General features: G+C 36.9%; 12 protein-coding genes, 1 long non-coding RNA gene, 3 other non-coding genes and 1 pseudogene across 48 annotated transcripts in view; 9 read left to right on the top strand and 8 right to left on the bottom strand.

Moving 5' to 3' along the window:
• Nucleotides 1-13384: 13384 nt before the first annotated feature.
• LOC147924560 (small nucleolar RNA R71) lies at nucleotides 13385-13491 on the bottom strand. The gene has a single exon (XR_015587849.1). It is a non-coding gene; the product is annotated as a small nucleolar RNA R71 (small nucleolar RNA).
• Nucleotides 13492-29689: 16198 nt separating this feature from the next.
• LOC147924559 (small nucleolar RNA R71) lies at nucleotides 29690-29796 on the top strand. The gene has a single exon (XR_015587884.1). It is a non-coding gene; the product is annotated as a small nucleolar RNA R71 (small nucleolar RNA).
• A 9795-nt stretch (nucleotides 29797-39591) lies between these two features.
• Nucleotides 39592-41610, bottom strand: LOC104758004 (heat stress transcription factor B-4). Its single transcript, XM_010480803.3, has 2 exons — nucleotides 40982-41610; nucleotides 39592-40699 (listed from the first exon to the last, which is right to left on the bottom strand). The coding sequence occupies exons 1-2, from the start codon at nucleotides 41258-41260 to the stop codon at nucleotides 39905-39907; spliced, it is 1074 nt and encodes a 357-aa protein (XP_010479105.1). The 5' UTR covers nucleotides 41261-41610; the 3' UTR covers nucleotides 39592-39904.
• Nucleotides 41611-47885: 6275 nt separating this feature from the next.
• On the top strand, nucleotides 47886-48527 carry LOC109129947 (secreted RxLR effector protein 161 pseudogene; annotated as a pseudogene).
• Nucleotides 48528-58022: 9495 nt separating this feature from the next.
• LOC104758003 (putative BOI-related E3 ubiquitin-protein ligase 2) lies at nucleotides 58023-59703 on the bottom strand. Its single transcript, XM_010480802.3, has 4 exons — nucleotides 59432-59703; nucleotides 59203-59303; nucleotides 58768-59108; nucleotides 58023-58666 (listed from the first exon to the last, which is right to left on the bottom strand). Exons 1-4 carry the CDS (start codon nucleotides 59482-59484, stop codon nucleotides 58160-58162), a joined length of 1002 nt encoding a protein of 333 aa, XP_010479104.1. The 5' UTR covers nucleotides 59485-59703; the 3' UTR covers nucleotides 58023-58159.
• Nucleotides 59704-63889: 4186 nt separating this feature from the next.
• Nucleotides 63890-66359, bottom strand: LOC104758002 (uncharacterized). Of its 5 annotated transcripts, none has more exons than XR_762595.3 (4): nucleotides 65993-66161; nucleotides 65481-65537; nucleotides 64742-64865; nucleotides 63890-64165 (listed from the first exon to the last, which is right to left on the bottom strand). It is a non-coding gene; the product is annotated as an uncharacterized LOC104758002 (long non-coding RNA). The 5 variants fall into 5 exon arrangements; XR_015587644.1 differs by lacking the exon at nucleotides 63890-64165 and adding an exon at nucleotides 64205-64366 and having other exon boundaries at nucleotides 65993-66213; XR_015587645.1 differs by lacking the exon at nucleotides 63890-64165 and adding an exon at nucleotides 65610-65681 and having other exon boundaries at nucleotides 64731-64865; nucleotides 65481-65510; nucleotides 65993-66113.
• Nucleotides 66360-67406: 1047 nt separating this feature from the next.
• Nucleotides 67407-69220, bottom strand: LOC104758001 (uncharacterized). Its single transcript, XM_010480801.3, has 3 exons — nucleotides 68557-69220; nucleotides 68150-68335; nucleotides 67407-68034 (listed from the first exon to the last, which is right to left on the bottom strand). Exons 1-3 carry the CDS (start codon nucleotides 69043-69045, stop codon nucleotides 67681-67683), a joined length of 1029 nt encoding a protein of 342 aa, XP_010479103.1. The 5' UTR covers nucleotides 69046-69220; the 3' UTR covers nucleotides 67407-67680.
• Nucleotides 69221-76872: 7652 nt separating this feature from the next.
• LOC104758000 (26S proteasome regulatory subunit 7 homolog A) lies at nucleotides 76873-81029 on the top strand. 2 transcript variants are annotated; one of them, XM_010480800.3, is made up of 16 exons: nucleotides 76873-77075; nucleotides 77521-77656; nucleotides 77730-77831; nucleotides 77969-78086; nucleotides 78196-78246; nucleotides 78332-78634; nucleotides 78722-78781; nucleotides 78870-78960; nucleotides 79044-79141; nucleotides 79223-79288; nucleotides 79402-79463; nucleotides 79571-79715; nucleotides 79853-80071; nucleotides 80147-80328; nucleotides 80428-80603; nucleotides 80682-81029. In XM_010480800.3, the coding sequence occupies exons 2-16, from the start codon at nucleotides 77559-77561 to the stop codon at nucleotides 80840-80842; spliced, it is 1932 nt and encodes a 643-aa protein (XP_010479102.1). In that variant the 5' UTR covers nucleotides 76873-77075; nucleotides 77521-77558; the 3' UTR covers nucleotides 80843-81029. The 2 variants fall into 2 exon arrangements, 1 of the variants encoding a protein (XP_010479102.1); XR_015586208.1 differs by having other exon boundaries at nucleotides 76940-77075; nucleotides 79881-80071.
• A 338-nt stretch (nucleotides 81030-81367) lies between these two features.
• LOC104757999 (F-box protein At1g53790) lies at nucleotides 81368-84764 on the bottom strand. 3 transcript variants are annotated; one of them, XM_010480799.3, is made up of 6 exons: nucleotides 83766-84011; nucleotides 82265-83541; nucleotides 82095-82176; nucleotides 81899-81971; nucleotides 81785-81818; nucleotides 81368-81638 (listed from the first exon to the last, which is right to left on the bottom strand). In XM_010480799.3, exons 2-4 carry the CDS (start codon nucleotides 83437-83439, stop codon nucleotides 81906-81908), a joined length of 1323 nt encoding a protein of 440 aa, XP_010479101.1. In that variant the 5' UTR covers nucleotides 83440-83541; nucleotides 83766-84011; the 3' UTR covers nucleotides 81368-81638; nucleotides 81785-81818; nucleotides 81899-81905. The 3 variants fall into 3 exon arrangements, with proteins under 3 accessions (XP_010479101.1, XP_010479099.1, XP_087350410.1); XM_010480797.3 differs by lacking the exon at nucleotides 81899-81971 and having other exon boundaries at nucleotides 83766-84764; XM_087494284.1 differs by lacking the exons at nucleotides 81368-81638; nucleotides 81785-81818; nucleotides 81899-81971; nucleotides 82095-82176 and having other exon boundaries at nucleotides 82261-83541; nucleotides 83766-84007.
• Nucleotides 84765-86215: 1451 nt separating this feature from the next.
• On the top strand, nucleotides 86216-89120 carry LOC104757997 (protein WEAK CHLOROPLAST MOVEMENT UNDER BLUE LIGHT-like 2). The gene is made up of 3 exons (XM_010480795.3): nucleotides 86216-86520; nucleotides 86632-87196; nucleotides 87275-89120. The coding sequence occupies exons 2-3, from the start codon at nucleotides 86657-86659 to the stop codon at nucleotides 88946-88948; spliced, it is 2214 nt and encodes a 737-aa protein (XP_010479097.2). The 5' UTR covers nucleotides 86216-86520; nucleotides 86632-86656; the 3' UTR covers nucleotides 88949-89120.
• Nucleotides 89065-90361, bottom strand: LOC104757998 (photosystem I chlorophyll a/b-binding protein 5, chloroplastic). The gene is made up of 5 exons (XM_010480796.3): nucleotides 90067-90361; nucleotides 89860-89992; nucleotides 89656-89768; nucleotides 89378-89574; nucleotides 89065-89302 (listed from the first exon to the last, which is right to left on the bottom strand). The coding sequence occupies exons 1-5, from the start codon at nucleotides 90249-90251 to the stop codon at nucleotides 89160-89162; spliced, it is 771 nt and encodes a 256-aa protein (XP_010479098.1). The 5' UTR covers nucleotides 90252-90361; the 3' UTR covers nucleotides 89065-89159.
• An 11192-nt stretch (nucleotides 90362-101553) lies between these two features.
• LOC147924558 (small nucleolar RNA R71) lies at nucleotides 101554-101660 on the top strand. Its single transcript, XR_015587952.1, has one exon. It is a non-coding gene; the product is annotated as a small nucleolar RNA R71 (small nucleolar RNA).
• Nucleotides 101661-115484: 13824 nt separating this feature from the next.
• Nucleotides 115485-118321, top strand: LOC104757996 (asparagine synthetase [glutamine-hydrolyzing] 3-like). Of its 3 annotated transcripts, XM_087495971.1 has the most exons (12): nucleotides 115536-115617; nucleotides 115824-115881; nucleotides 115971-116117; nucleotides 116204-116260; nucleotides 116473-116608; nucleotides 116710-116793; nucleotides 117051-117076; nucleotides 117167-117254; nucleotides 117349-117400; nucleotides 117491-117577; nucleotides 117662-117769; nucleotides 117860-118321. In XM_087495971.1, exons 11-12 carry the CDS (start codon nucleotides 117674-117676, stop codon nucleotides 118073-118075), a joined length of 312 nt encoding a protein of 103 aa, XP_087352097.1. In that variant the 5' UTR covers nucleotides 115536-115617; nucleotides 115824-115881; nucleotides 115971-116117; nucleotides 116204-116260; nucleotides 116473-116608; nucleotides 116710-116793; nucleotides 117051-117076; nucleotides 117167-117254; nucleotides 117349-117400; nucleotides 117491-117577; nucleotides 117662-117673; the 3' UTR covers nucleotides 118076-118321. The 3 variants fall into 3 exon arrangements, with proteins under 3 accessions (XP_087352096.1, XP_087352098.1, XP_087352097.1); XM_087495970.1 differs by having other exon boundaries at nucleotides 115485-115881; XM_087495972.1 differs by having other exon boundaries at nucleotides 115508-115881; nucleotides 116473-116612; nucleotides 116714-116793.
• A 10560-nt stretch (nucleotides 118322-128881) lies between these two features.
• LOC104757995 (protein DCL homolog, chloroplastic) lies at nucleotides 128882-131233 on the top strand. Its single transcript, XM_010480794.3, has 3 exons — nucleotides 128882-129465; nucleotides 130266-130380; nucleotides 130696-131233. The coding sequence occupies exons 1-3, from the start codon at nucleotides 129095-129097 to the stop codon at nucleotides 130870-130872; spliced, it is 663 nt and encodes a 220-aa protein (XP_010479096.1). The 5' UTR covers nucleotides 128882-129094; the 3' UTR covers nucleotides 130873-131233.
• Nucleotides 131234-134771: 3538 nt separating this feature from the next.
• LOC104757994 (ABSCISIC ACID-INSENSITIVE 5-like protein 5) lies at nucleotides 134772-137499 on the top strand. The gene is made up of 5 exons (XM_010480793.3): nucleotides 134772-134937; nucleotides 135173-136378; nucleotides 136973-137044; nucleotides 137137-137166; nucleotides 137274-137499. The coding sequence occupies exons 2-5, from the start codon at nucleotides 135269-135271 to the stop codon at nucleotides 137346-137348; spliced, it is 1287 nt and encodes a 428-aa protein (XP_010479095.1). The 5' UTR covers nucleotides 134772-134937; nucleotides 135173-135268; the 3' UTR covers nucleotides 137349-137499.
• A 135-nt stretch (nucleotides 137500-137634) lies between these two features.
• LOC104757993 (uncharacterized) lies at nucleotides 137635-139666 on the top strand. 24 transcript variants are annotated; one of them, XM_010480787.3, is made up of 6 exons: nucleotides 137635-137838; nucleotides 138269-138312; nucleotides 138606-138704; nucleotides 138796-138954; nucleotides 139069-139174; nucleotides 139246-139666. In XM_010480787.3, the coding sequence occupies exons 2-6, from the start codon at nucleotides 138289-138291 to the stop codon at nucleotides 139422-139424; spliced, it is 567 nt and encodes a 188-aa protein (XP_010479089.1). In that variant the 5' UTR covers nucleotides 137635-137838; nucleotides 138269-138288; the 3' UTR covers nucleotides 139425-139666. The 24 variants fall into 24 exon arrangements, with proteins under 24 accessions (XP_010479089.1, XP_087352016.1, XP_087352017.1 ...); XM_087495890.1 differs by having other exon boundaries at nucleotides 137686-137838; nucleotides 139069-139101; nucleotides 139388-139666; XM_087495891.1 differs by having other exon boundaries at nucleotides 137686-137873; nucleotides 139069-139101; nucleotides 139388-139666.
• Nucleotides 139667-140216: 550 nt separating this feature from the next.
• Nucleotides 140217-140490, bottom strand: part of LOC104759798 (zinc finger BED domain-containing protein RICESLEEPER 2-like) — a 1610-nt gene continuing 1336 nt past the window's right edge. Inside the window, exon 2 of the mRNA XM_087496833.1 lies at nucleotides 140217-140287. Within this exon, the coding sequence (XP_087352959.1) occupies nucleotides 140217-140287 (71 nt within the window). The remainder of the gene's footprint in view (nucleotides 140288-140490) is intronic.

Raw genomic sequence — 140490 nt, 5'->3', positions numbered from 1 at the left:
CAAACCAATAACAGACATGAAACCCTAAGAGTGTTTACTACAATCAGACAACAAAAATCAACCAACTAACTAGAACATAGTTGTAAAATTATGAAAAAATAGACATACCAAGTCGTTTTAGGCTTCGGTTCGAGAGAGAGGACGGTGGTGAAGTTATGACGGTCCAGCACCATAAGTATCGCGTTTAGAGCCCTCAACGTTACCTCCTGGAGTTTCGGCAACACTGGATCTGACTCTACGAAGTTGTTACCTTGAGAAGAAGGATGACTTTGAGCATGAGAGGTTGCATTTGGAGATCTCGCAGAATCTTCCAATGGATTTGATTGAACCGGTGGATTGTTCATAACTTCGGTTGATGACCGAGTTGGATGGTCTTCACCAACTCGATTCACGGAGTTATGAAATAGGATCTGCGGTGGTGGATAGTTTCTGACCTGCGGTGTCGCAGATGTCGATAGTTGGGGAGAAACGTGGACTTGTTCTTGAGGCGTCTGAGGCGTAGGATTTTCAGCCGCTGGCGTGAAGTTGTATTGAGGCGGTAGAGGGTTGATTCTTCTCACCTTAGACGGAGGATTAGAGCCCCCGGGTCTGAGAGAAGCGTTGGGGGCAACATTTCTCTTGCATCCAGGCTTCTTAACAAGAGGCATCGTAAGCGTTGAAGAAGAAGAACAAGAATGATAGAGAGATATCAGAGATTGATATCAGAGACTAGAGTTTCAGAGATAGGTTTAGAGAGATATCGGTGAAGAAGAAGAAGAACAAGAAAGGTGAGAATGGTTAGAGATTAGGGTTGATGATTAGGGTTAGGTCGTGTGTGATGGGCTGATAATGGACCGCATAAATGGATTTCTTGTTTAATTAACCCAAACATGTTCAAAATAGTGGCTTATCAGTCCCTACTTAGTTGGTATATACAAAGACAATTTTATTTGAAAAGGCTGGGGTTGTTTTGGAGTCCATAATCTGGTCCACCGCGTAATTGTGGTATTTAAACCCAAATATTTTGAACTTAGTCACTTATTTGTCACTAATCAGTGGCTTAATTTAATCCTTTTAAAATAATATAATTTAATTTCTATATTTTTAAACATAAAATTTAATATATATTACATGTAAAACAATATAATTTAGTTAATATATTTTTAAACATAAAATTTAATATATATTACATATTATTTAGAGCATAATTCAGTTTACAAAATTTTATTGCACAAATTTGACATAAACATAGTTAGGAGGATTCTTCGTCATCTGGTTCTTCATCATCCGAAGATGATAAATTACACAAGAATTCATCTTCAGGTTCTACATCTTCGATGCGGTAATCGAGATTTCTTGGGTTTACTCCCTTTTCCAAATTGCCAAGTACAATATCTTCAATTGTAGTCATTAATACAGCATCATCATTTTCGGTTTGCAAAAGAGTCGTCTCTGAACTGTTGACATATTCTCCAGAAATGTTTCCCCTTGGATTTACCTTTAGAACATTGTGTTAGGTAGGACCTAACCAACGTCACCAAGAAGGATTAAGGAAGGAAGGAAAAAAGAGAAGAGGATTAGGTTAGAGAGAAGATAGAAGAGAGAAGAGAAAGGGAGGCAAGATGATAAACTTTGTTATTATTCATTTGATAACCATAACCCTAGTTGGGATTCAAGGTTTAATACACACATGATATTCTTTATTTAATAAAATGACAACGCTTTGGTAAAGACACAACAATGCTTCTACTAGATTATTCTTGAACCCTCTGCTTCACTCCAAAGGTTCTTTTTCCCTTAGCCACTTTTCTCTTCAATTTTCTTCTGCCACTGTCTAGCTCTCCTCCCCTTTGTTCTCATCTTCTTCCTCATAGAAGCTACATGCACCATCAACCTATAAATACTCCCCCGTAAAAAACTGACCTTGTCCTCAAGGTCAAAGTCTGGAAACTGCTGCACCAAATTAGACAAGGATTCCCAAGTAGCTTCCAATTGTGGCAAGCCCTTCCATTTGACCAAGACCTCGGTAGTAGTACCATCTGCAGTTCTGCGGATATCCAGCAAAGTGTTAGGTTCAGTGTCCCACTCCAAATTGTGCGTGAGTATAGGTGGTAAGGCTTGAGGAGTGAATGAGTCAGAAATCGTAAACTTGAGCTGAGATATGTGGAACACTGGATGGATGTTGCTATGAGCCGGAAGATCAAGTCAGTAAGCTACCCGTCCCACACGCTGAATTTTCTTATAAGGTCCGAAGTAGCATGGACTCAGCTTCGCATTCTTCCTTTCTACCAACGAATTCTGTCGGTATGGATGCAACTTCAAATAAACCCAGCCATCCACAGCAAACTCGACATGACGGCAATGCTTGTTGTGCTCCTTCTGCATTCGCTTTTGAGCTAGCTCCATATTCTCGCGTAACTCCACCAACAAACTGTCCCTGTCTTTCAACAACTCTTTCACAGTAGCATTAGCAGTAGGAATGTCCCCATACATGAGAATTGATGGTGGATTCCTCCCATAAACCACGAAGAACAGAGTGGTTTTAGTCGTTGAGTGGTAAGAAGTATTATACCAATACTCTGCCCACGGTAGCCATTGAGCCCATGATGATGGACGTCTGCTTGAAAAACATCTAAGATAGGTCTCCAGGCAACGGTTTACAACCTCTGTTTGTCCATCAGTTTGTGGATGGTAAGCCGTGCTGTGTTTGAGAGTAGTGCCTTGTAGTTTGAACAACTTGGACTAGAACTTGCTGAGAAAGACCTTGTCATGATCGGAAACCATACTTTCTGGAAAGCCATGGAGCTTAACTACATCATGAATGAAGGCTTCTGCGACAGTTTTAGCGGTGAATAGATGTTTCAGGCCGATGAAGTGGCTGTATTTTCTTAAGCGATCCACTACCACCAGAATGGAGTTGAATCCTTTGGAATTTGGCAAACCTTCCACAAAGTCAAGACTGATATCTGTCCAAACTTGCTGAGGCACAGGTAAGGTACTAGAAGTCCAGCAGGTGACAGTGTTGAGTACTTGTTCTCCTGGCAAACTTGACACTTGGTTATGTATTGCATCACATATTTCCTCATTCCCTTCCATGTAACCTCCACCGCCAGCCTTTTATATTTCTTGAGAGCACCCTCATGCCCTCCAACTACTCCAGCATGGAACTGCTCCAAGAGCTTTGGAATGAAGGGAGATCCACTTGGTAGAACCAAACTTCTTTGCTTAACCAATCTTCCCTTGTGTAACTGGTACTGAGGATGTGTCTCTCCATCTTCACGAGCCGACAGTATTGGACCCAGTTCTGCATCCGCCTTGATCTGGTCCTTTAATTCCTCCATATCGAGATTGAGAGGTGCGACCAACGTTATTTGCATCAACTCCTCCACTGGTGGTTTTCTAGACAGAGCATCCGCTACCTTATTTTCACACCCTGGCTTGTACTCGATGCGATAGTTCAGCCCAATAAGCTTTGCTGCCCAGCGTTGTTGAACCGTGGAGACAGACTTTTGCTCTAGCAAGTGTTTTAAGCTTCGTTGATCTGTTCGGATTACAAATTCAGGTCAAATGAGGTAGTGTTTCCACTTGGTTACTGCTTGAACGATTGCTAGTAGTTCACGTTCATAAACCGACTTTGTACGTCCCTTTGGTGAAAAGGCATGACTCATAAATGCTATTGGTCTTCGGTTCTTAGACAAAACTGCGCCTACTCCCAACCCTGAAGCATCCGTCTCCACCACAAACTCTTGTTTGAAGTCAGGTAGTGCTAACACTGGCAGGCTAGTAACCGCTCTCTTCAATGTTTGGAAAGCCACTGAAGCTTCAGAGGTCCACCCGAATCCATCTTTCTTTAGTAATGTCGTAAGAGGCCTGGCTATTTGACCATAATTCCTTACAAACCGCCAGTAATACCCTGTTAGACCAAGAAACCCACGCAGTTCCGTCACTGTCTTAGGAGTTGGCCAACTCAGCATTGCCTCTACCTTCTCTGGATCAGCAGCTACCCCTTCAGCCGATATGATGTGTCCCAAGTATGACACCTCCAAGTTATCAAATGAGCATTTCTTTTTATTCGCATAGAACTTATGTTGTTCCATCAGCCCCAATACGATCTCCAGGTGCTTCAAATGATCCTCCAAAGATGGACTGTAAATCACGATGTCATCGAAGAAGACTAAGACAAACCTTCTGAGGTATGGTCTGAATAAGTCGTTCATGATGCTTTGAAATGTGGAAGGGGCATTTGTCAGACCGAAAGGCATGACAAGGAACTCGTAGTGTCCTTGGTGGGTATGAAAAGTTGTCTTCTCTACATCCTCATTCTTCATTATGATTTGATGATAACCAGACTTCAAATCCAACTTAGAGAATATTGTCGCTCCTTGAAGTTCATCGAGCAGCTCTTCGATGACTGGTATTGGATAACGATCCGGGATTGTTGCCTTATTCAAAGCTCTGTAGTCTACACAAAATCTCCATCCTCCATCTTTTTTCTTGACTAACAGAACTAGGCTTGAAAAAGGACTGACACTTGGTCGGATGATCTACGCATCGAGCATCTCCTTCACCAGCTTCTCTATCTCATTCTTCTGGGCAAAGGAGTATCTATATGGGCGCATGTTGATAGGATAAGTACCTTCTTGAAGTACAATGGCATGTTCTCGATTCCGGACTAGAGGTAGTTCCTGCGGCATCTCAAAAACTCCTCGGAAGCGAGTTGTCAAGGAAGTAATCTCCTCTAACCTTGCAGCTTTCCTGCTCGTTGCTTCATGGTTTTCGAACAGTGTTGTTAGCTCCAACAAATAAGCAACCCCCTTCTTTTTTATAATCCTCTCCATTGAGTGAAGGGATACTTGTGCCTTGCTCAGAGCTATATCACCAACAATTGTTACCCATCGTCCCCCAATCTTCCAACTCAAAGTGCGGTTCAACTAGTTTATCCTTGTGTCTCCTAAGGTGACCAACCACGCATACCCCAGTATCACGCATGTGGTTCCCGAATCAAAAACACGGAGTTCTTGAACAATATCAACTCCTTGTATCTCTAACAGGTGTCCTGCACACTTGCCTTTACCTCTCAGAATCCGACCCGCAGCAACACGAACTCCGAACCCTTGACTACCAACCAAAGGCAAACCCAATTCCTTAACTAGCGTCTCCGAGATAAAATTGCTAGTCGCTCCTGAGTCAATGAGAACCTCGACAGGTCTCCCACCATCGATCCCATAAGGCGCATTGACTGTTCATCCGTAAAACCCAACATTGCTCCCATTGTCACCACCTCCTGCAATTCCTCATTTTCATCAGCAATCTCTTCTGCCTCAAAGAATTCAGGCTCCTCCTCTTCAGCGACTTTGATGCATTTTAACTTATGATGTTTGCAACGATGTCCAGGCATCCACTTCTCCCCACAGTGATGGCAAGGATTAGTGTTGCGTGTCTCTGTACCCGTGGTAACCTTCCTTGACTCCTTCGAGTAATCCACTGGTTTCTTAGAGTCACGATGTTGAGAAAACCCTTGACTAGATTGTCCACCATATGAGTGACGTTGAGCCATTTTTGCCTGATAGCTAGCATTTTCGTTTTCCTGCAACTCTACTAGGCGAGCTCCATCTACCAACTCTGTCATATCCATGGGACGAAGAAGTACCACCTGGTTACGAATACTTCTCTTCAACCCTTTTAGAAACGTTGATTCGAAGACATCATCAGAGACATGCGGTAGCTCCACCACTAGCTCTTAAAATCGTTGACGATATTCTGCCACACTCCCCTGCTGTGTGATGGCCAACAGTTGATCCAAGGTTGACTGACCTCGTCCTAGACCAAAACGACTCTTGAATCTGTCACAAAAGTCCTTCCAAGTTCGGATTCTTACCCGACCATGTATCAAACACCGCCAAGTAATAGCACAACTGGTCATGTGAGATACGGCTTGATCAATCCAGTCAGATTCCGGTGTATTGTTGTGCTCAAAACATTTCTTCACCCAAAACAACCAATCATCCGGGTTAAGCCCTTCGTAGTACGGTAGTTCCAAAAGGCGAGAGCTTTCAGAAGAATACCTCAAGTACGACCCCTATGGGTTAGTTGGCGGTGTGTTGTAGCAAAGTTCCATCAGCCGTAGTTGGGATTCGCGCTCTGGTAACGGTAAGATCCCCTAACGCTGAACACTTGTAGAAGCCACCGCCGGTGAGACTGTGACTTGGTGTTGCTCGACTGTGACAGGACACGAATACCGCGGAGTTTGCGAATCCGTGGTTACGCCGTAAACCTGATTTCGAAGGATCTTCTCTACCATCGTCTTTAGATATTCGAGAACTTTGTCATGCTCATCCACCCGTTGCTACAACGAACGCAGTTGAACCGTTGTTTCCGAGGCGGTGGAATCGAGTTCGGAATCGACAACTGGTTTTTGATGAGCCATTGTTCAGTCTTAGCTCAAAAAATGAAGGCACCAAATGTTAGGTACGACCTAACCAACGTCACCAAGAAGGATTAAGGAAGGAAGGAGAGAAGAGAAGAGGATTAGGTTAGAGAAGATAGAAGAGAGAAGAGAGAAAGGGAGGCAAGATGATAAACTTTGTTATTATTCATTTGATAACCATAACCCTAGTTGGGATTCAAGGTTTAATACACACATGATATTCTTTATTTAATAAAACGACAACGCTTTGGTAAAGACACAACAAAGCTTCTACTAGATTATTCTTGAACCCTCTGCTTCACTCCAAAGGTTCTTTTTCCTTTAGCCACTTTTCTATTCAATCTTCTTCTGCCACTGCCTAGCTCTCCTCCCCATTGTTCTCATCTTCTTCCTCATAGAAGCTACATGCACCATCAACCTATCACATTGAGCCATATTTGCTTCGGGTTTCTTATGTATGGATACGGAATATAACACACTTGTTCTGCTTGAGAGGCTGCATTTGCATATTATGAAAGTTACATTTACATATCAACAATAATGTTTTATTTATAGAAATATATATAAATACATATATATATATATATATATATATATATACTTACCTAGAATAAATGGTTCGTAATTATTGTACTTTCTTGATGAAAGTACGTCTACGACACCACCATTGCTGATCCGAGTGCCTCTACCGATAATAGGGTCATACCACTTGCACTTAAAAAGTGTGATTCTCAAATTAACCATCCCCTCATTCTGAAGCTCTATGATATCAGTTATGGTTCTATAGAAATCCGCTGCATCAGATTCATCCGTGTAATTTTCACCCTTAGCACATACCCCATAGTTACATGTCTTTCGTCTAGCGCCGTGATTCTCTGTATGAAACAAATAGCCTCTTGTAAAATACATTGGTCATGTTTTAACCTTGTTCAAAGGTCCATGCACTATCTATTGAACCCAAGTAGGAAATGGATTTGTGGTGTTCCAGTAAGTAACCTGCATATATGTATAAAGTTATTTTCAATAATTTTAATAAGTATTTATATATAGCATGAGTATTGGTTTCATACACATATTCTTTAACCCATAAATGATATTCGTCTGCTCTTTTGGCGGAGAGTTCTTTCTCGGGAAGTCCTGGATATTTTGCTGAAAGGAAATCCTCGAACATACTATATATACAAGACAAACACAAATATATGAGAAATCATAGCAAATTATATATATATATATATATATATATATATATATATATATATATACTAAAGCGCAAGTAATTTGAGCAATCCCTACTTAATTATATACCTCTCAATTGGCTTAAAATAGTCACAATTTCTTAAAACATATGCGTGTGCGCATTGATAGTTTCGGCTTGAGAACCATGTTTCATGCATTTCCCCACTTGGACGGCCAACATGAGTAAATATAGAAGGCACATGATATACAGGGTTTTCACCTTCATCAAATCTTGTTAACCTGACCAAATGATTGAAAATTAAATATATATTCAATCAATATATTCAAATATTGATAGCATTTACCTTGATTTTGTTTGTATGTTATCGACAAAGTAGTGCTCTGAGAAGTATGCAATCTCGTCATTGATATATGATTCAACAGTTGATCTTGCTGCATATCTTTTGTTCTTTGCTTTTCTTTTCAATTTTTTAAAAAATCTTTCAAAAGGATACATCCACCTATATTGGACAGGACCTCCTAATTCAGCTTCGTAAGGGAGATGTATAGGCAGGTGCTCCATCACATCAAAAAAGGATGGTGGAAATTTCTTTTCCAAGTTGCATAGGATTAGAACTATATTCTGTTTTAGAATTTGAAGGCGACTTGTATGCAAAATCCTATAACATAAGTCTCGGAAAAATGTTCCAATCCCTACAAGATATATTCAAACTTAAATATCACATAAAGAATTATATAAGTACTTCATAAATAAATAGAATTTTGATTTATTAATTAACGAGTACCTAATAACGCAAGGTGGACATTCCTGTGTAGCAGTTCTGCAAAGATAAATGGAAGTAACCACTCCATAAAAACATGGCAATCATGGCTCTTCATGCCTGAAAATTTTCTATTTTCCATATCAACACAACTAGCTAAGTCTGACGAATAACCATCTGGGAATTTAACTGAATGTTTCACACATTCCAATAAGCTTGTTCTGGCTTTGTCTGTCAATGTATATGCCAGGAAAGGTGCTTTACCCCTACTATCAAGAAAGTGTGGCCGAGAACATAACTTTACTAAGTCCAATCTTGACATGATGGTATCTTTTGATTTACCCTTCACACGCGTAAGAGTATACATGATGTTGTCCAAAAAATTATTTTCTGTATGCATCACGTCAATATTATGTCGTAGATTGAGGTCCCTCCAGTATGGCAGCTGACACAATATGCTTTATTTGTGCCAGTTATGTTGCTTCCCATATCCCGGCATCTACTTTTCATGACCATTTCCACCGACGTCCTTTGTTTTTGGTGGATTCACACCATTCAATTGCTCAGAGTAAATTTGCTCACCGGTCAAAGACTCAGGTGGATAATCTTTCATAGCGTCTTTTCCTTTTAGAAGTCTTTTTTATTCCGTCTAAGAGGATGACCATGAGAAAGAAATCTCCTGTGACAATTAAACCAACATATCTTCCTTCCATTAGGTAGATAAAAAGACTTTGTATCGTCCATGCAAACTGGAAAAGACAATTTACCATGTGTTGTCCATCCAGATAACATGCCATACGTCGGGAAATCGCTGATCGTCCACATCAGCGCTGCTTTTAGATTAAAATTTTGACTCAAGGACACATCGTACGCATCAACTCCAGTAGACCACAACTCTTTTAACTCCTCAATAAGAGGTTGGAGAAATATATTGAGACTAGCTCGCGGATGATTTGGCCCAAAATTCAGAATTGTAAGAAACAAATACTAGGTATTCATGCACATACCAGGGGTAGATTATACACGTTACGGGGTTCTTCGGCAAAACGAGGATTTTGTTCTTGAAAATACATCCACTCCGCTGCATCAGAAGGATAATTCATTTTTCCCTCCTTTGTTTGGTGCTCGGCATGCCATCTCATTGCTGCTGCAGTCTTGTGGCTTGATACATTCTCTTCAATCTATCAGCAAAAGGCAGATACCACATACGACTATATGGTACTTTGGTTCTACTTCGGCCCTCCCGAGGCTTCCATTTTTGTGCACCACAAAACAGACATTTATCTTCCTTTTCGTCATCTTTCCAAAATATCATACAATTGTTAATAAAAACATCAATTGTATGATATGGGAGGCCTAAATTGCGCATCAATTTTTCTGTCTCATAATGTGAACTAGTAGCCTGGTTTCCTTCTGGTAAATAATCAGTCAATATTTCACAAACCGAATCCACTAACTTTTCACTCATATTATAATCTGCCTTATTTTGCATGACTCTAGAAGTGGGAATGACAACCATCATATAATGGATTTTTTGCACCTTCTAAGTCGTAGAATTTTTTGAAATGGTTAAGTACCGGTTCCTCTACATTCTGATAACTACCATCTTGATGATAGTTATAATCTAAACTTCTGTTATAACGAAATGCATCATTCACCATATCCACATATCTATCTCCTACCACATTACCCACTTCTTCATTCCCACTTATAAACGTCGGATCTACATAACTCTTTCCTATGCCCATATTGATTTCTTCCCCATGTTTATACCAAACATAATAATCTGGCATAGACCCATAGCAAAAAAGATGATTCCAAATTGTACCCCCCGGAAGACGCCTACCATTTTTGCACTTATCACAAGGGCAGTGAAACTTACCACCATTATTTTGTGCTAAACGATGGCTATTTGCAAAAGCCATGAACTCCTCTACCCCGGTGCTAAACTCTTCCGTGAAATTTTCCGTCACTTCATCAAGTCTCTTATACATCCACTCTCGAAAATGACTATAATTAGAACTTCCCGCCATTATTAAAGACCTCTCACTCTCATTTTTTTTATCTCACTCTCGTTTCTTTTTTCTCACTCTCGATTTTTTTCTTATTAATGCTCTTGCTTGTGTGAATGAAATAAGAAACGAAGGTGTATATATAGAGTTTTTCGGCGACTACTTACCGACTATTTAGCGACTGTGATGTGACTCAAACTAACAGTCGCAAAAAACAAAGCTCACCAACCCCACCAACGAATAAAACATGTTCCTTTTTGGCCGACATGTTTACGACTCGCCTCATTAGTCGGTTAGTAGTCGCCAAATTGCCGACTAACAGATGTGGTCGTATGTTAGTCGCCAAATTACCGACTCGCCGCAGTAGTCCCCATGTAGTCGCCAAATTAGCTACTCTTAGGTGACAATATTACTTTCTTGTCTTTCAGTCGTAAAGCCGTCGCTAATTAACGACTACTGAACCAACTACTCAATTCAGTCAGTAAGAAACGACTAACTTACGACTAATAATGAGTAATTCTCAATTTGTGGTTACGCAGTCGGTATGTAGTCACTAAATTTGGCGACTACGTGTTTAGTTGCCAATCGTAGTCGTAAATGTCCTGTTTTCTTGTAGTGATAGAAGAATTATTAGTTTTAGTCCTATTTATGATCATAAAGGAGAGACCATTGCCATTCAGTTTTTAAGATCTTTGGATGACAACCATTTACTCTCTTGTCATGTCTATTGCCTAATTCTTTTTGTATTTTGGTAGAGTTTAATCTTCCATCTCAGACTGAGAATGCACATGATATGTCTATATTTTGTCTCTCCTTAGCATATATTTATCACGCATTTAGCTAGGATAACTAATTGTTTTACATCATTTTCTAGTCCTTTCTATACACTTTGCATGTTTAGGTAGTTCTTGCATCATCCTTGCATACATTGTGCATTTCAGAGTATTTCAGGTATTTAGGAGGCGTTGGAAGCGCATCCGATCGAGCCACGCACCCCAGCGTCCGTTCAACCAACGCACTCCAACTATCTGACCGAGCCACTCTCACTCGCCACACACTCCAGCTATCTGATCGAGCCACTCTCACTCGCCACGCACTCCAGCCATCTGATCGAGCCATTCTCACTCGCCACGCACTCCAGCTGTCTTCACTCGAGCCACCTAGGTCGAGCCACGCTGACATTGCATTCAACTCAACGCACACAGACTCGATCGCACATGTCAGGAAGAAAGACGTTTGGTCTCACACGCTTCAGGGAATTCCCAAATCGACTATTTACCTTGTCGTTTTAAGTTTTAGGGCTTTCCATGTTTGACTACTATATATACATTTTTTTAAGTCTCTGCGAGGACATCTTATCTTTTATTCTCGTTTTGTTCTTTTCCGGAAGTTTTTCACCAAGCCACCAAAACGCCTTGAGACTTTGTATTCCGATATCTTTGAGATTATTGAGTATTGGCATTTGATTTCTTTACAAGTTGTTCATCTCATTTTTATCTACCTAATAATGCTTGTTTCAATGTTTTCTGTGTTTGCATCCTTGATGATGATTTTCGGATCTGAGTAGTGTGGTAGTTCTTGAGGATGGGATAGATTAGGTGGAGGATCTTAGGATGTAGATTGTTTAAGCTTTGATCGTATGATTCCCTTCTGGACTAAAGTTAAAAATATTAGTTTTTCTCTGATCAATTGGAACTAGGTTTTAGACATTTCCGCACCCAAACGGTGTTCGATGAAATGGCTGACCAACTAGTGCCAGAGACTTACGTTCCTTGCCTAAGAGATTAGTTGTCTAGGATGTTTGTTGACGTGAATGAACTTGTTTTTCATTCCATGCTTGATCATGTTTCTCTACCGAGAGCTAGGTTTGGAAGTGGTTGAGTTTGAGTAGCTTATGCCAAGAGATTGGATTAGCTAAGAAGTGATGTTCATTGTTTAGGGATGGTTTGCTTGTGGCATGTTAAACACTCTATAGACTAGGGTACTCCACCGACATCAATTACTCCCATCCTTAGGACCTCTTTCTTTCTGGTTTTTATTACATTCCTGAGACTGTTTTGTTTCTTGCTTTTTAGTTCATGCTGGAACTCGTTTTCGGTTTCACTTATTCATTTTCGCTTCTTGTCATGCATTCTCGTTTCTAGTTCTGTGACTCATTTCCGTTTTGCATTTTGACCACTCTAGGATTGTTAGACAAACACTCTCTTTGAATTGGCTTGACTTGTGATTTCTTGATTGCATCTTAATTGTTAGCAACATCCCATTTGGATTGACACCTTAAGTAGTACAACACATAAGGTTAATTGAGACCTACTAGGAGACACAAAAATCCTAGTATCAATTTGGCGCCGTTGCCATTTGGGATTCGTTTTGCTACATTTAAGATTTCAAGTTTTGCAAGGTTAAGTTCTGTTACACTTATCATTATGGGTACTGACTTGCTTTGGTTGTCTGCTTGTTTGTTTTGCATCTCAGGTACTTGTTGATTGCAACCTTTCATGCACACCAGATCAAGAGGGCATCATAATCTCCTTCCTGTTATCGACGAAATCAATCGGTTGCAACGACCACGACAAGCTCGTCAACTCACTGATCATCCCGCACCAGTCACTATGGAACAACCGAATGGACCACATCCGGGACCGCAAAACATTGGTGCTGGGGATACACCAAATACTCATATTCAGCGTGCTGGAATCGTCCCTTCTGCCGTGCAGAACAACAACTTCGAAAACAAAAGTGGTCTGATCTCCATGATCCAAGGAAACAATTTTCACGGGTTGCCTACGGAGGATCCACTCGACCACTTGGACGAGTACGACCGTCTGTGCAGTCTCACCAAGATCAACAGCATGAGTGAGGATGGTTACAAGTTGCGCCTCTTCCCATTCTCCATGGGAGACAAAGCTCATCAATGGTAGAAAAACCTTCCCAAGGGATCAGTCACCACCTGGAATGGTTGCAAGAAAGCATTCTTGGCCAAGTTCTTCTCCAACTCCAGAACAGCACGTCTCAGGAATGAGATTTCTAACTTTACTCAGAAGAGCTCAGAATCATTCTGTGAAGCCTGGGAGCGTTTCAAGGGTTACCACAGCCAGTGTCCACACCATGGTTTCAGCAACGAGTCACTGCTGAGCACTCTCTACCGTGGTGTACTACCAAAGATACGTATGCTACTTGACACTGCTTCTAACGGTAATTTCCTAAACAAAGACGTTGAGGAAGGATGGCAACTGGTGGAGAATCTCGCTCAGTCTGATGGTAACTACAATGAGGACTATGACCGCACAGTTCGCGGCGACGCTGGGTCTGAAGAGAAGTACAAGAAAGACCTCAAAAATGTCAATGAGAAGCTTGACCGTATCTTGCTAAGCAAGCAAAGGCGCGTCCACTTCGTATCTGAGGATGACCCTTTCCAAGTTCCAGATGGGGAGGGTGAGCAGACAAAGGAGATTAGCTATGTCCAGAAACAGGGTGGATACAACAAAGGTTACAACCCCTACAAGACGAACCCCAATCTGTCTTACCAAAGTAACAACGTTGCTAATCCACAAGATCAGGTGTACCCGCCTTAACAGCAACAGCAAGGTCAACAAAAACCATTTGTGCCTTACAATCCGAGATTCGCTCCAAAGCAACAGTTCCAGCAGGGTTACCAAGCTCCCTCAGGACCACCACCAGGATTCCGCCCTCAACCAGTTTAGCCTACTCCTGCCCCAGATCAAGAAATAAAGCAAATGATGCAACAACTTCTTCAGAGTCAAGCTAGCAGTTCTATGGATGCTGCTAAGAAGTTTGCTGACCTTAGTCAGAGGATGAAATGTTCTTACAATGATCTGAACGTCAAATTTGAAGCTCTGAATTCAAAGATAAGGTATATGGAAAGCCAATCTGCTTCTACTTCTGCACCAAAGTCTGGCCAATTCCAAGGGAAAGCTGTTCAGAACCCCAATGAGTTTGCAAATGCAATTACGCTGAGAAGTGGGAAAACATTGCCTCCCAGAGAGGGAGTTCCAGACATCACTACGGACAGTGAGGAATTAGATGGGGAGGATTTTGTTCAGGATGACACTCAGATGAAGAACCCAGCCGAAACAGTCAAGGATCCAGTTGAACCAGTGAAGCAGTCCGAACCTGAAGCTGTTAAGGAGCTTGTTGTTTCTGATGACAGACCTGCGAGGTTCATCCCTCCACCGTACAATCCTCCTCTACCATTCCTAGTGAGGTTCAAGAAGCAGCTTACTGAGAAGTACAAAGCCTTATTCGAAAAACAAGTCAAGGAGATTGAGTTGAGGATGCCATTGCTGGATGCATTCGCACTTGTTCCTCACTACCAGAAATTCCTCAAGGATTTAGTGATGGAGAGATAAAAAAAAAGTTCAAGGCATGGTGGTACTAAGTCTTGAGTGCAGTGCAATCATCCAGAAGAAGATTGTACCCAAGAAGCTCAAAGATCCGGGATCATTCACTCTACCTTGCTCCCTTAGACCTATGTCTTTTTATAGGTGTTTATGTGATCTTGGCGCCTCAGTTAATCTGATGCCATTCTCTGTGGCTAAGAGGTTTGGTTTCACAAGGTTTAAAGGTTGCAACATCTCCCTCATCCTTGTAGATAGATCAGTGAGACTTCCACATGGTATTTCAGAGGACTTGCCTATCAGGATCAGAGACGTGGAAGTGCCAACCGACTTTGTGGTTCTGGAGATGGATGAAGAACCAGAAGATCCGCTGATCTTAGGAAGACCGTTCCTAGCGACTGCTGGAGCCATCATTGATGTCAGAAATGGCAAGATTGATCTTAATCTGGACAACGAATTCATTATGAAGTTTGACATCAAGGATACTTTGAAGAAGCCAACAATAGGAGGACAAGTCTTCTACATTGAAGAGATGGATAAGTTGGCTGATGAGTTGTTGGAGGAATTAGCTGAGGAGGATCATCTCAAGACTGCTTTAACCAAGGATGGAGATGAAGGGTTCCAGCATGAAGAGACCACTTGTTACAAGAATATGCTAGACTCCCATAGAGAAACGGACGAATCAGAGGAGTTCGAGCAGCTATCTGACGCAGGGGAGGTATGTGTAGTTGAGACAGAGAGTTCAGAACGTGAAACCTTCCACTCGACCAACGTCAAGACTCGACTCAAAACACCGCTCGAACCACACTCGACCGTGACCGCTCCTGACTCCCATGCTGACGACTGGTTGGAACTGAAAGCTCCAAAGGTAGAACTCAAAACTCTCCCTTCTGGACTCAGGTACGTTTTCCTGGGAACTAATTCTACTTATCCTGTCATTGTGAATGCTAGGTTGAGTGATGATGAATTGAAGTTGCTTGTAACTGAGCTTAAGAAGTATAGAAGAGCTATAGGTTATTCTTTAGATGATATCAAGGGAATCTCACCTAGTCTTTGCACGCATAGGATCAATCTTGAAAATGAGTCTTATGCTAGTATTGAACCCCAAAGAGGATTGAACCCTAATCTGAAAGAGGTAGTCAAGAAGGAAATCCTAAAACTGCTTGACGATGAAGTTATCTATCCTATCTCTGATAGTACTTGGGTATCTCCAGTGCACTGTGTACCTAAGTTAAAAACGAAAAAAAATGAGTTAATCCTAACTAGGACAATAACAGGACATAGGATGTGCATCGATTATAGGAAGTTGAATGTTGTTTCTAGGAAAGATCATTTTCCTCTGTCTTTCATTGATCAAATGTTGGAGAGACTAGCTAGTCATCCTTATTACTGTTTCCTTGATGGGTATAGTGGATTCTACCAAATCTCTATCCACCCAAATGATCAGGAAAAGACAACCTTTACTTGTCCCTATGGCACTTTTGCCTACAGACGCATGTCATTTGGTTTGTGCAATGTTCCTGCCAACTTTCAAAGGTGCATGACATCAATTTTCTCGGATTTGATTGAGGAGTCAGTGGAAGTGTTTATGGATGACTTCTCTGTATACGGTTCCACTTTCTCCTCCTGTTTGTTGAATCTATGCAGGGTATTAACGCGATGTGAGGAGACGAACCTGGTGCTGAACTGGGAGAAGTGCCACTTTATGGTTGAAGAAGGGATCGTTCTAGGACACAAGATTTCTTAGAAAGGAATTGAGGTTGACAAAGCTAAGATTGAGGTCATGGTTCAACTTCAACCGCCTAAGACAGTGAAGGACATCAGGAGTTTTCTAGGACATGCTGGGTTTTACAGGAGATTCATCAAAGACTTCTAAAAAATTGCAAGACCATTAACCAGGTTGTTGTGCAAGGAGGTTGAATTCGAATTCGATGCAGCATGTCTGAAAGCCTTCAGCAAGATCAAGGAGGCTTTGGTTTCGGTACCCATAGTACAAGCTCCAAATTGGGATCATCCGTTTGAGATCATGTGTGATGCTTCAGACTTCGCAGTTGGAGCAGTTCTGGGACAGCGTATTGACAAGAAGCTTCATGTCATCTACTACACGAGTTGCACCTTGGACGAGACTCAGGGAAGGTATGCTACCACAGAGAAGGAACTCCTAGCAGTTGTGTTTGCATTCGAAAAATTCAGGAGTTATCTTGTGGGTTCGAAGGTCATTGTGTATACCGATCATGCTGCTCTGAGACACATCTACTCGAAGAAGGATACCAAACCGAGACTGTTGAGATGGATCCTGCTTCATCAAGAGTTTGACATGGAGATAGTTGACAAGAAAGGCATAGAAAACGGAGTTGCAGATCATTTGTCTAGAATGAGGATTCAAGATGTTGTTCCCATAGATGATTCAATGCCTGAGGAATAACTTCTGGTCGCCCAGGTTTGTGAGCGGATGCATGACACAGGGGTTGAGAACTTCATAATCAGATGCATGGCAATCACTTCTGAGATTGCACAATGGTATGCAGATGTCGTGAATTTCAAGGTTTGTGGAGAAGTTCCGGATGACATGGATCCTTACAGGAAGAAAAAGTTTTTCAGGGAGGTCAACCACTACTTCTAGGATGAACCCTATCTGTACAAAAGAGGTTCTGACGGTCTATTCAGGAGATGCATAGCAGAAGGGGAAGTGCAGGGAGTGCTTCAGTACTGTCACGACTCCACCTATGGAGGTCACTTCGCCACATTCAAGACAACTCAGAAGGTTCTACAAGCGGGTCTCTGGTGGCCTACCTTGTTCAAAGACACTCACAGTTTCATCACCAAGTGTGATGTTTGTCAAAGGATGGGCAACATCACAAGGAGGAATGAGATGCCCTAGAATCCGATCCTGGAAGTAGAAATATTTGATGTTTAGGGTATAGACTTCATGGGACCTTCAACCCTCCATCTAATGGTAATGTCTACATTCTGATAGCAGTTGATTACGTTTCCAAGTGGGTCGAAGCCATTGCGAGTCCTACCAATGATCACAAGGTTGTTCTGAAGCTGTTCAAAAGAATAATTTTCCCAAGGTATGGGATACCCAGAGTGGTGATCAGTGATGGTGGAACTCACTTCATCAACAAGGTGTTTGAGAGTATGCTGAGAAAGTATGGGGTCAAGCACAAGGTATCCACTGTGTATCACCCTTAGACCAGCGGACAGGTTGAAGTCTCGAATAAGCAGATCAAGGATATCTTATCAAGGATTGTTGGGGTTTTGAAGAAAGATTGGTCTGTCAAGTTGGATGAGACTCTCTGGACGTACAGGACGGGTTTCAAAACGCCCATAGGCAGAACACCATTCCAGTTGGTATATGGTAAAGCATGTCATCTCCCTGTGGAGGTTGAGTACAAGGCGCTTTCGGCTATCAAGTTGCTGAACTTGGATATTGATACAGCCCAGGCCAAGAGGACCCTTGATCTACATGAGTTGGAAGAAATCAGACTTGATGCCTATGAGAGTTCAAAGATTTACAAGGAAAGAACAAAGAATTTTCATGATAAGAAAATTGTTGTCAAGGAGCTCAAGGCTGGGGATCAGGTTTTTCTTTTTAACTCCAAACTTCAGTTATTTCCTGGAAAGCTTAAGTCTAGGTGATCTGGATCTTTTGACGTCAAGGAAGTTCTGCCATTCGGAGCTATCACTCTTCTGAACAAGGATGGTAGCGAAATCACTGTAAATGGTCAGAGAGTCAAGAAATATTTAGCTGATCAAGTCCAACCAGAGGGGTCTTCTGTGCTTCTCCTTGAATCCCCAAAAGCATAAAGAGCTGAAAAGTCAAGCTAGGGACTTAAAACAAGCCCAGTTGGGAGGAAGTCCCAAAGGTATCACTGTAAATAGTTTTTAGGATCCTTGTGTTTTTAATTTTTGTTTTTGGTTTTCTTGTGTTTAGGAATCTATAGAAGGGAGAATAAGCAACGGAGATAGAGGATACAGAAAAAAGCAGAGTGAAAAGGAGGGTGAGGTGAAAACATTTGATTTCTTGGAAAAAAAAATAAAAAAGTTTCGAAAGAAAGAATTCAACGCTCTCATCACCTCACCTCCCACCTCTCTTGCTTCCCCTAATCAGACATATAAACTTTCTGTCACCTCACCCCACTCCACCACCCCATCACTCCACTACCCCCCGCTTTCTTTCCTCTCTTCACTCGAGCACACCCTCTCTATAATTAAACCCCCCCCCCTCCCTTCATTCTCCCCACCCACCAACCATTTGCTATCAACTTCACTCTCTCTCCTTTGCCCAGTCCGAGACAACCTACTATCTGACCGCCGATCAAGCCATTCCTTTCACAGTCGTCTTCGCTTCGACCCTTCGACCACCACCAAAGCCAATCGAGCCACTCCCGGTCGAGCCGCCGTCGTTGTGGACCGTCCAACTGTTCCGCTCAACCCTCCACGAGTCTCACTCGAGCCGTGTCACTCCGCCACTCTCGAGCCATCCACCGTTCGTATTCGATCGAGTCGTCTCTGCGAGCACCACCGCTTGATACAACTCAAGTCGACTCGAACCGCCGACCGTCCAACCCGTTCCATCGAGCCAGTTTCCACCGCGTCCATCGAGCCATTCTCCACCGAGTCCGACAAGACCCGACCGAGCCACACGCGCGAGACACGCTCAACTTTTGTTCGAGCCATCATCCGCTACCCTCGTTCGAGCCAAGCTTTTCTTGCCGTTTCAACACCCATTCGAGCTATGCTTCAAGCTACCGCAGCATCACGCTCATCTCAATGACACCGTTCGAGCCACTTTCAAAATCCGCTCGAGCCATCTGCACAAAGCCGATCGATCCATTTCCGCATTTCCCGCTCGAGCCCTCGTCGTCGTCTACGTCCCACATGCGCGACTCGACCATGAACTGCTCTGAGGAGAACCAATTGAGACACCCACCAACCGCCTCTCTCAAGCTACTGTTGCACACCTTGATCAAGCCATTCTCTTCTAAGCCATTCTTGTCTGAGCCATTCTCATCCCTCCACCCCCGTGCCGCCGCTGCCGTCTGGTCTCATCCGAGTCATTCTTGTCCGATCCATCTGCGTGAGAATTTGTTCGAGCCACTGCCGTCACTCTCACACGACACCACCTGCAACTCAATAGAGTTACACTCTCTTTGTATTCTCAAGTTTTAAGTCTCATATTTGCTCACTAACATATAAATTTTTAGCTTTGAGTTTACCATGTCTCAGAGAAACAAAAAAAGTTCTAAGCTTATACATGAGATTCGAGAGGCATATGGTTGTGTTGGTGGAGAACGCTCATCACCTGAGTCCATGGCCAAGCGTTTCCTGAAAATGAAGAACATGGTTGACGAGGTTGTTGGGGGTTCATCACAGGCAGCGGGGTCAAGCAGACCAGACAAACCCCTCTCTAAGAGCAAGAGTCGCAGGAAGCGACCGGCAAGAGCTTCAAACTCAAAGGAGGAAGGGAGTGATTACGAACAGGAGGAACCTGCGTTGCGCTTAGAACAAGCTCCCAGAAATTCGGTCACACGGAAGAGCGCTGAGACGAAGCTAACTCCCAAGGAGTACTACGAGCTGTTCTAGCAGTTGGTGTTCGATGGAACAAGATATCCCCATGTTGAGACGATGCAGCAACTCGGGATTGCGGAGGATGTTCAGTATCTGTTTAGGCGGTGCCATCTGGGGAGAATCATGAACACACCCAAGCATGGATACAGGGAGGAGACAATTCTGTTCCTCTGTACTCTGGAGATGCACCTGTATGCGGATGAGCAGGGAATGATGTCTGATGGAGGTCTGGGCTACATTACATTTCATGTTCACGGCCAGTTCTACACTCTCACCTTCAGAACCGTCAAAGAGATGTTTGGATTTCTCAGCGGAACGGGGACTATGCCGCAGTTTGATCGGAATGAGATATCCGCATTCTGGGCAACGACTGGGAGCACACCCACATTCACTTCATCAAAGACAAAAGCGCTGAACCTGCAAAGTCCAGTATTGCGTTACTTCCAGAAGGCGGTTTCCAATGCATTTTACGCCAAAGAGATTAAGGGATACATGACGAACGGCGAGCTTGAGATGATTTACCTGGTGCTTAAGGGACGCTCATTCACTGCCATGGATTGCACCGTACTGCAAGGTGACATATCTAACTCTTCAGTCTCGCTCTACCTTATCAACTACATGATGTCATACAGGAATTGGGTCTCGAGGCTCAGCAGCAACCACACTCCCGGAGTAATGTGCATGGGAGGCGTAGTGACTTGGTTCCTTGAGGCTGCTCGCGTACCCCTACACTCTGAGTCGTTCCCACCACGTTGGCTCGACATCAGCAACCTGCAACTGCTACACACTCTACAAGTTTGTGCATCCTGCGGTCGGTCCCTCGAGATTACTCCTCCCTTGCGTCAAGTTGACTACAATCTTAGGGGGTGAGCATATCGAGTTCATCCCTCCCGCGGATACCCTATACAATTCTGAAGCTGAGGAGGAACATGTAGATGTTGCAGAAGCAGGAGCCGAGCCAATGGAGGAAGACACCATGGAGTACCGCCCAGAGCAGTTCTACTTCGAGGAGTACTCAGACCCAATAATGGCTAAGGGGGTCAGAGCAGCTCATCAACGCCTCAACCAGCTTCAGCGATGGGGGAAGGCCAGAGACAAGGCGCTCAGCAGCTTCACCAAGACTGTCAAGAAATTCATGCGTAAGTTTAGCTGCTCGACTTCCACAACCGCCATCCCTAGGTCTATCCCGAGGACACCAGACCAATGCCAGGATGTGCTTCCGCGACCCTAGAGCGAACACCTTCTCCGATTTCCTCTCCAGCACGTCAATCTTCATATGTGCCTCGAGAGCGTCAGCCTTCACCCGCTCCTTCACTCCACTCGTCACACGAGTCTAGGGAGAGACGGAGACGCGGTTTGCGGGGTTCCAGAGCCTCCTCTAGTCATTGATCAGTGCGTCGTTCTGCAGCTCGAGACGAGCATGAGGTTAAGGTTGAGCGTTGAAGCTCAGGGTGATCATCAGGCTATGCACGGGGTTGAGCAACAGATGGAACAACAAGGTGATTATCAGCCTACCGAGGTTGTTGTGTTGGTGTCGGACCATGGCGAGTCCAGAGTCGATGGCATGCAGTGTGACGAGCAGCCGAACGTGTATCAGAACATGCAAGCGGTTGAGCAGCAAGTCGACCAACCATATGAGGTCACACCCGCGGATCCCAAAAATGGCGAAGGACAGAGTCAGTATCATGCTCCACCTTGGGTGAGCACAGACTCCTTCTTCTACTACTGAGGTACTCCTACCTTCCCCTTGTATATACCATTTCATTCATGCATTGTTTTTCTTGTGATTCTCAAATCCTTCTGCAAATTTTTCTTACACAGGAGACTGTGTAATTTAAGTTTGGGGGAGGGTTTGAGATGATGTATCTGATGTTGTGTTTTGTGATTCTTATTTCAAATTTTTGCATTATATCATGTTTTAGTTTTTGCATCCATCTACTTGCATAGAAAAACCAAAAAAAATGAAAAAAAAAATCGAAAACTTCCACAAAAACAGAATGTTCATGTAGTTTGCACTTGCATATTAGGACTGCGTCTAGGTTTATTCATATAGGGTTGATGCATTTAGCATAGGGGTTGATGATGATTGTAACCTTGTTAGCATGTTGGATTCAATAGGATAGGATCAAGACCCTTGTTATTAGTTCTTTGATGCTTGTTGATTGAACTTGAAAATTTAAGATTGAAGCATGTTTTGAATTGATATCATTCTCTATCTACCTGAACCTAATCCTGACTTGCAATTATCCAGTTATGCATTAAAGTTGAACTCATAGATACCATACACATACTTGGATTGTCTTTCACATTTTTACCACCCTTGTCAATCCAAGTAGCTGATTCCCATCTTTGGAACAGTTCCCCGCACCCTTAACCAACCGTTCTTTCAAGCCAATTGTATTCTTAAGTGTCAGGCCTTTTTCCGAGTTGAGCTTGTTAGAAAGTGTTAGTTTCTAACCGACAAGAGTAGGATCCTGTGTAGTTCTAGTTCGCGTTATTCGGACTAGTAGGACTAGGTGAGAACTCGATTTTAGGTATTGGGTATGGATTTGTGCAGAAAAGTGAAGAGTAAAAAGAAAAGCAAAGGGTAGAAAGTCTTTAGGAGGGAGATGTGTTTTCAAAGTTTAAAAGTCTAGTAAAGGATTTGGGTTGAGCAAAATAATGAGTTATTGGTTCTGGGCATAAAACAAAAAGATTAGACAAAGAAAAGAAAGTAAAATGGTTAAGATGTCTAGAGTCCTTGAAAGAAAAGAAAAAGAACCTTGCTGATAATAAAGATTTCCCAATGCGCTAGAATGATAAGAAGTGAACTCCTCCTAAGACCAAGTGTAAAGAATGAAAGAATGGGTTTGAGATGATGTTTCTGATAAAGGGTAGAGATAGGACAAACTTCGGTTTGGAATGTTCTTTGGATAGACAGGGCGCTGCTATGGTATGTGTCAGTTGGTTTCAACCTTTAGCCTTCTCTTAAGCTCAACTCCTTTTCGTGAGAGAACCTTGTTCTGTTGAAGCAAGCTTTGTTTGTGGGTGTGATATGGATTGATGGATGTATGCAATGGTGAGATATGAAATGAATGGATGGTAAGGTGTTTCAATTCCCCTTATGCAGTTGCAGTATAACAGGTGTCAATCCAATCTGAGAGTTGTGAACAATCAAGATGTGTAAATGAGCCTAAGTTAAGCCAAATATGCAAAGGATGTTTGTCACTAACAATCCTATTAATGAAATGTAAAGAGCAGAAAGTAAAGCTACTAGAACTAGATGCTAAATGCAAATGGAACAGAATGATTATAACTAATATGAAGCTAGAAGAGAAATAGAAACTATACTAATGAACTAATGCAAGACAATAATGAACAGGACAATAAGTAAATGCAACAGAAATGCAAATAGAATGAGACTAGAGATGAGACAGAACAACTACAAATCATAAACAAGAATTATGGGGATGAACTCGAGCAAGCACTCGATCGAGTGTAGATCGAGTGCAGGGTCGAGCTGGATAAATCCGTGAAACAGAGCAATACAAGAAAAACAGAGCAATACACAAGCAAATCAAACAACGATCAAACAGCAGGATTAAGACTTAAAAATCAATAAACAAGGAAGGCCTTGAGGAGGGATTCATGGGCTGGACTAATGAATGAGGTCATCTAACTTGGTCAACAAATCTCAAGCAAACTTTGAGCTAATCTCTAGACATATATTTCTAAGACAAGTTTAATCCACTCTCATGGCAAGAAACAATCAAACCTATGCATCTCTAGACTTGTTCTCACAAAGTAAAGAATCTACACAAGCAGGCATTAAGCAATATGTCTCATACCAAACAAGACCTCTAATCTCTTAGCAAGCCTAATGGTAAGCTCTAGATCTAGCCTTATCTATGCTTCTTAAACATTGGTGTGATACTAAGATGCTTGAAATCAAACCCTACCCTCTCATTTATAGGATCAGCATTAAGAACATCTAGCCTAGAAGAGATTCTACCACAATCAAGCTTGACCAAAGCAAACAAACCTCAAACACAGCCCAGCCTAACCCATCCTCAAGATCCTAAGCTACTACTCACAAGAACACATGATGAACATCAAAGTCATAAACCCAAAAAATACTAAAAGTTGCATCAAATTAAAGATAAAACAAAGATCTTTAATATTCAAGAAGGAATCAAACATGAATTCTTAATATCTTGAAAGTTATGACACCAACAAAATCCAAGAATCTTATGTTTTCTCTCTTAAAAGAGTACAAGATCTAAGAAAAATAAAAGTGCAAAAGGAATAATTCCCAAAAGGGTAAAAACTAGGTTTCTGAGTATTCTAAAAAGCTGGACTCTTTGGTGGCTGCAGGTACATGGCTTTATATAGGAGAGGAGGTGGAAGCCCTAAAAATACTAAAAGACAAAATAGTCAACGGCTCGGTCAACTCGACCCTGTGCTCGGTCGAGTGGCTGGTCGAGTTGGCTTTTCTTCTGCTTCCTCCACTCGGTCGAGTACTCCTCAGCACACGGTCGAGTGTCTAGTCGAGTGAGCAGTCGAGTTGGACTCTAAACCTTGTTGCTTCAGCCTTAACTCTCTCTTGCTTTCTCCTCATGATTGCTTCACTTCTCCTCAGCATTGCTTCCATGCTCCTTAAGCTCCAAAATCACTTGTTTATGCATGAAAAGATGCAAATGCAATGCAACTATACTCTAATGCATGATTAGTCCTAAAGCTACACAATAATGGCCTAAATGGATAGCAAAAGATGCAAAAGATGTAAATAAACTAAGGGAAAACAAGGTAAAATATATGAACATCAACACCCCCAAACTTAGTCTTTGCTTGCCCTCAAGCAAATAATCAAGACATAAGAAGGTAGGTGAAGTTTGAAAGTGGGATCTCAGCTCCTAAAGCTTGCAAATAGACCATCTAGAATTAATGTCCAAGTTACTAGTACTATGATGCAAGTTGAATGAGCTATACTTAAAGATTTTAGACAAGCATATCACAACCTTTACTGATTTGAGCCTTAGATATCCACATGCATTCAAATTAACCATTTTCTTTAACATTCATTAATCAAGAACATGAACCAATTCTATGCAATGATTAAAACTCATTTGGCTTGGAGATAAAGGTTTTGAGACAATGATGGTCTCTTTAGAGTGGGGCTTATCAATATCAAGGTTCTCTCATAAAAATGGATTGAGCTTTAGAAGAATGCTAAAGGTAAGAACACTTAGACACATACAAGAACAAAACCTTGTCTACCCAAAGGCACCCAAAGTGTTTATCCTATCAATTTAAACCCAAATGATCCTAGTACTACCCTTTAACTTCTTCTTTTCTCTTTCACCCTTTTCTCTTTTGGTTTTCAAGTCTTAGGAGAGGTTTCTTATTTGATCTTTCTAGTGGGATGGGGAATTCTTACTTATTTGCTATGGTTCTCTTTTCTTCTTATTCTTAAGACATACAAGCATTTTGCTAGACTTTTCTTTTCTTTCTTTTCTTTTCTATAACTATAACCATCTTCAACAATTTTTACTTCCCATCCTTTCACTAGACTTTGCTTAAACTCAATCTCCTCTTAAAGACTCTACCCTTTTTCTTTCTCTTTTTCCTCTTTTCTTTTCAAAACAGCCAAGTCCCAAACCCAACAAGTGAACCACCTAGTCCTATCTAGTTTGAAAAATGCAAACTAGAACTACACAAGGCTTTACTCTTGTCAGTTCAAACCTAACACTTTCTACCAAGCTCAATCCCAAAAATAGGCCTCACACACACAAGAATAAACATGGCTTGAAAGAAGGATTGGTTAAGGGTAGGGAAACTGATTCTTAATGATCAGCTACTTGGATCAACAAGAGTGGTAAAAAGGAGAAAGATGATCCAAAATATGTATATGGTATCCATGAGTTTAAAGCAATGCACACATTGATAACTGAAATTCAATATTAGGTTCTTATAAGTAGGAAATGGTGTCAAATCACAACATGCTTCAATTTAGACCAAATACAATGTAGGAATTCAAGGCTTGGTTCAATCTTATGCTTCTAACTACTCAACTAGCATCAAAGTACAATTAACTTGGGCATTGATCCTAGTCTAGTGAATTAAGCAAGCTAATAAGGAAAAACTCATCATAGATCCCTAATGCAAATATTATACAATCCTACATGAAACATGCTAAACAAGATCCTAATATGCAATGCAAACTACATGAACACTCCTTTTTTATAAAGATTTTTGCAAAAAAAATTCAAATTTTTAGGGTTTTTCTATGCCTTAGATGCTATGCAAATACTAATATGAGGATGCTAAAAATTTGAAATAAGAACACAAAACACAATGTCAAATGCTATCTCAAACCCTCCCCCAAACTTAAATGTGAAAGAAATTTGTAAGAGTATTCAAGATCAAAAACAAAACACAATTTCAAATGCAATGATATTTACAAGGGAAGGTGATAGTGGTACCTCAAGGATTGGAGAAGAAGTTGTCCACATCCTCTTGCATACTGTCAAATGTGTAGTTGGGGTCTTGTTGATCACTTGGAGATAGAGATTGGGGTAGCTCAACGACGGCGATCGACCTGCACTCGGTCGAGTGCGTGCTCGAGTGGGGGGGGTCGAGCTGGACCGTGGATGTCAAAATTCTGAGCTTTCTGCTTGTAGAACTGCTGGTAGAGTGCTGGATCCATGAAGTATTGGGGTGGGATGGGAGGGTAACCTGGATAGCCTGGATAAGCAGCTGGAGGTGGAAAGCCATATGGTGATCTGGGCTGGAACTCGGTCGAGTACGTCGGGGGTGCTCGGTCGAGTGGGTGCTCGAGTGACCCGGTCGAGTGCCTCGAAAATTGTTGTTCTCGGCTACTTGAACTCCTCTTCCTCTGTTTTGGCTCGTACATTGAAGCTCTAGCTGGTTCCACAGGGTTTGCAACTCTTGAAAGTGCTCTAGTTGAGCTACTTCTCCTCAAAGGGCTTGATGGTGTAGGTGAAGAATTCCCACTCTTCAACTCAGCAATCTCCTTCTTTAAGCCCTTGATAGACTTAGCTATGTTTGTCACTTTCTTCTTCAGCTTATCAAACCTCTTCCCATGCCACTTGCTCCACTTTTGCAAAAGTGTCAACCTCTTGCTATTCTCCCTCACTCCTCTACTATCCCTTGGGTTGGGCTCATAATCCTCAAAGTAAAACTGCTCCTCCCCATCAGCCATTTGTGCATTTTCAGCTTCTTCAACTCTAGGTTGAACTGTCCCATCAAACAAGTACTCATCAGCTGGCCAAAAGTCAATGTTGGCTCCTTCTTGAATGGTGGTGAGCTCTTGGTTAGGCAAGATGAGTTGCTTCTTTCCAACTGTTGGAAGCTCAAAATTGAAGATGTGATTTCCTTGATGCATCTCCTTGGCTAAGATGAGAGTAGAGGTGAGGTAGCTTGAGTCAATCCATCTTGGTGAGACCCTCTCTCCTCTAAGTGGGATCTTGGCAGCTGGTAGAATTGGAGTAATGATGCCTCCAATGGTTAGTGCTCCTCTTGAGCCTTTGTTCTCCAACTTGCCTACCCAACTTCTCAAATATACCATGTGGTCTATGAGCACCATTGCAAGATCAGTCTCCACAGTGCTCCCAAGAATGATGGTTCCATCTCTTGCCTTGAGGATGATCCCATTGAGAGCCATGTCAATCATCTTAAGCTCACCCTCATTGATATTCCCAGTTTCCTTCCTAGCAAAGAAGGTGTTGGCAAGAGCTTTGTGGAAGTATCTTAGGACTGGGCTCCTTATCCTTGAACTCTTGGAATTGGAGGATGAGTAGAGTTTGTTGTCCCCAATGGTTTCCCAAACTGAATAGAGCTCCTCTCTTGGTATCATCAAGCTTCTATTACTCCCAACTTCAAAACCAAACACATTGGCTATCTTCTTCATTGAAAGCTCATGCTTCTTCCCCTTGATTGTGAAGGAAATGTGACCAGCTCCAGCCTCAGCATTCTTCCTTGCATATGTATGCAGCTTGACAGTGACTAGAAACTCACAACTTTCTTCTTTGTAGCCCTCCATGCAAAGCCCCATCAACTTGGTTAAGTTACTCTTCTCAAAAAGAAACTCCACATCTTCATCAATGGCTAGCTTCTCCATGGTTTCCTTGTGAGGATATCTAGTCCCCAAGAACTCCATTCTCATGAAAGCTTCATACAACTGCCTCTTAGTCAACCCACAAGATTCTGCTTCTCCATCATCCTCTAGCTCTTCTTCTTCATCTTCTTCCTCACTCTCACTTTCAATCTCCTCTTGTTCAACCTCAACTGCTGGCCTCTTCCCTTTGGCCTTGTGCCTCCTCATGAACTCATTAAGGGTTGGCTCCCTTTCTTCCTCACTTTCAGTCCTCTCAGGATCTTTCTCAACTGAATCACTCCTTGGATGCGGCACCTGGCTCGACCGACCACTCGGACCACCACTCGGTCGAGTGCTTGATCGAGTGGGGCGTCGAGTGGTTCTTCCAGATTCTCCTCTTGATTGTAGGCGATCATCATGATGTTCCATGGAGGTTGCAGCCGCTTGTTGAGATTTCCTGGTCATTCTTAAAGACATTTTCGAACAGAACTGAAGGGAATAGACTCAAAGCTCAAAGTTAATAGGTTAGTGACCCAAAAACTTGAAAGAACTAAGCTTGAGCAAAAGATGAACTTTGAGAGAGATTTTAAAACTTGAATCTAGTTGTTTTGAGCAAATGAGAGAGTGTGAGAGGTATAGGATCGTGCAAGCTCTATTTAAAGAAGCTAAGGGGACAAGGAGACAAGGGTGGAGCGTCCATACCATTCAAATTTGAAATGAGAATCTTTGACTTGCTTTTTGCTGCCACTCGACCCCACACTTGACCAGCACGTGGTCGAGCTCCCTTGACCAAATTTTGAAAATTCAAATTTTTCTTTTTTTTCTTCCCTCCACTCGATCTTTCGAGAGGAATGAGAGTCGAATGGGCCTTACTTCTTTGCCAACTCGGTCGAGTACCTCTCGTGGGCTGGTCGAGTGGGCTTGCGTTTCTCCTTCCCTAAGTCCAAATTTCTCCATACCCATCTACACTTCCATTAAAAGGGCTGCCCAACACAAACATAAAAGAAAACACATCAAAACTACTAAGAAATTAAAGCATATTTACAAAGGATACCTTAGGGACTTCCTCCCTAGTGAGCTTGTCATCTTGGTCAGTGGAGGTGGACCTTATGGTTCTGTCATAGTCCTCATTGTAATTGCCATCTGACTGAGCAAGGTTCTCAACTAATTCTCATCCTTCTTCCACATTCTTGTTGAGGAAGTTGCCATTAGAGGCTGTGTCAAGAAGCATCCTGATCTTGGGAAGCACTCCTCTATACAAGGTGCTTAGGAGTGACTCATTGCTGAAGCCATGGTGAGGACACTGAGTCTGAAATCCTTTGAACCTCTCCCAAGCTTCACAAAAGCTCTCATTGTTTCTTTGAGCAAACCCAGAAATTTCATTCCTCAATCTATCAGTCCTTGCATTTGAGAAGAATTTTGCCAAGAAAGCCTTCTTGCAAGCATCCCATGTGGTTATTGCTCCAGTAGGAAGAGTCTTCTCCCAAAGGTGAGCCTTATCTCCAAGTGAGAATGGGAAGAGCCTCAACTTGAATCCATCCTCACTCACTCCATTGATCTTGGTAAGACCACAAATTCTATCAAATTCATCAAGGTGGTCTAGGGGATCCTCCATTGGCAATCCATGGAATTTGTTGGCTTGGATCATGGAGATCAATCCACTCTTGATCTCAAAAGTGTTGTTTGGTACTGTGGGAGGCACAATGCCAGCTATCTGGTTGTGGGTATTGGGTGCATCTCCAGCACCAATGTTCCTTGGTCTTGGAACTGGATCTTGTTGTTCCATTACCACTTGATCTACTTGCTGTTCTTAAACTACTCTTCTTTGCTTATGTCTCAAACCCTTTTGCAGTCTGTGGATGTTGTCAATAGGCCTTTGAAGATTGTCTTTCCCCTTGGACCTTGTGTGCATCAACAAACTGATGTACTGACTCGAACAGGTGCACGGTCGAGCGCAGGCTCGAGTGAGTGGTCGAGTCGACTGGGAACTGGTGTCTATTTAGACACGCTGTCTGACTCGATCAAGTGCTCGATCACTACTCCGTCGAGTGGTGCTCGAGTGGGTGGTCGAGTGGTACCTGAAACTCAAGACAGCCAAGCAAAAGAAGATTTGAGTTCAGCAACTTCACAAGTGTATAAACGAACTTAATCTTAGACTAATAATGATCCTAAATATCACAGAAACACTCTCAAATGGACAACGGCGCCAAATTGAAACAAGCTTTGTTTGTGGGTGTGATATGGATTGATGGATGTATGCAATGGTGAGATATGAAATGAATGGATGGTAAGGTGTTTCAATTCCCCTTATGCAGTTGCAGTATAAAAGGTGTCAATCCAATTTGAGAGTTGTGAACAGTCAAGATGTGTAAATGAGCCTAAGTTAAGCCAAATATGCAAAGGATGTTTGTCACTAACAATCCTATTAATGAAATGTAAAGAGCAGAAAGTAAAGCTACTAGAACTAGATGCTAAATGCAAATGGAACAGAATGATTATAACTAATATGAAGCTAGAACAGAAATAGAAACTATACTAATGAACTAATGCAAGACAATAATGAACAGGACAATAAGTAAATGCAACAGAAATGCAAATAGAATGAGACTAGAGATAAGACAGAATAACTACAAATCATAAACAAGAATTCTGGGGATGAACTCGAGCAAGCACTCGATCGAGTGTAGATCGAGTTCAGGGTCGAGCTGGATAAATCCGTGAAACAGAGCAATACAAGAAAAACAGAGCAATACACAAGCGAATCAAACAACGATCAAACAGCAGGATTAAGACTTAAAAATCAATAAACAAGGAAGGCCTTGAGGAGGGATTCATGGGCTGGACTAATGAATGAGGTCATCTAACTTGGTCAACAAATCTCAAGCAAACTTTGAGCTAATCTCTAGACATATATTTCTAAGACAAGTTTAATCCACTCTCATGGCAAGAAACAATCAAATCTATGCATCTCTAGACTTGTTCTCACAAAGTAAAGAATCTACACAAGCAGGCATTAAGCAATATGTCTCATACCAAACAAGACCTCTAATCTCTTAGCAAGCCTAATGGTAAGCTCTAGATCTAGCCTTATTTATGCTTCTTAAACGTTGGTGTGATGCTAAGATGCTTGAAATCAAACCCTACCCTCTCAGTTATAGGATCAGCATTAAGAACATCTAGCCTAGAAGAGATTCTACCACAATCAAGCTTGACCAAAGCAAACAAACCTCAAACACAGCCCAGCCTAACCCATCCTCAAGATCCTACGCTACTACTCACAAGAACACATGATGAACATCAAAGTCATAAACTAAGAAAATACTGAAACTTGCATCAAATGAAAGATAAAACAAAGATCTTTAATATTCAAGAAGGAATCAAACACGAATTCTTAATATCTTGAAAGTTATGAAACCAACAAAATCCAAGAATCTTATGTTTTCTCTCTTAAAAGAGTACAAGATCTAAGAAAAATAAAAGTGCAAAAAGAATAATTCCCAAAAGGGTAAAAACTAGGTTTCTGACTATTCTAAAAAGCTGGACTCCTTGGTGGCTGCAGGTACAAGGCTTTATATAGGAGAGGAGGTGGGAAGCCCTAAAAATACTAAAAGACAAAATAGTCAACAGCTCGGTCAACTCGACCCTATGCTCGGTCGAGTGGCTGGTCGAGTTGGCTTTTCTTCTGCTTCCTCCACTCGGTCGAGTCCTCCTCAGCACACGGTCGAGTGTCTGGTCGAGTAAGCAGTCGAGTTGGACTATGGACCTTGTTGCTTCAGCCTTAACTCTCTCTTGCTTTCTCCTCATGATTGCTGTCACTTCTCTTCAGCATTGCTTCCATGCTCCTTAAGCTCCAAAATCACCTGTTTATGCATGAAAAGATGCAAATGCAATGCAACTATACTCTAATGCATGATTAGTCCTAAAGCTACACAATAATGGCCTAAATGGATAGCAAAAGATGAAAAAGATGTGAATAAACGAAGGGAAAACAAGGTAAAATATATGAACATCATCTGTATTGATAAAACCACCTGAGAAGGAGACCATCTTTGTCTCTGACCTTTTACCCTAGCCAAATGAGTTCAACGGCACTGCATAGTTTGATTCACGGTTCTCTGTTAATGAATGTTAAAGGGAATGATTGATAGGATTGCATGTGTAGATTAAAGAAATAAAGTTCCTTCACCATGCATCATAGAACTAAAAACAAGGACCTTGATTCTAACTACTCTATTCAGCATGTTTTAGGTTCTGAGACCCCATCTTAACACCTCTTGTCCATACTTTGTTCTTGATCGTTTGCTTGAGAGCAAGCAAAGAATAAGTTTGGGGGAGTTGATATGTCTATATTTTGTCTCTCCTTAGCATATATTTATCATGCATTTAGCTAGGATAACTGATTGTTTTACATCATTATCTAGTCTTTTCTATACACTTTGCATTTTTAGGTAGTTCTTGCATCATCTTTGCATACATTGTGCATTTCGGAGTATTTCAGGTATTTAGGAGACGTTGGAAGCGCATTCGATCGAGCCACGCACCCCAGCGTCCGTTCGAGCCACGCACTCCAGCTATCTGACCGAGCCACTCTCACTCGCCACACACTCCAGCTATCTGATCAAGCCACTCTCACTCGCCACACACTCCAGCCATCTGATCGAGCCACTCTCACTCGCCACACACTCCAGCTGTCTTCACTCGAGCCACCTAGGCCGAGCTAAGCTGACATTGCATTCCACTCGACGCGCACGGACTCGAACGCACATGTCAGGAAGAAAGATGTTTGGTCTCACACGCTTCAGGGAATTCCCAAACTGACTATTTACCTTGTCCTTTTAAGTTTTAGGGCTTTCCATGTTGGACTACTATATATGCATTTTGTTAAGTCTCTGCGAGGACATCTTATCTTTTATTCTCGTTTTGTTCTTTTCTGGAAGTTTTTCACCGAGCCACCAAAACGCCTTGAGACTTTGTATTCCGATATCTTTGAGATTATTGAGTATTTGCATTTGATTTCTTTTACAAGTTGTTCATCTCATTTTTATCTACCTAATAATGCTTGTTTCAATGTTTTCTGAGTTTGCATCCTTGATGATGATTTTCGGATCTGAGTAGTGTGGTAGTTCTTGAGGATGTGATAGATTAGGTGGAGGATCTTAGGATGTAGAGTGTTTAAGCTTTGATCGTATGATTCCCTTCTAGACTAGAGTTAGAAATACTAGTTTTTCTCTGATCAATTGGAACTAGGTTTTAGACATTTCCGCACCCAAAAGGTGTTCGATGAAATGTCTGACCAACTAGTGCCAGTGACTTACGTCCCTAGCCTAAGAGATTAGTTGTCTAGGATTTATGTTGACGTGAATGAATTTGTTTTTCATGCCATGCTTGATCATGTTTCTCTAGCGAGAGCTAGGTTTGGAAGTGGTTGAGTTTGAGTAGCTTATGCCAAGAGATTGGATTAGCTAAGAAGTGATGTTCATTGTTTAGGGATGATTTGCTTGTGGCATGTTAAACACTCTATAGACTAGGGTGCTCCACCGACATCAATTAATCCCATCCTTAGGACCTCTTTCTTTCTGATTTTTATTACATTTCTGTGACTTTTTTGTTTCTTGCTTTTTAGTTCATGCTCAGACTCTTTTTCGGTTTCACTTATTCATTTTCGCTTCTTTTCATGCATTCTCGTTTCTAGTTCTGTGACTCATTTCCGTTTTGCATTTTGACCACCCTAGGATTGTTAGACAAACACTCTCTTTGAATTGGCTTGACTTGTGATTTCTTGATTGCATCTTAATTGTTAGCAACATCCCATTTGGATTGACACCTTAAGTACTACAACACATAAGGTTAATTGAGACCTACTAGGAGACACAAAATCCTAGTATCAGCACACGTCTAAATAAACGATCAGTGGAAGAAGATGATGGGTCATGGAAAATTGTTATGTTACATTGTTGTTGCTGGTTTTCTTTATTTATATTTTCTCCTAAGTCCTAAACTTCCAGTTGTTAGGCATTTGATTTTAATTTGGCTGGTTTTCTTTAGGATTTTCTCTTCATGGTTTATTTGATTTTGAATTATTCAACTTATAACTTATTGGTTATTTTATTTTTAGGATATCAAAGGACAGTTCATTTATTTGTTAGTGGTACATTATTTAATGATTATAGAATCATTTAATTAAATAAAATTAACCTATAGTTTAAATAAGTCTAAATGACGGTTATACCCTTTGGTCGACACCTTATTTACCACTGGGTTGGGACGCAGATCCTGTATGACCCGACAATAGTAGTCTTCAAAACACGAAGATCCGTTTGTAATCCGGGTTGATACTATTCGGATCGTGTATTTAGTTTGATTCAAGAATAATTATTCCCCTCGCCAAACAAAGGTATAATCCCTATAAATAAGGAAACTGGTATCTGAATATTTAATGGCTTCAGTAATATCAAATATTAACTACTTATCAAATAATTATTACGAATATTAATAATAATGAGAAATCTTTAATACTTATCAATTGTAATTTTGTTGCTTCCAAAATAATCAATAGATTAAATATGAAATTATATATATATATATATATATATAAATAAACTTATTTTATTTGCTTTTATATTGTGAGATATTTACGGAAACAACAAATCAACTTAATATAATTAAATATAAACAAATCATCATTTATTTAAGATTTTTCAATATTTACTTAACGAAATTATATTAATTAATTATGAGTAGTATAGATAGAAAGAATTAAAAACTCAGAAATTATATATATGTAAAGTTGTAAACTAATTTACAGAAAATGTGTATTGTATATCCCACATCGACTAAATATTTTGTAATATGGTTCATAATCACTATAAATATATGACTAATATGTTTTGAATACAAATGAGCAGTAAGTTTGATTTATCAGGTATCCAAATTTAACAGTTTTATTTGGTTCTATATTTGAGCATATTTAAATTTTTAAAAAGTAAACATATTATAATATAGTTACGTTTTTTTAAAAAGTTTAAGATATTATAAATATTTAAATTTTTATCGAATGTTTAAATTATTATAAATATTTGAACTCCGTCGAAAGTTTAAAATATTATATCTTGGCCACATATTTTTCAATGGTTTTAATTTAAACCATATATTTTGATTTTCAAATCTTACAAAATTGCTTGATTGCCGAGATTGTTTTTAGGGGCATTCTCAAAAATGCCCCTTTTTCCATACTCATTTTTAAAAATACCACTTCATGTTGACCATTTTTAAAACTACCCCTCTTTATATACAAAATGACCAAATTACCCTTTTTTAGTGACAGCAAGAATGTACAGTCATCAAAATCGAAAATATTTTCCCGCCAAAAAAATTTCCCGCCAAATTTTTTTTTCCCGCCAAAATCGAAAATTTTTCCCGAAAAAATTATTTTTTCCCGCCAAAAAAAAATTTTTCCCGCCAAAATCGAAAATTTTTCCCGCCAAAAATATTGAAATTTATATCTTTTAAAAACATTGTAAATGCTTTTAAAAAACTTTTAAAAGCGTTTACAAGGTTTTTAAAAAGTTTTTAAACACATTGTAAACGCTTTTAAAAACCTTGTAAATGCTTTTAAAAAGCTTGTAAATGCTTTTAAAAAGCTTGTAAATGCTTTTAAAAAGCTTGTAAATGCTTTTAAAAGGTTTTTAAACACCTTATAAACGCTTTTAAAAACTTTTTAAAAGCATTTACAAGGTGTTTAAAAACCTTTTAAAAATCTTATAAAAACTTTTACAAGGTTTTTAATATCATTGTAAAAGCGTTTACAAGGTGTTTAAAAATCTTTTAAAAATCTTTTTAAAAACCATTTGAAAACCTTTTAAAAACCTTTTAAAAACCTTTTAAAAATCTTGTAAAAGCGTTTACAAGTTGTCTAAAAACCTTTTAAAACTCTTTAAAAAATCTTGTAAAAGCCTTTACAAGGTGTTTATAAGGTAGAAACCTTATAAAACCTTTTAAAAACCTTGTAAATTTTTTTTGGCGGGAAAAATTTTGGCGGGAAAATTTTTTTGTCGAAATTTTTTAACAAAATTTTTTTGACAAAAAAAATTTTGGCGGGAAATATTTTTCGAAAAAATTTTGGCGGGAAAATATGTCGGAAATTTTTTGGCGGGAAAATTTTGTTTTTCTTTTTATTGAATAAAATAATTTTCATCTAAGGGTAAAATGGTCATTAAAAATTAAAAGAGGGCAAAAATAAAAATGGCCAGAAAAGAGGGTATTTTTGAAAAGGGGTATATCAAAAGGGGCATTTTTAACAAATTCTCTTGTTTTTAACTGCAAATCTAAAACAATCTTTTGGGATAATCTTACACATAGAATACTTATCTTTTAGTTATAAAAAAAACAAGAAACAAGATATATTTTCCTGAGATTTGATATATCAAATATTAACTTCTAAATGATAACCTAAATATATCTAATCTCACTATAAATACAATGGTTTCCTAACCATTGAAATATCTCACACTAAAATTTAACAAACAACTTATCCTCTTTTGACGACAAACCAAAATAAAGAAAAACCCATCCTCTTACAAAACTACTATCCGATATTAAGTGTTTCTATCCTCTTACAAAATTACTATCCAATATTGCGGGGTGTCTATCCTCTTACAAAACTACTATCCAATATTGTGGTGTGTCTGTTTCCATGAAAAGCTACATTCTGCAAACTACTTAGGTGTTGACTGGTTCTCTCGCTACCTCCCGCAAACGCTGCGTTTGCGGATGGTAGCGATTGGTGCCAATCACACAAACCGCTTCCAATCACTCCCAACCGCTGCTAATCACTCACAACCACTGAATTCTAAAAGCTGCTTCCTGCAAGCGTTTGCGGTTGCGGGCGTTTGCGGTTGGTAAACTTTTTTTTTAAAAACAAAAAAAAAGTCAAAAAATACTAAATTTTTTTTTCTTATATCTTCAACCCAACCATTGTACCCATAAAACATGAGAGAAATTGAAGTACAAATACGATTGAGGAGATTAGAATATAAACAATTACAAGAAAATAAGATTCCAATTAACAAAAAACCAACAAAAATATGATGTAAAACTATTGGCACATCGCACATACATTCCAAAAAATCTAAAAAAATATAACATTTCATCAGAAGTTTAAGAAAATAAGATTATTTATGAAAATATTAAAACAAATTACCAATGACTCTTTTTACTCTTTCATAATTAATTTACCTTAGCCTTGTAGTTTAAATGTGAGGAACTTATTGAGTGTGTGAGATTTAGCAGAGAAGATCTATAATCTAAAGCATAAGTTTTGTCATTTATAATATTATTTGATTAAATTTTGGATGAAAAGCCAAAAAGTAATAAGTATTTCAATATGAAATTTATCTATTTTTTGAATAATGTTTTTAGTATTTTTAAAGATTTTTAATTATAAATTGAATTTAATAAAGTTTTTGGTGTTTTTAAACATTTATATAATTATATATTATATTTATTATGTTTTAACCGCTAATGCAACTGTTGGTCAACCAATCGTTAAACTCCCGCAAACGCACCCATTTTAAAATGCTAAACCACTCATTCACAACGCTTAATAACGTTTGAAACCGCAATCGCCCGCTTCCGTAATCTCCCGCAACCGCAACCGCAAACGCTGCGTTTGAACCAGTCAGGCCCTTACTCTATTAAGATTTCCAATTTACTGTATAACCCCAAATATACAAATAAACACTATATAAAACATTACAAAAATACAAATTACAAAAAAGGTAAATAACAAAATATAAAATCCCGTGCTGTAGCACGGGCCTCCCCTAGTTAAATATTAAATCCACTATTTTCGACTTGTTTAGTTCTGCTATCTTATTGTATCCTCTAGCTTGGCAAAATTTCCGAATTAGTTCGTAAACCGCCACACCTTCGGTTGATTCAATAAAAAGTTTCTTGTTTCTTTCCAGTCCTTTATATCTATTACTTTCTATTTTAGCCATCAACATCAGAGCAACTAATTATTAGGGATACAATATCCTATATTGGAAGTTGAGTAAGATCTTAAGTGGTATATATATAAGATATAAGTTTCGTCACTCATTGTTGGTTTTAAGTTGGAAGTTCATAATCTAATATGGTATCAGAGCACAGTACACATGCTCAACCCAATTCACAATCGGCTCAGTCTAATAATTGGGCCACCTATTCATGCCTAAACATAAGGAGAAAGTTGGAAGTTCACAATTTAATACTAATCTTCAAAGCTAGGTGATAAATTAGCCAAATCAGTAAGGGCATCTCCAACACACCTCTATATTTGCTTTTTAACTCTATTTTAGAGTAAAATCTACTCCAACCCATCTCTAATTCTACCTCTATAATAGAGATCTCTATTTTTTCCTCTATATATAGAGGAACTCTATTTTTTTCTCTATAATAGAGTTGAACTTTTTTATTTATAAAATAGTCATGAACTTTTAACACTTTTATATTTATGATCAAAATAAATAAAATATATATTTAAATAGTTTAATAATAATTTAATGAAGTAGAGGTTTTGTATTTAAATAATATTTATGAATGTTAAAAATTTAAATAATATTATAATTTTATGAAAGTTTCATAAATAATAAAATAAATGGGTTAGTTTGCAACTTTTATAAGTAAAAGGTATTAATAGTAAAATAAAAAAGAATCTCTACGGTATATTCTTTTTTAGAGAAAAAATAGAAGTATCCATTAGAGCAAAAATCACCTCTATTATAGAGTTATTCTATTTTAGAGGTAAAAATAGGGAAAACCATTGGAGATGGTCTAAGAAGAATAATCATGTTGTATAGTCAAATAGTTTTAGTTGTAAATTGTAATGATGTTTAATACTTTTAAAAACATCTAGTGGGCTTTAGGTTCATGAAGGCCCAAACAAATCAAAATGAACAAAGAAAACATATTTGTTCTTGTGGTACTGGCAAACACAAAAATTACTTTAGTCTAATCAACACGAAATTTAAAGGTCCTTTAAATAATTTCATTTTTTTAAGAAAATGGAAAAACAACCTAAAATAACAAGTGATACAAACAAAAATTTCTGGGAACCAGAAACTGGGAAAAAGATGACGTCGATCGATCAAAAAAGAAAAGAAAAAAAGAACAAAACATATGGAAAAAAAAAATGAGAGAGAGACGTGAATGCATTAAATAAAGAGCATTAATAATAACTGGATCGGTTCCAATACACATGAAAATTTCGAAAATGCATAAAAGTAACCTAAAAAGCCTATCTACCTTAGACATCACTGACATTCTCATCTTCTCTGGACAACAAGCCCAGAAAACAAAACCATAAAGTTAAACAACAAAACAAAACACTAATTAAAGAAGATTATTAATCAAAGAAACAAAAAGAGAAAAAAAGGTCTTAATATTCATGGTCATCATCATATAACAACATTAGTGCTAATAATGCTGACTGATACTTCAAAAAAAAAAAGCACAAAACCAAATTAACGTGTAGAAGCAGCAGTCATGAGATTCAAAGCAAGATCAGACTTATCCAACACAAGTCGAGTTTTGCTACTTTGGTCTGAGAAATGATGTGATCTCTTCTTAGAGGAAGGCAACGAAACTCCAAAAAGCTTAGTCTTTCTCATATTATTACTCTGATCTTGATGATGATTAGTGTCATCTTCAAGAACTGTGATAGAGCTTTGCGAAGTTGGAGGAGATGAGTTCAAACCATGATGGAGATTAGTAGTAGTGGCATTGACAGTTGCGGTGGTATTGTAATAATCAAGCGTTGGAGGTTGTTGTTGTTTCTGGAGAAACGAGGAGAGATAAGAGTTACTTGGAGCGACAGGCTTGACATGGTTTTGAACAAAGTAGATAATGTCGTTGTAAAGTTTCTTCATGTGAGCAAGTTCAGACATCAACACTGTGTTGCTCCGTCGTAATCTCTCGTTGTCTTCACTCAATGCCGTCACTTGCGCCGCCGTGTCATGAATGGTATTATTGGTTTGTTGTGGTATGATAACTCTTGGTCTTGACGGTGGTGAGTCGCACCAGTAATGGTCGTCTTCTGGAGTGGTGACACGTTGTGGTGGTGGTAAAGGGAAGAAACTTCCGCCGGAGAATGGAATCTGCGGCGGACCGTGGTGGTGATGTGTCATGAACGGAGAGTGTTGTTGTGGTATCATTTGAGATGTTTTGCGGCGGTGGATTTCGCAAAGTAAATGCTTTTCTCCTCTCTTGAAAAACTCGTTCGCGAACTCCCATCGATCTGGTACTATCTTTCTGAATCCCTAACAAAATCAAAGATCACAAAATCAAGAACATTTCTAAAATATCAAAAACCCGAATCTAAAAAAAAATCAGATTTTCTTCTGTTTTTGGTATAAAGATTTGATTTTTAAGAGATGGGTAGTCACAAAATCTCAAAAATAAACAATCTTTCGTCCATTTTTGGATATAAAAATCGTATCTTTAAGAGATGGGTAATCACAAAACATTGCGTATTTCAAAACCCATATAATAAAAATCGAAACTTTTTAGAGAAAAGAAGATAGAGCTTTGTGTATACATACATAAGTGTTGAGCTGACGAACGAAGCTAGAGAAGTTGTTATGTTTAAAGTAATTAGGAAGAAGGTCACGAGCAAACTCCGGTGGACGCCAAACGACAAAAGTAGTGTCATCATCACCCCAAGAGACGACATGATCCGTCGCAGGATCATCAACAAGTTGATAAGTCTTTGTCAAGAACGGCGCTGGAACAGCTTTGCCTTGACCTTCGACCATAAGTTGTATCCTTTCTCCTCCACCACCACCGTAACCACCGTAGCTATTCTCAACCATCATCGCCATTAGAGAGAGAGAGTTCCCGAGAGAGAGAGAGAGAAAGAGAAGAAGGTTTGTGTTTGTTTTGTATCGAGTGGGGTTGGGATAAAAATGGTAGTCTAGTACTGAGTAGTGACTGAGTACTAATTTGTTTTTTTGTTATTATAACTTTTTTTTTCTTTTTTTCTTTGAGGTTTATAGATCGTACGTGTGTGTATCTGTCCTCATGTGTAACTACTATTAATTAGAGACTTTTTATTTTTCTCCTGGTATGGTATATATGAAAATTGGAAGAGTAGTGTGTTCTACTTTTGCTTTTGCATGCCCACACACAAAAATAATGTTTGGTTAAAAAAAAAAATTGAGGTAAAAAAATTGGTAAAAAAATGTATGTGCCTAAAATGATCATCAAATGATTAAGTTTTGATTCAGAAAAGAAATATCATGGATATGCAATTGAGTAGACTTATTGACTTATGTATACGTGAGTGAGAGATTCTTCCATACGTGAATTCACTTTTTCTTAACGCCAAACACGGATATAGAATGTAACACCAATGTCGCACTGTTTCTTTACTTTTTATGTTTTAGTAACTAATTAATGTTTCTTCTATTTAACATTTTCTTACCAAACATTATTTTTTTGAGATCTTCCCACAACCGTGTGTCAATAGAGACCATAATAGCATGTAACATTCATGCTTTCTTATTTGTAAAACCATTCCATTGATAGAGACTGGTGGTGCATTGATTTGTCGTCCACTAGTCTTTTAAGTTTTGATGCACTATAGTTCGAATTAACGATAACATTATCTTCAAATCCGATATTTTTCTTTATGTTGCTTGCAATATCGTATGCAACCTCCTAACCCGATATGGTGATCACTCTTCAATTAACAAAGTTTTCGGGTTATCCTTTGCGGTTGGTTAAGCTGTGCATATATTATTGGAAAACTTTTCTTCTTGTAGAAGAACTATCGAAAGAAAAAAATAAAGGTTCCAAATTAGTTAAATTTATTAGTTTTAAAGATTCTTATATCATGTCAAAATCATATAAAGGAGACAACGAAATATGAAATCCTATATTTTGTGTATATTCCGAGAGAAGATAAAGTTGTAAACATATGAGAGAATAAAATTGCAACAATTAATTGATTAGCCTCTTTCGAAATTTCTTTTACTAATTAGTAATTACATAACAATTTTTCATAAACTATTTAGTAGCTAACACTTCCAAAAATTCTAGAAAATTTTAGATTTGCGTTGAAAATAAAACTTTTGTGTTAGCTCAAGCTCAATTTAAAGATATAATAGTAGTCATTTCTTGTATCTAAATCTAGTGTCCTCCTAGAGGTATATATAAGGACATTCACAGTTTACCACTTAATTTATTTCACACTATTCGATCAAAATGTTGAAAATGTTAGCTTCTGTTTTTTACAATAAACTATGAACGAATCAACACAAAATAATCGCATACAAAAACAACAACCATATCCTAAATTCATCGGACTAATGTGAACAAAGCTAATGTGAAAATTTAAACTTTTCTTTCACAATTAATCAAATGCATGAAAAGTTCTAAAAAGTAAGTTTTTGATCAACATGAAGAGGCAGTAAATATTAAAAAAGAAAAAGAGAAAAGTGTTTATGTGAAAAATGTAAATTAGAATTTGGAAGTTAGCAACCTCGATTAATGAGAAGATGGAGGGGAATATGTGTCTGAGTGTCTGAAAAAATAAAATAAACAAAAGTGGCTTTCAAGACAAACCCGTGACTCTCTCCTCTCCTTCATACTTGTTTCTTTTCTGACAAAACTACGATCCCTTCCCTCACCCACCACTTCCTTCTCTTACTTTCTTAAACAATCATTTCTCTCTCTTTTTCTTTTACTATTTTTTCCTATTTTTACAACTTTAGTATACACCAAATTCAATTCAATTTACTACTCTGTATTTTTATTGGTCAACACTTTTTCTTCTTCTTGAGGTTTCTTCTCTGCTCTTCTTTAGTGCAACTATTCTCAACTTATTGTTATTACTGGAAACTTTCTCTTCTGTTTCCTTCTACTCACAACCAACTGTTTCTTTCTTTTCTTGCTTTCTTATATTCCCTCACATTAATAAACAAATTCCTTTTACCAATATATATATATATATATATATATATATATATATTTGTCCTTTTTATATCTAAAAATCTCATACAGAAGGGCTTATACACAATAATATGGATTCTCAACTGTTCATAGGTAACTTAAAAAATGTATTAAGAGATCTTTAATCTTTCTGGATCTTGCAAAGTGTAACTTTAATTATTGATTAAAATCTGACTTATAGATTCATGTGAAAACCATAAATTATGTAATAAAAACTAAAAGTATGTCATGTGTATATTCCACTTTTCCTTTAATTTCTTAGGTCATGTGTATATCACATGAGAGGGTCTGCTTCTCCTCGGGCAACTAGTACTTGACTAGTTTCTATCTTTCATATTATTATATGACTTACAGAGTAAATCATGAATAAATCGTATTCTTTAAATTTTATTTTATTTCTTATCCATTTACCATTCATAAAATTCGATAAATTTATCTTGTTTTACAGAGATCATGTAAAACAGTCCTTTGCTTTTACACTTATTCTTTTTAAGAGATTCATTTTCCTAGATATGTGTAGGTTAAGGAACTTCTGAATTTAAACAAGAAACAAAAAAAAGTTCCTCAAATTCAACACATTAAGATATATAAAACTCTGATTATTTACTGAACATTGACTGCCATAAAAAAAAAATCTAGATGGAAAAGAAACCAAAACCAAAAAAATGCACGAATAAAAAAATATTGGATAAATTAGTAAATGATATGAAAGTGCATAAACATCACCTCTATAGAAAAATAATTGCGATTTAATAAAATTTTCATTTTGTTAATTAAACCATAGGAATAATTATACAAAACATGGAATTAGATAAAACGAATTGAATGATATATGTTTAGGTCAATGAATCTAAAATGTTCACTAAATATGTATAAAGTTTAATATAGAGTACAAGTGCATGCCGACTCAATATTGTTGGGATAAGCTTAAGGAAAGCTTGAGTTAGAAGCTAGTCGTAGTTCTAGAATAGTTGTGTTTGCAAAGAAATAAGGATCTAAGTATTTAGGAGATATCTAAATATTAGTAGTTCTTATTAGGATTAGGAATAGCAAAATGATATATAAGGATATGTTGAGGTGTGACATAACTTATGAGGTTTTGAGAGAAGAGAGATTGAGAGCTTAAGTTTTTGAGAGATTTTCTTAAGCTAATAAAAATGAGTTATACTTTTAATTATTCTGTTCTTAACAAACCTTGTTTCTATATTTGGTATCAGAGCCTGAATCTTTCACCAAGAAATCATGTCTGAGATTACCGTAGCCACACCACGACCTAAAGAAGAAGGAGGATCTCCTTCTATCGTTTGTCCAATGCTAACGTCAACAACTAAACTGTTTGGGCAATGAAGATGAGGATTTCTCTCAGAGTACACAAAGTCTGAGACGCCATCGAACCAGAAACCAAACAAGTTGATTATGAACATAACGATATAGCTATGGCTTTATAGTTTCAATCGATACATGAAAGCTTAATACTGCAAGTTGAAGAACTTATTACAACAAAGAAAGTGTGGGATGCAATTCGTTCTAGACACGTTGGAGCTGAAAGAGTTCGAGAAGCTAGACTTCAAACCTTGATGGCAGAATTTGAAAGATTGAAGATGAAAGAATCTGAAAACATTGATGACTTTTCTGGAAAGTTAGCTACGATATCATCAAAGTCAGCCGCCCTAGGAGCTAAGATAGAAGATCAAAGATTGTCAAGAAATTCCTTAGTAGTCTTCCTCGAAAGAAATTCATTCACATAGTTGCCTCTCTAGAACAAGTTCTAGATTTGAACACCATCAGCTTTGACGATATCGTTGTAGACTGAAAGCCTATGAGGAACGTATCTGTGAGGAAGAGGATACTCAAGAGGAGCAGGGAAAATTGATGTACACGGAGTCACAGACGAATCAACACTACCGAGATTACAATGGTGAATCCGGAGGTTTCAGAGGAAGAGGTCGAGGTGGAAGATCGTTCTACAGAGGACGAGGACGAGGACGCTACGGTGGTAGAAATCTGTCTCAGATCACTTGTTTTCGTTACAATCAAACTGGCCACTTCGCTTCACATTGTCTAGATCTATTGCTCAAACTGCAGGAAACATAAGAGAGTAACAACAAAGATACAGAGGATGCAGACGAGCTCTTGATGCATGAAGTGGTCTACCTAAATGAGAAGGATTGTATACCAAGTAAGTTTGAGACAAATTCAGGAAGAGATAACATATGGTACCTTGACAACGGCCCAAGTAACCATATGACTGGGGATAAAAGGTATTTTAACAAGCTGGACAGCTCTGTAACCGGAAAATTTCGCTTTGGTGATGACTCTAAGATCGATATCAAAGGAAAAAGAACAATTGCTTTTATTGATCAGAATGGAAAGTCACGAACCATGACAGATGTTTATTTCATTTCTGACCTTAAGAGCAATATTATAAGTCTTGGTCAGGCCACCGAAGCAGGTTGTGACATTCAGTTAAGAGGGAACTACCTGACTATTAGTGATGAAGAAGGAAATCTACTTGTGAAAACAGAGAAGTCTAAGAACCGGTACAAGGTTCAGATGGGACTGCAAGACAATACTTGTTTATATCTTGCATATGTAAGTGAACCAAGTAAGTGGCATGCGAGGCTGGGACATATCAATTATGCCACTTTAACTTCAATGCTAGGGAAAGAACTGGTTTTAGGAGCTCTAAAACTTTCTGCTGGAAAAGAAATTTGTAGTTCGTGTCTGCTTGGGAAGCAAACAAGATGCGTTTTTCCTCAAGCAACAATGTTTCGAGCTTAACAAAGGTTAGAACTTATACATGGAGACCTTTGTGGCCCGATTACATCAAGTACACCTACTGGGAATAGATATGTTTTTGTGATCATTGATGACTTCTCTCGCTACATGTGGACGATGCTAATAAAAGAAGAAGGAGAAGGGTTTCACAAGTTTCAGAAGTTCAAGGCTATGGTTGAAAAGGAAGTTGCAGAACAAATACAGACTTTTAGAATGGATAGAGGAGGAGAGTTTGTATCTAATGAGTTTAACTTGTTTTGTGAAACCGCAGGCATAAAAAAATATTTGACAGCACCCTACACTCCACAGCAGAATGGAGTTGTAGAGAGACGAAATCGGACATTGATGGAGATGACCAGAAGCATCTTAAAGCATATGCACATGCCTAACTATCTTTGGGGAGAAGCTCTTAGACACTCTACTTATTTACTGAACAAAGTAGCAACATGGGCCTTGAAAGATATGACACGTTATGAGATTTTCCGGGACAAGAGACCTACAGTTGAGCATATTAGGATTTTTGGGTGTATTGCATATGCCAAGGTAGAGAAACCGAATCTTAAAAAACTGGATGATCGAACGAGGGTGCTTGTTCACCTAGGAACCGAACCTGGTTCTAAGGCGTATCGTTTGCTGGACCCTCAGACCAAACGAATCATAGTGAGTCGAGATGTTGTGTGTTGTGTTCGACGAAGCAAAAGGTTGGAATTGGACTAAAAATTTGTCGATAGAGGAAAACGATGAGAATTTTAGGATCAGTTTTGGTGTATTCGGCAATCACGGGCTTCAAGAGTATGAAGAAGATAAGATTGCAGTTGTGAATATTGATGGAAAATCACTGAGCGAAACAGAGAGTGTTGAACACCCCGAGAGCAGAGATGGAGTAACACACAAAGAAAAAATAGAACATGAGTCACACAAGACTGCAACATTGCCTGCAGATTCTTGTGCAGTTTCGACAGAACCTGAGCTACGAAGATCAACACGACCAAGCATTTAGCCAAAGTATTTAGAAGACTATGTCTTAATTGCAGAGGAAGAAGGTGAGTTCCTGCTACTTAGTCATAATAATGAACCTAGAAGTTTTGGTGAAGCAATAGTGTCTAAGGAGTGGACACGGGCTTGTGAAGAAGAAATAGGTTCGATCGAGAAACTTAGAACGTGGGAGCTTGTTGATCTACCTATTGGAGAAAAACCAATTTGCTTAAAGTGGGTATTCAAGTTGAAAAGAAATTCTGATGGTAGTATCAACATGTATAAAGCTCGACTTGTTGCCAAAGGGTATGTGTAGAAATACGATGTTGATTTCGAAGAAGTTTTTGCTCCGGTTGCTAGAATCGAAACCATAAGGCTGCTTATTGATCTTGCGGCATCACATGGTTGGGAGATATACTATCTCAATGTCAAGACAGCTTTCCTTCATGGAGAGATTAAGGAGACTGTGTATGTTTCTCAACCAGAGGGATTTGAGAAAAAAGGCAGTGAAGGGAAGGTTTACAAGCTCAACAAAGCCTTGTATGGCTTAAGACATGCACCTAGAGCCTGGAATAATAAGTTAAACCATATTTTTCAGGGATTGCAGTTCATGAAGTGCTCAAAGGAACCTTCTGTTTATCGGAAAACCATTGGCGTTGATTTACTTATCATAGGTGTCTATGTGGATGATTTATTGTAACAGGAACAAGCTTGGTTGTTATTAACAAATTTAAGGAGGAGATGGCTTCTAAATTTGAAGTGAGTGACCTTGGGAGGTTGACATACTACCTCGGGATGCAAGTTAATCAACATCAAGATGGAATCACTTTGAGTCAAGCCCGATTCGCTCACAAGATTTTAGAAGAAACAAGAATGTCACAATGCAATAATGTTCTTATACCTATGGAACCAGAGTTGAAGTTATCTAAAGCTGAGAAAGAAAGAGAGATCAATGCAACAACTTATAGAAAGAATGTTGGATGTCTAAGGTATCTGCTACATACTAGACCGGACCTTTCATATTGTATAGGGATACTCAGTCATTATATGCAGAGTCCAAGGGAGTCACATGGAGCAGCCATGAAACAATGCTTAAGATATCTTAAGGGAACCACCAATCTCGGTCTATCTTATGGAAGGATGAAGGGGCCTCGGTTAATAGGTTATGGCGACAGTAGCCATAACATTGATGCAAACGATGGAAGGAGCACCTCAGGACATATCTTTTATCTTGGAGACAGTCCTATCACTTGGTGCTCACAGAAACAAGATTTAGTAACTCTATCTTCCTGTGAAGCAGAGTTCATGGCTGGGACAGAGGCGGCGAAGCAAGCCGTTTGGTTACAGAATTTACTGGTTGAGATCACTAGAGCTGCAGAATAGAAAGTTATCATCTGTATTGATAATCAATCGGCAATTACTCTCATAAAGAAACATGTCTTCCATGGGAGAAGTAAGCATATACATAGACACTACCACTTCATAAGAGAAAGAGTTGAGAATGGCCAAATTGAGGTGGAGCATATTCCAGAAAGTGAGCAAAGAGCTGACATTCTTACTAAACATTTAGACAAAACCAAATTCAGATAAATGAGGAGTCTCATGGGAGTTCAAGACCTGACAAAGACAGCTTTCAAGCTTAAGGAGGAGATTGTTGGGATAAGCTTGAGGAAAGCTTGAGTTAGAAGCTACTCCTAATCCTAGAATAGTTGTATTTGCAGAGAAATAAGGATCTAAGTATTTAGGAGATATCTAAATATTAGTAGTTCTTACTAGGATTAGGAATAGCAAAGTTATATATAAAGATATGTTGAAGTGTGACATAACTTATGAGGTTTTGAGAGAAGTGAGATTGAGAGCTTAAGTTTTTGAGAGATTTTCTTAAGCTCATAAAAGTGAGTTATACTTTTAATTCTTGTGTTCTTAACAAACTGTGTTTCTATAAATATTATCGTTTCTTATCATATAACTCATAAAGAAACTGAAAGTATAGAATATGTAAATTTACTTAGCGGGAATATTAGAATTAGAAAATTGCATGCACCTTTAGAAGAATTTGTAAAATTATGTATCCCATAATTTTTGAAGATTATTCGAATAAAACAGTCAGTTTATCTAGTAGTCATTACCATGAGAAAAAACTACAAGTTTAGAGTAATAGTTTCTTTTTATTTTGTATTTATTCTATCATTTTCATACTCCCTCCATTTCAAAATATAAGATGTTTTAGTAGAAATACAAATACTAAGAAAAAGTTACTTTTAAAAAGTTTAAACAATCATACCTAAGACTGCATAATATAAAATATAAAATTAATCTAAACATTGCATAGAAAGTTGGAAACATCCTATATTATAAAATAAAAATAATCCTCTAAACATTATATATTATGAAACGGAGAGAGTATATTTTAAACCCTATAGCCCGTGATATATATATATATATATTGATGAAATTTAACATTGGGTTAAAGACTAAAAGGAGATTGTAGCCACACTATACTACTTGATCAATAATGTTTTATCTATACAAACAAAACGAAAAGAGAGAATCTCGAAGTATGAGACTCTCCTTTTTACATCTCACCCTTCTATTTTGTACCGTTGTTTTTGTTCTGAGCCCATCAGACTCTATAGCATAAACTATTTGAATATTTGACTCCTCATCAGTTAAATGAATCTTATCATCTTAATAGTTAAAACAAAGGATATACTTTCTTCTTTGTAATTATTTTATTTGGTTGTTTTGTTTTGTAGATTCTCAAGAAGAAAGATTGAGGTTTCCAATGAAGAAACAGACATACTCCAAACTCTTCTTTGCAAACTATTCTTCTCTTCGAGCCCTTTCATGATTTCGATATTGGGGTTCACATACAATATGTACTTAATCATTTGATATTTGTTGTTCAATATTAAATCTTTAAAGTAGTGGTGCTTATTATTGTATTACTGAATATATCCTAGCTTATAGGTGATCAAAGTTTAACCAGCATCGTGAATAAGAGATTTATAGTTTACCAATCTGACTAATACATTTTATAAAAAAATTGAAAATAATATATTTTTAATATAAATAAACTTGAAAATGTGTAATTTAAACAACTAAAAGAACTTGAAAAATAGTTTTTCTTTGATCATTTGTAGATGGTACGAAGTATAGTAGTATTTATTATACAAGAAACCACATAAAATACCGCTTTCTTCTGCCACAATATAATCTTCTGTACTTTATTATTGTTTGATAATCTAACAAACTTCGAATAGAATGATTTATATACCACGTATTACAAGAAATCTTACGTCAGTAGCTAATTTTATTTTGGTATAACTGAAAAAGATGTTTTCATAACTTACAATAAGAATTCTTTTTCAAAAAAAAACCTACAATAAGAATTTGTGAGTTGATTATCCAACAAAGAAGAGCATAATGGACGCAAGGATGACAAAAGATATATTTTTATAAATGTAGGGACGAAGATCTAACGGACCGAGGGAATCGTTTGATGTAATTAGAAAGAAAGAAAAAAAAACTGAATTAAGGCATAGATACCTAGAATGGATCTAAGATCTAATCAAGGGTTACAATATAAATAATGATTTTAAAAAATATGTAAAGTATATGAGAAAATTATCAAGATAAGCTCAGCTCAGACATCTTTGATTTTTCTTGGGTTTTCCATGCACTATAATCTATATATAATCTTGTATTGATAAGATCCATCAATCATATATTAGTATTACTTATATTTTCTTTTCTTTAAATGTATATTTTTTTCTAATTGTGGATGATATACATTTTTTTTTTTAAATATTGGTTTAACAAAAGAAAATTAAGTAGCTACGTACTAGATCTTTACAAACTATAAACAAAAATATATATTCGGAGGTGTAGTTTGAATCCTGCAACTATATATGAAACCTAGGAATTAAAGAGTGTTTTCTTCGAGAACAATTTAACCTTAGAAATTGTTATCCGACATTTGTCGTCGACTTCTCAATATAGAGATCATTAGACAGTTCCTTATATTCTGTGCGCAATGTCTATAGTCCATGATGAACATTTGAAGACCTAGATTGAGCAGAATATAATCAATCTTCTGTAGGGTTACAGTTTTCTAATACCAACTCATTTATGATATATACATGTGATCGTCTTGAGTCTTGACACGCAAACTAGACCCCATTGAAAGATAACAACGTTTGAGGAAACTAGAAGAAGCAGTGTCGTATGCAATATTAAAAAAAAAAAAAAAAAAAAAAAAAAAAAAAAAAAGAGTCTGGAACACGTCTAGGTGAACAAAGATGACAAACAGTGATAAGTACTAGCATTGAAGTTAATCTATTGTAAACCGTATGTATTTTGTTGTTGGTTTATAAAATAAATTTAGTAAAGCTTATTCCAACCTAAACAAATTTGAAACTGTTTGCAAATACGAAATTATGTATGTTTTAACTTTCGTTAAAAAGTAACACACACCTTACCTATTTATTGTTAGGTTATTTTTAAATTAATCCCTGAAAATTAAAAATAAATTATAAACTAAAATCTAAATCAATAACTAATGATCATATATAAATCATGATGGAATGGTTTAGTTAGCTAATTTTGAGATTTGGGTACTCCTCACAGAAAATTATCCGACTAAATAAAAAGCTGACGTTAAGGTACGTTCTTACCAAAACACAAACCAAACAAGTTGAATTGTATGTGTAAGATATATAAATGTGAGTGTGTGCATGGACATGGCCCTATGGTTGTAAATATGGAGAGCTAGAAGATTCTATTCTAATTAAACTTCTAAAGTGAACTGAAGTTTGAATACCACGAATAGCTTCTTTCATCACATGACTTTATCTTCTTTCTTCTAAAAACGAATATATAACTAAAAATAATTCATATCTCTGTTACGTTTTCAATATTAGAACGTGAAGGATAAAACAAAGAGAAAAATACAAATCGAATTGCGTGAAACTATAAGTCTAATTTAAACCCGAGACACGTGAATTTCCAAGAGAGACCACAGAGCGAATAAGGATAAAAGGAAACATCTGCACCCCCTAAAAGTTCTTTTTTAATCAACACCCGTTTCTTTATTTATTTGCGCAAGATGCTCAGATCGTTGTATTATTTTACTTTTGGTTTAAAATTCTTAATTATTTATGTTATGAATACTTTTAGAATATGGAAAGAATCAAAATCCTGTGGTATATACGACAAAGGTGGGTACCCCTACAAGGTTCTCTCTCGTGTCTCTTCTATTTGCTTTCTTCTTTTGTCTCATTCCAGAACACATTTTAGTGGCACGAGTTTACAAACCTTTGCTTAAATAGGTTCTCTAACAAAACAAGTTAAGTCTTATTTTTGGTATTGTGTCACCTATAATTCTTGATGCAATTTAGAGCTTTCTTATGTAGATTTTTTTTGAGAAGTAGTTATGTATGCTTTGATAAATTCATACTACAAGACAACTAAATAACATTTTTAAATTGTATTTTCTGCTTTGTGGCAATGTTCGGTTTGTCTATTTAGCTAATAAAAACATATTCGTGAATATTGTATTCCATGTAAGTTTATCGGTTTCCATTGTCTCTTTTTAGAAAATAATTTATTTTCCAATACTTTAATATAATAAAGTCTTTAGTGTTAAAAAGAAAATCACATTTTTATATCAGTAGGAAATAATTGTGAGATAGGTACATATATTTTCATTATACACTTGATTCATGAGTTTATCAAATTAAATATTTCCTTACTGATCAAAAGTACAATAGAATTATGTGCTAACTAAATTTTTGTAAACTAGATCATCATTGCAGTAAAGTTGTTCTTTCCCAGCTATCGTGTAGTGGACTTTAATATTTCGGACCTGTTGCGTGACTACGGTGCGGCATTGAAGCTAAGTTGAAGAGACAGATTTGTATCTTACTGACCAAAGCTCGATTATGAAACATGGTTAGACATCACGTTTATTCTATTGTCAAATTAATTCTACTACCTGTGTGTATATATGGGTTAAATGGCCTAGTGAAATTCTAAGCTTATCCATATATTTTTCTTGCATGAAATCGTATAATTAATCCTTTCTATGCGTAGTTTAGTCTAATTAGATGATGTTACATAGGGTAAAAGACACACGAAGGGTCCAAGGTCCATGAGCTATTAACGCTTTTGGCTCCAACTTCCAAGTATCAACTTTGCAAATATGTATATTCTACACGTCGATATATATTAGATCACGATTCATTTGTTGCCACTTGTCAGATCAAGTGGTTTGAATTGCTATATGCAAATTAAAAATGTAAAGAAAAAATGTGAAAATGTTTAAGACAAGGTAGAGAGATTGGGTCAACAAAATGAGGTCAAAGGAAGATCGAAAAGGACAGATAATAATGAGAAATGGAGGAAGTAGAAGAAGAAGAAGTGGTCAGTCACGAGAGGCTTATTAAATTGGCTTCACGAGAAATTGATTCTCTGTGTTTATCTTAAGACAAGGACATCTTCTTCTTCGTTTTGTCTTTTGCCTTTTTTCCATATTCTTTTCCTTAAATCTTCCCAGTAAAAATTAATCGCAACGTACTTCTCTACATGCATGTGTTCCTGTCAACGTTTAGTATGTGTAAATGTGTATACTATACATACGTACATACATATATTGGATATTTGGATACGCATATATGTGGTCAAATATTAATAATTATATTTCCTTATTTATAATAATATAATACTAATAAAGTTATTATCATATTATATATATTATTTAGATATCAATCTTGAGATCTCTCATTTTTTTTTTTTTTTTAAAGTTTGAAAATCTTGAGATTTTGAAGACATGCAAAAGATCATTGGAACAAAAAAAAACGAAAAATGTGTAGGAAAGGTGATTAAAAAATATAATATGAAATCCTATTATACGATTAGAAATGAAAAGATAGAGTAGGAAACAAGATTGAGACACATATATAGGAGATATATATGAGATCTTCTTTAATCAACTCAATTAATTATCCGTAGTGTGATGGTAGTGTGCGATTTTTGAATCCTAGAATACAACCATGTTAAGACCATTTTTGCAACACTCGATAATAGAATCTATGAACTTATATTATACGATCTATACTCTCTTTAGCCACTTACAATTTTAATATAAGAAAAATCGATGTTGAGTTGTGTGTTTTGAATGAGAGGTGCAGCTCCATCTATATAGTCATTTCAAGACTTGGAGAAGAGGCTACAACATTTAACGTCTTGCTTCGAGTTGGAGAGTATATATATTACGATGATTATTGTCTTGCTTGGAGAGGAGATATCACTGACAATTAGAGAGATGATTTGACTTCTCGTTTGTCTATCTACTATGCAATGGTTGCAGTTAGAAGGCGTGACTGTTATAGTTTTGCAAGTTTCAGATGGTGTATATGGATATGAACCATATGGTCTTCAGAAATTGGAGAAAATGTAGTTGAGGCGATCAGAGCTTTGCTAGACCTCGTCGAGAGTTTCATGCCAATGCCAAGAAGAATGGGAAAAGATACTAAAATATTGTATCTTGTAGTGATATAGGTCGATGAATAGCTAAAAAGATCTTCTTAGTTTGAAATTCATTTGGAAACAATTTTATAGATGGAGTAGGACGATATATTACAAATGATATAGATAAAATTATGCACTGTTTCGAGAAACACATATTACAAGGAATGAGACAAACTGAAGAAACTCTTTATATGTACATATATTGTTTACATAAAGATAAAAAGCGACACACCAGAGAAGTCTTAATTTGATTCTCCACTTGGATTAACTTTATTTTCACTTTTCCTCGATCGTTAAATAAGCTAGCTAAAACTCCTGTTCCGACGTAAATGAAATATACAACTATCACAACGTACGAAAACAGATAAACTAATTAAAAAGGTTTGATTAAGTAGTGTGGCATATGGTTTTTCAGCGTTAAGAGAAAAGATATCAATATCGCTAATGGATGACATTATATAGTAAGAGGTTATGATAGGATTGGGCCTCGAGCAAGTTACTAAGTTCTGCGTAGAGCACTAACTACAAAAGAAACTAAATTAAGAATGATCTTAAAATCATGTACGGTACTGGCCTTGTTGGTGTTGGTACTTGCACCATCTCAAGATATCCAAAAAGATTCACATGTTTTTACTTGTGAATGAATTAATAGTCAATGGTCAAAAAATAAAATGGTCAAGTCGTAGCATTATGTTGTGATTTTATTTAATCGAAATAGTTGGAACCTGCACATATATATTCTCAGTTGTGCTAATACAATTTTTGCGTTGTATACTTGTATGTGCGATCTACAAACTTTTTCAAGAATTGCTTGTTATTGAGGCTTCTGTGGTTTGGTAAGGGTGATATTTTAGTATAGAGATCATTTAAGGTATAATAAAAGAACCATTAGTTTTTTGATTTTACGAGGATGATGCAGGCCACATCCCTTTTCTTCTTCGGATGACCCAAATTATGAGAACAAAAACTAAAAGAAATATTCATAGTGGTGTAAAAACCAAGAGCTTTTGGTATAGGGTTAGAATAATCAAAGTTAGTTTAATGAACGAATTTAAGGATTTACAATAAATAGATATATTCAATTTTGAAAGTTCGTTTATATAACTTGGTTCAAAATATAATATTTATATTATGATTTTTTTTAATTATATGGAAAAAATAAAAGAAGAAAAGATGAGAAACTTAATTTGTTCTCTGAAAAAGGGAATCGAAGAGTAAGATCGCAGCTTTACAAAGTCGAATATGCAAAAGAATGATTGAAATGCAAATGAGAAAAGTTGTCTTTAATTTTGAGCTATCATTCAACTCAACTACTTTTCTTTCTTTTCTTTTTCTTCTTTTCTTTACGTGATTAGTAAATATTAGGTAGATTAGATTCATGTGTACGAATACAGTTATTAATGGTATATTCAAAGATATATTTTTAATTTAATTCTACAAATCATTTATCATTTTTCTTTTCTTGAACTTTTATCCTCGTAAAGTGTGAATGGAGTTAGATTGTGATGGTGATGCTCCTAGAAAATTATGGTGTTAATTAACCGTATCAAACATAATGGATATATCCATATAAGAAAGTTCATGAAAGACAAAGCAAGCACACTTTTTCTTGATACAATATGATTCAAATAAAATTAAAAGGAAATACCGTGGTTAATATGAGCGTATTTTAATCTAAAGCATCTTTGATTCGAAAAATCATGACAAATTATAAGATTCGTGTCTTTACATGTCCAATAGATTTTCGAAAAGATATGTCCCAAAACATGAAAAGAATATCCAAAACATAGATATTCATTTTTCCTCAAATTTCTACATATAATATTTGAAACATACATGCATGTAAGTAGACTTTGTAGAGTTATATACAGTATAACTTTCTAAACCAACCGGCATTAAGGAGTAAGGACTCAAAAAATCGATCATATGTTCGTTAAGTCGGAATGTTTTTTTTAACGATGAAAAGAGCACCTATTTAAAAAAAATTGTGATCGGTTTTTTTTTTTTTGTTGTGTTAATGGTATATTTGGAATTTTATCTTTCTATTATCTAAAGAAAAAGCAAACTTCTCTTTTACAGATCCTTTTCTCTTTGTCGTTACTTTGTAAGGCATGATTAGGTGAAACTTCACTAATAATCATCTCGACACTTTACTTTGAAAGCATACGTTCTTACCACAACATTAACGATATGCATAATATATATACCGTAAATGGTAACACTGGTGTCCCTTACGTAAAAAAAGAAAACAATACCGTAAATGGTAATTGAAAGACTTAAATTAGCATGTAAAACAAAAAAAAAACAATAATATTTTACATGGTAAGATATTTTTTGTTTATCGTATGGTATTTAATTATTAGAGTAATATATGTTCTTATTCTATATACGCATGGAGTATTAAAATTTTACATAAATCATCAATGAATTTGTTTAATAAAAAAAAAATCCATAATCATGATAGATTATCATATAATAAATGTTATATGGTCAGAATTTGTTTGGACTCTCCAACGCAGGGGGTTTGGCCGTTTGGGATGCTGGATCTTGATCTCTACTATCTTTGGTATGAAATTTAGATTCCTCTTAGCTAGCAAACAGGCTCTTATTCGTGCTTTAAGAAAGCAATTTTAAAATAATTTTTTTCATCATCGGTTGAGAATACTAGTTGAATGTTTTTTTAGGGCATTGTCCCTCATTTTCGTCGAGTTATATGGTGTTTATTTATTTCATTCTAGATCAAAATTAGGTGGACCAAAGACGAGCCAGATCGAAAAAGAAATGTATTCTTCTTTCTATTTCCAAGGAATATAGGCTCCTAAGTCCCAAAATAATTGACATAATAAACGAAAAATGAATACAGTTTTGCCTCATACATAAGGTATGTGGGCTACTATGGGCTGATTCAATTAGACATAAATTCTCTTTTACAAAATACCAAAATAGCAACAAAAAGAAAAGAAAAAATTGTTGTGTTTCGAACATGGTTGTTTTTATTATTTGGACTACCGATTGAGTGTTCAGTGTTAGATCAGTTTCGGCTTGGATTTAGGGTTGTGTTGTGTTTTGGCAAAGAAATTACAACCAACCTAAACCATATCTTTATCGGTTCGGAGTTATTTCGACTATTTAAGTTTAAACTTGGATAAATCGTTTTGGATTTACAGTTTCTAACAGCCATTTGCGAAAGTGAAATATAGTACAAATCAGAATGACAGTTTTCAATCTTTGAATTAATCAGTTCGGTTGCCAAATTGTTTTCTGTTGTTTGGTTCGAGTCAAAGCGATTTATTAGTTCTCTTTTCAACTCAACACTCGTACTGTCGTACACAATGACTGGAAAACATAGATTCAAAACCAACCCGGTCTAGTCTGATTAAATATGTCAATCCGATGATATTAACAAACCCAAAAAAAACAAAAAGACACGAAAATTACAAATAGAGTTCGTTCGTTAACTAATTAGAGACATTAGTTCGGTAAAATCACATGTATACTTCCATACCTAGAAACTTGGAGGACTGACACAAAGGACAAGAGCTAAGCTTCCTCTCACACTCCTTACACAGACACATATGCTTACATGGCAGCAACAACATACACACCTCTCTTACTCCACAAAACCTGCACATCATCATCGTCTTTGTGTTATTGTTGTTGTTGTTTCTTCCATTGAAGCAAGAAGCTGTGTCATCCACTTCGCTGTCTCCGCATCCCTCAATGCTGTCTCTTGGCCGACCTTGAGCTCTCTCAAGATTGTAGTTGAGGGCAGCGATCATGTTCTCGTTGTACTTTGCACGTTGTTGCCATGCCTCAGCTTCCATTGTCAGCTGCTCCATTCGCACCTCGAGTTCCTTGTTCTTTCGGTTTATTATCTCTAGTTCCTCATCTTTCTCACGGAGTTTCTGAACAACTCTTTCCTCCATGAGTGACACCGTTTTATGTTGACCCCTCTGGATCTTGTCGAGGATAGCATGACGTAACTGATCCCCCTGTCAAAGATAAAGAGAGAAACATAAACCAAATCACATAGCTTCGACTAAACAGAACAAGGAGCTCATAAGAACATTAACCAAATGACAAGTTTATTTACCTGAATCTTGAGAAACCTATCGATATCTGCGTCCTGTCTCTGTAACTCACGATCAATATCGTCTCCAACAAGCGACAACAAAGTAGAGCCATCAGAAGAAGCAACACGAGCATTGTCAAGGGAAAGACCCAATCCGGTTGATACAGACCGAGCTTGCCAAAAATCAATAGAAGATATCTGAGAATTGTTCTCCAAAAAATCCTGTTCCTTAATTACCCTCTCACGTCTTGGTTCAAGACCAAGACCATAGTTCCACTCAAAGTCAGCTCCATTACCACCACCACCACCATCAGAACCATCAATTTGCACAACCGGTCCAGGTGCAAAACCAGCAACATGAACTAAGTAAACAAACACAATAAAAATCAAAACTTTAAATTCCTAACAACCCAAATCTTTAAGTCTAAGACTCAATTACAAATAGATGAAACTTACATGGAGGAATATATGGAGGATGCTGAGATTGATCATGGAGATTAGCAGAGCTGTCAAACCCTAATTCCGGCGAAATCTGGCCGTCGATTCCGCAAAAGTCCCTGAAAAACAGAACAAGTTGGCTAAAATTAGGGTTTTTGATTCTTGAAAATTTACAGAAACAAATTTAGGGCTTTTTTATATCACAAACACAACTGAAGATAAACAAAGGAAAATAAGAGATTGTTACCTGAAATTCTTGGAAGCTTGAAGGTGTGGATCCAAATGGTGAGGAAGAGCCATTGATGAACTTTTGTAGAGAAGAGAGAGAGAGAGAGAGAGAGAGAAGAGAAGAGAAGGCAACGGAGAAGGAGACGGAAATGGCTTCTGATTTTGGAAACTCTTTTAAGATTTTTATTTACGATCGGGTCCTTTATATTTTGCTTAATCTTTGTTTTTGACCAAATAGTTTTGTTAGTTTTATAATTCGTCCTTATATTCATGAAACTAATAGTTTAGCCCAATTTTAATTGATTCCTACCAACTGGTATATGTATAAAAATATCACGGTTCATATAGTCCTACAGATGATTTCGTCCACATTTTCCGATATTCATTAAGAGCCATTGATGAACTTTGTATAGTTCTCAGATATGTGTGAAATATAGTTTTAATATATATATATATATATATATATATATATATATATGTATGTATATATATTTATATATATGTCCTCGACATTATCTTATTATTTCACACATTTCACTTATGCGTGAATTTTTCTCAGGACAATGAGCAATTACATTAAAAGCCAAACTGAAGAGTGTGAAAAACAGAAAAAAAAAGGTTGCAGCAGCAAAGGAATATTTTCCAAAATCTATAAGATCAATTTGTCAATTAATCTTTTTGTTGTGCTATATCGTTTTGTCTTTATATATAGGAGAAGAAGCTCAAACGGAAGATTCAAGATGATGTTGCCAAAACCATTATGGGGAAAAACGGAGCTCCATTGTCCATTGAGAAGCATAACTTAATTATGTCTCAAATAATAGTTGATGCTAAAGAAGCTCATGACGAGATGGAAGCAAACGACATGACATCTCAAAATAAGTAAAAATATTGTTGTTTTATATGTTTGTTTACATAGACACATATGTGATGCGAGTAGAACTGAACCAATCATATTGTATGATAATGGTCTTGTTCTCTGGAAACTGAAGTGCTATGAAGAAGAACCAAATTTTTTGCTTAAAGGTTTGAAATTTACTTAGCTTTTTATATACTGTATGTTTTTTATGCAAATGTGTTTAGTAATTCAATCTCAATCTTTACGCAGATCTAGAAAGATTTAGGTAACAAAAAAAATAAAACATGTCAAACGACGTCGTGTAAATACCAATTTATTCGACGTCATTTGACATGTTTCCATCTTTATATCACCTAGGTTAACATTTTGGTTATATAAGTGGATCTAACTCCCAATTTTTTTATGTCTTCATCATATCCGCCGTATTTCTTTTTTTTTTTGCAAACATAGCAAAAACATATCCTAAAAAGTGTTGGGATTTATTTAAACGCATTAATGAAGAAACTTCGAATTCGATTCAATTCTTTTGCAGAAGGTATGTGAGCCTAGTTTAAGATCATTTACATTCAAATGATTTAATTATTTGCATAATTTTTGGTTTTTTTACTGAATACTCTTTGATTATCTTATTATTTTGACTCATAAGTTTTTGATGAAAAGATTAAAAAGAAAATTCATCTAGATTTAATATTAAGAATCTTTCAAAAAATTGTTCATCAGATAAACAATCCGAGTTCATATTTAGTGTTGAAAATTTATTCGAGATCTAAGGCAGAAAGATGATTTATGAAAATTTTCGGATCTAGATCCAAATATTTTGATCTTTGAGAAACATGATATTCATATCCGACTTGGATCTACTTTCAAATTATTTTCCTTATATATATATATATATATATATATATATATATATATATATATATATATTATAGATATAATTTATAACAATTTTCTCTTACCTTTCAAAGAGAAGAAAATTGTGGTATTTTTAATTATAACTCTGATAAATTTGTAATGTTTTAAATGTTAAACTAGAATCTATAAAATTGATGGAATTTTTTATAATTTATTTGGCTATAATTATAAAATTTTTAACAGTGGGACAATTATATTCAAATATCTTTCAGATTTTTGTTTTTTTGTATTGTTTTCAATTTTATGGTAATGCCCTTATTGGTGTAGAATTTGGGATCTATAGAAAAATGTGTAATTAAAAAAATTGCCATAATAAAATGGGGTCAAAATAAATTTTGACTAGAAATTTATATAATATAATGGTAAAATGACAAAGATAATTTTTTTTTTCTTTTGACTTGTATAATCTGATGGTAGATTAATTGAGAAAACAAATATTTAGAAGAGGGGAAAAAATATAATCGCTTTTAGGTGTGTTACAAACATACATGAAAGTTAATATATTTTGCATACTTTAAAGATTCTATATTAGTGAAGTGACCTTAGTGCAATGGCAGGAGGTAAGTCCATTTATAGAAGGCACAATCACATCCGGGATCGAGTCCCGGCTTCTATGAATGTAGGAATTTGGCTAATGGGCCAGCCACAACTGGCTGGCCCATCCTATTATTAATTTTATTATTGGAAGAATTAATAAGATTCTATATTAATTTAGTATACTACCATCCTATTATACAAGTCAAACAGAAAGATTACATTTTTTGTCATTTTATAATTTTATTATTGGAAGAATTATTAAAATAGACCAAAAAATTAGTAAAATAATAAGATAGGCCAAATCTTACTAAATTAAATAACTAAAAATTATGACTGAAAAGTAAAAAAATTATTCTGTCATTTAATTTATAAAAACATTCATATTTTTTCTTTAATGTATGAGTTATTAAAATAAAAATATAAATTTTTTTTTTCTTTAATGGATGCATTACTTAAAATGTTTTTTGCAATACAGTTTGCAATCAGACATAATATTTGTGGCTCCTCGAAATATTGGACTGCAACCAATACATATAGCTTGCTCTTCTTGTTATATTATACTGTGGAATAAATGTTCTTATGCAGTTTAGCTATTGGTAACTATCCATCTAGAATAATGGAGAGAGTTGTGGAAGTAGTTCTTTTATGCCAAAGAACATTTATTCTACAGATTAATATAGCATGTTGAGCAAGCTATATGTCCATTGGTTGCGGTCCAATATTTTAAGGAGCCACAAGGATTGTACTTGACTGCAAACTGTATTGCACCTTCTACTCTAGAAGTTGGAGAGGTCTTCTATGATATATCATGCTCGATCGCATGTAACATTATGACTCTAGGATTGTCGGAGATGAATAAGATTTAGAAAGTGAGCTTCCGTACTTTGAAGAAGCTTCATGTTAGTTCCTAACTATTTATTGAGTTAGTGTCCTACATCAAAGATAAAAATCCGCTCAAGCGAAAGAAAAAAGATGGAGAAGATGTTGATAAAGATGAGTAATCATTATATCACTAGATTTGGACCCGTGCTACAGCACGGGTTGAAATACATTTTATTATTTTTAAAATATTATATATGTAATTGTATATAATATTATTTGGATGCAACTCATGCAAATAATTTTTATTGTAAATATTATTCATGAAATGTAAATGTATTATGTAAGTCTTATATTGTTAATTTTAACCCGTGTTAGAGTATATAAAATTATTAATCCGTGCTAGAGTGTGTCCAGCAGCTTCCGTGCTAGAGTATATAAAAATTTAACTCGTGCTTGAGTTTGTAAGTCTTAAAATTATAATATAAAAACAAAATTCAATCTGTGCTCTAACATGGTCCTAATTTTTATTGAACGTTATGGTTTATCAATAAAATCTGTGGAAAGTAAATTTCTAATATTGTGTTTAAAGATCTTTGGAAACAACTTGATATATGACTAAAATCTTCTGAAAATACAGTTTGAAAGATCCATGATTTTATTTATTACCATTAATATATCAATTATCAATTTGGAATATCTCCAATTAAGGTTGCACCCAATATTTAGGTGTAACCATTAATATATGAATTAATCTATAACCTATCTATAACCTATTTGTAATCATTTATAATTAATTAAAAATATAAAGTATACAAAAACTATAATGTGTACTTCTTTTTATTAAAAAGGAGATCATTTGAAATAACTCCGCGATTATAATTTTAAATTAAATAATATAATTTAATCACTATAATATAAACTATATTGTGTACTTCTCTTTATTTTATATTATAATATAAATAATATAAACTATGTTATGTACTTTTCTTTTATTAAAAAGAAGATCATTTGAAATAACTATGTTGTGATCTTCATGATATATTTGCTCCACGATTTATGGATTTATTATTTATTATCTATATACTCCATGATTTATGGATTTATTATTTATTATCTATATATAAAGAGTTATCTTATGAAGAGTATATGGTTAATGTATATCTTATATATAACCTATTAGTATGCATTTGTAACCATTTATATTTTTTATAAAGTCTACAAAACTTAAGTTGTGTACTTCCCTTTTATTAAAAGGGGGATATCCATTGCTGGTGTTCTTGTAATAGTATTAATCTTATTAAGATAGGGCAAAATATATATATTTGTTTTTAAGTTACATTCAGAAGCATAAGTTTGCTTATCATAGGAAGCTAAAACTAGTACTGAAATAGATGATCATACAAAACTGATTTTAGGGATCTTTAGCTCACATAAGTGGAAATATACAGTGAATATTCAAGATTTGTGTTTATGCATGTTGTCTAACATAAAGAAGATGCAATTTACACACATATCCTGCATTTAGCGATCTTTAGCTAACGTCTTTTATTATGTTTAAATCCTTGATCGACATATTGTGTGCGATAGTACTTCAGGATGGATGGTTAGCTTTGGAAATACCTAAATATGAAAGAACACGACGCAATCCAATTAAGTGTTATAATCTATATATACATTTTCAGAAACATTTATGAAATAATTCCTTAACTTCCAACTTATTTACAACTCTGCCACTGTCTTTAAAAAACTAAGTTTGGGTTCAACGATTACAACTCAAACATAACTAGCCCAAACCCATCTTTTTCCGAAAATTACATAACCCTGAATTATCGGCCGGTACGAAAACCACCAAAAAAAACCTTGCCCATTAGTTATTTCATGCATAATCGAAAAATATAAGAATAAAAAGAAATCTTCAAAACTTAATCACCACAAAATCTAAAAAAATCATAACTATCTAATAAACCAAAATTCCATAATCAACGCTCAATCAATCCTTCGTCATATATTAAATATTTCCCGTAAATCAACAATTATTCATTCTAAATTGATGAGCTATCTTTTTCTGTTAAGTGTATCCAAGATTTTTTGCTTTCACAAAAAACTAACATTAATACCTTTTTACCTAATCCCTAAAGTACTATTCATCTATAAATATGGTCATCAAACTCACTACGAAAATCATCAGACACTTACCATTCCTCCTTTAAAAGTAGCTAAACACACAAAAAGTATTGCCAATGGTTGTATCCTTGGCATTCCTCCGAGATGTTAAGCCTTAGAAGACTTCATGGACAGTTCAAGTTTGGATTCTTCATACCTGGAAGACGTATACAGCAAAATTGGGTGAAACCTTGGACATGTTACTCGCTGATGTTCAAGTGAAGTGAGTATAAAGAAATTTTTTTAAACTATCACCATTTTGTATACATACATATTCAAGTTGTATTCTTATAAAACTAAACAAATCTAATGTTATTTCAGGGTACAAAGATCCACGCTTCCGTAAAAAATGACTTGATGAACCGGTTTGGAAACAAGATCATTCCGAAGAGTGGAGATCAGTTGAACATTTTAGCTTGAGTATTTCCAGTGGTCAGTTCAAACCAACGCATCATCTATACAAAATGAGTTTGATGACTGTGCTTTGGCTGCTTGCATGAAATAAACCCCTGCTTTTTTCCGAACTAGAAATCATAAAACAATGTAATTTAGATAGAAACATATTTTAAACCTACTTCGAAGATTATACATTCTTAACACTAATTTTAAAAATTTATCCTTTTCTGATTTTGCAGGGGTTTATTTCATACAGTGTGAAATGAAAAGCTGAATATTCAGGATCTCAAATCGTTGGGGTATACTATACCTACCTACTCGATTTTTATGAGAGGTTGAATTAATAAAATTAAATTCAGTGATATTGAGAACCAACCTTTTTATTCTGGTGTCATTGCCGACCATCCTACAACAATATTAGACCATGCAGCATCTTCATTGATTTGAGGATATGTTTTCATTTGAAACATAGTTAGAAAAATAAAAGAGTGTTTAAACTATAAACCTATGAAAGGATTAGATTGAGTTCCTTATCTTTGTGATTGATTCTCTATGTCAATTTGGGATAAAGTTCCATCTTAAAAAAAAAAAAAAAGATTTCGAAAGTAAGGTCTCTTTGATTCATATTAAAACCTGAATTTGAGATGCATAGTTGCTTCAACGAAAACAAACTTACAAAATTCATATTCGATTTTGAAATTGTATAAACCCCAAGTTTTGTATTTGGTTTTTCATGATTATCAGTATATAATCGGAAATTATTGTCATCATATTTACAAATATCTTTTGGGGTGATGTTTAATTTGAATTGCGAACTGGGTTCAATTTGAAGATCAACAACCACACAAATTATAAAACGATTAAGTTGTGAATTGGTTAGATACAAACCTCGGATCAACCAGAATCGGGTGATTTTGTTGAAGTCTCATCTTTGATTAATCCTACACAATAGAATCAAATATGAAAACAAGAGAAATTACAAGAAGAAAGAATAAGAAAAGAGTCATAAGAATTAAGAACTTAAGAAGAAAGGGAAGAGAAGAAGAAAAGAAGAAGAGAGTTGTTGTTGTGTCGTAATGTGGAAGAAGAAGAAAGAAGCCAAGTCGTATGGGTTTTGGTGTAGAATTGAAGGCCCAAATAGTAAATGAGTTATTTTGTGTTGTTAAGAAAAACAATTAGAGTAAATAGGTTAAGATAAGTTGTAGTATAAATGTTATTCTAAAATGTTATTACATATTTGATTCATGTATAGTATAAACATCTTAAAATAATTTATAATCTATATATACATTTTTGGAGATATTTAGCAAATAAATTATGGAGTTGCAACCTATTTACAAGCATGCCATTAGCATTAATTATTAATTTATTTTTAATTAATTAATTTATATATACATTTTTGGAGACATTTATGAAATAATCCTAGAGTTCATATCTATTTACAAGTATGCCATTAGCATTAATTATTAATTTGTTTTTCAATTAATTAATTAATATTAAATTTCAATTTTTGGAAACAAGATTTCTCATCTTAATAAATTTTTTAAAACAATAGGAACCACTCCATTTAACATTAATATTATGTTTAAAATAAATTTAATTAATTTTAACTTTCCAATTTTACAAAATAATATTTTTTTCTATAGAAATATTTCCTAAACAATCGGCCTAATCAATAAACGACAATGTTTTTAAAATCGGACTGGAAGGTGAACCGGAAGTCTTTCGGGTTGCTGTGTCAATTAGTCGGACCGGTTGAACCACGAGTCTATTAGTTTATTGGTTTGTTTATATTTTATGAATATAACATCTATTTTTTTATAAATATATGAACAAAACATACATAGTTAAGTATTAGCCGTAGATATAACATTCATACTTTTAGTACACGTAGGAATTCTATACTACTAACAAAATTTATTCTAATTTCTATATTAACTAATATATCTATATTTGTAAGGTTGTACATTTTTAATAAATACAAATTAAACATTAGTTATATATATATATAATAAATTATATTTTTTTATTAAAAAATAGCTCCGTGGTGTACCGCGGGTGAATATCTAGTTTATAACAATATTAGTGTTACAACTTACACGATTGAGCTTAGTAATTTGGTTATAGAACCAAAAAAAATTGGTTACAGTTGCTACATACTAGAAGAAAAAAAAAACAAGAATTCAAGAGGTGATTGTCAAGTACGTTTTGCTTTTCAGAGTAGGTAATTGTGTTTCTATAAAGATCCCCGTAACTTAAGACTTAAGAATTCACATATTTAAAAAAAAAAAAAAGAAACAAAAAAATAAATAAAATGTGATTTCCTCGTGTTTTTCCAGTGCAATCGTACACACAATAATAAAATTAATATATTTTCCACAGACAGATATAAACCACTCATGTAAATAAATTAAAGTAAAGGCCACCGACGATACGATGCTTCTTCTCTCCTTCGGGCACCTCTACGTAGCTGCCCCAGACAACCCAAAATACTGCCCGTTGAGCTGTAAATCACGTTACACTATACGACATCGTTTTTGCGCCTACTAAATTTTTTTTTCAGGTTCTCTCTCTCTTCAAACTGTAGTGACGGTGCAATTCTTGGTGATGGCTATATGCTTGTTAAGATTCTTGTGTTCGAAGTTGATGTCACACATGATCTTCTTGTAGAACTTTGGCTGCACTAACTTCCCCAACACGTAAGCCCGTGATCGGACAATGAAACTGAGCGTCATTGGCACCGGTGCTGGTGGTGCTGGCGGGTCGGGAATAACAACAGGAGCTCCTTTCTTCTTCTTTGGTTTGGGTAGTGGAGCTGGAGGCGCCGGTGGAAGTAAAGTCGAACCACTTCCATATAATGGGATCTTCTCTCCTGTCACATGCACCACCACTGTACTGTGACTATTCCTTGACTGATAAAATTTCTTGATCTGCATTTCACAATCCAAAACCCACAACAGAAATCAGAACCCATATGGATTTAACCCATGTAAGTGTTGGTCTATTCGAACCGTAACATATTCAACGTAATTAGAGAAAACTTACGGATCCAGAACCGATTTTGATTTGAGAGAAGCTAAGATCAATAGGAGTTGAAGTAACATGAACACCAAAGAATGTTCCAGTGTTCTTATACAACATTCTTAGAGTAGCGTTCATCGTGATCATATCAGTTCCTACACCACCAGCATCTTGACCAGCTTGGACCTTAAGCGTCTCAAACGTTATACTCTGCAAAAATTTCAAATCACCAAAAACTCAATTACACACCCCAATCACAAAAACTCTCAACAGTTCAGCTTAGATCTAACAAATTTAGTATCTAAATTGACTTTACACGCTCGATTCTCTAAAGATCTGTTAAATTGTAGCAAGAAAAACATATCTGAACTCAACATTTCAAGATCTGAATCAACTCAGAAAATAAAAGAAATGCTAAAATTGAAACTAACCTTGACAGTGATCTTAGGTTTCTGAGGTTTAGCAGCACCGTAAAGAATCAAAGAGAAGAGACCAAAGAGAATGAAGAAGCCAACGATGAAAGCCAAAACATAGCAGCGACGAGGAACACCACGGTCTCTATCACCTTCATCTAACAAACCTTCTTCTTCAATCACCGCACACTCTTTCCACTGCTTCTCTCCGCCGTGACCTTTCCGTTTAGAGCCGTCGTTAGGGTTGACTTTTCTAGATCCGGGCTTCAGAGAGCCTGAGAATCGGCTAGAGGACGATTCGCGAGAGTGACGACCCATAGACGATTGAGAATGCGGCGGAGATCCCATCGGACTTAGCACCGGAGTTGAGTGAAACGAAGTCGCGGTTTTTTCTCCGTCGTGAGAGTCGCGTGACGGTGATTGGACATAGTAGACTGGTCTACGTGGAGATCTGGCTGGTGATGAAGCTGCGATGCTTGTCACCTCGGAATCAGTTTTGGCGTGCATTTTTTTTTCCGATTAGGGAAGATGGGAGGAGCACGACGAAGAAGGTTTTGGTTATTTGAGAAGTGTGGGAGAAGAGAGGCAAAAAGAGGAAAGTGTAATGTAAACTCTGAGAGATGAGTCTGTTGTCAAAATGAGTGGGACTTTGAAGGCTTTTGTTAATTTTAATTTTTTACCTAAACGCGTTCGTCATAATATATATATGGAATATATTATTAGTTTTTTAAGTTGTTGACAATGACACAAATTTGTCTTAAAATTATAATTAATATTTGTTTTGACAATTGGCAGAAAACTCCACATAAAATCAAATATAGTCTGTATTACAGTTTTAAAATTTTAATATATAGATTCAAAAAGTTATGAGAGATTCCATTTTTTTATAGTAATTCAAATATTTTAATTTACAATTTCTTGCAAATTGATGATAAATTTGTCAAAAAAAAAAATTGAATTTTTTCCTACTAAACATATATTTCAACATAAAAATAATTATCCAAAAGATTTGTATTAGGCCAAAAACAAAATCTTTTTTTTTTCAACCTAACATTAATTAAAATAAAACTTCTAGATTGTTTGTCCAAGGTAATGAGTTTACATAAATCGTTTATGACAAGAGCATTCTAGAAAAACGAGCTAAACAATCAGCTTTTACATTAGACGTCCTTGGGATCTTGGAAAGAGTAAAAGGAGGCAGGGAAGCACTAAGCATCTGGAACTCATCAAAAAATGTAGAGAAAACCGGCCACTCCTCCGGTGCTTGTACCATCGCTAGTAACTCTGCAGAATCCGTCTCGAACCTTCGACAATCAATTCTTCTGGACAGGATACACTCCATCGCCCATAATAATGCTTCTAGTTTGGAATGAAGTGGGGTTGCACTGTGACGTTGACATCTGGCACCCATAACTAAAGTCTGATTGTCACCATCACCACACCACCATCCTAAACCTGAATTTGGTTCCGTAGCTTTCCACGAACCATCAACTTGACAATGAATTATCATCTCCGGAGTATGCAAAGATTCCGTCGAAACGGAACCAACCCTTGCAGCTATTTAGGCTTCCTCCCACCACAATTGTTCACGTAAAGCCTGAGTATTAATATATATATTGTCTCTGATTGTAACCCTTGGAAAACTTTTTGTTCCTATCCTTCCATAAGAACCAGACCAGCCACGATATTGAACTGTGAATAGTACCTAAAGCCATAGGGGCTAACCCTTTACCATATATATAATCCAAGTTTGAGTAGATCGAGCCAAACGGGAACTTATCCGTATCTGATCCATCAAAAACCCTCTTCCAAACCTGACGGGAATGAGGACACTCAAATAAAGTATGATTAATAGACTCTTCCTCTAAATCACATCTCTTGCATACCATGAAACAATTAACTCTCCGAGAGGCTAATCGTACCGTCATCAGAAGAGAGCCAGAAGCGATCTGCCAAAAAAATGTTTGATTTTAGGTGGTACCGGAAAATTCCAAGCCTGAGCTTTCAGGACATTACAGTTGGGATCCATCAAAAATCTTTTTCCTTTTTCTATAAACTTTCATTTTTAGTTGCTTGACAATTAAGTTTTTCCTTTATTTGTATATTTTATATCTTAGTGTGGTTAGTAATAAGAAGAAGAGATATATGTATATGGAACTTTAGTAGAAGTGTAAAAGAAGTCTTATCTACTTCGGTACCATTTACACAAAAGTGTGAAGTTTACAAATTTTATTTTTATATAACTACTCTCAACTGGTTTTTTGTGTTAATAAAAAACGATATGTATATGGAACTTTAGTAGAAGTGTAAAAGAAGTCTTATCTACTTCGGTACCATTTACACAAAAGTGTGAAGTTTACAAATTTTATTTTTATATAACTACTCTCAACTGGTTTTTTGTGTTAATAAAAAACGAATGATATTTTAGTCTTTGATACACGACATTAATAAACAATTATATAGATTGTCGGTCATTGTTGAGATGGCAAAATCACAATGAGTCAGTCCGTTTATTGCAAATGGAGAGTTTTGGGTCCGTTTATTAAAACATTTGATATTTTCAAGTAGATTAATTTATGCATGCCATATAATTAAAAACAATTTAGTTGTTGTGTAGCTTTCATATGATCATGACTAATTGCCTTAATTAAAATAAATTAAATTAAATTTAAATCCAGTTTTTTATATATGAATTACGAGGTTAAAATTATCGATTATTAATCATCCTAATTCTTTAATCGACAAAAAAAAAGTAAAAAAAAAAAAACATAATTATATAATTATCAGTTTGCTAAAAAAAGGAAATTTTTATTTTTGAAGCACCGACAAACATAACACCAAATCTGAAAAACATGACTGGACTGTAACATTTGAAAGTCATGACTCATGTAAGATGACTGAAATCAACCCATAGATAGTCTAATCCACGTCAGATTTAGGTTATTAAACTTTACTATTCTTAAATGGGTTATAAACACTCTGAGATAATATATCTATATATATATTTTTTTTTTTTTTGACACAATCTTATAGATGTCTATACTATTATTAAACACTTGATAATTCATAGAAAGAGTATCTTAAACCTAAATAACATAAAAAGTCAAATATTTTGAATCTTTAATCAACAGTAAAGTTTGAATTAATTAATATAGTATTTGTTATGAATTAACGAACAAGTGGATTTAGAATTTAACTAACGGAGAGTTTCCATGGAAGAAGCAAAGGACAAAGAGATTTTATTTCATTTCTATGATAGTGGAAGGTAGAATACAGCCACACTCCAGTTGGCGGTACACAATACTTCTTTTCTTTTTCTTGTCCTTACCCTTTTTTTTTTTCTCTATTTACCAATAGAATATATCATTTACCCATTGTCACACGTTTCAGCATGTACAACATATATCAATACAATAAGTCAATAATATTTATCATTAGCATTTTGTTACACACTGGATTTTAGTTACATACTTATTCTGTTTGCAAGAACTTATTGAAATAATATATACTTACATTTTAAAAAAGTATATCTATCAAAATACACTGATGCTGAAAAAAAAAATCAAAATACCCTGATAAACATTAAAAGAGCATACTACCAAATTACAAATTACCTTTCCCATAGAAAAAAAAATCCATATTGTTGTTCATACAACTTTTAGTTACATACTACTTCTGTTTGTAAGAACTTATTGAATTAATGTTAACTTGTATTTGGAAAAAGTATATATCAAAATTCACTTATGAACATTAAAAGAGTATACATTAAGAATGCGACTTAATAACAAAAACCATTAAACCAATTTTTAAGATTTAAGATTTTAAAGGTCAGTTCAAAGGTTATACATTTCGTATGTTTTAATTTTTCAATCCTTCCTTTACTACTCTGGTATGTTTTTCAACTTCTTCAGATAAAAGAAACACAGGCTTGTAATCCAAATTCAGTCTTGGATGTTTTGTGCGTTGGCGTGTTTATTTCATAGTAGGAGATTTTGAAGAAATTTACAAATGTGCACTTTTTGGATTCAATTCTTTAACATAACCTGTTTTAATCCTAACACATATTATAAGGGCACAGCCGAAATCACATTAAAATTATTGGGATAGAGAACTCATAAAGATCGGTTGTTCAAAAAAAAAAAAAAAAAAAAAAAAAGAGAACTCATAAAGACCATTTATGACATTGCAAAGGAGTATGAGAGAAAAATAAAAATAAGACGAATAATACCGTTTAACCGCAAATTTTATAGTCAAGTTTATAAAATTTGAATAAATTATAACAAATCAAAACCCTCGCGAGAAGGAAAGACTATCTGTAAAATTTTGAATGTAATGTATATGACTGTAAAACCTTTTAGACAATTTGTATAAGCGTTACATTGTATATTATTTTTGACATCGTTTGATTGATTTGCATTGTTTGTATTATTGTACATGAATGATAAAGTCGAAAAATAGCTAATTAGAGGGATATTTTTCCTATAAAAAACCCATAAATGATTTTTTGTCTAATTTACAATATATATGTTATCTTTCCATATTCACCTAAGTTTCGTCTAAGCGATTTGGCGTTGGCCGCCGTTGAGTGCCTAAAGCTTTCTTAAATAGTACTATTGATTAAGACAAATATATTTCTTTTCAAATTCTGTAATCTCTTGTCCCTTTTTGAACAAATGTCTCGATTCAGTTAGATTCTCACTCAAGTTATTAATTACCTCCAAAAGGTGTGATCATTCCATATATATGTAAACATGATATCACTGATTTCAAGGTAACATCTGAATATCAGTATCTTTACAATAATATGAGGCTTTTGTATGTAATTTTAATCTTAAAACATCATCCCAAATTTAGAAAGTTACAAATGCATGTTTAAAGAAGAAGTATACGTACAACTCGGAAACGAGAGGAACAAGATCAATGGCTGTCAGAAGAAAGATTGCGTGAACTTCTAGAGGAAAAAGATGATGTACGTTATGTCTCCTCCTTCACTATAAGTCTATATCATATGTTTGCATTTTCTGGCCGACTAAACTATTGCTTGCTCGGATAATTCCCAAGTTCAGTTTTAGGAAGTCATTTTCTTGTTTCTTTGTATTGCAAATTTGCAACTGATGAGGAGATATAGCTGTGGTCGATTTTGAACTCAATCTATTTTTGTTACTATATAAACTCTAGTCTCTAGTCCACGTACCCTTTTCCTTGGTTTCCAACTTGATTCAATTAGGTCACAAAGAAGATATACTTGAGTGATTTTCTACTTCAACATTGGAAAAATGTGAAATTTGGAGCTCCATATAACAAAGATAGAGAGGGAAAGTTCAAGGAACAAAGAAAAGATGAGCTGGTTAAAGAACAGACAAGGGAAGAGAAGAAAACAGATTCACTAGTACTGTTGCCTGAATCCGGAGATATTGGATCAAGTTGTAAGAATAGTGTGGAACCGCAATTGAAGCGGAGAAGAACATGGGTTCAGATGCCATAAAAGAGAGGGACTAATCAATCTTAGGGGCAAAAAAAGATGCACCGAGAGACACTTACCAACACATAAAAAGCAAGAATGTAACTGCTGTTGCTAAGAACGGTTTTTAGTAAGTATGAAGGCAAAGATAGAAGAATAGATTGTGGTGACTATTTCAGTCTAAGGTTTGACTTTTGGTGAATGTCTCTTCTGATGAGCATTTCTGGTTATTAAATACAGGGTCTCACGTTTAAGCCAAATTGTTGGAGAAAATGTTATTTTGAGAACTTGTTAATATTTGTAAGACCACTTTAAAGCTTTGGGAATTACCATTGGAGGGAAGCTAGACATGCCATCGGAAGAAGATATTGCGAGTCCAAGCAACGAGACGACCAAGGAAGTGGAGACTAATTAATTTCAGATAAGATGATGATGTTGTTTCGACTTGTGAATTGTGACGTGTTCTATGAGAGAGAGTGGGTGATGAAGCCTGGTGGTCTTGTTCACCACAAATGCAAGACTTTCAATTGAACCAGACCGGCTAATTTTGCTCACTACACAGAGATTTATCCAGAATTTCCTTGGCAAGAACTACATTGCTCTTCATTTTCGCATGCATGGCTACTTGAAGTTCTGGTATGGTGCATTAATTCAACTTCTTTTGATTGCAATTTAGGTTCTCTTGTAGTAGTATTAATTAAGAATTGTGTGCATAGCTGAACGCTACAATTGATGATAATGTAGGTTTAGGTAGCTTACTGGTCTCTTGACCAAATAGTATCGTTGATGATATATGGTAACTAATTTTGTGCATAGCTTCATCCTTATGGTGTTAAGATTGCTTTTAAGTAAAGTGTAAAGATTAAATCAGCAACTTAAGCTACGTAAATTTTATTCTTGTGCTAGTAATAACATATCAAAACATGACTACAACACTTAATGAAAGAAAGTTGTCGTCTTCTCCTTTGGCCTCTTTTTTATTTCAGCCGCATTTTGTAATCTTGAATAATTGTTGCATTTTATATTATGGCTCTGACTGGTAACACGAGTTATCAAAATCGAGTTGCAGTAAGTATTAAAATTCGATGTAGCTTGCAGTAAAAATTATGTGGTATAAACGGCAGTTTGATGTAGTGAATTTGCAGTAAAAAATGAATTAAATATTTTCTTTAAACGACTGACTGGTAACATTTCTGATGTATCAGGTGCAGTATCTATTAGAAATAAAAATTAAAAAATTATTAAGAACAATAACATTTTTCAAATAGAATAATTCAAAATAGATAAATAAAATGATCCTACGTAAAAAAACATTTGAGACATAGAAAATAAAAAGAGAGAAACTAATGACGACGTACATTCCATAGCATATTTGCTATCTCATCTCGTACGTTATTCATATATTGGCCATCATTTGTTCCCTCTTCTTCCTCAAGTCGATTAAGCTCGCCTTCTGCAAATCAAATACTAAACATCATTTATTCATAGATTTATCTTAGTTTGTTCAAAAAACTTTTCACAAATCCGCACTCGGCTGATTTCTTTTGGTAGCTTCTGCTTGTATCTAATTCTGGCTAATTCAACATCAAGAAGTTCCAAGAATATTCTGATATACTCATCATCCCATACAATTTGTTTCTATAATACACAGTAAAAATTAAATACTAAACATCCAACATTTTTAAACTGCGCATGTGACATATTCATTACCTTACGGCGGATACTTCCACTCCCACCAACATCCTCGCCACCAGCTGCACCACCTTCATTAGACATCTTCATCAAAAACAAATAAAATAAATTAGTAATATGCACTAATATTTTTAAACATATATAATAAACTCGATGGATAAAAAGAGTAGAAGAAAGAAAACCATACTACTGTTTCTTCAAAGTGTGCTTATTTGACAATAAGCTTTAGGCATCTATATATACAACTTAAAATTTCCATGTACGTTTCAACGAGGAATAATAGTAGGAACAACTTTTTTTTTTTTGAAAGAGTCTAATGAAAACTAGAAATTTAGAAATTTTTTGAAAAATCTTTGACCAAAGTTGTTTACGGGTGTTTTTTTTTTTTTAATAATCGTTTGAATAATTTAAAACTGATAACCCAACTCTAACACATGGAAATTTCCATGATGTTGAATAATCTTTTGAGTTAACCATTTTACAAAGGATATACCTCAAATTTGTACATCAACCATAACACATGATTATTCAAACTCAACTTCAAAAATATTATTTTTTTTCTTGATTGGTAACATTTTTAAATAAACTTTGAGTTAAGACCATAACTCAACTTAACTCAATGTTAAGTCATGTCACCAGTCAGAGCCTATATTAACGAGTATTGAGAGTTGATTATGTAAAAAGAAGTTGAAGTTCAAATGATAGTCACATGCCATATCAACTAAGATTTGGTATAAGTATATTGGTGGTTAAATATTCTTTTAAAAAATTACATGAAATATGGGTTTAGGGGAACTATTAATAGAAGATTACATTTCTTATTATTCGAATGAAGGGGAAAAAATTAAGCATTGTTATCACATTTAATATAATCTCACTCACATATGAAGAATACCTATATATTTGGAAATATTTGAGAAAATATAATTGAAATAAATCAATCTATAAATAAAAGAACCAAAATAATTAATTTCTAATTTTTTATAATAAGGCTTCTGATTTTTGTTTTCTTTCTCTTTTAGCATGGCTTATAAAGTTTAAAATTATGAATCCTTGTATACACTGACGAGTTTAAATAATCTGATCTTTGATGATGTACTGTAGATATAATTTTTTGGTATTCACAGTTCGAAAATTCGAATAAGATGTTTTAAAAAGGGAAAAACAAGAAAACGTCACGTAGTTTTATCAAATCTTCTATCTGGAAAAAAAAAACAACAGGCATGTTTATTGCATTTTGAATGAGATAAAAAAGGAGGACTCTTTAGAGCAGGCGCGTAAAGAAGAGCGAAAACAAAACAGACGAATCTCTCAATCGCCACAGCTTCCGACTTCTCCAAGATCGCCGCCGTGCAATTTTCTTCTCCGGCGCTCTGTTTCTGAGGTTCGTTCTTATCGTTCATCCATCATCCCTTCTTATTCTACTAGTTTCAGTTACATTGCTCGCCAATCGTGAAGGATGAGGTTTAGATACTTCTAATTTTGCATAGGTTTGACTCTATCGGTTCCTTCTGATGTTTCGATGAGTGATACTATAGCGATTCTAGAGAATTTGCAAAGATTTATATGGAAATGAGTGAATTTAGGGGGATTTAAAGTGAGAAATTGAGATTGTTGGAGATATTTTAGGGATTTCATGTTAGCGATGTCGATGACTGTTTTGTAATCGTATCTATCTTCAATCTGATCCTTGTGGTCGCTTGAAAAAAAGTCTCGATGTTTTCTTCGTTATGGTTATACTTCACTCCTACACTTTTGTATTTTGTTTCTCTATGTAGAGGCTGCAAATTTCAGTCAGGTATTCTAACTTTTAAAATTGGCTTCCACAGCCCAGTCTTTGGTTTCAGGTACTACAAATTCGAGAAACATGTCAGTTATTATTGTGACAAACATAGGGAATTTGGTGATTCATCTGCACACGGATGAATGCCCTATAACCTGCACTAATTTTCTCAAACTCTGCAAGTAAGTGTTCTCTTGCGTATCTACCTAAGAAACATCTCCACTGAGGGTTTTTTTAACGTACTTATTTTGTTAGGATCAAGTATTACAATGACTGTCTTTTCCACACTATAAAAGATTCCATAGCCAAGACGGGTGATCCAACAGGGACAGGGACAGGTGGAGACTCGATTTACAAGTACGATTATGTTTATATGGTGCTCATTCGTTAACTTTTGAATCCTTTACTCTGTGTTGCCTTGTGTGTGTGTGTGCTGCTTTCTCTCTAAGTCCATTTTCCTCCACTTAATTCATGACTTTCCTGACCCATTCCAGATTTCTGGAAGGTGACGATGCTCGGTTCTTCACCGATGAGATTCACCATCAACTGACACACTCAAAGGCTGGCACTGTTGCAATGGCTAGTTCTGGAGAAAATCTGAATGCTTCCCAGGTTAACCAAAATCTTTTGCTTGAATTACCAAGTTTTTATGCTTTAGTTCTGTGGATCAACTTTTGCGGTGCCCTATGTCCTCAATGTGATTTCTCCGTTTTCTTTTCAGTTCTATATCACACTTTGCGATAATCTAGACTATCTTGATGGGAAACACACTGTAAGCACAAATTATTAATGATCTGCCTAGTCTTTTTTTGTGTGTGTATATATCAGTTACCTATATAGTATACTCTTTCTTTCAGGTGTTTGGGAAGATTGTCGAGGGGTTTGACGTTTTGAATACGATAGCCGAAGCTTCTGTTGATGCGAAGAACAGACCACTTAAAGCCATACAAATACTGTTCACATTTGTACTTGTAGATCCATTTGATGATCCGCCACAACTGGCTGGAATGATACCAGATGCTAATGCGAAAGAAGAGGTCATAGATGACGAGCGATTCGAAGATAATTGGGTTCCAATGGATGAAGCACTTGGTCCACAAGAACTGGAGGAGGTTATCAACCAAAAGGCTCCCCAATCAAGTGCTTTTGTACTTGAAACTGTAAAAATCGCTGATTCAGTTGCTCTTTTTTTTTTTTTATGTTATGTCAAATTATGTTTAATGCTTGACCTCGTATTGCTGTTGCAGATAGGAGAAATCCCCGAGGCTGTGGATCCTGACATCTGGGGTCTGAATCATGTGACTGATGTAGGGATTTTTCATGTTTAAATTTGAAAAGCAAAGCTTCCTATCCTCTGTTTGTAACATTTTGTTATTTTTTTGTTGTCTCATGTAGGATGAGCGCCTCAACTCTTATTGCTTTGCACGTATAAAGAAAATAGAGAAAGAAATAAGTGATCTTGCAGAGAAGATGAACAATCTCTGTGGTATGTTCTCACTCTTTCTTGCTTGGATTTAGTGACTTCTACTTAGGACATGACTAAAGTGAAGTTTTCCCTTTCATTTGCAGTTAGCAAGGATTTTGACAGTGATACTGGGTTAACTCTTCCCAATCAATGGGATCTCGTATCTGATAAGCAGATGATTGATGAAGACCAACCTCTGCTTGTAGGTTTTTCTTCTTCTCAATTTTGCTTTCTCTCTCCCATAAAAAAAATAATGGATTAAACTAACCGTTTGTTTCCTAAGGTTGCTACATGCACACACATAATAAGACCACACAAGTATGTCATTCATATCAACAAAATGGGAAAGGTAAACAATATACCTAGGTTGCTGTTGCTGCATGACCAATTGTGTGTTGTAGAACCTTTTGGTGTTTGGTTTATTACTGATAGAATCATATAAGTTTTTTTTTATAACTGCAGTTTATTGTTGGACTTGGCGATAAAGTTTCTCCCACTGACATTGAAGAAGGAATGCGTGTGGGGTATGTTTCCCTCTGTGTTGCTTCAAAGAAAACCATCTTTGTCGCTGTAAATTTCTCATGTGGATGAAAACTTACGAGAAAGTTATGTCTCTGATCTGTACTTGCAGAGTTGATCGGAAGAAATATCAAATTCAGATTCCTCTACCTCCAAAGATTGGTCCTAGTGTTACCATGATGACGGTTGAAGAGAAACCAGATGTGACTTACAGTGATATCGGTGGCTGCAAGGAGCAGATTGGGAAGATTAGAGAGGTATGTCGGGCTTAGATTTTATCCCGTGTCCTGATCTTCTCGTTTTAACAGATAGAGTTGTAAATTTTTACGGTTGTGGTATAGGTTTTTAAGGAATAATTGTCAAAATAGTATTGTTTTCTTTGTTTATTGTATAGGTCGTTGAACTGACAATGCTTCATCCAGAGAAATTTGTGAGGCTTGGGATAGATCCTCCCAAGGGTGTTCTTTGTTATGGACCTCCCGGCACTGGAAAAACCCTTGTGGCTAGAGCTGTGGCGAACAGAACCGGTGCTTGCTTTATCAGGGTTATTGGCAGTGAGCTCGTTCAGAAGTACATTGGTGAAGGAGCTAGGATGGTTCGTGAACTGTTTCAGGTAGTTAGTTGTAAAAATTCCTTCTGTCCATCTCAGTTTTTGTCTTAGCTAATTGTTTGATACTCTGCTTTCCAGCTGGCGCGGTCAAAGAGAGCTTGCATTTTGTTCTTTGATGAAATTGATGCCATCGGTGGGGCAAGGTTTGATGACGGTGTAGGCGGTGATAATGAAGTCCAACGTACTATGCTTGAGATTATGAATCAGCTTGATGGGTTTGACCCACGTGGTAACGTCAAGGTTATTATGGCAACAAACAGGTCAGTCCGCAATCCCGTTACCAGCGGAAACTAAACTACACAAAAGCACATTGTAGAGTTTGACTTGAAAGCACTCATATATCTGTTGTTCACCCCCAGGCATGACATACTGGACCCTGCTCTTTTACGACATGGACGTCTTGACCGCAAGGTTGAGTTTTGTCTGCCTGATCTGGAGGGAAGAATACAGATCTTCAAGATTCACACGCGAACCATGAGCTGTGAAAGAGACATCCGGTTTGAACTCCTAGCTGGTCTCTGCCCAAATTCAACAGGTAAGGATCCCAACCATCAAAGACCTCTCATTCTTTTTAGATTTGTTTTCAATTGGGTTTTGTTAATCTGTCTTGCAGGAGCTGATATCAGAAGCGTATGCATAGAAGCAGGGATGTATGCAATCGGAGCTAGGAGAAAGGCTGTGACTGAGAAAGACTTCCTGGACGCAGTGAACAAAGTGGTTAGAGGTTATCAAAAGTTCAGTGCAACTCCCAAGTATATGGCCTACTACACATAAAGAAAAGTCAAAAAGTCAGAAAACTTATCATTTCTGTCCCTCGACCTCTATACCTTCCATCTCTTTTGCAGAATTTTTTTTTTTTTTTTTTTTTTAGAATTTGGAAACATAAATCACAGTAAATCAGTGGAACTTTAAACATAATACAAAGAGATAATTTGAAAAAAAAAATACAAAGAGAGAAAAACATGAGTGCATAATGTGACACTATTACATGATCATCTTAAAACTCTCAACTATGAATCAAATTTTGAAAGCAGACAAATACAATATATCTTTCTTCAAATCGGCAACTAGTGCTTACCGACAAAATAAAAATAAAAATCGACAACTAGTAATAGTTTTGAATGTGACAGGGGCTAGATGTTTTTATATGATCTTCATTGTACCTGATAACCAATGAGCTGACCATATCACCTTTAACTTGGCTACAAGGCCTTGAATTTTAATACTTTTTTGGGAGGAATGTAGTGGTTTCAGTTGAGGAGTTTTGGAAGAAGAATAAAAGGAAGAAGCAACATCATGTTCATATGAATAGATTCATACATTACTTTTGTAACAAGAACAGTTTATTGTTTGCGACAAATTAAATTTCAATTTATTGTAGCTAAATGTTATTTAGAAAATGATGAGATTTCCAATAACAATCCTTGGCTTTGCCTAGGTATATTATCAGAGTGGAGGCAAATCCTATCGAAGATCTTACTGGAGAAGGTATTGTTTGTCGCTGTCCCATCATCAGTCAACAGATGAATTCGTTCACGGTTTCTGTTGTGAAATAACCTCCCATGAAAAGCTGCAAAAATAATTTACAAGTCGTAGATGTTGTTAAGTTAAGTTGATCATTTGGTATAAGGCAGAATAATTTCAACATCTTCAAATGATTATGCGCAACAAATGTGCAGCGTAAGTGGGTTTCCAATACGCTATAACTGGCTATACCTTTCTCTTTGTTTGACAAGTTAGGCTCCGATAACTGCATAGACAGCATAGTGAGCAACGAAAGATAAACACGGTTTAGAATACATAAATATACAATAAGCTAATCATACTCACTAAACACTCAGAATAGAACAAAATGTAGCGTATTGCTGCTTGCCTCTTTCCCTTTCACCAGGTGTGCTTTGTCCTTTTATGAAAAAAACTAGCTTTCTAACACTCAATACATAATGGCCACAAAACATAACCCTTTCTTCAACTTTCCCCTAAATTGCTGCTATATATGTTCGCGGGAAACTAATAAAAAAGTTACCTTGCTAGCTTTAGTGGCAGACTTGACTTGAAACAGCCTCCTTTCCGGAGTAAATGTGTCGACTCCTGTATCATACTCAGTCCTTCGAATAAAAGAGTGGAATATATAGTCGTCACTAACCAATTGAAAAATAACTAGAAAAAGTTTTAAAACAAGAGATGAACACTTACATAAGTTTCAAATTCTCAGCATATTCTAGAGAGGTGTAAACTCTCATATTCTTAAACATCTCAAAACCTTGTATATGAACTTGTTTGAGACTCTTGCACTCAAGATTGAAGTAATAAAGGTAAAATTCATCTACGAGACAGTACGGTGCCAACACAACTTCACCTCCAACAGTCATTCCAACAATGGCTAACTCGGTTCTCTCAAATTTGTTTTTCGGCAAAGGAGGCAACATGTAGAAATCTCTGGACCATATATGTTTTTCAGCATCTTGTAGAACCCAAAACCCAAGCCGTTCTCGTAAGAAAGAAGTAAACTGAAGTGCACCTAATTTACCATTGTAGTTGATCAAAGTACAATAAGTCATCAACATGCATTCATCTATGTTGATCGAGCTAAACTTCTCGGACCTAACATCAAAGCACACTATTATGGAAACCCTTGTCCCCGGACTGAACCCAGCTGTATAATACAAAGTACCATCTATACATATTCCATCAGATTTAGGATAATGGGGTTTGCATTGGACTGTTCTCCACAAACGTTTTCCATTATCCTCCAATGTCAAAACTTGATGCTCATAACACGGATTCGGGATCATATCGAACTTGATGCACAACACTTTTAACTGTTTGCCGATCGGATCATACCCTAAAAAAGGTCTCGTATCAGTATTGATACCCTTCAGTTTCACTTTGGGTAAGGTTACAGACTGTCCCGTGGCTGGGTTACAAATAACGATTGTATCTGGACTTCCCCTGTCTCGATGACAAATGAATCCACAAAGAGGAGAACCCACGTCAGATGCATAATTAGTGGGAGTATTCTTACGGTGAACATGGTAACGGGTGGATACAAGAGAGGCCTTGTTCTCATGATGTGGATCCTTTTGAGTGGGAGTGTGAGGTGAAGAGAAGAAGAATAACTTGCCATCATCTTCCAAGGTGAAAAAGAGCAGAGGTGGACGACGAGGAGGAGTAGTAGTACAAGAAGACATAGTAAAGTAAAACTCGGCGAAATCAGGATGGCAAATTATGGATTCCCATAGTTTCGATACGCAACAAAACCTAGCTACAGACTTTGCAGGAACTCTAGAAAAGATGTCCATTAGGAGATCGGTCGGGATTTCTCTTACCACCACCGAGTTCGGACATTCTTGTATTATTTTCATGGCCATCTCTTCAAAAGCTTTAGACACGAACTAGCAAAACCTTGTGGTGACTGAAGCAGCAGCAGTAGTAATCAAAATCTCCTATTTAGAGCAGATTCAAACTACAACCTACCAAAAATCATAAATCATGAAATCAACAATTCCAATTTTTCAGAAATTAAAACCCACAAATAAAAAATTCCAATTTTTCAGAAATCAAACCCAGAAATCAAAAGTTCCAACTTTTCAGAAATCAAACCCACAAATTCAAAAATTCCAAATTTTCAGAAATCAAACCCACAAATCAAAAGTTCCAATTTTTCAGAAATCAAACCCAGAATTTATAAACGAACCTGAAAGGAGCCGATCGAGGGAGAAGAGATAGAGAATAAAGGGAGGGAGGGGTTAAACGAAAGTAATCGGGAAAAGCAGAGTCTTTTGTTTTTAGGGATAATACAATGTCAGAATAAAAAAGGCCATGGGACATTCGACTAGTAAATTGTTGGGCCATTGTTTACATTTTTGTAGTTCCTTTTCCTTATCTCACATTCGGTAAATCTCTCATTCATATACGAATTAAGAAAAATCAAAATATACCAGAAAATTGAATTCATAATTAATACACAAATATATAGAAAAATAAAGTAAAAAGTCTTTGTTAACCCTAATTAAAAAAACTTTCTCTCTTATCTCTTGCATCTTTTAGAGGGAGAAAGTTTTTCTTCTAATTAAAATTGGACTTTGTTCGATATTAATCTAGTTATTTTGTTATAAGATATTATCCAGCTTAGTCTCGATTGTTTCTCTTGTCTAAGTATGAGTTTCATTTAGCCATTTTGGCTATGTTCTTTTTTTGTTTTGGCTTTTCCCTTTTGCAGTAACTAAATCTCTTCAAATGAAGGAGACAAACGCCGAATGTGAAAATTAGAGGTTCAAGAGATCATCAACTGTTCGATTTCCTTGCAAAAAAGGATAAATGCTTCATACCCTATTGGTACCGTAATCGGCTTAGGATGAAGGTTTCTTTTATTTGTTCGTGGATCGAGATGTTTGGAAACTTGATGGATGGTGAAGACAGATTCAGAAGAGCGTGTTTTGCTATTGGGTCTAAAACCTCTTCCCTTGTCATCTTTTCCGACGCTTCAACCTTGTTGGTTTTTGGATCTCTTTTTATACACATCTAGAGAATTCTGCAAAAGGAGTTAGAGGACTTATCAAGTGGCTAATCGGACTTAAGCTGATCATACAAAGAGTTTTATGGATCTACAAGGATATCAGCTTTGATGGTGAAGCGGTGATGAGATGAACAGAGCTTGCGGCGGAAGGCTATTGTCGGCGAGCATTGGAGACTTATCAAACGCATCACACGTGTCCTAAAGTTGGACTTTTGTTGTGTAAAATATTCTAAGATATTTTGTCCTTATCCTAAAATGTAAAAGTCCAGCTTGATGGGCTTATTCCGTAAACCACTTGTAATGCTTTAATGGGTTTTCTATTTCAATGGAATTTGGCCGAAAAAAAAATATATAAAAAAATAAAGTAATTCATTTATATTTATCCTTTTTATTTTTATTTTTTTATACGAATTATACAATTTTAAATTATAAACTAGCCTATATATGCAGATCCTAATCTAGTTGGTATACGTGGCAAATTGACTATTTCATGCATGTTTTAAAAGTCCCCGCATAATTTCGATTATACCCTGTAAAATCGCTAGGCCCACCTTCTCCGCCTCAATTAATGAATAATATCCGCCTAACATCAATTATCCGATTATGTCTGTCTAATTTGATTATAACCAATGTTTTTAAACCCGGACCGGACCGGCCGGTCAGACCGCGACCCGGTAGACATTCAGGTCCGGGTTACATTCTGGTCCATGGAATTTGAATTCCGGTAGTATCTACTTTTCAAAACCCTGGCAAACAGTGAGTCCGGAACCTCAATCAGCCGTCATAATTGTTTAGCCAACAACGCCGTATTAAAATCATCAATATTCCTTAAACCCAAACCACCCATCTGCTTGCTACAACAAAGCTTCTCCCAAGCTATCAAGTACATACCCCCAGACTGACCATTAGTACTCCACCAAAAGTTTGCCACCGCACTATTAAGTTTGGATGTGATTGTTTTTGGTAAACGAAAACAAGACATCACAAAAGTTGGTACTGCAGCCGCAACAAACTTAATCATCACCTATTTTCCTCCTTTTGAAAGCAATTTCGCCGTCCACCCGGTTGTCCGACTTTGCAACCGATCTCTAACAAAAGAGAAGACCTTCGTTTTGGACCCTCCTAAACACTCAGGGATACCTAAATATGACCCCATCCCGCCCAGATTGGTTATCCCTAGGACCCCTTGCATCTCCATCTTGGCCAGCTCGTCAACCATGTGACCAAACTGAATTGAAGATTTCTCGAAATTTATTTGCTGTCCCGAGACAGCCTCATAGTGCTTTAGAATGTCCAAAACAAGTCCACATTGATCATTATCAACCTTACAGAAAAATAGACTATCATCCACAAACAACAAATGAGTAATTAGCGGACACTTATTTGCCATCTTAATACCTGTAATCCATTTATCTGCCTCCGCCTTCCGAATATTGGCAATCAAAACCTCTGTACATAAAATAAATAAGTAAGGAGAAAGTGGATCACCCTAACGTAAACCCCTCTCCGGCACTATCAATCCATTAGGTTGACCGTTGAGAAAAACCCTATACTCAACCGAAAAGACACAAAACATGATCCATGAATATAGTGCTATATTCTTGTATGATTTTTTTTGTTTGGTTACTGAGCTAATTCACCCATTTATATTTGACATTAGTTATATAAAAAAGGAAAATTAAAAGAACCAACAGATATGAACGAGAGGCGTGGCCTCCACGCCCTAGTGGACATCTCCGTTATTCCTTTTTTTTTTCGTTCTTTCTTCAAATCTTTCTCTTCTGTCTCGTTTCTGAAATTTTTTTTCTCATTGTTCATCTTCAATTTCTGATAATCGTACGTTGGTGTGATCTGATCTATCTAAAGATTATATATCTCTTCAAATCTCCCAGAAGATTTGTCTCGCATTTTGTAGTATTTCTTTTTTATGAAGGTACGATATGTTAAAACTCGCATTTTGTTATTTTGATTAATGAATCCCTTTTTGTTCATATGATCACGTTATAATCTTATATAAATGCGTGTAATAATTTCATTTGTGTAGTTGTGTTTGTGAGAAACCCTGACCAATGATGGATGATGATAAAGTTTCCAATGACCTCTGTTTACTCCCTGATCTCAATGTCCATAATGTACATACCTCGACGCCTTTTGGTAGTATCGTATTCGATTCATCCATTTGTGATCTCCTAAACTTGGAAGATGCTGGAGATACGCCAAATCTTATACCGGAACATAACCCGTTTTTTGATTCTGTGGATGGACATCAAGAAGCAGAGTCGTCTCCGAAGGTGTACATTGCACCAAGAGTCATGATAAACCATCAAGATTCGTTTTTGCTAGATTCTCGAGTAGATGACTATATCGAAGACGCAAGGATTTTGCCTGGCTCACCTGGAGGAATTCAAGATCTTGACCTCACACGTCTTAGAGTTCCTGGCTCACCAAGAGCTTTTGTGCATCCGAGATCTTCTGGATCTCCGCGTTTCGGGTCACCAACAAGTCCTATCTTGATCGATACCGCCGCACCGTTTGAATCGGTTAAGGAAGCAGTTTCCAAGTTTGGTGGGATCACAGACTGGAAAGCACATAAAATCCAGACAATTGAGGTACTAAAATAAAACTTTTGCCTTGATTTTCATTGGACCGGTCTTGTTCTTAGTCTTGTGTTTTATTATTGTCTCCAGAGACGGAAGACAGTGGATCAAGAGCTTGAGAAGATACAAGAAGATATGCCTGAGTACAAGAAACAAGCGGTTGTAGCGGAAGAGGTGAAGCAGCAGGTGGTGATGGAGCTTGAAAGGACAAGGAGTGTTGTCCAAGAGCTAAAACTTGAGCTAGAAAAGGCTGAAAAAGAAGAGCAACAAGCGAGACAAGACTCTGATCTTGCAAAGCTGCGAGTGGAGGAAATGGAGCAAGGGATAGCTGATGAGTCGAGTGTTGCATCAAAAGCTCAGCTCGAGGTGGCTAAAGCGAGGCATTTCTCAGCGGTTTCTGAGCTAGGATCTTTAAAAGAAGAGATAGATATAATGTCTAAGGAGTATGAATCTCTGTTGAGGGAAAAAGATTCCGCTGCGAAAAGAGCTGTGGATTCAGTTTCGGAAGCTAAAGATGTAGAGAGGAAAATGGAAGGTTTGACGATAGAGGTACTTGCCACTAAGGAGTTGCTGGAGTCAGCACATGCGGCTCATCTTGAAGCACAAGAAAAGAAATTCGATGCAGCCATGGCCAGGGACCAAGACGTTTATAATCAGGAGAAGGAACTCAAAATGGTTGAAGAAGAGATTGAGAGGGTTAGACAACAGATTGATGCAGCGGACGATGTGAAAACAAAACTACAGACTGCTTCTTTACTTCAGCAAGATTTGAGAGCCGAAATAGCGGCTTACAAAGACTCGAACATGGGAAAGAGAAACAACAGTGAGATACAAGCAGCTGTTGATTCCGCGAGGAATGAGCTTGAAGAAGTTAGATCAAACATTGAGAAAGCAAACTCCGAGGTTTTTACGTTGAAGATAATTGTTGGATCATTGCAGTCAGAACTCGAAAGGGAGAAGAGAGATTTATCAGATTCTAAACAGAGGAACAGCGAAGAATCAAGAGAGGAGAGATGCACAGAAATAGCCAAGAAGTTGCAAGAAGCGACGAGAGAGGCAGAGGAGGCAAAGTCACTTGCCGTAGCCGCTCGAGAGGAGCTGAGAAAGGCCAAGGAAGAGTCGGAAAAAGCGAAAACAGGATTCTCTGCAATAGAGAGTCAGTTAATCGAGGCGAAAAAGGAAATGGAAGCTGCTAGAGCTTCAGAAAAGTTGGCCTTAGCTGCAATAAAAGCGTTGCAAGAGACTGAATGTGCTAACAAAATCGAAGACATTAGTAGTTCACCAAGAAGCATAATCATTTCAGTTGAGGAATATTACGAGCTAAGCAAGCAGGCACATGAGGTAGAAGAGGCAGCCAACAGGAAACTAGCGGAGATCGTCTCCAAGATCGAGGTGGCTAAGGAAGAAGAATCAAGAATCTTGGAAAATCTTGAGGAAGTGAGTAGAGAAACAGCTATAAGAAAAGTAGAGCTGCAAGATGCAATGGGGAAAGTTGAGAAAGCTAGAGATGGGAAGGTTGTTATGGATCATGAGTTGCGAAAATGGAGGTCGGAAAATGGGAATAGGAGTCCCGAGGGGGGGAATAAGGAGAACTTAAGCAAGTCGAAGTCAGCTTTACATAAACCAACATCATTTGTAATTGGTGAACAAGGAAGCAGTAGTAGTAATGTGACGACTCCTGAAACAAAAAAGAAAAAGAAAAGATTCTCTTTGATGCCAAAGGTCTTCATGTTCTTGTCAAGGAAGAAGTCTCCCAACAAGTGAGTTTCTTACAGGTAGGTTTTACTGTCCTTTTTTTAACATGTTCTATTTTGTATGTCGTTATGGAAATGGGAAACAGAGTATCTGAATTGAGAGAGAACAGTGAACTTGTGTAAGTGTTTGTTGGTTAGACCAGATTTGTTGTACTCTTAAATGAAATAAAGGTATTGATACACTTGTCGAGTAATCGAAGTTTCGCTACAAAAGAATGTACTTAAGAAGTAGAGGTGAAGAGGGTTTGAATGATGGTCTTATGCCATGGATTTGAGAGATGCTCCACAAGGTTATCAATAGGGCCAGTGTGAGTCACAGAGGCTTGAACGAAGAAGCCGAGCATTGCCATCATCGCTAGACGACCTGTTAAAAACCGATCAAGCAATGTTACACACACAGAGATTACAATTAAAGAAACAAACCAATGAGTCTAATTACCATTCTTGATCTCCTTAAGCTTCCAGTCATGAGCATTTTTAATGTCCTTAGCCAAGCCTAACGGGTTCAAAAGCGGTCCTCCGGGATATCCAGGCTCGAGCCCTTCGAGCGCTGCTTCAATTCCAAAGAAGAAAGAGTCTTCCTTTGCTTGAGATCCCGGAGAGACAAAATCCATATACCTTTTAGTCTCAGCAAACCTGTGGAAACAATAAAAGAATAATTCTAAGCTTTTGTTGGTTAACAATAAAGTTAGATAATGAGTTTGATTGATTCATTACCCCATAAGTAGAAACTGTACAAAAATGAGTGTTTTTGTGCTAGCAAAATCAAATTTGACAGCTCCAGCTTCATACCAAACCGGTAAATTACGAATCCCTGTGGTCCGAAGCAGCTAATGCAACCAAACAAAACTCTTAAGTTAGCCATGTTTTTGAGATACATCAACATTTTAAAACTGAGAATGTTCAAGATTAGTGATTTACATCTGTGAAGAGTATCCCTGCAACACCGAGCATGGCGAAACGAGAGTGAACAAGCTCTGCTTGAACATACCATTTCAAGCTTTCCGGATCCTCTCCTAATCCGAGCGGGTCGAAACCATAATCTCCAGCTAACCTTTATTTTCAAGAACACAAAACGTTGGTCTAAATTTAAAGCTTTTGTGCAAATGAAGACAACAAGGAACTCACTTTCCATCAAGATAAGGAGGAGGGTCGAGGCCAGGTAGCCACGTGGGACGTTCAACAGCCACCGTCGGATTTATGCCTCCTCCTGCGACTCTGACGGATGAGATTCTTCTAGTGATGAAGGATGAAGCATCGCGAGGATGGTGAAGAAATCCTCCGGTGATGCCTCCACGTAAAACAACGGCCATTTTGCTCTGTTTTTTTTTTTGCTTACGTTTGTGTTCTGCTCTGACTCTGTTATTGTTATCGGCAAGTTGAAGCTAAGAAAGTAACGTGGTCCACGTAAATTAGTCATTTTGTTAAAATCCGTAGATACATATATAAATAAAAAAGGGTAACTATGTCTATTTAGAATGAAACGGTTTGAAGTTTTAATTGTATCTCATAATATTTATGTTTTTGTCTTCAAAATACTTCATCTAATTTTTATTTGGACAAATAATACATCATCTATTTTTGTTAGAAAAATAATACCTCATTTAATTAATCAATGTTGATTAATACCTCAGCTTCTAAATATTAGAAGTTTTATACCTGGCACGTGTGTTATTATTTGAGAATTACAATTTTGACCTTAAAAACAAAGTTTAATATATTTATTTTAGATAACATTTATAAAACAAACAAAAAAAAAACATGCCGAAAACGTCGTCTTCTTCGTTGTTCTTCTTCTGTAAGAACCTGCTGTGTGGATTTGTGTTCATTTTATTCACCAAAACCAAAAATACTAATTAGATTTCATAAAACTTCTCCATGGGTTTGTTTTCTCTTTCAATTTGAAGAGAAAAGACACATAAACAAGATGTCGAAATTAAACTAAAATTTATAGATCTAACAATTGTAGACATATAACAGAAGATAAGTATATATGATTGTAGGTATGTAGCAATTTGCCCAATTTGAGTTCGGTTTTGTTGTATGGGTATGCCCAATTTTTCCAAAGCTTTGTTAATGTTATTGTCGGTGGTTCTTAATGGAAACAAATCATTAAAATAAAAATTTATAGGTTTTTGTTTCAGCTTGTGACGGTGATAATTCTGGCAACATGCGAGTTAGAGTCAAGCCTCTTTACCTTCACCATCTTCAAAGAATCGTGACCAGAGGAGAAAACGTGTATAAGACCTAGCTCTCGTCCTCGTAAGCTATCACCACCGAGTCAGCCACTTCCGATGTGGTCTCCACCGTAGTCAAACATTTTTTTTCCTTTTTTATTTTTTCTATTTTAATGAAAACAGAAAATTATTTTTAAGGTCAAAATTGTAATTCTCAAATAATAACACACGTGCTAGTTATAAAACTTCCAACATTTAGAAGTTGAGGTATTAATCAACATTGATTAATTAAATGAGGTATTATTTTTCCAAAAAAAAAAGATGAGGTATTATTTGTCCAAATAAAAATTAGATGAGGTATTTTTAAGCTTTTTTCCCGAAAGTAAAATGAAATAAACCGCAAATCCTGACTAGAGTTTGAAAGAGTTCGAAGTGATGGACAGTATTGCGAACTGAAGTTGTTGAGACTTGTATAGGTTGCAAAGAATTACAGTGTACATGGAAAAGAGGTGAGCAAAAGGAATTGTAATAAGATTTTACAGGAAGATGGAAAAAAGAAGAAGAATATGTTATCTATTTTCTATTTAAAATTGGGGGTAGAAACGAAATTTCTCCAAATTTTAAAACATAACAATAATAAAAAAACGTAAGACTAGGAAAACAATAGCCGCTAAGAAGCTCTCAGACACTAATATCGAGACAACCATTCTAAACCACGCCCGCCGGTGCCGGTGGAGGTCTAGCTCACCGGCTCCGGACTGTCATCGCGTCCTCTTCTCCTTTAGCTCTATGTCCCTTTGTTACAGCTTTTCCCCTTATTTATGTTTATTTTTCCCCTTTTGTTACCTTACCAAACCTACCCACATACTAGGTTTTTGGTGAGATCTTCAATTAAATGCAAAGGGAGAAGATGGTGTCCGGCGTTCCCCATCTATCACCCTCCATTCGTGATCAGAGTTCAATTAATAACCCAAAGCACACTCAACCACGATCAAGTGGTGTCGTCGTAGCACTTTAGGTTACACTATGAAACTATATAGATCGAATTAAGCTAAGGCAATGAGGAAGATCGTAATTCAAGTAACCGAACAAAACGAAAAATAAATAAGAGTTTGTAAAATTAAGAGAGAGTATTGGGCATAGGGAATCAGTTAGGGGATATGATCACAAAATTAGGTGATGGGTCGGGATAGCATTAGGAACCATTCTTGAACTCAAATCTCAAATATAAAACTAACCTACTGTCGCAGCATTAGTTATCTATGAAAGGAATTGAATAAATCCTAAACCGTCGTTTGATTCTAAGCAATCCTAGCAAGCAATAAGTTCAAGTTTGATTATGTTCACAAGGTGCCCCAACTTCAACTGTCGTTGGCTAAGGATCACCTTGCTCACCTATGTTCTTTCAAGCAATTCAACAACACTTTTGATGCCTAGATGAATTCAACCTAAAATCATAAACTAGGTAGCTAATCTAGTTTAAGCAATAAGCACAACAATAAATGAAGAACTCAATAGATCAATCCCAAATCTAACAGCCTAAGTTAGAGAATCATAAAACCCCCTCTGAAACCCGAAACCCAACAGAGAGACTACTCAGACATCGAACAGAAACAATCACAAATCAAATAGGAAGAAAACATGTTTGAATTGAAAAAGAAGTAAAGAGGGTTCAGAATTCTTCTCCAAGGGGTTAGAAAGGATAAGAGATCTTCTCCCAAGCTTACAAGTGCTCAAAAACGGCATAGAGTAAAAGTTGTCTAACTCAAAGTCGAGCCTCATACTTAAATAATAACATAAAACCCTAAAACGTCGGTTTAAAACGAAAAAGGAAAAGTTGTGTCGAGAACTGGATTGGTCGATCCCAAATGGGGATCAGCCGATCTCGGATGCTTTTATCTGTTTGCTCCATCTGCTTGCTATTTTAATCAGTCTTCACCAAATTGGCTTCAGATGCTTGTCTTCATCCCCAAAACACTCAGTTTCCTTCCAAAGTAGCCTAGAACCTTTACAGACTCACAAAAGACTAAAAAGACTCTAAAAGCACACTTGGACTTAATAAAAGACTCAAAACTAATATAAAAACTATGGGTAAAATCCTATAAAATGCAGACACATCAATTCCCCCGGACTTGTATTTTTGCTTGTCCTCAAGCAAGAACAGACAAAAACTCAGGATCAGAGAAAAGGTTTGAAAATGTAAACTCACATATTCTTGGGAACCGTTGCTTTGCACTCTTCATCAAATCAAATCAAGAACTACTTTTTGTACTCTGCCCATGATTAGGATCAACACTCCCTACTCTAACTCCACGGCCTCAGAGAACTTTCAGTCTCCCCATCATTGTCTCTCTACATCAGATTAGTAAAAAGGTGTGGTCTTACCATGGGAGTATCGATCATTGAACCTTTTGACTCCTTCAACCTCTTATCGCCCAAGACCTCCTTCTCATGCTTCCTTTCCTCTCTCTTTTCTCACTTCCAAAGGATTGATTTCTCCCTAATTTTCTAGGGTATCATTTTTTTTTTTTTTTTATCAATCCTTTGCTCTTTTCTTGCGGACAGGTTTCCATGAGCACCGAAGGATGCACGAGTTTACGAACAACCCTCGGTTCACTTCTTTTATTACCTATATCCTCTTCTTTTTTTTTTCACTGAGTACTGAAGGGATGAGAGAGGGGAATCATACTTTGTGAGGAGTTGCATGTCTCGTGAGGTTTGAGGGAGGAGTCTTGTCCGATGTATACCAAGCCCCAAGGTAAGAAATTAAATCCGGTTAAGTCTTGTCAAAGCTAGAGACAACTTCTGGTTCAACTTAGTATCCTCCTTGGCGAGTGTCTTTTAGGGCGTGTTGAGACTGCTCATGTTCATTCCAAGCTTCATTCCAAATCAGAGGTACAAAAGTAATCATAAGAGTGTTAGTTCAAAGAAACAGATTCCTAGAAATGATCATAGTTTCCCAATTTTTTTGTTTTTTTAGACTCGATAAAACGACTCAAATACATGAAAAATAAAAAGAAAACAACCAAAGAAAACGACATTAATAACTTAGAGACATCCCTCCCCCAGACTTACTTCACTCCGTCCCGGTGTGAAAGCAAAGCTAAGAAAAAGAAGCCTCCGACAAATATAAATGAAAAATAGAAATAAAAATCCTTGAAAAGAGACAGAAGAAACCGGAAGGAGACAACTACTGGTCAGAACTGTTGAGATGGTGAGGATGTCGCAGAATGGTCAGACCCGAGGCTCAGTAGTTGTGTCCTCGTCGTCACTGGTAGCGGTGTGAGCTGCTGCTGGTGGTGCAAAGCAGGATGGTGCGAGACTTTGGAGCCAAGTATCCAGTCGAGTGAGCAACAGATTGTTCTTCTTATGAGTGTCGTAGACCCTTCTCTCAAACTCAGATTGAGGTGGCTCCTTAGGTGTCGTAGCAAGAAACTGGCTCACATCAAAAGGAGGAAATGGTGGAAGAGAGTGAGCTGGTTGCGACGATGTGGATGCATCCGCAGGTTGCGTGCTGCTAGGGGATCTGATGGCTGCTGGTTCACGTTCATTCCTCAAAAGAACGTCGTCTATATCGCAAAGGATATCAGCTGGAGGCTCTAAGTCAATGTTCGTTGCCTTGCGAAGAGTAGTGTAGTACGTTCTAGGGATCAGCATATATCGAAGGTGACCAGTCTTGTCCTGAAAGCGATAGCAGAAATTGTGATGCACCAAAATCTCACTGGTAAACATATACTGGAGATCAAGCAACTTTCTCTTCGAAGACTTGGTAAGCGGTGGCAAAGCGAGGCCACAATACTCGATGATAGGGGTCACCAAGCTGCCGATCAGAACTCTCTTGTTCTTAGCATATGTCATGTCCCTCCGGACTTGCTCAAACTCCTTAGAGAGCAGGAATCCAAAGTTGACATCATGATTCAGCTGATAGATAGGTGAATCTTGAGGATGGAGGAACTTGCAAAGACCATGGAAGAACATCCACAACTCAGGTAGCTGCAATGTGCTAGTCTCAGCCCTAGCATAAATGGTGTTACTCAGGAACTTGGCAGTGATACGTAGGACAGGGTTGCGGATGCGAGATTGTCCAGCTCCACGAGAGACATATTGCCCAGCTCCGATCAGTTTCCAAACCTCCATCCTGCTGTCGAGCTTCTCCATCTTGCACAGCTTGTTTTTAGGGAAGCCAAATATATCACAGAGATCAAACATGGAGATGACATAGTGCTTCTTGAGCAGGAAGAAACTGATTGAACACTGCTCAGCCACCACATCAGAACCGCCTGGCAAATCCACTTGAACAGTGGCAAGAAACTCTCATGCGAGCCGCTCATGCAAGTCCCAGGCTTTCTCAGCAAAAGTACCAAATCCCATGCTCTGTACCAACGCATCAAAATCTGCTAACATACCCATCCTCTCGAATAGCTCACGATCGACAAAACGAGTCGGCTCCATCTTGCATTGTACGAGTAGCTTCAAGCACTTAGTATCCTCATCATTCCAAACCCTTGTTGGCTGTTCCTCGGAAGGAGCGGCAGTCTCCTTACCACTTCGTCTTCGTTTCGGCATTCTCTGCAAAAGAATAAGTAACCAACATGTGAGAACAAGCAAGGCAATCAAAAATTTCCTATGCTAAGCTCAACCTATGTTACAAGCCTATGCTAAATTCAAGCCACATCAGCTTAAATCTAGTTCCAAGAGTCATTCAGGATAGTTATTCTTACTAATCCGTTCATCAATTGGAAAGAAGAAGAGAGAATAGTAAAAAATCTCAAAATTTGAGAAATTTCAACTTGGAATTTCCGAAGACAAACATAAATCGGGAGAGGAAGGATTTACCTTGTTCGAATGAGTGAGACAACAATTGGGTTGGATAAAAGATAAAAAATCAAGTTATGGGAACCCAAAATTCGAGCAAAGCAAAGAAGAAATCGAGAGGGAAGCAAATCGGAGGTGGGGACGATGAGGGAGAGAAGAAGAAGAGATAAAAGAAATTAGGTTTTTAGGGGGTGTGAACACGAAACTGGTTTAACCCGGTTCAATTTAAGTTCAAAAACCCGAAAACCGATTCTCTTCCTTCCTCTCTCTTTTTTTTTCTTTTTTTCTTTACTTCCCTCGATTTTACTTACCTGGAACGGGGATCAGTCAATCCAGAATTGGACTAGCTGATCCTGACGGCTACGGAACTTTCCTTGAAAAAAGGATTCGCATCTTCTGTGTTTCGAACCTGTTCCTGAAAATAAAACTCACTACCAAACGTGATTCTCCAGTGACTCTGTAAAGGATATAAAAATAACAAATTTCCTAAGAAAACAAAAGCAAAAGAAAAGGGTGAACGAATGCAAACCCTGTGGGCTGCCTCCCATTAGCGCTTGTTTAGAGTCTCGAGCCTGACTTTTCTTGCTGCCTAAGAAGTTTGTGGTTCCTCCAAAGGGAGGGAGGCCTCAATCGGATCATAATCCGCTAGGTACGGTTTGAGACATTGACCGTTGACAGTGAATTCTTTTCCTTCTTGGTCCCAAAGTACAACAGCACCGTAAGGCATGACCTTCTTGGTCCGAACCAGCGAGAACGCAGCTTCCCAGGAAAAATCTTCAGCCTTGAGTTGAAAAGGAGGACCAAATCATTTGCAGCAAAATCCCTAGGGTTAATCTTCTTATCGTGTAAGGCCTTGGTCCTCTCCTTGTATATTTTGGTGTTCTCATAGGCATCCATGCGAATTTCATCAAGCTCATTCAGCTGAATAAGGCGTTTCTCAGCTGCCGTTTTGACATTGAAGTTCATCTGCTTCGTCGCCCATAAGGATTGATACTCAAACTCGACAGGTAAGTGACATGACTTCCCATAAACGAGTCGAAAAGGGGTAGTGTCGATGGGTGTTTTGTAAGCAGTCCGATATGCCCATAGTGCTTCATCGAGTTTCAAGGACCAATCCTTTATGGTTGAGTTGACTGTTTTCTTCAAGATGCTCTTGATTTCACGGTTAGAAATCTCGACCTGCCCACTGGTCTTCGGATGGTAAGGGGTAGCAACCTTGTGTGTCATGCCATGTTTTCGCAGAAGGTTTGCAAAAAGCTTGTTGATAAAGTGAGTTCGCCCGTCGCTTATGACCACCCTAGGAACACCAAACCGTGGAAATATAATGCGCTTGAACATCTTGAGTACCACCTTCGAATCATTAGTAGGACTTGCGACAGCCTCGACCCATTTGGAAACGTAATCCACTGCTACAAGTATGTAGAGATTTCCATAAGAAGGTGGGAAATGCCCCATGAAATCGATCCCCCAACAGTCAAATACCTCGATCTCCAAAATAAAGTTTTGTGGCATCTCGTTCCGCTTGCTTATGTTCCAACGTCGCTGGCAAGAGTCGCATCGGGAGACAAAGTCGTGTGCATCTCGGAATAAAGTGGGCCACCAGAGGCCTGCTTGTAGCACTTTTGTTGTGGTTTTGAAGGTAGCGAAGTGTCCCGCATAGCTAGAACCGTGGCAGTGAAAAAGAATCCCTTGTACTTCCGATTCTAGAACACATCTCCTGTAGAGGCCATCAGCACAATGCTTGTAGAAAAAAGGTTCATCCCAGAAGTAGCGTTGCACATCTCTAAGGAACTTCTTCTTAGCATATCCAGTGAAGTTTGAAGGTTCTTCTGCAGCACACAAATATTGCGATATCGGCATACCATGGTGAATCGTTAACTGTCTGTTGAAGAACCTTGGCATCGGCCTTCTCCTTGTAGCAGTCGATGAAAGCTGCAACCACATACACATTCTCCTCAGGGAGTCGATCATCTATGGGGATCTCTTCATTGATTCTCAGCCTAGGAAGGTGGTCTACAACCCCATTCTCGATCCCTTTCTTGTCCCTTATCTCAAGATCAAACTCCTGCAGTAGTAGTATCCATCGCAGTAGTAGTATCCATCGCAGCAGTCTCGGTTTAGCATCTTTTTTGGTCAATAGGTAGCGCAATGCGGCGTGATCTGTGTGCACAATGACCTTGGATTTCACCATATAGGACCTGAATTTTTCAAAGGCAAAGACTATGGCGAGTAATTCTTTTTCGGTTGTGGCGTACTTGGTCTGTGCTCCATCGATTGTCCTGCTAGCGTAGTAAACAACATGTAACTTACCATCCTTGCGTTGCCCCAGAACTGCTCCAACAGCAAAATCACTTGCATCGCACATAACTTCGAATGACAGATCCCAATCGGGTGGTTGGACTATTGGAGCCGAGATCAGTGCTTGTTTGATTGTTAGGAAAGCCTCCAAACAGTCAGCAGTAAACTCAAAGGAGATGTCTTTGCATAGTAGCTGGGTGAGTGGTCTGGCTATCTTGGAGAAATACTTGATGAACCTTCGATAAAACCCAGCATGACCAAGGAAACTGCGTATGTCTTTGACGGTTTTTGGAGGTTGTAGACTGGACATGACTTCTATCTTGGCTTTGTCAACTTCTATTCCTCTCTCAAAAATTCGATGGCCAAGAACAATCCCACTGGTGACCATGAAATGACATTTCTCCCAATTCAGCACAAGGTGTTTATCCACACAACGTTGAAGTACTTTGCACAAGTTGGACAAACAGGAGGAGAAGGATGAGCCATACACCGAAAAATCATCCATAAATACCTCCATAATATCCTCAATCAAGTCGGAAAAGATCGACATCATGCAGCGCTGGAAAGTGGCTGGGGCATTGCACAACCCAAAAGGCATCCGTCAGTAAGCGAATGTGCCATAAGGGCAAGTGAAAGTCATCTTCTCCTGATCATCCGGGTGAATCAGAATTTGAAAGAACCCTGAGTAACCATCCATGAAGCAGTAATAAGGGTGGTTCGCTAAACGCTCAAGCATTTGGTCAATAAATGGAAGAGGAAAGTGGTCCTTCCTGGTGGCTGCATTGAGCTTGCGGTAATCGATGCACATTCGATGCCTTGTTACCGTCCTGGTGGGGATCAACTCGTTCTTCTAATTTGCAACCACCGTCACCCCTCCTTTCTTTGGTACTACATGGACTGGGCTCACCCAAGTGCTGTCAGAGATTGGGAAACTCACTCCGGCTCCCAACAGTTTAAGGATCTCTTTCTTCACGACTTTCTTGAGGTTCAAATTTATCCACCTTTGGTGTTCGATGGAAGACTTAGATGGATCTTTAAGGTGAATCCGATGCGAGCATAACTCCGGTGATAAACCTGAAATGTCATCTAAGGAATAGCCCAAAGCCTTCCTATATTTTCTTAACTCGCAGAGCAAGAGTGCGGTCTCAACATTGTTCATGTTAGAATTGATGATAACAAGATATGTGGAGTTAGATCCAAGATAAGCGTACCTTAGCCCCTCAGGGAGTGGTTTTAGGTCCAACTTTGGAGCCTAGAGTTCGCTCCAATCCTCCTTATTCGGTTTGGTCCCAGAGCAAGTTTCGGGATCAGCTGGTCTATCGCCCGGAATGGTCAATCCATCACTCTTAACGGTTGTTTCCACAGAAGGAGCCGGATCAGTCAGTCCAGTATGCAGATCAGTCACTCCAGTTTGCGGATCAGTCAGTCCAGTATGCAGATTGACGAATAGGACGTCATGTTTCAGAACTGCTGCAGCATCGAGTGTTCTAACCAAGCTCTCAGTCTCCTCAGACAGATATCCCAGCTCTGGCTCCTTCTTTGTCAATGCGACAGCCAGATGATTGCTTGTACATACTTCATCATAGATCTCATCAGCGATTTTGCCTATTGTATCAACCCAGAAGGCTTGACCATCGATTGTAGGTTTCTTAGCTGCTTTCTCTAGGTTGAATCTCAAAATCAGATCATCTATATGCAAATCGATCTTTCCCTCTTCATCGCACCAGCCGTGGCCAAGAAGGGTCTTCCAAGTAGAATATGTTCTTGGGATTACTCCTCAAGTTTCAAAACAATGAAATCTGTAGGAATATAGCAGTTCCTAATTTGCACTGGCAGGTTCTCCAATACTCCTTCTGGACGTCGAGTGGAACGATCAGCAAGGACGAGGATGACTTGGGTCGGTTTAAAGCTGTAGAGGCCAAGTCGCGTCGCAACGCTGAGTGGCATAAGGCTCACGCTTGCTCCAAGATCGCAGAGGCATTTGTTGAATTTGAGGTCTCCTATCGTGCAAGGCAGAGTAAATGGTCCTGGATCTCCACATTTTTCTGGCATTTGGTTCTGGAGCATAGAACTGCACTCTTGTGTGAGGTACATCACTCCTTTCTCCAGACTGAGCTTGTCGGTGAGGATCTCTTTCATATATTTCTTGAGAGATGCAACCATCCTTACTGCTTTGATGAAAGGGAGTCTAACCTGAAGCTCTCCTACTACTGATTTCAGCTTCTCATATTCTCGCTCCTAAATCTTGGTCTTGCGGCGAGTAGGGAAAGGCAGTCTGGGTGCATAGGGTTTTTGGGATCCGCTGGGTTGCTCTCCTTCAGGAATTAGTGAGCCAGTTATAACAACATCATCAGAAGTGTTGTTAAGAACTTTGTCGGGGTTGTTTTCCTGATTTTGTGTTTTGGATTGGCCAGTCCCGCCATTGGATCGATCATTCCCTTCTTTTTTTTGTGGTTCCGGAAGCTCCTTGCCGTTTCGAAGGGTGATGACATTCACATATTCCTTTGGATTAGCCTCGTTTTTCCCTGGAAGTGTCCCTGGAGGTGCCTTGATTCTTGCTGCGGACTGTGCTACCTGATTCTCCAGCACTCTCATGTGAGAGTTGAACGATTCAATTTTTCCATTCAGCTCAGAATACATGTTGTCGATCTTGACAGTCACCTCAGTGGCGTTTTTCTTCTGGTTTTGCATCAAAGCATGCATCATCTGCTCTAATTTGCTCTCCTCTGGGGCTGCTGCCTGCGGTGCAACCGGTTGATACCCTTGCGTGAAGTTGTTGACCTGAGGTTTCTGTTGAAAGTTCGATCCTCCAAAGCCTGTACCCTTGTTCTAGAAGGCCTGTGCAAAGTTGCTCTGCTGAGGTCGTGGTGGATAGACCTGATCCTGGGGATTCTCGACATTGTTGCTCCTATAGGACAAATTAGGATGATTCCTAAAATTCTGGTTAAAACCTCAATTTTGGAAGTTCCCTTGTACTCCCATATAGTTTACTTCCTCCGTACCTTCTTGGTATGTCTCAGCTCCGAAGTCTGCATATCCCCCAGCTTGTTCCTCGCACAAGTTAACAATTTGGTGATCTCTTTTCAGCAGGAGATTCACCTTGGTTGTGAGGTCCTTAATAGCATCAGTCTCAACAGCATTGACCCAAACCGTATAGTCATAGTCTGTGCCGTGATTGTTATTGCTGGCTGCAAGGTTCTCTATCAGCGCATTGGCTTCGTTTGCAGTGTTGGTGGAGAAATCTCCTTTGTTGGCCGTGACTAAAGCCATCTGGTACTTCTGTTCGATACCCCCATAGAAGATGTTCATCAGATTTTCTTGGGTGTATCCATGGTGAGGACAGTCTCGAAGATACTCCTTGAACCTTTCCCATGCTTCACAAAACAACTCCATGCCTCCTTGCGAGAATGTGGTGATCTTGCTTTGCAGCTTAGCTGAACGTGACTTGGTGTAGAAGTGATTCAGGAAAGCTGCTCTACATTGTGCCCAAGTTGTGAGTGATCCAGCATCCAACAAGTTCAGCCATCTAAGTGCCTTATCCGCCAAAGAGAACTGGAACAGAGTCAGCATCAGATAATCGTAGGGGACACCATTGGACCTCGTCGTACTGGTCAGCCTTTCGAAAACCTCAATGTGATCAAGAGGACTCTCCGATGGTAATCTGTGGAACACGCGGTTCTGAACCAGATTGATTAGACTATGCTTAATCTCATAGTCTTGTCTTGCAGGAGCGGGAGGTTGAATCGCAGATCGATTCGCAAACAACCTATTTTGAGCATCTTCATCCCTCAAGGTGGCTTTCCTCGGAGGTGGGTTCAGTACAGCTTGCTCTTGCTGGTTCTGCCTCTACTGTTGTTGGACGATGCCTAGCTGAGGGTTGGGCGGATTAGCCCCTGTGTTCTCTCCGTCAGCCATAGGATTGGCTTGGACTTTTGCTCTCCGGTTCTCGCGTTCAAGCTGTGCTAATTCCTTGTTTCCTAGTATACGCAAATCAGTCTTCTTGCTGCTCCTCGTATGCATACACCTGAAACAAAGAAATGAGGTTGCAAGAACTCGTTAGTAACTAAAATAAAGTAAACCTTAGACTAAACGTGAATCTAAAATTTCAAAGGCTACGTTTTGGTCCCCGACAACGGCGCCAAATTGATCAGAGTTCAATTAATAACCCAAAGCACACTCAACCACGATCAAGTGTGTCGTCATAGCACTTTAGGGTCGAATCCACATAGACCAAGCGTTACACTATGAAACTATATAGATCGAATTAAGCTAAGGCAATGAGGAAGATTGTAATTCAAGTAACCGAACAAAACGAAAAATAAATAAGAGTTTGTAAAATTAAGAGAGAGTACTGGGCATAGGGAATCAGTTAGGGGATATGATCACAAAATTAGGTGATGGGTCGGGATAGCATTAGGAACCGTTCTTGAACTCAAATCTCGAATGTAAAACTAACCTACTGTCGCAGCATTAGTTATCTATGCAAGGAATGGATAAAACTCTAAACCGTCGTTTGAATCTAAACAATCCTAGCAAGCAATAAGTTCAAGTTTGATTATGTTCACAAGGTGCCTCAACTTCAACTGTCGTTGGCTAAGGATCAACTTGCTCACCTATGTTCTTTTCAAGCAATTCAACAACACTTTTGATGCCTAGATGAATTTAACCTAAGATCATAAACTAGGTAGCTAATCTAGTTTAAGCAATAAGAACAACAATAGATGAAGAACACAATAGATCAATCTCAAATCTAACAACCTAAGTTAGAGAATCATAAACCCCTTTTGAAACCCGAAACCCAACAGAGAGACTACTCAGACATCGAACAACAGCAATCACAAATCAAATATGAAGAAAACATGATTGAATTGCAAAGAGAAATAATAGGGTTCAGAATTCTTCTCCAAAGGGTTAGAAAGGATAAGAGATCTTCTCCCAAGCTTACAAGTGCTCAAAAAAAAGGCGTAGAATAAAAGTTGTCTTTCTAAAGGGCGAGCCTCGTGCTTAAATAATAAAATAAAACCCTAAAAAGTCGGTTTAAAAAGAAAAAGGAAAAGTTGCGTCGGGGACGGGATTGGTCGATCTCGAGCGAGGATCAGTCGATCCGGAACGTTTTTCTACTCTCACTCCATCTGCTTACTAGCTCGATCAGTCTTCAACCAATTTACCTCCAGATGCATATTTTCACCCCCAAAACGCTCAGGTCCTTCCAAAGTCACCTAGGACCTGTAAAGACTCACAAAAGACCAAAAGGACTCTAAAAGCACACTTGGACCTAACAAAAGACTCAAAACAAGTGTAAAAACTATAGTTAAAACCCTATAAAATGCAGACACATCAAAGGGGTTAGAAAGGATAAGAGATCTTCTCCCAAGCTTACAAGTGCTCAAAAACGGCGTAAAGTAAAAGTTGTCTAACTCAAAGTCGAGCCTCATACTTAAATAATTAAATATAACCCTACAAAGTCAGTTTAAAACGAAAAAGGAAAAGTTGCGTCGGGAACTGGATTGGTCGATCCCAAATGCGGATCAGCCGATCTCGGATGCTTTTCTCTTTTTTCTCCATCTGCTTGCTATTTTAATCAGTCTTCACCAAATTGGCTTCAGATACTTGTCTTCATCCCCAAAACACTCAGTTTCCTTCCAAAGTAGCCTAGAACCTGTACAGACTCACAAAAGACTAAAAAGACTCTAAAAGCACACTTTGACTTAATAAAAGACTCAAAAAAAAATATAAAAACTATTGGTAAAATCCTATAAAATGCAGACACATCAATTCGCCTCACCATTGCGGAAGTCCTTCATGAAAGAACCACCACACCACAATTATGAGATCTCGTCTATCCGTGACAAAACACTGCACCAAGCTACGGTTTACGGCGAGTTTATGCTTGGTATAACAATTTCACTTAACGGAATGATTAAGTTCCTCTGATTCTCCTCCTCTGCTACACCTTCCGGCCTCAGCCATATACCGCTGACACAAACATCACCGGAGATCGGCGCTTCATCGACAAGTCACTATTCAACTCCGTGCAAGTGCAGCCATTCTCGACTCTCATGTCTACCAGGCAAAAAGAAACTAGGTTTCCATCTGGTGGGTCTCTTTAATTTCGGTCCCTTAGGATGTCAAAAGCCCAGTAAGAATAGTGGTCCAATATCTCTCTTGCAAAAGCCCAGGTCTGCTCTGAATTCTTCTTTGGCAACCCTTAGTTTATTTCTTTGTATACAATCTGTTGGGCTTTCCAAGCCCAAGCCAACTCTCTTATTAGTATGATATTGTCCGCTTTAGGCCCAGGTGGCAAAGCCCGCACGGAATTCTTATTGGACTCGTTCCCAAAAGGCCTCATACTAATTGGAGTTGGTCTTGTCTTATATATTAGAACATTATTTTCTAATCTTCAGATGTGGGACATTGTTTGTATCTCAACAAACCTCCCCTCAAACTATGTATCACGATACTTTGGCCTTCCCTTCAGCGAAACCCAAGTACCTAGGCTCCGTTACCCCTTTTATTCCTAAAGTATTCTTGAGGCACCCTTAATCATGTCATATTTTTGAGAGATCCGTCCACACCGAATACAGAGAATAATGTCTCACATCTGCAGATTAGAAAATAATGTTCTAATATATAAGCCAAGACCAACTCCAATTAGTATGAGGCCTTTTGGGAAAGAGCCCAATAAGAAATCCGTGCGGGCTTTGCCACCTGGGCCCAAAGCGGACAATATCATACTAATAAGAGAGTTGGCTTGGGCTTGGAAAGCCCAACAAGTGGTATCAGAGCTCAGGCTCAGGATATCACAGACTAAGGCATGGCGTTGTAAACATACAAGGAGGATCCAGAGACTGTTGTAGAAGACTCAAAAGTTAAATCAATTATGGGGTTGGTTTAAGGTGCAGTTATCTATAGTGTTTGGTTCAGGTTCATGGATGTGAAAGGTGAATCAAAGCATCATCCAAAAGGCTCAAACTTGTCAGAACAGGAATTCAGTTTTCCGTTGTGATCACAAGGTACATGTGATGTTCTGTTTTGAAGCTTCTGAATACTCAAAACTGTTTCAGTTTAAGGAATCCAGACACTGGGAGAACATAAGGATGTAGACGTCTTCAGCTATTGAAAAGTCAGTTTTCGGTTGGTGAAGGTCTGTGTGGTCGTGTTCAAGAATTGGTTGAAGGTACAACTACATGAGTCACATATTTACTAAGGGACGCCTTCAGAGGTAAATCTGTGTAAGAGGGTTATTAGGTCAGCAAGTTGTGTCGAAGATTCAGATGAGTATGAAGATGGACCAAACAATTTATGTTGAAGTGGTCAGATTTGAGAGGTGTTGGGTAAATGGTTAAGTCTCAAGAATGGATCAGGTTGTTAGAGATTTGAAAGGACTATAATTTAGATAGATTTACAGTGACTGGGAATGCAGAAGAGTACCAAGAGTCAAAGTTGCAGTCAGTGAGATTTTCTTTGTCAAGGTGAAGTTTACTCTACAAGGTGACTTAAATCTCTAAAAGACTTTTCTAGACGTTGTATGACTGTGCAAGAGTTTGCAAGAAAGTGCAAGAATCTACAAGGCTGGCGAAAGGTGATTGGGGTTAGGCTTTGCATTGAGAAGAGAATCAGAAACAGAAAAGTTTTGGTTCGCCTGTTTGCATCTACAGAGATGATCTGGTTGATGAATCTTCTGAAGGTATCACTTGCAGGAAGTTTAAGTGTTTTGTTGACACTTTTTAAGGAAGCATGTGAGTATAATGGGAAGATTCAAGTAGATCTCCGGTGGTTAAAGATGCAGGTTATGATAGACAAGACTAGTAGAAGACTAGTGGGTCTAGCAGCATCATTAAGTTTCTCAGGAGAGTCACTTACATGAAGGTTAAGTGAGGATTCATCAATGGTGAAGACATGTCAAGTTGGTGTTGATGAATAGTGAGAAAAGGTATAATGCTGGTACCAAATTTCTTCTTGGTAAGGTCTGCAATTGTGAAGATCTATTACAGGGTTATGCTACAGCAGGTGTGGCTTCAGGGATTCTAGAATGAAACACTAAAGGCTGTTACAGAGAGACTAGCAGAGGTTCAAAAGCTGTTGGTCGGACATCCGTTTTTAACATGAGGTTGAACAAGAGTTTGTATTGTCAGATCGTACAAGCTGGGTTCATAAGTCAGTTGGTTAAACAGATGGGATGTAAACTCAATCTCAGGAGTAATGCATTGGGTTGAGATTGTTTACATGATGAATCAGAGATTGTTTCAGGATTGAAACATGTATGATTCATGTGTTCAGCATGGGATTCTAAGGAAATTTGGTTCAAGCTCAGTGCACATGAGAGGAATCAAAGGTCGACCAAGTGAATCAGGTTGCAGGCGGATATAGATGATATACAATCATGATAAAAAGTCTATGGTACTTATTAGAAGCCATGTAAAAGGTTGTGATGGTTTGTACTGAGAGGTTGATATCTCAGGCTTTACTTGTTCAAAAAGTTTTCAAGATCAAGGTTCTACAATCAAGTGAGGTGTTACTTGTGGGTGAATCAGAAGTTCTGGTTCTAGGTGGAGCTGTTGTGAGAAACAAGGGAAATCAAGTAAAGGTCTTCATAAGTGTTTCTAAGACCAGGAGAAACAAGGTTGAAGAAGATGAGTTGTGTAAGAAGTTACACGAACTTGTTGGGACACCCGAAGAGCATCGTAAGCTATTCACAGAAGCTGTCAAGAACAAGGTGAAGTTGTATTGCTTCGCAGACTCTAATTTCATGAAGTTCGAATAGAGGGACAGTCATAACACCGTCTAAGGATTCGATAGGTGCTGAGAATTTCAGAACAATGTTAGAGGATGGTATTGGAGACACAAAGGAACATCAATGGTTGGTTGTGTTCTGTATGGATTATCAAGGAACAAGGTTGTTAAGGGTTTCTTCAAGGATGTCGGTTCAGTGGTCAGAGTTCGTCTACAAGTGGGATTACTGTCATTAGGAGAAAGAATCTTGAGGGAGAGTCGCGAATCTCTTGAAGTTTCTGAAGATGGAGTTGAAAATTCCTAAGGTGGAAGAAGAGAAGGATCATCGGAAGTTGCAGGTTCTACAGGAGAAGACAAATTTTGTTTTTCTTCTCAGGAAAGAATAAACACATAGGGGATTTTGTGAGTTGGACCAAATGAAGCAAAAGGTGGAGTTTGTTGTAAATGTTTGCTTCATATGGGCTTATTTGGTTTGAACCATGAACTGGGCCTATATTGATGTGAAGCCCATACAAGATCCGGGTTGTGTGGTCTGCAGGACTAAACCAACATAAGCTCTAGGGTTTCACTATATAAAGGAAGCTAGATTGAAGAAACAAGTGATGCGCTAACACATATATAAAGCAAGCTAGTTGTATGCTGGTGGCGTCTGTAGGGCACAACGCAGGGCGCTGTGCAGGGCAGATGCAGAGACACAGGGCGCAATGCAGAGAGCATGCACAGGGCATCGTACATGGAGCTTGAAGTTGTGTGCAGAACCATGATAAAGGAGCAGAACCTTGGCTGGGGTCGAAGGACTGAGAGCCGGACATAACCTTGTCTATGTTTACGGTGTCTTCAGAACACTCTGATGAGAGACGAAGGTGGAGCGACTTCTTTGGGGTTCTTGAGGTGTTTCAGGGTTATACATGGAGGGGAGAGTTGAACCAGAGACAGAGAGAGGAGAAGAAGAAAAGCTAGATCTATTATGTGTTTTCTTCTTTAGAATCTCTATAGTTGTTACTTCACTAAGCTTGTATATGAAACACTATGTAAAACCTTGAGTGATTGATAGTGGATGTTTGTGGGAGAAGGTTCCCACACGAGATGTACCCTCTGCATGAGGGGAACTCGTTAAATATCTGTGTTATATTTATGTTATGCAAACTGATATGTGAAGTAGACGAGGAGTAGGGGCAGAGTCGCAATATACAGTTCACTAAAGAGGTGAATCGGGATCTGCGATTCTCAACACAATCGGATCAACCTGATCAAAGACGTCAAAGGTACCGTAATTTACCAGTTTTTCTTTTGCTGCTTAAGATCTCTTTTGGAACCCTGCCCGTAGATCCATCTCGGACGTGGTCTTGGACGCGGACGTGGTCGTGGTAGGGGTAGAGGCCCAGCAGTGAGTGAGACTGCGGACCAGAGTGTGACAGTTGAGGGTGTTGGCGAGTCGTAGGGTGTCCAGGAGGACTCCATGAGTGTGGCGGTGTTGATGCTCTATTGGCCGGTGATGCTAGGGTTCCGGGTGTGGGAATCCCAGCGGGTGGAGTCCCTGGTGCTGACTTTATGGCTTTGCTAGCACAGTTGTTAGAGTGATCGTCAGCAGTGGTACCGGCTCAGGCTCAGGTTGTGCCACCAATGGTGGCGGAGGAGCGGCAGCCAGTGGCTGCGGATGCAAGAGCACATGGACATTATTTGTTTATGCTCAAGGAGATGAAGGGCATCGAGACTGCGAAGTTTTCGGGTGGTACAGACCCTACTGCAGCAGATGCTGGATGACAAGTGTGGAACGTAACTTCCATACTCTAAGATGTCCTGAGGAGTTTTGGGTGGACATTAGGGTCTACCATTTGATGGGTGATGCTAAGGTGTGGTGGAGATCAGTGGCTGCTAGGAAAGTGCAGAGGGAGATGACATTGGTTGATTTTGTGGGGGAGTTCAACCGCAAATACTTTCTGAGAGAGACATTGGACCGGTTAGAGGTGCAGTTCCTTCAGTTATCTCAGGGGACGCGGTCAGTGCGGGAGCTGGATTTAGAGTTCAGTTGACTTCTATGTTATAGGGGTCAGGCTATTGAGTCTGAGGAGGCTCAGATCAGAAGATTTATGAGGGCCCTACGTGACGACTTGAGGGTTCACTGTAGAGGGCGGAGCTATGCTGCGCGTGCAGAGCTGGTTGAGACTGCGGCAGAGATTGAGGAGGATATCCGGGCACAGTCAGTGGTGGTTAGTCCAACAGTTCAGCCTAATAAGGGCGGAAAGCCTGCACAGGGGCGGAAAGCTTGCACAGGGAACCAAGAGGAGGAGGGAGGCTATGCATACGCCGAGTGGTGCGAGTTGCTTCAAGTGTGGGAGCAAGGATCACAATATTGCTAGCTGTCCCAAGAGGAGTTCTCCGACGGCAGCGGCTCGTGTATGCTATCATTGCAGGGAGCCAGGGCACATCAGGCCCTTGTGTCCCAAGTTGCAGCCGGTGGCAGTGGCAGCGTTGCAGCAGGTGCAGCCGGGAGGGCAGCAGGTGGCACAGATTGAACATGCACCACGGGTTTACACGACTGCAGAGACTGGTGAAACGAGTGTCGGGGCGATAACAGGTATAATTTTTGGTACTTAAACTTTGTGAATTTCAGTAGGTTCAGATTTTATGTTTTTCCTGTGATAAAATGTTAGGTTCTCAACACATAAGGTTTGTGTAGGGAACTTGTTGGTGGGTGGGTTTAAGTCCCACGTTATGTTTGATTATGGAGCTTCTCATAGCTTCATTAGTCCGGAGTGTGCAGAGAGCGCGAGAATCAGAGGGGATTCCGGGGAGCGTACCAGAGTTTTCAGAGTTGCAGGAGGGAAGATCCTGAGAGTTATTGGACGAGCTAGGGGAGTTGATATTCAGATCGCAGAAGAGTCGTGGCCATCGGATTTGCTTATCAGCCTAGTGGACTTGTATGATGTTATTCTCGGGATGGATTGGTTGCATCAGCATATGGTGCATTTGGATTGCCATCAGGGTAGAGTGGAGTTTGAGCGTCCAAGAAGGAAGTTGGTTTTTCAGGGTATTAGACCGACTTCAGGGAGCCTCGTGATCTCAGCCGTTCAGGCTGGGAAGATGATCGAGAAGGGCCGTGAGGCTTATTTGGTTACTATATCAATGCTAGAGTCAATGGGGAAGTCTACGGTTAGCGGTATTCAGGTTGTTGAGGAATTTGAGGAGGTGTTTCAGTCATTGCAGGGATTACCACCACCTCGGTCTTATCCTTTCACTATTGTACTGGAACCGGGAACGACACCGTTATCCAAGGCTTCTTACAGAATGGCTCTAGCAGAGATGGCAGGGCTGAAGAAGCAACTAGAGGATTTGTTGAGCAAGGGATTCATCTGTCCTAGTGTATCACCGTGGGGAGCGCCAGTGTTATTTGTGAAGAAGAAGGATGGGAGTTTCCGGTTGTGTATTGATTACCAGGGTTTGAACCGGGTCACCGTGAAGAACACGTACCCTTTCCCCCGGATCGATGAGTTGTTGGATCAGTTGAGAGGTGCTACTTGGTTCTCCAAGATTGATCTGGCGTCGGTTTATCATCAGATACCGATAGATGAGGCAGATGTGAGGAAGACTGCTTTCAGGATGAGGTATGGGCATTATGAGTTTGTGGTGATGCTGTTGGGTTGACTAACGCACCAGCAGCGTTTATGAGATTGATGAACAGCGTGTTTCAGGAGTTTTTGGACGTGTATGTCATCATTTTCATTAACGACATACTGGTTTATTCTAAGAGTCTTGAAGAGCATGCAGTGCATTTGTCGGCAGTTTTGGAGAAGTTGTGGGAACATAAATTGTTTGCTAAGTTGAGCAAGTGCAGTTTTTGGCAGCGTGAGATGGGTTTTATAGGTCATATTGTGTCTGCGGATGGGGTTTATGTGGATCCGGAGAAGATTCAGGCTATCAGGGATTTGTCTAGACCGCAAAGTGCCACAGAGATCAGGAGTTTCCTTGGTTTGGCAGGTTACTACAGGAGGTTTGTGCAGGGATTTGGGAGCAGAGCACGTCCGTTGACTAAGTTGACAGGGAAGGACGTTCCTTTTGTGCGGTCACAGGAGTGTGAGGAGGGCTTTGGAAGCCTCAAGGAGATGTTGACTACTACGCTAGTGTTGACTTTGCCTAAGCAGGGAGAACCATATGTGGTTTATACAGATGCATCTATAGTTGGTTTAGGCTGTGTGTTGATGCAGCATGGGAAGGTGATTGCCTATGCTTTGTGGCAGTTGCAGAAGCATGATGACAACTATCATACTCATGACTTGGAGATGGGTGCTGTAGTTTTTGCCCTGAAGATTTGGAGATCTTATCTTTATGGTGCAAAAGTGCAGGTGTTTACAGATCATAAGAGCCTGAAGTATATATTCACTCAGCCAAAGCTGAATTTGAGGCAGAGGCGGTGGATGGAGCTGGTGGCAGATTATGATTTGGAGATAGCCTATCATCCTGGTAAGACTAACTTGGTTGCAGATGCTCTAAGTCGGAAGAGGGTAGCTTCGGCTCAGGAGCAAGAGATGGAGTCTTTGGTAGGAGAGATCGGTGCGTTGAGTTTGTATGCTGTGTCTCAGGAACCGTTGGGTTTGGAAGCGGTTGATAGAGCAGATCTTCTGAGCAGGGTGCGGTTGGCTCAGGAGAAGGATTTGGGATTAGTGAATGCCTTAAAGTATGGAGATTCAGAGTATCAGGTCTCAGATAATGGTACTATCTTGGTGCATGGTCGGATTTTGTGTGCCCAAGGATGAGGAGTTGAGACAGGAGATCCTGAGAAAGGCTCATGCGAGCAAGTTTTCTATTCATCCAAGAGCGACTAAGATGTACCGTGATCTCAAGAGGTACTATCAGTGGGTCGGGATGAAGAAGGATGCAGCTAGTTGGGTCGCGAGGTGCGATGTGTGTCAGCTAGTGAAGGCTGAGCATCAGGTTCCAAGCAGGTTACTGAGGAGTTTACCCATTCCAGAGTGGAAGTGGGATATGATCACGATGGATTTCATGGTAGGATTACCAGTGTCTCAAACTTTTGATGTTATTTTGGTCATTGTGGACCGGTTGACCAAGTCAGAACATTTTCTGGCATTAAGAAGACTGATGGAGCAGCGGTCTTGGCTAAGAAGTATGTGAGGGAGATAGTCAGATTGCATGGGGTGCCAGCGAGTATTGTGTCTAATTGGGATTCTAAGTTTACTTCGGTGTTCTGGAGAGCATTTCAGGCAGAGATGGGCACTAAGGTGTATATGAGTATAACTTATCATCCCCAGACAGATGGACAGTCGGAGAGGACGATCCAGACGCTGGAGGAAAGGCTGAGGATGTGTGTGTTGGATTGGGGTGGTCATTGGGCAGATCACCTGAACCTGGTAGGGTTTGCTTACAACAACAGCTATCAGGCAAGTATTAAGATGGCTCCTTATGAGGCTTTGTATGGGAGGCCATGCCGTACACCGTTATGCTGGACTCAGGTGGGGGAGAGGAGCATGTTTGGGCCAGATTTTGTTCAGGAGACCTCAGAGAAGATTCGGGTTCTCAAGCTGAACATGAAGGAGGCTCAGGATAGGCAGATGAGTTATGCTGATAAGAGGAGAAGAGATCTTGAGTTTCAGGTAGGAGACAGAGTGTACCTCAAGATGACCATGTTGCAGGGTCCGAAGAGGTCACTGACAGAGACTAAGTTAAGTCTGCGGTATTTGGGTCCGTTCAGAGTGATTAAGCGGGTGGGACCGACAGCATATAGGCTGGAGTTGCCTGAGGTTATGCGTGCGTTCCACAAGGTTTTCCATGTTTCTATGTTGAGGAAGTGTCTCTGTGAGGATGATCAGTTGTTGGCTAAGATTCCTGAAGATCTTCAGCTTAACATGACTTTGGAGGCGAGACCAGTGAGGGTTCTCGAGAGGAGGATTAAGGAACTTCGGAAGAAGAACATTCCTTTGATGAGACTCCTTTGGGACTGTGATGGTGTTGAGGAGCAGACTTGGGAGCCTGAGGCGAGGATGAAGGCAAGTTTTAAGAAGTGGTATGAGAAGCAAGCCGCGACTTGAGCTTGTCTAGCCTGGTCCCATCTGTAATCTGTGGCTGGAGCGGGAATGGAGTATTCCAGCCCATCTCTCTTGTTTACTTGGTTGCTTGGGGTGGCTGGTTGTGCGACTAAGTAACAAGATGAGGTGGTGGTCCTGTTTAGGACATTTTTTTGGCCTTGGTGGCGGTCTTATTTAGGACATTTGTTTGGCCTTGGTTGCGGTCATGTTTAGGACATTTGTTTGTCCTTTGTGGCGGCCCGTGCGACATGTATATGATCCTTGTGTGGTCATGAGGTATTCCAGTGAGGGGATATGTGGTTGGTAGGACAAGGTGTTGTCTTACACAAGCCAGGGGAAGGGAACCTGGATAGGGATAGGACTTAGACGTGTTCAGAATTGTTTGCTCGCGACTCTTGGGGGACTTTGGTCCTCCTAGTACCGCTATATTCTAAGACTTTGTGGCTTGGGAGTATGATTGGTATATCGACTTCGGATGACAATCCGGGGGCGCGTTGTAGGGTGGCAACCCAAGAGACGAGTATTGGATTTTTCTTATATATTATGGCATGCGGGTTTAGGCCCGATGAGGAGCCAACATTACGACATGCAGACTTAGGTATGATGAGGAGCCAATAAAAACTCAAGGTTTAGGCCTATGGGTAAAGGAAAGTCCAAAAGTCAAGAGCAAATAATGCCTGAAGCATGAGTCTATCGCCTAGAGGTGACCTTTTGCAGATCGGTCAGAAGAGTGCGGGCTAGGGAGATGGTTGCACGGGAGTCTTTGGCTGATGGTTGTACGAGATTCGAGGATGAATCTATGTTGGTGAGGGAGAATTGTAACATCCGCGAACCAAATTCCCGGTTTAGGGATGCATCGGTCGATGCAGGTTTGGTTCTCTCGGTCGAGTTTTATGTTAAACGCTGCATTTTGGGTTTAGGGAAAACCCTTAAACTCGAGTTTTGTCTCATTCAGCAAATTTGTCCGTTTTTGAGAGAAAAGAAAAGAGAGAAAAGGTTCTTGAGGATTTTGGGTGATTTGAGGCTGTTCCTGTAGAGATCTGTAGCTGGGATCGTTGTAGGAGCTTCCTGGGAGCGGTGTTTTGCTTGTTTAAGGTTCAGAATCTTCTTGGCAAAAGTAAGTGCAGGACCATGGCTTATCTAAGCTAGAGTTTTCTCTAATCGGCTTGTTTATGTGTTGTTTAGCTTGTTAGAATGTTAATTGGTACATTAGGAAGCTTTCTTGTGGCTTGGGATCGAGTTTTGTGGTTATAGGAACGAAGATCCGGCGAGAAACTTTGGGGAATAACGATGCTCGGCATGTGCATCAGTTGATGCACTTTGTGCATCAACTGATGCAAGTGCTAGGACGGCGCAAGAAACTTTAGGGTTTTTGTGCTATGTTGAGCATTTGTCGGTCGATGCAATTTGAGTATCGGTCGATGCAAGTTTAACTTGCATCGGTCGATGCATATCATGCGTCGGTCGACGCAACCCCCAACTGGTGTCGGTCGATGCATGCTTGGTGTCGGTCGATGTAGAGTCCTGGTTTGTTATTATTGATTGTTGATTGTTGGTTGATGGTTAGAGATGTCTCTATTGTTTGTGTGTATAGCCCAGTAGATGGGAGGATTGCCTTTCTGAGTGTTTATAAAATACTCATTCATTGCAATTTGTGTTTGTGGTGCAGGTAAAGGCAAAGTGTAATCGTGGAATCAAGACAATGAAGAGGAGGGTGTTCTATTGACTCGATTGGTTGTTGTCTGACATTGCTAGGTTGATAGAGTTGGTTCATTAGAAACATTGTTAGGTTGCCGGATTTATGATTCCTGATGTTTGGTATTTGGATATTGTTTATGTTATATTATTGGTTATTTATTGGATATTTGTATTGGTTATTTCTGCTGTTGGTTGTGATTGTGTTTAGGTGGTTAGTGGGCATGAGACCACTAGTTGTACTTTAATTATTATTATTATTATTATTATAATAATAATAATTATTATTATTATTATTTATTATTAAAAAAACGGATCGGATCGTTTTAGAGATATTTACATGAATTATATTCTACTAGGAATCGATCCGCACGACTACGCGGGGTTTTTGTAATTCTTTTTGGAGGAATTTGTATTTCATACTTCAGATTTGTTTTGTTAATTGTCTGATTATTACATTAACTATAATATCGAATTGTCTAGATTTGGTTTAATATTCATAAAGTTATTGACATAAGATAGACCAGATCGTTTAAAGGTCCACACGCTTTGATCCGGTTAATTACCAAAATATCCTTACTTTTTTTTGTTAAAGAATATCCTTACTTTTTTTAGGAGACAATACATAGAATTCTTGTTTTTTTGTATCATTTTTTTTTGGGAAATTACCTAGAATATTACATAAAAGTAGGTTTATTACTAGACTAACATGTTGAGATTTCTGTATTACTAGAATAACACATAAAAGTTTGCAAATTACTTCTATATCTGAGTTGTGTGTTTTATTACGATTTATGCCATTTATAATTACTCTTGCTCTTGAGATCTTATGCTTTTACTTTAAATTGTCTATTTTGGAGAGAAGGAAACAAAAAAAACTTGAATGATCGATTACTTTTTTTTGATTCTCTTAAAATTGGGTGGGCAAAAAACATCAGATTGATTCCTTCTAATTTGATTCACTTTCTCTCTCGACAACAAAGTTTCAGATCTAGTTTAGTTTTTATTTTATTCTCTGCTTTGAAATCCATGTTCGGGGTTTAGAAATCTAGGTCATATGATTTGTGTGTTTTTATCGGTTGTGAAACGGAGCTTTGAGATTTTCGATTTTTGATTTTGAAATTAGGCTAAGGAGAGGAAGAAAGAGATTATCAAGCTTCAGGAAGATCTCAAGGATGCTGAAAGTAATGATTCTTAATTTGAAAAAGGCTTTGCGAGATGTTTCTATAACTGGACGGGTCTCTTTTACTAAATGCATTTTTGTGTCATTCAGGTGCTTTTCATCGTGATTTATTCCCAGCGAATGCTTCTTGCAAGTGTTATTTCTTTGATAACTTGGGAGTATTCAGCGGTATGAGGATTGGAGAAGCTTCTGAAGCCAGATTTAATGATGTTCTTCGTCGTAGATTTCTCAGACTAGGTATTGAACATTTTTGTATTCTCTTTGTTACCTTTTGTGTTTGTGTGCTTAACTTATTATGAACTTCTGTTATCATTTATCTCTAGCGAGGATAAGGAGGAGAAAGAAATCAACTCAATCATCTAAAAGATTGCGGTCCTCAGGTTTGTTTAGTGTCTTCCTTTTTCCATTATCTCACATTTATAATTTCCTTAATGCATTTCTTGCCCAGAAATTGGAAAATGTTCGAGGATAAAAAAAAAAAAAAAAAACCCTAATTTGTTGGATGAGTTTGGTCAAATTAAGTTCCAGATTCTAAAATCCCTAATTTCTTGATTGCTATTAGTTACGGTTAGTTCGATTTGTCTTTTTGTAGGTTATAGTCAGAATGAAGCCTCCAAGCAAAGGTGAGGAAGAGGAGATGATAGTTAAAAAGCTCTCCAACGATGCCTCACACTATCAATGAACAGACTTTCACATTCGACTTGATTGCTGTCCCGGAGTCAACTCAGGCAAGTATTTAGTTTCATCATTGGGGTGTCACTGTATTTACTTATTTATCTCATGATTTACATAGGCTAAGAAGTTTTTATATTTCGTGTCTTCTTTGCAGGAAGAGATCTTTCAGCTTGTGGGAGCCCCTCTTGTAGAGAACTGTCTGGCTGGATTTAAAAGTTCTGTTTTTGCCTATGGACAGGTAGTCATCCCTCCTTTCTCAATGTGTTCCTTTGGGATTGAATTGAAAGTTCTTAAACCACATGGTTGAAATTCTAACATTTGCTTTTCATAAGCTTCTCAATATTAAATTTGTTTCTATTTTCATAAGCTTCTATTTTCATAAGCTTCTAACATTTAAATAATCTTGTGTCATAACAATATTAAATTTGTTTTGAGCCTCTATTTTCATAAGCTTCTCAACTCTTTTTAACTGATAACTCTTCTTTCTTTGAACAGCCATTGGGAACTATTCATTTTCCGAGGTATATATATACATATATTTATGCCAAAAACTCTTGTTTGATCTTCATGAAACTGGAGTTTTTTTCCTTACTCAATTTCTTTTCTTGAAGTGGGAGGCTATTCCATGGGGTCTTGAAGGTGTTCTTGCGTATCTAAAGCAGAGCTATAACAATCCTCCGATCTACATTCTTGAAAATGGTAACACTTCATTCTATTTTGTCTTCTTGCTCTGTTCTGTCTGTTTGAAAGCACACCTTTTTGTTCTTAATTAAGATTCTTCTAACCACACCAGGTAAACCGATGATACACGACTCGATGATGAGAAAAACCCTTATCTACCAAAGGTTTTATAACAAAAACTTTGTGCTTCCTGCAGCCTTGATGAAATTTTTCCAGCTTTGCTAATAACTTTTAACTTTTTGGGGTAAATGCAGCACATTCTATACAGGCAGAAAGAACAGTTCAGTGATGGAGTAGGATACAGCTGGATTGATGGTCGAAAAGATCATGCAAACAAACATGTAATCAGATATCTCTTTTTATTCATATATAGAATCTTAAGTCACAGTTTGATAATGTGATGCTTTCATTTCTCTCTTGGTAAGGTCTCTGACACGATGCTGATGAACGCAAGCTTTGTCTTCCCTGATAACACACCTATGACAAAAGAAGCTTACTACTACATAACCATCTTTGAAAAGTTCTTCCCTAAGGTAATGATTTCATCCACATAACTAACTTTGTCACCTTGATTGTCTTGATCTTTGCTTCTGATATGTTTTTCGTAATATACAAATGAGCAGAGTGCAGCTAGAGCGACTGTACCAGGAGGTCCAAGTGTGGCATGTAGTACAGCAAAAGCTGTAGAGTGGGACGCAGCTTGGTCACAGAATCTTGATCCGTCAGGTCGTGCGGCTCTTGGAGTTCATGTTGCAGCTTATGAGGGAGAAGATAAAGCAGAAGATCCTCGTCCGGGGAAGGTGCAGAAACTAGCAGAGAAGACTGCAGGGATTGTTTGAGAATAAGCAAGGTTTAAAAGCTACCGTACTACTTATCCTCTTTTGTAGGATTGATGACTGAATAGGCAATCTTTATTCTTTCCTTCTGGGGTTTTGCAACACTCCATGGAGACTGAGTTGAGTTAGCCCTGAATTGTGTACCTAAATAATAAGTTGCTGGTGAATTTCTGTTTTCTACAGTTGTTAGACTATGACTATCCATGAAAGCTTGATGCTACTTGAGATTATTAACGTTGTTTTCATGAATTCGATTCTTCCTAATTTTTTTCTTCTAAACACAAAGTGTTTTGCTCAGTATTCTTTGTTCAAGTCTAGATTTTGTTTCAATTTCGTATTGAGAAATTCAAAACTATAATCAAACGGGCTGAGTTGATGTTTGAGTTCAGCCTGTTTAAATTCTTTACTGAAGGATATAATTTATTGGCTTATAAACAATAGAAAGACATGATAATTAAAAAGACTCAGTGGCCCAATGGATAAGGTGCTGGTCTGTGAAACTAGAGTTCCGGGTTCGATCCCCAGTAGGGTTGTATTTTTTTAATTTTTGTTCCAGAGCTATTTTTGTTTTGGTACTAGACAATTTTACAGTCTATGATAATATTCTTTTAGATCGGTTACACAAGTTATTTTTTCATGCGTATTTTTAAATTTTTTTGTTCCAGAGCTGCTTTTTTGTTTGGTACTAGACAATTTTACAGTCTATGATAACATTCTTTTAGATCGATTACACAAGTCTTTAAAAGCAAACCTATGAGGACCAAACTTTACCTCCCAGTCTTCAAGAACTTCTAGTAGCTTCTTCCTCTTCAGGAAAAGCCATAAGCTGAGACTTAAGATTATGAGAATGATGACTCCTGATTATGTACGTACACGTTTATATGTACGTACACGTTTGATTTTAGGTTTAATGAACCCGAAATTACCATAATATCCTCGTCTTCTACCTCTAACATACGACTGAAAACCCTAATTTTCCCTGCTTCACTTTATTTTTTCACGACTTATGTCTATTTTTTTGGTTTCACTTGTGAGTTTTTTACTCAACTATTATAGATTTTCATCTCAACATCTGATTTCTAAATTAAAAACCTATAAAAAGTGAGTTATATAGATTTTCGAACAGATATCTAGCTCTTCCATGGATGAACCCAGAGGAAAGATTTCCGAAACTGAGTAGGAAAAAGACGTTTGCTCCGGCCGATAAACAGAACACGATTGATGAATCTGTTACAAACTTTATTACATGAACACCATTAATCGGAAGAACAGCAAATGTGTTTAGATCTATCCCCAATAAGTCTATCACAACGCTAGACTGTCTTTGCCAGCTCAAACAAATTCGTGTTATTCTGGTAAGACTTTACAGCTGTCAAAAATGCTTACTAAATCTACCACGGACAAGAAACCTACCATCACACTCCGAAAACTATTTCAAAAAAACAAACAAGTATACCAAAAATATCTGAAACGAGAGAAGGCTGTCGAATAAATCTGTCGCAACAGGCCATTAGTCTACCATAAATATCTTTTGGGTCATATTGACTGTTGAAGGTGTACATCAGATATTTTTGGTACACTTAGTTTTTGATACACATATACGTCCACCGATAAGTGTACCAACACTACAACTAAGTGTACCATCTACGTCGACGGCAAAGTGTACCAGCACTACAACTAAATGTACCAAAAATATCTGACGTACACCTTTAATCAGTCCACGTGTATAAATCTACCATCAAAGGATCGGTAGACTTAGTCCCAACTTCCAATGTTTTTTTTTTCTAATGGCATTAGCCGTAATTACGTTTTTTCCCAACACTAGTTTCAGGGGTAGTATAGGTACAATGGGTTAGTCTAGTAATAACAAACAATTGTATGTTACTTTTGTAATAAGGAAGCTTTTATGCAATATTCTAGTAACTCACCCTTTTTTTTTTTGACAACTTATTGATTCATAAGATGTTCACAAAATTAAATGTTTCTTTCACCAAATTTTTTTGCAACTTTTTAAAATTAGTCTTACTACGAGATCCATTAAACGTTCTAATAAATCTACATCATATGTGTAATATTTCAAACCTGATTACGTAATACGAGTTTTTCTTCACTTGACTTTACTCGTCTAGAATTTGATGTCATTTAATATTATCCATTGAAATAATGTCATGTCTGAGATATAGTTAATTTATTTTAACAAATAAAATGATGGATCGAGAATGATACATGGTACATGAATTATCCATTGAAATATCATATAATTTTAACATATGATATAAAAATACAACATATGTTTATAGAAATATTATTTACCACTTTATTAACTTTCCAATTATAAAAGTTGATATTAATTAATATACTTACTTTATTATAAATTATTTTTTTCGTTGTATAGAATTAATCTATTGAAGAAATTTTAAATAAATTCGAAAATATGTTTTGTGAAGATATATTTTTTAAAGATATATATGTATACATACATTAAAAAGATGTTGTAAATTTAATTTGGTAATTGAGATAATATATCTAATTTTATAGACATTTCAATTCTTAATATTGATTTTGTTTCCTAATACCAACAACAGGCGTTATAATATTCATCAAAATTAATGTGTTTTCTGTAAATGTACTTCCCAGTTAATGTATAAGATAGAAATTATCAAACATAGAGTTCTTTACTGCATATAAGCTGAAAACTAAATCATTAACTAATATAATGATATAAATAATAGGTTGACAAAAAAATAAAAAAATAAATAATAATACAAAAGATATATATATATATATATATATAATAATTTAGCTTAATACTTTATTTTCAGAGAGCATAAAATTATTTATATGTGTACAGCTTGTAATTGCATATATAAAAAACCAAAAGACTAAGAAAAATATTGCATATTATTTTTTATCAACTAATTTTACTAATTTTATTTTGTGTTTACATAAAAGTTTACTAATTTTTAGATAAAAAAGTAATTGACAAAAATGTGCAATAAACAAAGTAAAATATATGCAAAACATAAGCAAAAATATTAGACATATGTGTTTTTCTAATACAATACATCAATTATTGTAAGTTCGGCTAAGTCTTCTCTAATGGCACGGCTATCATGTGCAGACTTTATTGTCATTTCATATTAGACTACTTAAACTATCTATAATAGTCACTTTTATCAACCGTAGAAATATTTTAATAACAGTTGAAAGGCTTAGACTATGGACAATGGAGGTGTTGAATCATTAATTCAATACATAGTTAAATTCATACAATGAGGTTGTTGAAAAATGAAAAAAAAAATCTAAGTGAATTCTTTCAATATGTTGAATAAACAAAAGACTATAGGACACACGATACATTATTTTTGGTTGTAATAGTATTTTATACTTTTAATTTCACCCTAACAATTTGACATCAAATTTTTATTTTATTATATTTTTACATCAAAATTTATTATTTTCATATTTTATAAAGAAAGACTTGTTTCATTTTATTTAAACATATAACAATATATAATAAAATAGATGAAGTAAAATGTTGAATTTTATTTTTAAAAACCATTGTAGATGATAAAAAAAGAATGTATGTTGAATTATTAGGTGGAGTAAAGAAAAAATTATGTGGAGTGAAAACAACTCATGCTGCTTCAACATCACTTGAAAAAGCTCGACGAATATTGTTTATGATCACACAAAACGTTGACAGGTATATTCATCACGCTGTTTGATTCAATGTTTGGCTCCAATTTTTTAGGTTGTATCACCTGTCCCATTCATTGTTTGGTTTTTTTGTTTTGTTTCATTTAGATTCAACCATAGTTGTCTTAATAAAAAGTGATAAGATTCAATACACGTACTAACATGTTCTTGCTTACATAAGAAGGGTCAGAGACCTTACATGGATATCCTAATAGAGTCTTACATAGTTTTAAAACATGAGACAGATCTGTTGATTACATAGTTTGAAATATATATTGATCCACGCTTATAGAGAGATACCTGCAACGTACCAACAAAAAAGAAAACAAACAAACTTATCAGCGAACTTGTCACATGATTAGGATTAGTCAAAGAAATATCAAAATAGTTACCTCAAAGTTTCATTACAAAGAAATCGGTAACCATATTAAAATGTCTACGGATCCTTATAATGCCATTGACTCCATGATGAATCCCAAATGAATCTTGGGCTCCCCAGAATGACACCCATTGCAGTCAATGCCATAGGCTATAATCAGCTCAAAGTGCCTGCTAGTCTCTTCTTTCATTGAAGCATATGGAACTTTCCCAACAATGTCACTGTAATCATCTGTGAGAATTAACCGGGCTGCAACAGGGGAAATATGCAGTTGTTTCTGGAGATTTTTTTCAAAACGTGCATCTTTACTGTAGTCATGCCTAACTACTCTTGCTGCCTTGAACCTGCCAGCACGATTCTTCTTAACCTTCTTACGCCTAGATCTTTTGTGAAATGTGAGACGGTTGTTATCTTCTAAGATAGTTCCTAAACGCGTAAGGAGGTATTTCAACTTGCCAAATTTTTTAAGAGCTTTCTTACTATCTAAATATGACCTAGGCATAACATCTAGAACTTCCTAGATCAATAATTTGAAATTAGCTGGCAGAGGTACCCCTGAAAGCTTGTAGAGGGCTTCCAATTGCCTTGTGGGTGAAATTGCCTAGCCAAGATAATTAAAAATTTAATTTGGTAATTGAGATAAGATATCTAATTTTCTAGACATTTTAATACTTAATATTGATTTTTTTTTCCTAATACCAACAACATGTGTTATAATATTCATCAAAATTAATGCTTTTCTGTAAATGTACTTCCCAATTAATGTATAAGATAGAAATTATCCAAAATAGATTTCTTTACTGCATATAAGCTGAAAGCCAAATCATTAAATAATATAACAATATTAATAATAATATAATATATATATATATTTATACATATAAATATATAGCTTAATACTTTTTTATTAGGGAGCATAAAATTATTTATATGTGTTCAGCTTGTAATTGCTTATATAAAAAACCAGACAACTAAGAAAAATATTGCATATTATTTTTTATCAACTAATTTTACTAATTTTATTTTGTGTTTACATAACATTTTACTAATTTTTAGATAAAAAAGTAATTGACAAAAATGTGCAATAAACAAAGTAAAATATATGCAAAACATAAGAAAAAATATTAGACATATGTGTTTTTCTAATACAATACATCAATTATTGTAAGTTCGGCTAAGTCTTCTCTAATGGTGCGGCTATCATGTGCAGACTTTATTGTCATTTCATATTAGACTACTTAAACTATCTATAATAGTCACTTTTATCAACCCTTGAAATATTTTAATTACAGTTGAAAGACTTAGACTATGGACAATGGAGGTGTTGAATCATTAATTCAATACATAGTTGAATTCATACAATGAGGTTGTTGAAAAATGAAAAAAAAAAATCTAATTGAATTCTTTCAATATGTTGAATAAACAAAAGACTATAGGACACATGATACATTATTCTTGATTGTAATAGTATTTTATACTTTAAATTTCACCCTAACTATTTGACATCAAATTTTTATTTTATTATATTTTTACATCAAAATTTATCATTTTTCATACTTTATAAAGAAAGGCTTGTTTCATTTTATTTAAACATATAAAAATATATAATAAAATAGATGAAGTAAAATGTTGAATTTTATTTTTAAAAACCATTGTAGATGATAAAAAGAGAATGTATGTTGAATTATTAGGTGGAGTAAAGAAAAGATGATGTGGAGTGAAACCAACTCATACTGCTTCAACATCACTTGAAAAAGCTCGACGAATAAAGTTTATGATCACACAAAACGTTGACAGGTATATTCATCACGCTGTTTGATTCAATGTTTGGCTCCAATTTTTTAGGTTGTATCACCGGTCCCATTCATTGTTTGGTTTTTTTTTTTTGTTTCACTTAGATTCAACCATAGTTGTCTTAATAAAAAGTGATAAGATTCAATACATGCACTAACATGTTCTTGCTTAAATAAGAAGGGTCAGAGACCTTACATGGATATCCTAATAGAGTCTTACATAGTTTTAAAACATGAGAAAGATCTACTGATTACATAGTTTGAAATATATATTGATCCAACGCTTTTAGAGAGATACTTGCAACGTACCAACAAAAAAGAAAACAAACAAACTTATCTGCGAACTTGTCACATGATTAGGACTAGTCAAAGAAATATCAAAATAGTTACCTCAGAGTGTCATTACAAAGAAATCGGTAACCATATTAAAATATCTACGGATCCTTATAATCTCATTGACTCCATGATGAATCCCAAATGAATCTTGGGCTTCCCAGAATGACACCATTACAGTCAATGCCATAGGCTATAATCAGCTCAAAGTGCCTGCTAGTCTCTTCTTTCATTGAAGCATATGGAACTTTCCCAACAATGTCATTGTAATCATCTGGGCGAATTAACCGGGCTGCAACAGGGGAAATATGCAGTTGTTTCTGGAGATTTTTTTCAAAACGTGCATCTTTATTGTAGTCATGCCTAACTACTCTTGCTGCCTTGAACCTGCCAGCATGATTCTTCTTAACCTTCTTATGCCTAGATCTTTTGTGAAATGTGAGACGGTTGTTATCTTCTAAGACAGTTTCTAAACGCGTAAGGAGGTATTTCAACTTGCCAAATTTTTTAGAGTTTTCTTACTATTTAAATATGACCTAGGCATAACATCTAGAACTTCCTAGATCAATAATTTGAAATTAGCTGGCAGAGGTACCCCTGAAAGCTTGTAGAGGGCTTCCAATTGCCTTGTGGGTGCAATTGCCTAGCTAAGAAAAATAAAATTTTTATTTGGTAATTGAGATAAGATATCTAATTTTCTAGACATTTTAATAATTAATATTTATTTTTTTTCCTAATACCAACAACATGTGTTATAATATTCATTTAAATTAATGCTTTTCTGTAAATGTACTTTCCAATTATTGTATAAGATATTAATTATCCAAAATAGAGTTCTTTAATGCATATAAGCTGAAAGCCAAATCATTAAATAATATAATAATATTAATAATAATACAAAAGATATATATATATATATATATATTTATATATATATATATACATATAAATATTTAGCTTAATACTTTATTATTAGGGAGCATAAAATTATTTATATGTGTTCAGCTTGTAATTGCATATATAAAAAACCAGACGACTAAGAAAAATATTGCATATTATTTTTTATCAACTAATTTTACTAATTTTATTTTGTATTTACATAAAATTTTACTAATTTTTAGATAAAAAAGTAATTGACAAAAATGTGCAACAAACAAAGTAAAATATATGCAAGACATAAGCAAAAATATTAGACGTATGTGTTTTTCTAATACAATACATCAATTGTTGTAAGTTCGGCTAAGTCTTCTCTAATGGCGCGGCTATCATGTGCAGACTTTATTGTCATTTCATATTAGACTACTTAAACTATCTATAATGATCACTTTTATCAACCGTTGAAATATTTTAATAACAGTTGAAAAGTTTAGACTATGGACAATGGAGGTGTTGAATCATTAATTCAATAGTTGAATTCATTCAATGAGGTTGTTGAAAAATGAAAAAAAAAATTAAGTGAATTCTTTCAATACGTTGAATAAACAAAAGACTAAAGGACACATGATACATTATTCTTGGTTGTTAAAGTATTTTATACTTTTAATTTCACCCTAACAATTTGACATCAAATTTTTATTTTATTATATTTTACATCAAAATTTATTATTTTCCATTATTTATAAAGAGAGACTTGTTTCATTTTATTTAACATATTAAAATATATAATAAAATAGATGGAGTAAAATGTTGAATTTTATTTTTAAAAACCATTGTAGATGATAAAAAGAGAATGTATGTTGAATTATTAGGTGGAGTAAAGAAAAGATGATGTGGAGTGTCAACAAGGAAAAAAGAAGGTGTTAAAAAAAAATCAATGTACATAATCATTGATGTTGATAAAATGAGATGGCAAATTTGGTTGTTGATAAAATTTAGCACCGTTAAAAGAAAATAATAGGTTAATTTGATATGACATTACAAATTTTGATAGACAAAATTAGTAAATTGTTGGTTGCTTACATTTTTTTTTGGGGGCAATAATGTAGAATGAGAACATGTGGATCACATTGATTGAATGTCTGAATTATTTTTGCCATCAATTATTTCAAAATAATTATATATAACTATTATGCAAAGGCAACTGAGATGCTGTTTTAGTCGTTTATCTTTTCTAGGTACAGTCTAAAACTGTTTCGGTCAACGCAACGCAACTCCAACTTTTTTTTCTTTTTTTTCGATATTGCAGTTGTCTTTCATTCATTACTTTTGTCTTCAATATTTTTTTAAAAAAAATATTGTTTTACCCTGAGGAAAATCTTGTTAACTGTACTGAAACTACGTGCATAAGAAATTCTAAGTGAATTATTTCAATATGTTAAATAAACAAAAGACTATAGGACACATGATACAATATTCTTGGTTGTTAAAGTATTTTATACTTTTCATTTCACCCTAACTATTTGACATTAAATTTTTATTTTATTATATTTTTACATCAAATTTATTATATTTCATACTTTATAAAGAGAGACTTGTTTCATTATATTTAACATATAAAAATATAAAATAAAATAGATGGGGTAAATGTTGAATTTTATTTTTTTAAACCATTGTAGATGATAAAAAGAGAATGTATGTTGAATTATTAGGTGGAGTAAATAAAAGATGATGTGGAGTGTCAACAAGTAAAAAGGAAGGTGTTGAAAAAAAAAATCAATGTATATAATCAATGATGTTGATAAAATGAGATGGCAAATTTGGTTGTTGATAAAATTCAGCACCGTTAAAAGAAAATTATAAGTCGATTTGATATGACATTACAAATTTTGATAGACCAAATTAGTAAATTGTTGGTTGCTTACATTTTCTTTTGGGCAAAAATGTAGATGAGAACATGTGAATCACATTGATTGAATGTCTGAATTATTTTTTCCATAAAATATTTCAAAATAATTATATATAACTGTTATGCAAAGGCAACTGAGATGCTGTTTTAGTCGTTTATCTTTTCTAGGTTCAATTCCAAACTGTTTCGGTCAACGCAACGCAACTCTAACTTTCTATTCTTTTTTTCGATGTTGGAGTTGTCTTTCATTCATTATTTTTGTTTTCAATATCTTAAGAAAAATAATACTATTTTACCCTGAGGGAAATCTCGTTAACTGGACTGAAACTACGTACATAAGAAATTCTAAGTGAATTCTTTCAATATGTTGAATAAAGAAAAGACTATAGGACACATGATACATTATTCTTGGTTGTTAAAGTATTTTATACTTTTAATTTTATCCTAACTATTTGACATCAAATTTTTAATTTATTATATTTTTACATCAAAATTTATTATTTTTCATACTTTATAACGAGAGACTTGTTTCATTGTATTTAACATATAAAAATATATAATAAAATAGATGGAGTAAAATGTTGAATTTTATTTTTAAAAACCATTGTAGATGATAAAAAGAGAATGTATGTTGAATTATTAGGTGGAGTAAAGAAAAGATGATGTGGAGTAAAGAAAAGATGATGTGGAGTGTCAACAAGTAAAAATGAAGGTGTTGAACAAAAATCAATGTACATAATCAATGATGTTGATAAAATGAGATGGCAAATTTGGTTGTTGATAAAATTCAGCACCGTTAAAAGAAAATTATAGGTCAATTTGATATGACATTACAAATTTTGATAGACCAAATTAGTAAATTGTTGGTTGCTTACATTTTTTTTGGGGGCAAAAATGTAGATGAGAACATGTGGATCACATTGATTGAATGTCTTACTTATTTTTTCCATCAATTATTTCAAAATAATTCTAGATAGGTATATAAATAATTTAACATCCAAATTCATTATATTCATATTCTATAAAATAGAGACTTGTTTCATTTTATTTGGACAAAAAATATTATATCATTATTTTTTAGAAAAATAAATTTAATTTTGTAAAATTAAATAAATCTTTCTTATTTTATTTTAATTTAAATCAATAATTAATTGTTGCTATTAATAATCTGTGATCATAAAAACAAAAATATAAAGAAAAAATGAAATAAAAATGGTACAATATAATGTTGCAATTTTATTTAAAAAATTATTGTAGAGGGTAAAAATTAATTGGTTGTTGAATTATGATGTGGAAGAGAGAAGATGATGTGAAATGTTAAAAAGTGTTGAATAAATTAACCATTGTACATAGTTACATGAATGTTATGTAGTTGAATAGTACTACTTGTCATGGTGGTTGACAAAAGTAAAAATCCTTGCATTTTTGTTAATGTTTTACCCAATCAAAGTATTTGTGATCCTCGTTATTAGTATGAGTGTTATGAATGAGAAAAGATGTACATATTTGTGAACATTAATATAGTTATAGTTTTCTTTTTTATAAACCTAACTAAATTCTTATCATAATGATTATATATATATGATGTGAAATGTTATTTTTGTTCTTATCAAAAGAACAAAATTTATATATAAATTCTTATTATATATAAATTTTGTTCTTTTTTAATAATTATTATCCTTATGACAATACTCGTTTGATTATGACGCTTCTATAATTTATCTTTATTTGATTTTTTTTTTCTTATATTTTCTAAGTTTTTAATAATCTCAATTCAATTTCTCTTATCTTTGTGATTTGTGTTCATTTTACATTTTATTAAACATCCATTGTTTATAAAAGAAAAAAAAACCGGTAAGGTCCAATAAAGGCCCAAAATGAAAGACGTTCGTCTCCCATCCGCCCATTCTCTGGTCGCAAGCTTTCCACGGTTCATCATCAGAATTCTGCGAATGGATAATGTAACCGTTTAGCTCTCTCTCTTCCCCCACTCTCTCTACAGTCTACACTTCCATTAAATCAATCTTACGGCCATGAGCTTGGCTTCCGTTTCCTGCTCGCCGCCACCGTGCTTCCGCTACGGAGCTTACATCTTCTCCTTTTCCTCTTCTTCTTCTTCCTCACCTCTCTGTTTGTATTTCCCGCGTGGTGACTCTACTACTTCCCTCAGGCCTCGAGTTCGCGCCTTGCGAACGGAATCTGACGGCGCTAGGATCGGTAACACGGAGTCGTACGGCTCGGACTTGCTTCGTCGGCCGCGTATTTTGTCGGGGGAAACCTCCGAAGAGGAGGAGGAGGATGATGAGAACGGCGAGGGTGATGAGTTCGTCGATTGGGAAGATAAGATACTTGAGGTTACCGTTCCTCTTGTTGGATTCGTCAGAATGATTCTTCATTCCGGGAAGTACGTCTTTTGTTTTCCCAAATTCTTACGATCAGAATCAGTAGAACACTGTTGCCACTGCGTAATCGATTGCAATACTTCATATTAGATGGGGGAATTCAACAAATTTTTGGTGTTTTTTATTGTCTAATTGAGTAGTTTACTTGCTGATATGATCGAAATGGGAGCTCAAGAGTCTCTTTGTAACTTGGGAATTGGTTCTAGTTGTTCAGAGCTCCTATGAGTTGGTATCTGTTACATAATCATGTATCGGTATCTACTTGTTACTGCGTAAGCTCTATGCATTTAGGAGGCAATCGATTACAGAAGTTTGTAGTCTAGATGGGGAATTTAACAATTGAGTGATTGTTGGTTCATATGGTCATGTATTGGTTCTTGTTCTTCTGATCTTGCATGATTAATGTCTAGAAGCATTTAGAAGTTCATAGTCTAGATGGGAATTTTAACAATTGTTTTTCTAATTGAGTGGTTATCGGTTGATATGATCATGTATTTGTATCTGTAACTACTGCGTAAGCTTTAAGCATTTAGGAGGAAATCGATTTCAGAATTTCATACTCTTGATGGGGGAATTTAACAATTGTTTATCTAGTTTAGTGTTTATTGGTTAAAGTATTGGTTCTAGTTGTTCTGAGCTTCCCCCATGAGTCATGTCTAATAGCATTTGCTTGGTTGGGTTTATGGTAGAGTTGAAAGTGATTAGCTGCTTTCAGTATGGATTAGATGTGACTTGCTGCTTTTATGTTAAAATTATCTTTTTTAATTCAATGGTAGCTCTGCCTGGCATTTGAATTGTGCAGATATGCAAACCGAGATAGGCTAAGCCCCGAGCACGAGAGAATGATTGTTGAGATGCTGCTACCTTATCACCCTGAGTTTGAGAAGAAGATCGGATGTGGGATAGACTATATCATGGTATGTAATCCTGCTTTCGAGATTTGGAATGGTTGTCCTGAAAATTTATTTAACATTGTTTCCTTTTGGACAACTTGCCATAGCTTTATATCTTCGCTTTCAGATTGTATGTCTGTACTTTTTCTATTTTTGTTTAGGCAAAGGCTGGATTAGTTGTTTAAATTACACTTTCTATATACTGGAAATAGGTCTTTTAGAACTAGCTGATTCACAGCTTTTTACTTTCTTTTTTGTTAGAATGTTCAACATAGCTTTTCATGTTTTACATGTCAAAGATAGAGATGATATCTTGATTACTTCGATTTATGGTTGCAGGTTGGGCATCACCCAGATTTTGAGAGCTCTCGATGTATGTTCATAGTTCGAAGAGATGGAGAAGTAGTTGACTTCTCGTATTGGAAATGCATAAAAGGTTTGATAAAAAAGAAGTATCCGCTGTATGCAGACAGTTTTATCCTCAGACATTTTCGCAAACGTAGGCAGAACAGATGAATGAAGCCTTGTGTAGATTCTCAAACTCAAAACGCTCATAGACTCGGATCCTCATCATCTCCCAACTCTACATCCTACAAGGTTTTGGAATGAGAAGTCAGACACAGAAGATCCCAGTCACTATTTTTCTTTGAGTTGGAATTATGAATGGAACTTTCTTGAAAATATGGTTTCTGCAGGAGATATGAGAGCATTAGAACCATCAGAAGTTTTAATATGTTCATTATCTAAAATCTTTAGCATTTATATGATGAAATCTTTTACACTGAAATTATGTGCAGAGGTAGAGAAACAGTACACTTGATTGTTGTGTGCAGTGCAGGGCTTGAATATTCAGATGCAATGTTTTAAAGTTTTATAATCAGTACTGAGTTTGGTTTGGTTAGTCGAAATAGATACAAAGGTTAATTAGTCCAATAACTAAATCTTGGCCAAAAAATAAAGAATATACAACATGCAATGATGTAACCATTGCTAAAAAAGTTAAAACCAGTCTATTTTGTGGCAATGTTCGGTTCAGTGTAGAACAAACAAGAGTATTTACCTACATTTTTTTTGTTTTGGTTTTTGGTTGTATTACTTAAACAATAATTTAATGAGCATCCCTAGTCCATGCTAGAATACTAATTTCACATATATGGTAAATTATGACTTTTTTAAGTAACAACCAATCAGAGCATAATAACTAAATAAAAATAGTTAAACAGTTGTAGTAGTTTTTGGATCAAGATTAAAAAATATGAGATTTGAAAAACTATATATTTTTTTAACATAAAAAACATAACTCAATACATAAGTTAGAATAAGTTAGAAAATTTAACCAATAATAAAAAAAAGTATAGAATGTTGGTCACAGAAGTTAAATAAATTAAATTTGTTACATAAAAAATTGTAAGTAATTAATAAAATGAAACAGAAAGAAAATCTCTAAGGGGCTATTATTGAACGAGAGAATGCTTAAAAAAAAATTCCAAGCAAATTAAAAACTACTATAGTACTATAGTCATTGGTCAATTATGTACTTAAGAAGAAAAGACTACTATAATTAGTGAATTAAGAGCATTATTGTACTTGTAGCTAATTTCTTTAAACCTGAAAACTTCTAAAAGTTTAATAAAACGAAACAGAAACTAAGGCCCTGATTGGTAACGGCTGTTATTTATGGCTGTAAAGACTTTAACTTAAAAATTTTAGCTGTAGAGAATTTGGCTGTAGATGCTTTGACTGTAGAAACTTTAACTGTTAAAATTTGATTGGTAACAAATACTTTTAAAGCTATAGTTGTTACTTTTATTATTAAAATATATTGAAATGATGATATTAATGATGATAATAAAAATAAAAATAATTATTATTGAAATGGATCTTAAAAGAAAGAGAAAAAAATAAGAATAATTAATTTATAAAAATAAAATATGCAAAATATATATATAAACTTGTGGAGAGGTTTTAAATATAAAGGAAGGGAAAAAAATAAAGTTTTATATTTATTTAATTTTAAAGCCATTTTAAAGGCTGAATTTGAGGTTTTAAAAAATATGAGAAAACATAAAAGTCTGATTGGCAAATTTTTGGCTATCGAGTCTTTTATTTTTTTTAAGTCTTAAAAGTCTGGTGCCAATTAGGGCCTAAATCTTTAAAACATCTAATAACACATTGAGAGAGAGAGAGAGGGTGAATGTTTAAAGAACTTTTACAAGCAAATTAAAAACTACTATAGTCAATGATGTACTTAAGAAGAAAAGACTACTATAATTAGTGAATTGAGAGCATTATTGTCCTTGTAGTTAATTCTTTAAACCTGAAAACGTAAGGTGGGTTCGATATAATTGGACGGACCTAACCAAAAAAAAAAAAATCCAGAGACGTGGACCAATGTAAACTGTAAAGAAGTAAAGAAGACTCTTTGGTTTCTGACATCTTCCCACAAAAACAAAAGTGGGATGTGAAAGCAAAAATAATGTGTCCGTCCACGTTACATCGACGATCGACGGCTGAGATTTGGGTTACTATGTGTCTGTCTAATCGAGGTTGGTTCGTTTTTTGTTAATGTTGGTTGGGACAGTGATGGAGCGACACGTTCTTTCGTTACAACTACTTTTTTTTTTCTTTTTATCTTTTTAAATTAGAGGACTAAAGAAGTAAGTGGACCGATCAATAAATAAACAAAAACTCAATTGATTGATTATTTGGGATTTTGTCACTTCGGGAAGCGTTTTCAATTCACTTGTGAATAAAATATTAACTGATTTTTCTATAGTTAAAATAAAATAAAACTACATGTTAATTGGTTAACTAGTAAGATGACCTAAAACACAAAAAAAGAAAGTTAAATAGGCTATTATAATCTGGATCATATATCTGAAATATATTTTGATCTTCTCATAAAATCTAGTAGGCCTGGGCATTCGGTTTATCCGGTTTAATCGGTTCGGTTTATTCGGTTTTTCAAATTTTCGGTTTTTTAAAAATTATGCCAAATTAAACCGAATTATAACTCGGTTCGGTTTAATCGGTAATCGGTTTATTCGGGTCGGTTATCAGCTTTGAAATCCATTCCAAACTAAACCGAATTTTTTCTATTTCGGTTTATTTTAACCGAATTAGACCAAAATACAAATAATGGGCTCAACTGAATATAAAAATCCAATAACAATCCCAATTATAAAACTAATCTCCATTAACAAACTAGGGTTTTGACGAAGTGGCCGACGGCGAGGCTGCGAGGGAGACGGTAACGGCAACGGTAACGACATGCGATAGTTAAATCTCCTTGTCCGATGAGTATTCCGGCGAGATCTGTCAACATAGATCAAAGGAAAAAAGCCCGTTTTAATTCGCTCTAATCTCCATGAGAAATCAAATAATACAACCCAAATCAAATTCAAGAGTGAAACTTAAAAAATGATGATAAGTAAGAAAACTAACTGTAATCTAGCAGACAAAGATGTTTTTGAGTTGATGCAATTGAACTAGCCTCAGTTTCCGACGATATTCACAGAGTGACGTTCAACGCCTGACAAAAGATTATTAGAGATAGAGTCGAAGGATTCTTAGGGTTAACAAGAGGGAGAATGTCATTTTGGACTGGATAAAAACACTAGTGGGCCACATATTTTTTTACTGTTGACTTATTAAAACATAGGCCCGTCAGATTTCTTTTGGGTTTGGTACAAAACAGTTAGAAGTAGCCCAATTTCAAAACAAATTAAATATATATGTCATTAAACCTAATCAATGGTGAAATGATTAATGGCGGCCGCACTTCTCCTTCTGCAAATTACACAGAAGCTTACAGATGAAGAAGGAGATGAAGTGATGTAGAACAGAAACCGAATAATCGATCGGTTATAGCCCGCCGAACCGAACCGAATCACTAACCGAAATCCCAAAATTATTTTGCCGATCAGTTTATTTCTGTTCACAAAATCGGCGCCGATAACCGAAAATCTTGGTTTTCTCGGTTCGGTTTGCTCGGTTCTTGCCGAACGCCCAGGCCTAAAATCTAGATTTTTGAGAAGTTTAGATGAAAATGTGAATAAGAAAATTTTGAATTCGTTTAAAGACGTAGATATCTTCCTCATTTGAATTTGTACTTTATTTAAATTTGTATAAACAATGAGAAATAATATCGTAAAGAAAATTATTTATCGTGGTTTGGTTTCTAAAAATAGTATCAATTTTGTATATAGATTGCAATTGATTCATACACACTTTTTTACATAATATCACATAAATGCATATACTCAAAACTTATATCCAAACTGTTGGATAAAAAACGAGAATATAACGACAAAGCAACAATGCGTAAAACCAAAAAGTAACATTAGGAAAAGAAAAAGAAAAAAATTTAAGAGTCAAAGTGACAAAATAAAATAAAATATTATACAAAAGTATATACTACCAATTTACTAAAGTGCTCGAGTAGTATTTATTTGGATGGTTAGGAGACAGAGAGACACTTGGCTTGGCTCAGCAGACAAATTAAAACACCTAAAACGAAGAAGCAGACATTTTGAATTTTTGGGCAGAGAAGACGAAGCCACACGAATTAAACCGATAAGGGTATGTATGTTTGTGTTGTGTGTGTAGAAAGAAACTGTGGATGTTGCTAAGCTTGCTCATCATCTTCTTCTTTTAATTCTTTCCATTTATGTCCATACCTAATTTTTGGATAAATTACTAATTTTGGTTATACTTCTCATCATAAACGCATTTATAATACCCCCTTGTTCGTTGAATCTGATTTTATCCATTTGACTTAATCTTTTTGAATCTGTTTATGTATTGGGTTTTGCAGATTTCTACAAATTAGGGTTCTGAATACTTAAAAAGTTTGGATTTTTTCTTCTTTAAGATCCAGTATTAGGTTGGAAACAGATTTTTGCAGAAAAAAATGGATGGTAATATGAATTTCAAGAACAACAATTTGGGGAATGAGCCACCAGGAGATGGTGGTGGTTTAGGAGGGTTGACTAGACCAGGGTTGACCAGACAAGGTTCTATATACTCTTTGACGTTTGATGAGTTTCAGAGCAGTTTAGGGAAAGATTTTGGGTCTATGAACATGGATGAGTTGTTAAAGAACATATGGAGTGCTGAAGAGACACAAGCCATGGCTAGTGGTATGGTTCCAGTTGTTGGTGGAGGACAAGAAGGGTTGCAGTTGCAGAAGCAAGGCTCGTTGACTCTGCCTCGAACGCTTAGTCAGATGACGGTTGATCAAGTTTGGAAAGATCTCTCCAAAGTTGGGAACAGTGGAGGAGGTGGAACAAACTTGTCTCAGGCTCAACAAGTTCAGGCGCAGAATCAGAATCAGAGTCAGGGTCAGAGGCAGCAAACGTTAGGTGAAGTAACTCTGGAGGAGTTTCTGGTCCGTGCGGGTGTTGTAAGAGAGGAAGCTGAGATTGCCGCAAAAGCTCAGATTGCTGAGAACAATAAAGCCGGTTACTTTGGTAATGATGCTAACATGGGTTTCCCTGTTGGGTTTCAGCAGCCTTCTCCACGAGTTGTTGCCGCTGGTGTAATGGGTGCAGAGAATGCAAATCCTTTGCAGGTTCAAGGTTCTAGTTTGCCTCTCAATGTTAATGGAGCTAGATCAACATACCAGCAACCGCAACAACTACAGCCAACAATCATGCCTAAGCAGCCTGGTTTTGGTTATGGAACACAAATTGGTCAGCTTAATAGTCCTGGGATAAGAGGTGGTGGCATTATGGGATTTGGATATCAGTCTCAAACGAACAATATGGGCTTGGTCAATGGTGGTGCTGCTGCAATTCCTGGAGCTGTGGGCGTTGGTGCTGTGTCTCCTGTTACACCATTGTCATCAGAAGGGATAGGGAAGAGTAATGGTGATTGTTCATCACTCTCTCCGTCTCCTTACATGTTTAATGGTGGTGTAAGGGGAAGAAAGAGTGGTACTGTGGAGAAAGTTGTTGAGAGGAGGCAAAGGAGGATGATAAAGAACCGAGAATCAGCTGCAAGGTCACGAGCTAGGAAACAGGTAAAAATGTTTAATCTCTTCATCACCATCTTTCTATATGCTCTTGATTGTGTTATACGCCAAAAGACTTGTAAAAGCAAAGTTGGTTGGCTATCTTGTTGTTTAGTTCTTCTTTAGCCCCACAATGAAGTGTTAAAATCATAGCGTTAAGTGTCTTATCTATTTATTTAAAATGGTGTAGCAAACAGAATTATTGAGACTCGATTGGAAAACTTGCATAAGTACTTGTGTTTCTTGTGGTTGAATGAATCTTGGAAACAAATATGAATGTTCTGGTTTTGGCGTATATACATGTTGCATCCACAGATGTTCACAGCAGGCCAGACCATATAGATTGGAATGTAATTTGCTAATGTCCCAGTGGCTCAGAGAATTTATGGGTTTAAGTCCATCAAAAGAAGTTATAGTGACTCCATTTTTGGTATTTTTATGAGGGAAGGTAAAGAGGGGTGATTGGTGCTACCAAAACATAAAGCTTAAGAAATTAGACATGTCACATTCCAGCTGAGTTATATAAATATGAGGGTCTTACGGTTTGAATGACATGCTAATATATCTCTGAAGCTTCTCAGTAGTGGTTAATATTATTTGTAGGCTTATACTGTGGAGCTCGAAGCAGAAGTTGCAAAGTTGAAGGAAGAGAACGACGAGTTACAAAGAAAGCAGGTAACCGAACCATATCTCAGCATCACATCTGCCCATAATTATGTACATTTCTTTTAGTTATATACTAATCATATGCCTCCATGTTTTTACAGGCAAAGATTATGGAAATGCAAAAGAATCAGGTAAATAGTCGTTCCCATTGTAACACTAAACTCATCAATACCGCTGTATGCAATCTCTAAACTTATAAAACTCTGCTGTTTCCGTGCTGTGTATGTTTATAAAACAGGAGATGGAGTTGAGGAATCTTGTTCAAGGAGGTCCAAAGAAAAGGCTGAGGAGGACAGAATCAGGACCTTGGTGAATCAGTGCTCATACTTAGTTTCTGTACATAAAATCACATCCCACTTAGTTAGTTGTTTAGTTTGAAGACTTAATAGAGAAGAGCTTTCCTCGTTTACATTGTAAGCTCTCTCCATATATACACAGGACCATCAGAATCTCTTTTTGCTCTATTCCCTTTTGTGTGTGTGTTTAGTCCTTGCTTGTTTGATATTGGAGATACCAATTTAACATAACGCAGCGTTATTAACGCTGAAAAAATTAAGTGTCCGTACTTAGTAGTATGGTTGGTTCCTCTGTCCTCAATTAAACATGCCAAAACTATGACATTATAAAAAACTTAAATCTGATTAATAAACAAAAGAAAAGTTTCACACTTCACGCCATTTTCGTTTCAAGTCTCATTCTCTCTCTCACTTCCTCGCTCAAATACTCCCTCTTCTCGAACCTGCAAAACCCTTGTTTCGTTTCGTCTCTTAGGTCTCTGGTCAGGAATCAAACAGGATTCTTATGTATGTCGTCGTCGTACCGAACTCGATCTTTCCATGTATAAATGTTGATCATGACTTAAGCCGCCATGTCCTGTAATGGGTTTATTATTGTGATGTTCCTAAATCCTAATGTATGCTTGAAATTTAGGACATTTTGATATATCTTGTGTTTCTGATTTTGTGGAAACGAGCAGAAAAATTGTTTCTTTCTTACATGTTTTCTCAAAGTTAGTGAACTCAAAGGTCTCAAATCAGTAAGTTTGAGATTTTGGATTTTTTTTTTTTTGCTTTTATCTCTCTGCTGTAAACTGTTGAAAGGTTTTGAGAACGAACCAAGCTTTTTTTTGTTGTTGCATAGGCTTGAAAACTGATCACTCTTGAGTTGTCTTTGGTGTGATTGATTTTAACACAAAGATTGGAAACTGATATTTTTGCTACTCAATTTCTTCAGAAATTAAAGAGAAGATAGAAATGGCACCCAGAGGAAGAAAAAAGGTAAAGCTTTATTTTTACATAGAGGATTAAAGAGATTGGTGAGGGGATGAGTGGTTTGGACTTGGGGTTTTCATACTTAAGTAAGCTTTGATGTTACATAGAGGATTTGAAAAGATCAGTGTGTGGTGGAGGTTTAGGACTTTGGGAGAATAGAATATGCACTAGGTTTCATACCTAGGATTTCTCGTTTGTTTCAATTGATTCTCAATGAGAGATAGATATCTGTTTGATGAGTGTTCTTCATTCTTCTTCTATGGTTTAAATTGCTACTTGTCTTCTCCTTGTTTTTGCAGCAGATTGGATTGAGGCGAGAGGATGCAGCACGAGACCGCATGAAAGAGTATGGGTTTGACAAGCGTGTTATCAATGCGAGTATCAAGCACGTTCTAGAGGTTTGTTCAGAGTCTTCAATTTCCCTTGGTTGAAAAAATAAACTTTCTTTTGAAACTTGAGAGTGATTCTTTTACTTAATTTGGATTTCAGGTGTATGGTGAGGACCAATGGTTTCTGATAGAGGATGGCAACTATGCTGCCCTCCTTTCTATTTGCCTTGAAAAGCAAGAGGAACAATCCAAACAATTGGTGGCGATGAAACAAGAAGAAATGGGTCTGGTAAAACAAGAAGACGAAGAAGAAGAGGAGGTGATTTGTTCTTCTTGGTCACAAATTTGTTGCTTTCATGATCAGAGACTATTGAATGGTTTCTTGAACCCATATGCTACTTAACATGTTATATTATCATCTTGTGCACTACAGGAGGCTGATGCATTATCGATCACTAACGAAGCAGTCATGAACTCATCACCTCCAGCTTTTCAATTCGTAGAAGCTTCAGTATATAATGCACGCCATTCTGTTGGAGGTATACCCTTATCGATAGCAATCTCAAGGCATGAAACTTTTTTTTTTACTGAGGTCAAAATCATTCTTTAGGTGCTCAGAGTTCTCACTGTGGGTGGCTAAGCAGTGAGGAGGAGACAGATCAAGATAAGGATGAGGGTAGTGATGGTGATGATGATGAGATGATTCAGCTAACTCCGGAACCTCTCTGTGAAGAACTTGAAGAGCTTCTCAGGGAAGTATATGGACAGAAGAAGATGAAGCACAACTAAGGAGTCATAAGCTCATGTAACGACAGTTAATATCTATCAAACTTAAGTTAAGAGACTGAGAAGTGTAGCTAGTATTAGAGTAAAAAGGTTAAAGACCCCCTCTCACAAATATTTTTAGGTCTTTAAATATTGGTTTAATTTAGTTTTTAAGAAGATTTGTCATGAGGTTTAAAAGTTCTTTGATTATAACTTGTGTCGCACTTGTTTAAATTAGTTTTTCAAAAGGCAACTTTTATAGTTAATAGGAACCATTAGAGCTGCGACTTCGGTTAATTCGGTTAATTCGGTTCGGTTTTTCGGTTATTCGGTTAATTCGGAAATTGATAACTGTACCGAATATAACCGAGTAAAAGTTCGGTTCGGGTCGGTTACAAGTTCGGTTATCCGGTTCGGTGGATTCGGTTCCTATGTCAACCAAATACCATGGACTCAAAACACACAACACAAAACGATCCAACATTAACATATAGAATACAAGTTATGCTTACAAAAAATAACAACATTAGTCAATCCTAGTCACATATATAGGACTATTGGAGACAATTTACAAAAAACAACAAGTTCAAAAGGTAATCCTACAGTTGGATTCCTCATTGTCTCGTCTCAAGTAAAGAGACTTTGGGAGACAATTCACAATTGTTCAAAAAATAATGTGTGGAGCCAAAAGTTAGAAGAGATTACCAGGATTGACAAAATACCAATGATCCTTTCCTCTTACCAGGATGCATTTGGTATATTGTCATTCTTTACTCCATGCCAAAAAATATGTAGTTAATAGTTATATTAGTTTTTTCAAAAGGTATAGAGAGAAGAGAGACAAGCCTTAGGAATTAAGATCATTATTTGCTTCAGTTCCTTGTCTCCTGTTGCAATAAAAACCAGAAACTATGTTAATAAAAATGATACATATGCCTTGTAAATAAAACTGAAATGCGGATGGATGAATTAAGATCATTACTTGTGTTCATCTCTCGATCATGGATGTGCGGATGGGTGTCCCTCACTCTGTGAAGCTGCACAATGTAAATGATCGTCAGTTAGTGAATGGTTTGAAGAGAGTAACACA

This window comes from Camelina sativa, chromosome 17, assembly GCF_030686135.1.
Source record: "Camelina sativa cultivar CO46 ecotype springtype chromosome 17, ASM3068613v1".
Classification (NCBI taxonomy): Eukaryota; Viridiplantae; Streptophyta; class Magnoliopsida; order Brassicales; family Brassicaceae; genus Camelina; species Camelina sativa.
This window is presented reverse-complemented; position numbering and strand designations above follow the sequence as displayed.

Excerpts from the sequence above, each read along its gene's own strand:
- LOC104757997 (XM_010480795.3), top strand. The coding sequence starts at position 86,657 with ATGATGGATGATGATAAAGTTTCCAATGACCTCTGTTTACTCCCTGAT. Across the intron at positions 87,197-87,274 it reads ATAAAATCCAGACAATTGAG|AGACGGAAGACAGTGGATCA; the intron begins GTACTAAAATAA and ends TATTGTCTCCAG.
- LOC104757994 (XM_010480793.3), top strand. The coding sequence starts at position 135,269 with ATGGATGGTAATATGAATTTCAAGAACAACAATTTGGGGAATGAGCCA. Across the intron at positions 137,045-137,136 it reads ACGAGTTACAAAGAAAGCAG|GCAAAGATTATGGAAATGCA; the intron begins GTAACCGAACCA and ends ATGTTTTTACAG. Across the intron at positions 137,167-137,273 it reads TGGAAATGCAAAAGAATCAG|GAGATGGAGTTGAGGAATCT; the intron begins GTAAATAGTCGT and ends TTTATAAAACAG.
- LOC104758000 (XM_010480800.3), top strand. The coding sequence starts at position 77,559 with ATGTCAGTTATTATTGTGACAAACATAGGGAATTTGGTGATTCATCTG. Across the intron at positions 79,142-79,222 it reads ATGAAGACCAACCTCTGCTT|GTTGCTACATGCACACACAT; the intron begins GTAGGTTTTTCT and ends TTGTTTCCTAAG. Across the intron at positions 80,072-80,146 it reads TGGTTCGTGAACTGTTTCAG|CTGGCGCGGTCAAAGAGAGC; the intron begins GTAGTTAGTTGT and ends TCTGCTTTCCAG.
- LOC104758003 (XM_010480802.3), bottom strand. The coding sequence starts at position 59,484 with ATGGCTCTTCCTCACCATTTGGATCCACACCTTCAAGCTTCCAAGAAT. Across the intron at positions 59,109-59,202 it reads TCCTCCATATATTCCTCCAT|TTCATGTTGCTGGTTTTGCA; the intron begins GTAAGTTTCATC and ends TTGTTTACTTAG. Across the intron at positions 58,667-58,767 it reads ATAGGTTTCTCAAGATTCAG|GGGGATCAGTTACGTCATGC; the intron begins GTAAATAAACTT and ends TATCTTTGACAG.
- LOC104758001 (XM_010480801.3), bottom strand. The coding sequence starts at position 69,045 with ATGCACGCCAAAACTGATTCCGAGGTGACAAGCATCGCAGCTTCATCA. Across the intron at positions 68,336-68,556 it reads AACCTAAGATCACTGTCAAG|AGTATAACGTTTGAGACGCT; the intron begins GTTAGTTTCAAT and ends AAATTTTTGCAG. Across the intron at positions 68,035-68,149 it reads TCAAAATCGGTTCTGGATCC|ATCAAGAAATTTTATCAGTC; the intron begins GTAAGTTTTCTC and ends TGTGAAATGCAG.
- LOC104757998 (XM_010480796.3), bottom strand. The coding sequence starts at position 90,251 with ATGGCCGTTGTTTTACGTGGAGGCATCACCGGAGGATTTCTTCACCAT. Across the intron at positions 89,575-89,655 it reads GTACAGTTTCTACTTATGGG|GTTTGCTGAGACTAAAAGGT; the intron begins GTAATGAATCAA and ends TTGTTTCCACAG. Across the intron at positions 89,303-89,377 it reads GCTTAAGGAGATCAAGAATG|GTCGTCTAGCGATGATGGCA; the intron begins GTAATTAGACTC and ends GGTTTTTAACAG.
- LOC104757996 (XM_087495970.1), top strand. The coding sequence starts at position 117,674 with ATGCTGATGAACGCAAGCTTTGTCTTCCCTGATAACACACCTATGACA. Across the intron at positions 117,770-117,859 it reads TTGAAAAGTTCTTCCCTAAG|AGTGCAGCTAGAGCGACTGT; the intron begins GTAATGATTTCA and ends ACAAATGAGCAG.
- LOC104757993 (XM_010480787.3), top strand. The coding sequence starts at position 138,289 with ATGGCACCCAGAGGAAGAAAAAAG. Across the intron at positions 138,955-139,068 it reads AAGACGAAGAAGAAGAGGAG|GAGGCTGATGCATTATCGAT; the intron begins GTGATTTGTTCT and ends TGTGCACTACAG. Across the intron at positions 139,175-139,245 it reads TGCACGCCATTCTGTTGGAG|GTGCTCAGAGTTCTCACTGT; the intron begins GTATACCCTTAT and ends ATCATTCTTTAG.
- LOC104758004 (XM_010480803.3), bottom strand. The coding sequence starts at position 41,260 with ATGGCGATGATGGTTGAGAATAGCTACGGTGGTTACGGTGGTGGTGGA. Across the intron at positions 40,700-40,981 it reads TTCGTCAGCTCAACACTTAT|GGATTCAGAAAGATAGTACC; the intron begins GTATGTATACAC and ends TGATTTTGTTAG.
- LOC104757995 (XM_010480794.3), top strand. The coding sequence starts at position 129,095 with ATGAGCTTGGCTTCCGTTTCCTGCTCGCCGCCACCGTGCTTCCGCTAC. Across the intron at positions 129,466-130,265 it reads ATGATTCTTCATTCCGGGAA|ATATGCAAACCGAGATAGGC; the intron begins GTACGTCTTTTG and ends TGAATTGTGCAG. Across the intron at positions 130,381-130,695 it reads GTGGGATAGACTATATCATG|GTTGGGCATCACCCAGATTT; the intron begins GTATGTAATCCT and ends TTATGGTTGCAG.
- LOC104757999 (XM_010480797.3), bottom strand. The coding sequence starts at position 83,439 with ATGGCCATGAAAATAATACAAGAATGTCCGAACTCGGTGGTGGTAAGA. Across the intron at positions 82,177-82,264 it reads GCTGAGAATTTGAAACTTAT|GACTGAGTATGATACAGGAG; the intron begins GTAAGTGTTCAT and ends TTTTATTCGAAG. Across the intron at positions 81,819-82,094 it reads CTGCCACTAAAGCTAGCAAG|TTATCGGAGCCTAACTTGTC; the intron begins GTAACTTTTTTA and ends CTGTCTATGCAG.